Source organism: Lynx canadensis, chromosome C1 (genome assembly GCF_007474595.2).
Source record: "Lynx canadensis isolate LIC74 chromosome C1, mLynCan4.pri.v2, whole genome shotgun sequence".
In the NCBI taxonomy this organism is placed as follows: domain Eukaryota; kingdom Metazoa; phylum Chordata; class Mammalia; order Carnivora; family Felidae; genus Lynx; species Lynx canadensis.
In genome coordinates, this window is record NC_044310.1 from 205,721,802 (window position 1) to 205,843,697 (window position 121,896).

The following is a 121,896-nucleotide window of genomic DNA, read 5'->3' on the forward strand; positions in this document are numbered from 1 at the left end:
TTTTTCATAAGCATTTTTTTCAGGAACTGGCTCCTCTCACTAGCCAAGCCTGACCAGTGAGAAGGGTTTTAAAAGAAAAATAAACCTTTGCAAATTACAAGAGAAATACATGCCTGTGAAAAACTCCCAACAAATCCCAGGTGCATATAGTAAAAACCCAAAGTTCAGGTTCTTCCTATTCTATGCCGGGAGGCAGCTACATTAGCAAACGGGTGTTTTTTATCCTGGAACTTCGTCTCTCTCTCTTTTTTTTTTTTTTTTTTTTTGCATCCGCACACACAAGCACATGCACACACACACACACACACGTGCATTTTGTGTATTTTAGTAGCTTACCCATAGCAAAATGCTATACGTCCTGTTCCATATTATTCTGGGGCTTGCTTTGTTTACTAGACGCTGTGTGTTGGAGGTGATATCTGTGCAGTTTTCCACCCAGCTTTTAGCTTGTAGATGACTCATGAATATATGCATGAAGTGTAACTAAAACTGCTTCCCTTCGATTTGGAAGTTTATTTAGAGGCCTTAAAATTGCGATAACCAAGTGCTACAGTTCTACCCAGGGCTATGTAATAAACACCATCTCAGAAAGTGTTAGGTTTGCTGAATTTGTGCTTGGAATCCATTCTACAAATGCCCAGGAAACTGATTATTGGAAGTGGCTCAACAAGGAGTGATATTCATTGGAAATGTTCTTTAGGAATAAAAATGATCATCCCTAATACACCACTTGTAAAGAGTCAAGGACATATTTTTGTTTGTTTTCAATTGGAGCACTCAGCATACGAGCTCGACCCAGCCAGCACAAGCCTGATGGAATGGGAAGAAACTGTTCACTTTTCTTTATTGCATGTTTTGATGTTTTCTCAAAGCATAAGCCAGAGGGAAGGACTGACTTAAAATTGGTGGGCGTGAGAGATCTCTCCCTTCCTTCGGGTTCTCTAGGTAGATATCGCATGCTAGACTGCACAGTGTTCCTCATAAAGTGCTCAAAATCCATCAAAATTTATTGGAAGAAAAGTATTTTGTGTCATGTGATTTGATTCAACTGGATTCAAACCAAGAAATCCTGGCTGAAATCAAACTCTTTACCAATATTCATGCTTATGAGAGTAGGCACACTGAACCCCTCCTCAAATGTTTGCTGGGGGGGAGGGGGGGCGGGGGGGGGGAATCCAAGATCCCAGCCTTTCTTCTTATTGCCTGCCCTCTTTCTGCCCCGTTTGCAGAACATCACCTGTAACTGTTTTCTTTTAAAGCAAGGTTTTAAGCTGAAATCTCTCCCAGCCTGAGAGGGTTTGTTTTTTTTTCTCCCTAAGAGAATTTATGTTTGATGATTTATTGAAAGTGTCCCAACAGAAAAAAACTGGTTTTCATTAGTTAGAAGCAACGAGTAGCACCCTGAACAATCCAAGAGGAGTTTTATGCTTTTACATTTCAAAATTTCCGTGAGCTGGTTAGTCCGTGGAGCCTAGGGCTTTGATCAATTTACCAACAAATGATGTCGCCAGTCTGCTAAGGCTGTTTGTTACTCCTCAGGTACTTTACATAGTATACATGAAAAGATATAAATATGCATTAAAAAACAACCTGCCAGCAATGCAATTCATATATAGTAGTTTGCAAATTCTAAAAGGGTTGTGTGCCAAGAGATCGCTTGGGTCTCAGAATGTGTTACCCGTATAAAGTGACGAGATTTTCAGCAGAGCCCAGGAAGCAATTTGATTCATCATGAGGTGAAATACTATCAATAGATTCACTGAGTTCCAGAATCTCTTGGGAAGCCCCGACTGTGCAGGGCTCTCCAACACTCCATGGGGCTGGGGCAGGTGGGGGTTTAGGGAGGTGGGGTGGGAACTGGTGGTTTCCATGGCAGCAAGAACTGGGCGGGGGGGGGGGGGGGGGGGCTGGGCGGTGCCCTGAGGGTGACAGAAAGGTGGGAAACTGCCCAAGTCTGAGTTCTAGAGCCTCAGTTTTCATGTTCTGCCAATTCCTGGATATCTGAGTTAGGCCTCTTTGGGCCACAAGTAATAGAAATGGGGAACTTGAGACCAGGGGTTTGAGGGTAGCGCGGGAAGAGCCTCCCAAAGACTGACGCAGGCACCATAGAACCGACTTGGGGGTGGTCTGCTCCCCTCGCCTGCTCCCTGCACATCTGCTACATTTCTTCCTCACGCGGTGTAGGCTCTGGTTTCTAAATTTTCTTCTCTTTCGTTCAGCAGATGCGACTGGGGTCTGGCAATTGCCAAAGAGGAAGCATTTGGGGAGCTCAAATTAGGTCAAGTGTCCATACCAAGGCCAGCTCACTCTGGCTTGGTTGGGGGGGGGGGAAGGGAGGAGATGGGGGAGCAGGGGAGGGGACCTAGGGCTCCAACATGACCGCCAACCTCCTCTCCTGTTTCTCTTCCTTCCCGCAGGGGAGCCAGCCTATGGAGGGGAAGGGAATTCCCCCCAGAAGAGCCGCGTCTGATGGCAGATCCTGCAAAAAGTATCCAATACATTTTGTAATTTGGGGGAAAATCACGCAAAATGGAGGTAAAAACCACTTGCCTCTCAAGGTCGTAGAATTTACATGCAACAATTTTGAAAATGCGTTGTAAATTCTAAGAGCTCTAAAAACGGCGAGATTTTACTCTTAGTCTAGGTCAGTAGTCACTGAAGGAGGATTTATGGAGCGTTTAGTTCATGCCGGGGATACTTTCCAATACAGACACAAAGAGTAAAAGACAAACCCTGGGACTAGAACATAATGTAGTAATAGAAGAAATTTTGGAGTTGCACAGACCTGCACCGAATCCTCCTGCCACTTACAGTTGGGGGCTTTGGACACGTTTCCTCTTTCTGAGCCTCCGTTTTCTCATCTGTAAAGCGGGAGTGTTACTCCTTATCACAGCCTATGCGGCCCTACGGGATCCAGCCTCTGCTCACCCCTCCCCAGTCAGTCCCTGCCCTTGAGCCTCTCCCACCTTGCTGGCCTCTGGTGGTGCCTCCAACTGGCTGAACTTGGGCCTGCCTCAAGGCCTTTCCAGCCACCGTTTCCTCTGTCTGGAATGCTCTTTCTCCAGATCTGGGTAGGGCACGCTCCTTCCTTTCCTTCACTCTACACAAATATCCCTTCCTAAATATGTCTCCCCCCTCCCGGCACCGTGTTCCTTACCCTAAAACTATGTATTTACTTGATAGTTATTAGCTGTGTCCCCCCTAAAATATAAGTTCCATGATCCAAGGGTACTGGGGTGTTTTTGAACTTCTGTGACCCCGAGCCTAGAACAGGACCTGATGTTAGTAAATGGACATAATGTCACACAGGGAGAGCCCCATGTGACAACAGAGGAAGAAGAGACTGGAGTGACACTCCCACAAGCCAAGGACCATGGAGGAAAACCTCCTTTACTGAGAGGATTTTCTACTGCTCTGAGAACACCTCCCCCCCACCCCCGACCCTGCCCCAGTTCACCTTGGGTTGGATGGGTTTTCCAGACTGGGTTTGGTCTCTTTACCTATCTCCAAGGTAGTCCTGTGGCTTCCAAAGGTACTCTAGGACCAGAATCAGCTGCCTGACACCTTGAACCCTGGACCAGAGCTGCCTGAACATAACATTCAAATCAGGATTAGCATTGTTTGGAAACACCCCAAATGTTCTGTAGTAGATGACTGGTAAGATAAATTGTAGTGTCTCTTCCAATGATACGGAACAATCTCCAATTATATCATAAGTAAGAAAAGCAAGACAGAGAACATTATGTAAAGAATGTTACCATTTGTATATATAAAAAAACCCCCAAACAGTAGATTCACATTTGCTTGTCTATGCAATTAAGTAAAATTCCACTTGAAAAAGTCTTAAAAAATGAGTATTATTGGGGCGCCTGGGTGGCTCAGTCATGACTTGGGCTCAGGTCATGATCTCACGGGTCGTGAGTTCGAGCCCCACGTTGGGCTCACTGCTATCAGCACAGAGCCTGCTTCGGATCCTCTGTCCCTCTCTCTCTCTCTCTCTCTCTCTCTGCCCCTTTCCTGCTGTGCTCTCTCAAAAAATAAACACTTTTTTAAAATCAGAATTATCGAAATGGCACTGAAATGAATCTCCACATCCCTAGCTGCTGCCCCCTGCCTCCACGTACCATTCATCCAATAGCCAGCCTCCCAAGTCATTGTCTGGAAACACTGCTTTCCTCAGGTTCCTCATTTGCTTTTCAGTGGCTTCTCATTACCTCAAACATACACCACCAGCTTTATAATCTGCCATTCAGGGCCCCCTGCGTACAGACACAATTTATCTCTCCCGTGTAACTCCACCACACAATCCGGGGACTCTCCCCTCCAACCAACACCAAGGGCTCACTGACCCCGGACACGGCAGCCATTTCTATGTGACTGAGGGGTTATGACAAGAATGAGTGCTGAATTTTGTCACATGACTTTTCTGCATGTGTCGAAATGAGCCTATATTGGTTTCTCAGGGCTGCTGGGACAAAGTGCCCCAAACTGGGTGGCTTGAAGGAGTAGGCTTTGTTAATTCACGGTTGTGGAGGCTGGATGCCTGAGATCTGGGTGTCAGCAGGACCACGCCCCTTCTGAAACCCCTTTGGGGAGGCCTTCCTTGCCTCTCACTAGTTTCTGGTGGGTTGTCAGTGATCTTCCGTCTTCCTTCCAGCCGTGTAGCCCCAAGTTTCTGCTTTCATCAGCAATGGCGGTCTCCCTGTGTGTCTGTCTTCACGCAGCGGTCTTCTTAGAAGCACACGAGTCCGATGGATCGGGACCCACCTACTCCAGTAGGACCTCACCTTAACTAACTACACCTGCAGTGACTCTGTTTCCCAAATAAGGTCACATTCTGAGGTACGGGTGTTAGGACTTCAACATAGCTTTTGGGGGAGACACAATTCAACCCACATAAGAAATCCTATGACTTTTCTCCTTAGCGCTATTAATAGGATGGACAATACTGATAGATTTTCATTGTTGTTATTTAATTATACCTGTTAATGTTACAACTGGAACAAATTGCACTTAGCTGCAATACATCCTATTTTAAATGGACTGCTAGATTTTAGTTGTTGATATCTTAAGGTTTTGAACCCTATTCGCAAGTGAGAATATTCTGTTGTTTTCCTTTTAATGCTCTTTCAGTTTTGAGGTCGATATCATAATGGCTTTATAAAAGGAATATTGAAAAATTCTCTCTTCTGGAATAAGTAGTATTGAGATTATCCATTCTTGAAAGGTGGGGGTAGAATTTCCCTGTGAAGTTATCTAGGGTAAGTACTTTTTATGGGGGAGAATTTGAACCCCTTTATCTAGTTCTGTGATGATTGCTCTGTTAGACATTGTTTACCGGGATCAATTTTTAGTGAGTTGTTTCTTTCTGAAAAAATTGTCTGGGGGGCGCCTGGGTGGCTCAGTCGGTTGAGCGTCCGACTTCAGCTCAGGTCACGATCTCGCGGTCCGCAGGTTCGAGCCCCGCGTCGGGCTCTGGGCTGATGGCTCAGAGCCTGGAGCCTGCTTCCGATTCTGTGTCTCCCTCTCTCTCTGCCCCTCTCCCGTTCATGCTGTGTCTCTCTCTGTCTCAAAAATAAATAAATGTTAAAAAAAAATTAAAAAAAAAATTGTCTGTTTCAGGGGCGCCTGGGTGGCTCAGTCGGTTAAGTGTCCGACTTCGGCTCAGGTCATGATCTCACGGTTCGTGAGTTTGAGCCCTGCATTGGGTTCTGTGCTGACAGCTCAGAGCCTGGGGCCTGCTTTGGATTCTGTGTCTCCCTTTCTCTTTGCCCCTCCCGCACTCATGTTCTGTCTCTCTCTGTCAAAATAGATAAATAAAAACATCAAAAAATTGTCTATTTCGCCTACATTTTCAGATTTGTTTGCATTGGGCCATGTGAAGTACCTTCTAAGGACTTTCCAAATTTCCTCTGCTTTTAATGATTATTTTTCCTTAGCATTTCTAATTTTGAGCTTTCATGTTTTTTTCCTTTTATTCTTTCTTTGTTATGCTAATGGTGTTTCAATTTTGTTGATTTTTTTCCAAAGATTCAATTTTTGGATTTATCAGTTTCATTGTTTTTCTGTTTTCTAACTTAATAATTTTTGCTTTCAATTGTCTTTAAAAAATTTTTTTTTACCATTTGTTTATTTCTGAGAGAGAGACAGAGACAGAGCATAAGTGGGGGAGGGGCAGAGAGAGGGAGACACAGAATCCAAAGCAGGTTCCAGGCTCTGAGCTGTCAGCACAGAGCCCAACACGGGGCTCAAACCCACAAACTGTGAGATCATGACCCAAGCAGGTGTCAGATGCTTAAGTGACTGAGCCACATAGGTGCTCCTCAGTTGTCTTTTTTTTTTTTTTTATTGTTTTTGTTTGTTTACTTACTTACAGAGAGAGCGAGCAGGGCTGGGGCAGAGAATGGGAGAGAGAGAGAGAGAGTTCCTCCCCCCATTGTGAGGCTCGAACTCACAAACTATGAGATCATGACCTGAGCTGAAATCCAGAGTCAGATGCTTAACTCACTGAGCCACCCAGGCACCCCTCTGCTTTCAGTTGTTTTAAGGCATCTGTAACTTTGGCACATTTGTGAGGTAATTCTAATCCCAGATTTGAGAATTACAGCTGTGGTATATGTAGTTTTTCACTAGTAATCGGTCTTCGGATAGCCTATGTTTTTCACTACACCAGTTTCCTATTATTGCACATTTTTTTGTGTACGTGTATCTTATTTCTGCAACAGATGGACGCTGTTTGAGGCCAAGGCTATGTATCATATTTGTTAGGGATGATAAAGACTGATATGGCAGGTATGAAGTTAGAAAATTAACATAGATGTGAAGAACCTATAGTGGGAAGCTTCCAAAATGGAGGTCCTGGTAATCCCTACACCCTACCATTCACACTTTTGTCTTATCCCCTCTCTCCTTGAATGTGGGCTGGACCTAGTGACTTGCTTCTAATAAGTAGAATATGATAGAATATCGGTGTACGACCTCCAATATCTGATTATAAAAGATGGCTACTTTGTCTTCTCTGATTCTCTCAGAAGGAAGGAAGGGAGCTGGTGGGTGGGCTGTGAGCTGTCCCATGGAGAGACCCGTATGGCAAGGAAGAGAGGGTGGCCCCTGGCCAATAGCCCACAAAGAATGGAAATCTACCAGCCACCACTTCAGTGATTTTGGAAGCTGATCTACCTTCAGCTGAGCCTTGAGGTGACTGCAACCTTGTGAGAAACCCAGAGCCAGAGGACCCAGTTAAGATGTTCCTTGGATTCCTGACCCACAGAAACTTCATGATAATAAATGTTGTTTTAAGCCACTATTTGTGGGACAATTTGTTATGCAGCTGTGGATGACCAATATACAATCCCAACCCTGGCCACCTGTCTTGATCTAAGAAATACTGCCAAGTTGAAAACTGAATGGTCTAGTTGCCATTTGGAAGTGACCTGCTCTGTAGAGAGAGAACTCTAAAAGAATTTAAAATGCAATAATGCAATCATTACGAAAGTTTTTCATTTAAAAGGCATTTTAACACCATGTTCTTCTAATTTTTTTTTAATTTTTTTTAATGTTTATTATGTTTTAGAGAAAGAGAGAGACAGCAGGGAAGGGGCAGAGAGAGGGAGACACAGAATCTGAAACAGGCTCCAGGCTCTGAGCTGTCAGCACAGAGCCCGATGCGGGGCTCGAACTCACAGACCAAGAGATCACGACCTGAGCTGTAGTCGGACACTTAACCAACTGAGCCACCCGGGCACCCCACTCATTTTGATTCAATAAAGATATGACAGTTTTCCCTTCGAATTTACTTATTTTTAGTGCTTTCTTTTTTAAAAAAAAATTGTTATCTGCCCATGAGTATTTAGAATGTGTCAAATCAAAGACAGACTGCCTAGATAAAATCGAGCAGGTCATGGGTTAAATTATAACATAGATTTATATTGCAAAACATTTAAATCAACATTGGTTCGATTTCCATCCACCAAAAAAATCTGTCCTCTCTTCTTTCACAGAAATCTAGTCTAAGCGGGACATAAGCTGCCCTCTAAAGATGACATTTCCAAGCCTGTCTTGGGCCATGTACCGATGTTCTTACTGATGCAACATAGACTGTTTAGGACATTCACTGGATTTCAGACGTGCCCATAGCCCAGGTGCAATCATGCAGAGGAGGACAGTGACCTTCGGCTTGGTCCCACGGGGTAGTGAAGCAATAAGATGAAAAGAACCTGAGTTACTGTGTAGCATCATGAAGCAGAACTTCCCACACCCAGACCTGTCACCTGGGAACTGTTACATGAAAGGGAAATCAAACAGCTGTGCTCTTTAAGCCACTGGATTTTGGGGTCTTTTTGACAGCAGTTTAACCTTCGCTCTAATGAATACATCCATCGTCGTTCCTTTACAATATGTCACTTGGCAATTATTATATACACAACGAAGCAAAGTACAAATACCTTGACTTCTGCCCCGGGCCAGGGGTGGGGCGGGGAGAAACAGCAAAAATTTTTCCCCCAGGCATGACTAGTGCTAAACTGTCCAAAAAGCTACAGGTTATTTTTCCTGCATCCAATTTATTTATTTATACGCATGACTTCAGGCTACCCTGTAAGTTCTCCACTAGATGTTATGTTGGCACAGTCCTTCAGTTTACCACTTCGCTTCTCGAAGACGGTGATTTTTGTTAGACTGGTTGGGAAATTTATTGTCAGGACATCAGCCTGTGCTTAGAAAACAGGATCTGGGGAAGCATACGGATCCCTGCCAGAGGTCACCAGCTTTTCAGTGTCACTCGAGACGTTCGGGGCCCAATCCTCCTGAAGATTCCTGCCTAAATTGAATGTTTCTGGCACATGCAACGCTATGTCACCCGGTCGCCTTCTAAAGCTTTTTCACAATAGCCTTGTAAGACAGGAGGCGCGGGTTATTCTTCTATCACAGGAAAAGACTGAGGCGCACGGTGACATCACAAGTCACTGGAAGCCAGAGCCAGCACATGGCCCTCCAAGGAGGTAAAGTAGACTGTGTGAACGTACAATTCTTTGGCTTTATGTTACGGGGGTTGTGCTCGCCTGGCTTCTTTTTTCTACGTGAGAGGAAAGGAAAACTGAAGCATTAAATTGCAGAGATACATCACTCCAGTGTCTTCATGGGAAAACCTGTTCCTTTAAACACATAAAAACAACAGGTCACGGACGACTCCAACTTTAGCCTTTAAAACTAAACTATAGGCTTTGGGCCCAGTGGCTGTAAACGACAGCAACGTTGGGGAGAGGGGCCTTCTGCTTCCGGGACCGGACGTCTCCACCTGCTTGTGACAGCAGCCCTGTGCGCCTTCTGTAAGTTAAGTATCTCCCAAATTTCACTGCTTCCTCTGCCACCTTGATCTTGCTCTCCATCAGGCTGGGGAAGGAGAGCAGAAACCAAGGCATGAGGGAGACCAAATCATCCTTGGACGCTACGTCCCAAAGGCTTCCTGATCTAAAAGGACAACTGGAGGAATGGGAAAGCGGCAGGTGTTTGTTCATAGTCATTTGTGCAACTAAATACTCAGAAGCCTTTGCATGGCTACCAGGGGGCACGGGGCCTGAGGCTGTAAACGGAACGCAGGACTAGGATTGTACTTTTGTTGCAGACTGAGCTGCTGGGCCTAATTGACCTCACTCCATGTGAGGAAGTGCAGAGGCCCGGGCCGCGGGGGGCGGGGGGGGGGGGTGAAACTCTGAGCTTCTAGGAGATTCTAGCAAGAGGAAGACAAACCAAGGCCACCTGCAGGACATTTCCTTTGCTTCTCTCCTGCTGGGATCCTTAAAGCAGGCCTGGCTTCAGCTGCGGCGAGATGTCAAATCCTCCTCCCAGCCCTACACCTTGATCCCTCAGGGTCTAAAGGTCACGAAAGATCTCCTTCCGTCTCTCCAGCGCCCTTGCCTAAAGTAAGTAGAGGCAGAGCAGAAAAAAGTAGAAGGGAGAGGCAGCAGCATCTTTCTCGATGCAGAAAACCGAGAAAGAACAGCGTTTCCTCCACACCCCTCTGAAGGTGTTCGTGAACCGACTGCCAAATCGCAAGAGCAGGGGCAAGGACTCGGAGGATGATTCAGGGTGTGCTTTCAACTCCCTCCGTTCTTGAGCAAGGTCGAGGAGGTCGGGCTTCGGGGAGACGTCGCATCAGTTTGGGAAGAACTTGGGCACCTTCCTGAGGGGGCCCATTCTTGCGCGAAGCAGGCCAAGAAAGGCAGGAGTAGACGGCTGGGTGAGGGAGCTGGAAGGAAGTCCGACCTCACCTTGGGCTCAATAGTGAAAGTGGGGTCACTACGGGATCAGCCCGCGCATGGCAGGAAGGACCCGCTCAGGTCCGCACTGTGCTCGGCCGCTCCCATTAGGTGGCACGTCTGCACCGGCCCGAAGGGATTGGGGGTGCGGGGGCGCGAAGAGGGGTGCGGTTGAGACACCTGCGCGCCTCCGCCCAGTAGCTACCGGGCCGGACGCCGGGGACTGCCCGAGCCCGTCCGAGCCCGCCGGGAGGGAAAGGAGGGCGGGACGCGCCCCGCGCAAGGTGGAGGCAGCCACCTGGGCGCCCGCGCGCGGGGCGGCGCTAGGACCCGAGCGGCGCACCTGTTGGCCGGCGCCCCGGGCCCCGCCCGCCCTCCGCCCGGAGTGCCCGGCCCGGCTGGAGCAAGAGCGGCGGGGACGGTGCGAGCCCAGGGCATCGGCGTGGCGGCGGCGGCGGCGCGCGCGGCCCCGGGCTCACCATGGCCGAGCTGCTGCGGAGCCTGCAGGATTCCCAGCTCGTCGCTCGCTTCCAGCGCCGCTGCGGGCTCTTCCCGGCGCCGGAGGAAGGCCCCCCGGAGAACGGCGCGGACCCCGCGGAGGACGCGGCGCGGGCGCTGGGGCTCGGGCATCTGTCTGACGCCAACGGCAAGGGCGGCGGGGGGCCGGCCAACGGGCTGCGGAGAGTCTCGGCCCCGCAGGTAACCGCTGCCAGGTGTTCTCCGCGGTGGGGGAGGGGGCAGCCTGCGGACGTGCTGGGCCTGCAGACTCCGCGACGCGGGGACCCGCGAGCGCCATCCCGGGCGACGACCCGGCTCCCGGCGCCGGATATGGGGGAGGGGGGAGGGGGGGCTCCGGTCACCAGGATGCCACCTCTAACGCGGCCAGGTCGCAGCCAGGTCTGTTCCGACATCAGATGCACCAGGAGCTTTAGATGCAGTCTAAAGACTTTCTGCCTTCGTAAGTGTAATGTATGTTCGCGAATATCCTCCCAAATGTGTAAGAGTTACGTAATTGGAAAGAGGAGGGGAGATGTCCTTGACATTTTCACGAGAGGCTTCTCCGGAGAGAAATTCTGCGAACCCCCTAGCCCCCACCCCAGGGATTCATGAGTTTCCTCCCACCCCCCCTTCCCTGGTCCACACCCAAGGGGCTCCGTGTGCCCTTCACTGCCCTGCATTTCCAGCTCGAAGGACAGAAGTTCAGGTTTCAATACCGCTCCTGGAGAGGTCCACAACCCCCACCCCCCTACCAACAGGGGGTCCGAGACGCCACCCCTGCCTTGCCGAGTGGGTCTCTTATTAACTGGCACCAGGGACTTTTGACAGATGCTGTCAAGAAAAAAAGGCTCCCCGCGCTCCCCTCCAGGCTTTCGGAGAGTGTGGTTATACAACCCACTGCGGCTTCGGCTTCGGGGAGCCAGCGCAGTGCACCGAGATTCCGGGGCGGGAGGGACCACAGAAGCTGCAAATGCGGGGGCGGTGGGGCGGGGGGCTCTCTGCTGCGGTGACCTGCCCTGGGCACCCACAGAAGCTGCCCTTTCCCTGGGCGAGGTACAAGGTGTGCCAAGGAAAGAAGCAATGCAACTACTTTTGGGGGCGGGGAGCCGGTTTGGTGACCGGAAGGTGGCATTTATTTATGAGTAGATTTCTAGATCTAGTAACTGAAGAAAAACCTGGCTTCGATGTGGGATGGGATATTGTGAGCATCGAATTACAAAACTTATTGGAGAGGGTGGGGGTGTATTCCATTCTAGAAAAACCCTCTATAATTTTCTTTTTCTTTTTAATTGTTTCTTCTCGGTCCCACATGACATCTAGTAACTTTTAAATTTTTTTAAGCTTATTTATTTTGAGAGAGACAGAGACAGAGTGGGAGGGGGAGCAGAGGGAGAGAGAAAGAATCCCAGGTAGGCTCTGTGCTGCCAGTACAGAGCCCAATGCAGGGCTAGAACTCACGACACCGTGAGATCATGACCTGAGCTGAAACCAAGAGTCAGACATGTGACTGAGCCACCCAGGCGCCCCAACATCTAGTAACTTTTAGATAAATTTGAGACCCACCCTCCTTGCCTTTTGCCTTGTCTTAAAAACGGGACAGAGTCAGGAGAGAAGAACCGTCACGTACTGGAAATGTGGCACAGCTTTTTCTATGCACACACACACGCACGCACGCCATTTACACACACAGGTGGGTGCACAGACTGCTTTTTGTTGCTCTCTCCCCACACGCTTCCCCCGTTTCTCGAATTCAGGAAGCTGAAGAAGTGTGCATTTTCCCACTAGTGCTTTTCAAACTGTTTGAAACATTACCTTTGGTGAGGAAACTAAATTCTGGACAAGGACCCTGTTGTGCTTTAAAAGCACTCGGATAAGCAGGGCGCCTGGGTGGCTCTGTCGGTTGAGGGTCCAATTTCAGCTCAGGTCACGATCTCACAGTTCATGAGTTCGAGCCCCGCGTCGGGCTCTGTGCTGACAGCTCAGAGCCTAGAGCCTGCTTCAGATTCTTTCTCTCTCTCTCTCTCTCTCTCTGCCCCTCCCCTGCTCAAGCTCTGTTCTGTCTCTCAAAGAATGAATAAACGTTAAAAAAATTTTTTTTTAAGTGCAACAAGCAGATTTCTTACAGAGAATTGTCTTCTACCGGCTTAGAAAGCCGGGGCACTCAGCCACATAGTAGGGGTTGTCCCCCTTCCCGTCCAACACATGACTTCACTTACTATAGATCATGAAATACTAAGAGGAAGCTAAAAGTTCATGATAAGAGGTCATTGTGTTGAGGGGAAAAATACCTCACAAGAGCATTTGATACATTTGAGCATTTGAGAAGTTAATGAACATTTTTAAAGATGAGTCTGTTTCAGGTGACTTGGGAAGATTAGTATTTTGCAAATCCAGGGAGAGTTTCCAAAGGAAAATGATTGACACCTGCCCTGGGCAATTAATAGGACCTTAAGGGGGTGGTTGGGAAACTTCTCTCCAGCAGCTCTCCCCCCTCCCCCCACCCCCGGGACTTTTGGCCTCGACCCAGCCCGTGGTCTGCCTCAGCTGCCTGTCCTTTCTCCAAACAGTCCCACTCATCCCTCAGCTTCAAAGGTCAGTTCAAGAGACACCTTTGCTCACCTTCCAGTCTCACTCCCCCTCTTATAGGCTCTCTTTGTTTCCTGTGATTCTTCATTATAGCATGTATCACATTGTGCAAACATGCCTTTGTGTGGCTGATTATTGCCAGTCTCCAGCGCGTGATAAGCTCTCAGAATGCAGGAAACTTGCCTGGTGTGCTCATTATTTTCTTCACATGGGAGATCAGTGAATTTTGTGAATACGTGAGTGCAGACTGCAAAATTAAACCTGCCTTTTAAAAGCAAGATAAGCAGATTTCTTGCAAAGACCTCTCTTCTTGCTTCGGCGAACAGAATGGTAGGGGTTGTCCCCTTCCCATCCCAAACACGACTGCACTCACTATAGGTGATGAAAAAGGAAGAGAGAGCTAAAAATTCAAGATAAGATATGAAAGATTTTTTTAGTTGAAGACTAAATATTGAAAATCAGTTTTTTTCCCCAGCAAGCCTAGAAGGCAGGCAGCTCTTGGACGCTGATTTAGGTCCTTCAAACAGTAGAGAAGTGTTTTCATTCGGGTGACTTTAGAATGCAACAAATCGAATTTTTCTCACCTCCCACATTTGCTGAATTTATTTTAATTCTTAAAACAGGACAAATGTGGAAATGATTAAGGGCCTCCTTTACAAATTCTCCTGTAACACCATAGCACTGGTTAGTTAAAGATTAACTGCATCTTTTACAAACCGGGGCTGGGCCGGGTTTGCACAAAGCTGTCATTGACTAAGTCAGAGTGGACCTCAGAGATTTCCTGGTAGTCATGACTTTCACAGGCAGGTTCCGACTCCTAGAAGGTTAAATGCTTTAGGGAGGACTTCCCAGGTGTCCACACAGACCTTTTGACTCCCGAGTCTAAACTTCTCTCCACCATGCACCTTCCGGGGAAAAACTCCAGGGTTTCATTTTATCTGTCTCATTGAGCAGGTGTGAGGTGTTGGGGCTGGGTGGAAAGAGAACGCGTTGCTCTCAGTGTGCAAGGGTAACTGTAAGAGAACCTCCTTGGTAGTAGCCAAGATCAAGAGGCAGGGATCCTGGGACCAAGTAGAAGGGCAAACGCCTGGTTACAATTGTGGTGTTTTTTTGGTTTTGGGTTTTTGGTGTTTTTTTCTTCCTGTGATAAAGCCAGCGTGGATATAACGGTATTTTGATTTTTTTTTTTTTTTTTATCATCGCTGCTTACTCAACTCAGTTGCCTTCAGATAGACGGTGCAGTGCCGTTCCCCGTCACCCTGTTAGACCGGAGTGGTCTTTCCAAATTGTACCGTGCTCAATAAATACTTTTTGATAACTATTTGCGCAGACATCGTCTTACAGTTGGGTTGAGGCAGGGATCGAAGATACGTTGTTTACGGAAGTCTTTGTACTCCTATTTCCTTCTTGGAACCTTTGGGGCCCTCCAGGTGCATCAATCCACGAAAACCCACCCTTGATTTTACTGGCTTGCGAACATGCAAAGAACCATCTTGGGAATCAGGACACCTAGATCTGGCTCCGCCTCTGTGACTCAGGGAACTTCCCTGGGCCGCATCTGCAAATGGGCACAATGGAACAGAACCGTGGGTTTCCACCTGTGGCTGGCCATTAGCGCCAATTAGAGGAGCTTTAAAAACAAGCAAAAAAAGCCCATGTCCGGGGGCCAGGTCAGAGGTGGAGGCTGAAGAAACTGGCAAACAGAGATGGGAGGCTCCAACTTCTCTTCCCCTGGGGCCGACCACCCTTAATGTGCTCAGGACCCAGAGAGTGATGCTGGAGGCAGTGGTCGAAGTTGCTGCCACCTTTTGGCTGGGTTAAAACTCAACTGGCCAACAGGTCCAACTTCCCCTTTTGATGATCTTTGATGTTCCAGTTTGAAATGGTAAAAGCCCCTTTGAAAAGGAACCTTCGACCATTTTTTCCTAGTTACAGATATGGTTCAGATGAGAAACTTGGAAAAATACCAAGAAGTTAAATCCAAGCCCATTATACCACTGCCCAAAGATAATCATTCAGTAAATGTTCAACTTCATTTTTCGTAGCTCTGTGTTACTCCATAGCATGGTCAAAGTATAATTTAGTTAGCCTGTTGCTGGGCTTTTAGGCTGTGTCTGGTTTTTGCATTAAAAATAACATCTTTGTACAAGTACCTTTCCACATACCTTGATTGTCTTTTTTATTTAATTTTATGTTTTTATTTTTAGAGAGCAAAGGAGGGAGAAGGGCAATGGGAGAGGAGAGAGAGAGAGAGAGAGATAGGTCTTGATCCCAAGACCCTGGGAACATGACCTGAGCCAAAATTAAGAGTCAGATGCTCAACCAATTGAGATGCCCCAGTGCCCCTGTTTGATTGTCTTTTTAAATTGAGATGTCATTGGCACATAATGTTCTATTAGTTACAGGTGCGCAACAGAATGATTCAATATTTGTAAATATTGTGAAATGATCACAGTAGGTCTAGTTAATATCCACCATCACGCGTAATTGCAGTGTTTCTTCTTGTGATGAGAACTTTTAAGATCTACTCTCTTAGCAACTTTCAGATATACATTATTAACTATAGTCACCATGCCATTACATCCCCATGATTTATTTATTTTGCGACTTCAAGTTTGTATTTTGTGACGACCTTCGCCCATTTCACCCACCCCACCCCCACTGCCTCTGGCAACCACCAATCTGTTCTCTTTTCTATAAATTCAAGTTTTTTGTTTGTTTCATATTTCATATGTAAATGAGATCATATGGTGTTTGTTTTTCTCTGACTTATTTTACTAAGATAATGCCCTCAAATTCCATCCATATTCTCCAAAATGGCAAGATTTCCTTCTCTTTTTTTTTTTTAATTTTTTTTTTTCCAACGTTTGTTTATTTTTGGGACAGAGAGAGACAGAGCATGAACGGGGGAGGGGCAGAGAGAGAGGGAGACACAGAATAGGAAGCAGGCTCCAGGCTCCGAGCCATCAGCCCAGAGCCTGACGCGGGGCTCGAACTCACGGACCGCGAGATCGTGACCTGGCTGAAGTCGGACGTTTAATCGACTGCGCCACCCAGGCGCCCCAAGATTTCCTTCTCTTTTATGGCCAAATATTTTAGTGTGTGTGTGTGGGGGGGCACATTTTCTTTATCCATTCATCCATCAACGGACACTCAAGTTATTTCCAAATCTCAGCTGTTATAAATAACGCTGAAATCTTTTGGAGTCAGTGTTTTTTTTTTTTTTAATTTCTTTAATGTTCATTTATTTTTGAGAAAGAGAGACAGTGTGCAGCAGGGGATGAGCAGAGAGAGAGGGAGACACAGAATCCACAGCAGGCTCCCGGCTCTGAGCTGTCAGCACAGAGCCTGACGCGGGGCTCGAACTCACAGACCGTGAGATCATAACCTGAGCCAAAGTCGGATGCTTAACTGACTGAGTCCGGGTGCCCCTGGAGTTAGTGTTTTTTTTTTTTCCTCAGATAAATACTTAGAAATAGAACTGCTAGATCATGTTGTATTTGTGTTTTTAATTGTTTTTAAAGATTTTATTTTTAAGAGTCTCTACACCCAGTGAAGGGCTCGAACTCCTAACCCTGAGATCAAGAGTTGTATGCTCTACTGACTGAGCCAGCCAGGCGCCCCTATTTTTAATTTTTTGAGGAACACCCGTGTTGCTTCTGTAGTGGCTGTCCCAGTTTACATTCCTACCAGCAGTGCTCAAGGGTTCCCTTTGCTCCACATCCCTTCCAACACTTGTCATTTCTTGTCTTTTTGATAATGGCCTTTGTAACAGGTATGAGGTGGTATCTCCTAGTGATTTTGGTTTGCATTTCCCTGATGACGAGTAGCGCTGAGCAGCTTTTCATGTGTCCGTTGGCCATCTGGATGTCTTCTTTAGAAAAGTGTCTTTTCAGTACCCTTCGATAGCTCAGCTGCTACAGCAGAGGACTGTAGAGGAAGATGTTTCAGATCTTCTGCCCAGTATTTGAAAAACAATCGTTATTGAGTTGTATGAGGTCTCTGTATATTTTGGATATTAATTCCCCTTCTCAGATACGTGATTTGCAAGTGTTTTCTCCCATTTGATAGGTTGCCTTTTCATTTTGTTAATGGTTTCCTTTGCTATGCAGAAGTTTTTTTTTTTTTATTTTATTTTGTTTTTTTAGTTTATATATTTGAGGGCAGGGGAGGGAGAGCAGGGTAGGGGAAGAGAGAGAATCCCAAGCAGGCTCCACACTGGAGCATGGGGCCCAGTGCAGGGCTCGATCTCACAAACTGTGAGATCATGACCTGAGCTGAAACCAAGAGTTAGACGCTTAACCCACGAGCCACCCAGGTGCCCCTGTGCAGAAGCTTTTTAATTTGATGTAGTGCCACTTGTTTATTTTTGCTTTGGTTGCTTTTGTTTTTGGTGTCAAATCCAAAAACGAAAGAAACCAAAAAAACATCACTGCCAAGACTGAGTTCAGTCTTTGATTATTTCCTTAATTCAAATTTCTGCATGTGGAACTGCCGGGGGGAAATGCACATATAATGCCTTTCAACACCAGCTTGTCTCACAGAACAGGTGTTCTAAGATATGTAACGGTGAGTGTGGATTTTCTCACCCCCTCACCACCGTCAGGTATAAACACCCTCTTTAATCTTTGGAGAAAATAGGCCACCTTCTGCTTCTATCCCATCTTTTCTTCCTTTATTTCTTGAGCAGCTACTGTGTCTCTGGGGTGGTCCTTAGCCTTAAAGATACAAAGATAAATGAGATCTAGTTCCTGCCCTGGGAAAGCCACAAAGAAAACGGTGTGATGCAAAAAACAATACCAGAATAGAATATGTAGGCTAATAATAATTGGGTACGAGTTGATAATAATAATAATAATAATAATAGGCTGATAATAACATAATAGGATACATATGTGGCCAGGCAGACCCTAGCAGGAGTGGCTCACCATCCCTGGGGAGGCCCATGAAGTCTTGATAGGGACTAAAAGTGCAGTAGGAATCAAACAGCTGAAAAGATGAGAATTTCTTTTCTTCACCTGGAAATCTCAAATGATAAAACACTCAGACACGTTGTCATTCTTGGCGAAGAGCGACACGTTCAGCCTGGGTTGCCAGCAGGCAAGAGATTAAAGGATGATTGAAACCCCAGGGGCGCCTGGGTGGCTCGGTCGGTTAAGCGTCCGACTTCGGCTCAGGTCACGATCTCACGGTCCGTGAGTTCGAGCCCCATGTCGGGGCTCTGTGCTGACCGCTCAGAGCCTGGAGCCTGTTTCGGATTCTGTGTCTCCCTCTCTCTCTGCCCCTCCCCCGTTCATGCTTGTCTCTCTCTCTCTGTCTCAAAAATAAATAAACGTAAAAAAAAAAAAAAGAAACCCTTAAAAATGGTTAAAATGGCAAATTTTATGTTACGTATATTTGACCTTAAAAAAAAAAAAACAACAACCCACCACAAGTCCAACTTCACCTTCAAGGAGGAAAAACGTAACTTCCCTTAAGTGTGAGTTGCACAGGGTACAACGGGGGAAAAAGAAGGGGGGAAGGAGTAATTTTCCAGTGTGGAAACCTGACAGACACCACGTGGGCCAGTAATCAGTGTTAACATCAACAGCGGTCAAGTCCTGTTGACCGAATGTGGTTTTGATGCACGTAGGTAAATGATACACTCTTGATACATGTCGGAAGTGGCACTTCACATGTGTGTTCTTTTTTCCGTGTAATCATGGGAAAGACACCAGGCAAACCCTAGCTGAGGGGCATTCTGCAAAATCGCTGGCCTGCACTCTTCGAAATCGCCAAGGTCGTAGATAACAAGGAAAGCGCGACCAATGTCTTAGCCAGGAGAACACATGAAAACTAAATGTAATTGTGGTATCCTGGATGGAACCCTGGAATAGAGACAAAGGATGTTAGGTAAAAACTAAGGCAGTCAAGGGGCGCCTGGGTGGCGCAGTCGGTTAAGCGTCCGACTTCAGCCAGGTCACGATCTCGCGGTCCGTGAGTTCGAGCCCCGCGTCAGGCTCTGGGCTGATGGCTCAGAGCCTGGAGCCTGTTTCCGATTCTGTGTCTCCCTCTCTCTCTGCCCCTCCCCCGTTCATGCTCTGTCTCTCTCTGTCCCAAAAATAAATAAACGTTGAAAAAAAAATTAAAAAAAAAAAAAAAACTAAGGCAGTCTGGATAGAGTATGGAATTTAGTTAATAAAAAGGCATCTGGGGCTCCTGGGTGGCTTCGTTGGTTAAGCGTCCACTTCACCTCAGGTCATGATCTTGCGGTTTGTGGGTCCGAGCCCCACAGTGGGCTCTGTGCTGACAGCTCAGAGCCTGGAGCCTGCTTTGGATTCTGTGTTTCCGTCTCTCTCTGCCCCTCCCTCACTCGCACTCTCTCTCTCTCTCAAAAATAAATAAACATTAAAAAAAAATTTTTAATGCATCAGTGAAATCTTCTGCAAATTGAAAACTGCTCTAAAAACTAAAGTCTATTTAAATTTTTTCAAAAACAGGGAAGGCAATTGAAGGGAGTCCAAAGACGGGATCATTTACAAAAGGTGTAGGCAGTGTGGGAAAAAACCGACAGGGGAGGACGGCATCTCGGAGCAAATGACTTCAGCCTCAAAAAGCAAGGGGAGAAGACAAGGTCCTGGTAAGCTCAGACCCGGTGAGAGCTTAGCTGCCAGAGAGACTCCGGACAGGAGCCAAGACCGTTAGTAGAGAAACACAGCCACAGGCTGGCAGGAGGAGTGGGGGAGATCTGTTACCAACTCGCTCTCCATGTGCCCTCTCGTATGTTGCCAGTGTCTCCCTTGGACCAAATGCAGTCAGAAGCCGGGGAGATCGGGAGGCTGCCTGATGCAGTCGACATAGGTCAGCCTCGCTGGAGAGAGGCGGAGAGCGGACCCGGAAAGACAGAGGGAGAACGTCGAGCCCAGGTTGCATGAAGACATTGGTATGGTGTTCCGAGCTGGCGTCTGGGGCCAGAGCCAGAGTTTCGGGCTGAAGCCTGAGTGTGGCTTCCTGCAGAATGTGGTCTTCATCCTGTAGACGAGGGGGATGGGAAATCGATTTCATGCCATGTGCCCAATCAGAACTGGGGACTGGGACCTGGTGATAAGAAAGGCTCTTGGGGTGTCGCTGTGCCTAACAGGAAGGAGTGGGGGATTGAATGGTGATGTCTGTGGGGGTTATTGAGGGGGCCTGGTGCTGAAGCATTTAAAAAATGGGGAACAGCGGGGCACCTGGGTGGCTCAGTCAGTTAAGTGTCTGACTTCAGCTCAGCTCACGATCTCGCGGTTTGTGAGTTCGAGCCCCTGCCAGACAACTCAGAGCCTGGAGCCTGCTTCGGACTCTGTGTCTCTCTCTCTTTCTGCCCTTCTCCCGCTCACACTCCGTCTCTCTCACTCTTTCTCTCAAAAATACACATTAAAAAAATTTTTTTTAAGTAAAAAAAAATGGTAACGGGGGACATGGCACTAACATGAACTCAAGCCTTGGTATCTGTGTGGGGTACTCGAGTATCACCTTCACCCACAACCTCCTCGGGAAGAAAGAGACCACTAATGGTTTCTTAAGACCTAGGTTGCTGTTGGGAACCTTAAAAATAAAACCGTCAGTCATTTTGCAACAAAAATGGGTTTATTCAGGATTAGCAAAGAATTGCAATTCGGGACAAGCAAACCACAGCAAAACCAAGGCAAGTCCTGGGAACAGAGGAGAGGAACGCTCTTTTGTAGAGGGAAGGGGGAAGTTGGGAGGGCTGTTACAAACAAAACGTCCATTGGAATAAATGGGGAGTTTGTCGGATAATGGCTTTTCATTGGCTGAGTTGTGACAGCCTCTCACTGGCTGGGCTGTTGCTGGGCAAGGAGAAAACCTTCCTTCCTGTGGCTGGGGTAGACGTCTTTCTCTTCCTGTTGCATCTGCGATTGGCTGAGGAGTGGTGGGGTGTGAGGGCTCCCCCTGCTGGCCGCTGGGTTTCTTTCCAAAGGAGGTTTCCTTTTACTAATTTTCATACCACAGTTTTAATCCTGGAACCCCATCATTATGGCCACAAACTGATTGGATTGGGGAGCAGCCCTCCAATCAATGGCAGCTTTCTATAGGCTGGTCAGCATCTGATGACACGATCTGGTGCGAGAACCTCACCGAGTTGGGACACTGCACCCTGGAGAGTGACTGATGGGGCCAATCTCATTGCTCCCTGGGGGAGTCTGAATGCAAGACCCAGAGACAGGGACAGAAACGGTGGAGTGGTCCTGGACTTCAGAGAGAAAGAGGAGGCCATTGGCAGAAGGCTCGAGACAGAGAAAGCAGTGGAAAAGCAGAAGCCCAGGGTCGCAAGGAAGGCAGAAAGCCTACCGCCAGTGTGGAAGCAGAGGAGAAAACTCCACGTGGAGCAGGAAGCTGAGGCTTGAGTGTGACGGGCGCCACTTCTGAGGGCAAGTGCTGGAGGGACTGTTGACCTTCAGGATGGAAGGGCTGGGGGGGGGGCGGGGGCTCAGGGACAGAGACTGGCTGTGTGGCTGCCGGAAGCCTTTCCTTCCTTCCTGAGGAATCACGTAACAAACTCCTCTCGCTGGAGGGGGCCGGCGTGGGTCTTCCCTTGCGAGCAGAATGTGCTGGTCCCTACTGCTTTGCCAACTTGCCCATAACTGCGATTAGATCATTAGTTTTATCCTTTTTGTGTAGTTGGGCCTGGGGGGGGTGGCAAGGGGCAGATCCCTCTTTCTCCTGTGCACCCCCAGGGCCTCACATGGGCAGGGCACATGGCAGGTGCTTTCGTACTTCCTGTCGAACGAAGCACGCAGGGAAGGGTGTGCTACACTCAACCTCTTTCTCGGCAGAAACGAGGTAGCCTGCTCTCTCCTGTGACAACCGGGTTCGTTTTATCCCTGACTACCTGGCTGTGTCTTCTTTTAGCATAATGGGTTGTTTTGTTTTGTTTTGTTTTTTCAGTGCTAGGTCCTTCCTTTTTATCCAGGAAACCGATAAAGGGTTTTGATTAATGAACAACTTTTTAATTGGTCTACTTTCTTCGTTTGGACACCGCGAGGGGAGTTTAGGTATTGCATGACGTTGCTTATGGTAAAAATACTTGTCAGCTTAAAAAACTGTGATTACATTACTATGTTTTGGAAAGCTGTTGACAGCAGGCCCTGTCTAATTCTAACTTTCTTGACTTATAATGAAGACGTCAACATGTTTAAGTTTTTTAACAAAAGCACTTTCACTTCCGTTCCAGTTTTTTGTCAATTATTAAACCCTCTGCTGTCCTGATAAGAATTCCGTCTTGAGCAAAGGCACTTTTGCATTTTATTTGGCACAGAATTTTCTTGGGAGAAAATACTGTCACAGTTTCCTGGCAACACATGTAGAGTGCTGCTTTCTGTGTTAGGAATCTAGGAAAATGCTAAAATCGGGGGCCTCCGCTGGTCTTTATTATTCTCCTCGCCTGGTGGGATACATTCCACACAGGAAGAAAATGAGATACGGGGGGCGCCTGGGTGGCGCAGTCGGTTAAGCGTCCGACTTCAGCCAGGTCACGATCTCGCGGTCCGTGAGTTCGAGCCCCGCGTCAGGCTCTGGGCTGATGGCTCAGAGCCTGGAGCCTGTTTCCGATTCTGTGTCTCCCTCTCTCTCTGCCCCTCCCCCGTTCATGCTCTGTCTCTCTCTGTCCCAAAAATAAATAAAAACGTTGAAAAAAAAAAAAAAAAAAAGAAAATGAGATACGGAAAAATCCAGTGACGACTATGAGGCACATTTTCTTCTCACTCCTGCTTCGAACTCGGTATGGACTCCTCAGCAAAGTGTTTTAAGAATCGAAGAAAACAACTCCTCACGCGCAGGGCAGGGTGGATGGAAGGGGAAGGAAATAACCACCTGAGATCTTGAGAGGGGGCAGAAAAGGGAGTAACGGTTTCCTTGAACCATTTTGAGTATTGCCCCAAAGTCCCCAGACGCTCACTGGCATTTTTACACTCATTCGTTTAATACAACAAAACTACCCGTCAGATTCATTCTTGCTTTTGTTAATGCCACTTATTTTGGTGATCGTGTCGGCAGGAGAAATAAATGCACTCTCTGTAATCTTCAGGTATGTTTTGATTTTTTCCACGTGGCAAAAATCTTCGTTGCCATAGAATTGTATGGGAAACAGCCCCCAAAGCAAGGACTCCTGTGGCTGAGAGGAAGACCGGGTTATGGTGAATAGAAGTCCGCCTGGGGTAGAACGTTGGGAACAGAGGGTCCAGGACCTCATTGGTGGAGAACACATTTCTTGGCAGTTAAAAAAAAAAAAAAAAAATCACCCTCTCTTACAAGGTGACTTAAAAGGTGGCCGTGAAATAGACATCAGAGATTTTGTTAAAAACATGACAAGTGAAAAGAGGCTCTGTTAGAAGTTGGGTTGTTTTTTTTCCCCCCCTTCTTTCTGAATTTTGATCTTTTGATGATTTTCGGCTAGGAAGATATCAAGTATCTTGAAATTGATCTTTATAATTGTCAACTCTTAAAGCAATTCACGTTTATGTTAGCAATAGCGGAAGATACCAAAAAGTAAAAAGAAGAAAACAAAAATCCTGCACGAATTTTGCAACCTGGGGAAAAAAATGTTAATGTCTTAGAGTTTTGCTTCCTTTTATTTCTGTGCAAATATAGAATGTGTAAGTTATGGATATGCATACGCATACGATTTTGGAATTAGCTTTTTTTATTACCATCATGAACATTTCCCCACATTACTGAACATACTTCAATTATGCGATTTTTCAGACTTGTGTTATAATTCAATAGGTGATAGGAATTTAAATTTTTTTCCAGTGGTCAAAAAAACTCCTGACGTACATATCTGGATTGTTTCAGCGTTTGTCTTTGTACTTCACCTGGAGTCTAAATAGTGAATTATTTCCTGAGAACCACAGAAGAAGCTGAATTCAGTTGTCACACTTACTGCCAAATGGCCTTCTGGAAAATGTATCTCAATGATCGCTCCAAACAGCAATCCAAGACAGCTAGCCCATGGTCAGCATTTAGTATTACCTTCCTTTTGTTTTTGTTTTCCTTGTTCTTTATTATAAGCTTGGGATAGTAAGTACACGGATCGTAAATGTGTGACTTGATGTGTCTGACTATGTGTCTCCCTCCCTGTGACTACTGCCCAGAGGAGGGTAGAGAACAATTCCAGAAAGTCAGAAGGCTCCCTCAGGCTCCCACCGAGCAGTAACACCCTCTCCCAGGGAACCACTCTTTTGCCTCCATCAACCAGGACTTAGTTTCATCTGCTCTCGAACGTCACATAAATGGAATCATACAGGATGTGTACCAGTGGTGGTTACATTTTTTATGCCACAGAGCATCCGTTGCACAAACATATGACAATGGATCCTCGTTACAGACCGTTTATGGACATTTGGGTTTTTATGAAGCATCAAGTATTATTTTAAATATCTTTTACTCTTAACGTTTTAGTTTGATGTAATTTCAGATTTTTGAAAATTTGCAAAAATAGTACAGAAACATCCCTATGCGCCCTTGACCGCTGTTTTCCTAACGTCAGCATCATGCGTAACCACAGCGCAGTTATCAGGGTAACGGTATGCAAGCCGTGGAGCTGTTCAGTTTTCACGAATTGCTCTCCTAATGTAATTGGCTATCCAACGATCTAATGCAGAAGCATAAACTGCACTTAGCTGATATGTCTCTTTAGTCCAACCAGTCCAATCCGGAAGTTCTTCAGTCTTTCTTCCTGAGCCGCGATCAAGAGTCAGGCGCTCAACTGACTGAGCCGCCCAGGTGCTCTGAGAACAGCTAATTTTAAATTAAAAAAAAAAAAAAAAGAACATTTATTCATTTTTGAGAGACAGAGACAGAGGGCCAGCAGGGGAGGCACAGAGAGAGAGGGAGACACAGAATCCGAAGCAGGCTCCAGGCTCCGAGCTGTCAGCACAGAGCCCGACACGGGGCTCGAACCCACGACCCATGAGATCATGACCTGAGCCGAAGTCGGACGCCTCACTGCCTGAGCCACCCAGGTGCCCTGAGAACAGCTAATTTTAAATTAAAAACTGTAAAAGAGAATTCCCTACACGTTAAAAGTAAAGTAGCTTCCCCTTTCTTTCAACTGGACTGCCAATGACAATGGCCGAAGTTATGGCCAGGGAAGCTGAATGGAGGCACAAACCCAGAGTTGAATGGCGGCCTTTTCCGGTTTCAACGTCAACGATAGCAGTTCCCCCGAATGGCAAACCCACTGCATCTGTTTGGTAGACGGATGCCCTTCTCCCACTGGTGGTTTTCGTCACCAGAAAGCGTTTATGAAATATCTCATTGTAAAAGGTTTCTTCAACTATATTCTACAAAGGGAAAAACTTAATCATGACATCCAAAGGAGATCTTGAAAGTAATTAAAATTCCATATACTTGCGGACATGGAAATACTCACCAAAAAACAGCAATTTTAAAAATGAACAATATCCATAATATAATCCAAATTTCAAAAACTACACAAGCATGCATTGAATATATATTCTTCGGGGATCTGGAATGATGAGCCAAATGCTGCCAGTGGTTCTTTCTGAATATCTTTAAATATTTTTTTATTTGTGCTTCTATTTTTTTTTCACACTTTTATTTTCTGCATTTTTTTTTTATTTTTACAATAAAAGGGTAGTGGTTTTATGTTTAGAGACCATTAAGCCATTTTCATTTTACTGAAAAAAATTTCCCCTGAGGATGTCTTATACTTTTGAGGAATATTAGTTACTAAGATTACTAACATTTTTCCACACAAAACTTTTTTTTTAATTACCATGGACATCTTTGCAACCAAATATCAGCAGGGTTGCTTGTGTTCCTACCTTGAGGGGATAGTTATTAAACCATTGGAAGTACACCAAAACTCTCTTAAATGAAACAAAATGGCTGCCCCCTCCGTGCCTTTGCAGAAAGGCCCCGCGTGAAATTGCAGCACACCTTTTCCTGCTCGGCCCAAACTACCGCATGAAATGCCTAGAACTTAAAACACATAATGCTTTTCTACACCCATGAGAATTCCTTAAACGCACCGAGAAGAGTTTGGTCTCAAAAAGATCTCTCCTCTACTTGGCCAAAACTGTATTATTACAGAGTTCGGGAAAGTCTTAAGAAAAAAAGATGTTGGGTGTTATCACCCAACCTTTCGGTCGATTTTTGGCAAGTAGTGTTTGCTGTTTCTTTAAAGGTTGTTTTGAAAGATCTCTTCCCCAACCCCCCTCCCCCACGGTAGACCCCTTCCTTTATTTAGATATTTTCTTTTTTTTAAATAATATTTTTGAGTTTCGATTACAGTCTTACACATATGATGCTAGATTTTCCCCCCTAGGTATTTGATGTTTTTGATGCTATTGTAAAAATCATTTTTAATATAATTCTGTGCTCTTGGTTTTGGGGGTAGATTCCCATGATTCATCGCTTACATCCAAGGAAGATTTCTTTTTATTGTTGTAGATCCAAACAGTTGTGACTGGGTTTTAGTTCTTGGGTCACCTTCAGGCAGTATCTGTGCATGCTTTGTGTTGGAACTCAGTTCAGCCTAATGTGATGACAGTGTTTAAAGTAAAAGTACCCTGAAGTAGGATTCTGCGTAGGGGCATCACAGCCACCTTTGTCTATTGTTTGGTGTGGTTCTTATTTGAATAATATAAGAATTGGTCCATTTTTATTTTAAGATAAAGCATAATTACTAATTTCAAAGACAAAATGGATATTTTCTTTTATAAAATTTTTTTTTTTAACGTTTATTTATTTTTGAGACAGAGAGAGACAGAGCATGAACAGGGGAGGGGCAGAGAGAGGGAGACACAGAATCTGAAACAGGCTCCAGGCTCTGAGCCATCAGCCCAGAGCCCGACGCGGGGCTCGAACTCCTGGACTGCGAGATCGTGACCTGGCTGAAGTCGGACGCTTAACCGACTGCGCCACCCAGGCGCCCCGATATTTTCTTTTAAAAACATGATTATTTCTTACTTCCCTAAAGAAATGTAAAATAATGTTTGCATATGATTTATTTTCACGCAATGTCAATTGGAGTTGTATTAAATCTATGGGTTAATTTGGAGGTAATTAACATCTTTATGATACAGAGTCTTCTTATCCCCGAACATGTTAGGACTTGCCGTTTATTTAACTCTTTTTAAATATCTTCCAGGAGAGTGTTATAGTTTTCTCCATAAAATCTTGCACCGCTTTTGCTAGATTGATTTCTTGACACCTTATGTTTTTGCTATTATTAAAACAATATTTTGAAATTGGTTTTCTGCTGGACTGTTGGAATGTAATTGAATTTTGTGTATTGATTTGGCAATCTTGCCAAACTTTTATTAATTCTAACAAATTGGCTCTCATGTCTTTGTGTTTGCTATGAAAAACAGTCAAAAAGAAGATTTTTGTTTTCCTTTTCAATTCCCTTACCTTTCATTTATTTCTTTTTTTCTACCTCACTGCATAGATAGGGCCTCCAGTATTATATGGAGTAGAAGGAGGGATAGCCCGCTTTCTTTCCGTGTCCTCGATTGTAAAGCAATGGTTTTTACATTTCCCTCCCTTTTAAAGCTTGTTTTCCAAGAGATGTACTCATGAATTTTGGCTTAATTATATTGGCTATTTTTTCTGTATTTAGTGAAAGGATCACATGCGGGTTTTTTAAAAGCTCCTTTAATCTTATAGAAGGTGAGTTAAAAAAGATTTTCTTTGTTGAATCCACATTCCATTTATGGAATTTACTCAATCTGTGTCATGATACAATCAATAGCAATGTTGACTGCTTATAGCAGACATGACAAAAATATTACTTAGTAGAATTTTTGGAGTAATATACTTTATTATATTATTTTTTTAAATTTTTTTTTAACGTTTATTTATTTTTGAGACAGAGAGAGACAAAGCATGAACGGGGGAGGGCCAGAGAGAGGGAGACACAGAATCTGAAACAGGCTCCAGGCTCTGAGCTGTCAGCACAGAGCCCGACGCGGGGCTCGAACTCACGGACCGCGAGATCATGACCTGGGCCGAAGTCGGCTGCTTAGCTGACTGAGCCACCCAGGCGCCCCTATTATTATTATTTTTTTTTAATTTTAATTTTATTTTTATTGTTTTTATTTAAAAAAAATTTTTTTAAATGTTTATTTACTTTTTGACAGAGAGAGAGAGAGAGACAGAGCCTGAGCAGGGGAGGGGCAGAGAGAGAGGGACACACAGAATCCAAAGCAGGCTCCAGGCTCTGAGCTATCAGCACAGAGCCCGACGCGGGGCTCGAACTCACAGACTGTGAGATCATGACCTGAGCCGAAGTTGGATGCTCAACCAACTGAGCCACCCAGGCGTCCCTTATTTTTTTAATTTTAGGGAGAGAGAGCATGAGCAAGGGAGAGGGGCAGAAGGAGAGAGAGAGAGAGAGAGAGAGAGAGGCAGAGAGAATCTTAAGCAGGCTCCATCCTCAACACAGAGCCTGAAGCGGGGCTCGATCCCACGGCCCTGGGATCATGACCTGAGCTGAAATCAAGAGTCAGACGCTCAACCAACCGAGCCACCCAGGCGTCCCTGAAGTAGTGTATTTTAGAAGTATCTTCCTCCAGCCCCTTCTCCCACCCTTCTTGGCTTTCTTGGGCGATGTGTCCCATAAGCATTGGACAACATAACTGTGCGGGCCATCTTCATGGGTCTGTGAATATTGCGTATGTATCGTAAAATTTGCTTAATTACATAAATATCCTTGAACGTGAAGAACAAGTTTCTCTTGGCTGAATATCCAGAATGTCTTTTTAAAAAGTGGTTTCTTGGGGCGCCTGGGTGGCTTAGTCGGCTCAGTCGGTTGAGCGTCAGACTTCGGCTCAGGTCATGATCTCGCGGTCCGTGAGTTCGAGCCCCACGTCGGGCTGAGTGCTGACAGCTCGGAGCCTGGAGCCTGTTTTGGATTCTGTGTCTCCCTCTCTCTCTGCCCCTCCCCCGCTCATGCCCTGTCTCTCTCTCTGTCAAAGATAAAATACACATTAAAAATTTTTTTTCTTTTTTAGATAAAAAGTGTTTTTTTTTTTTTTTTTTTTTTTTTGCAATGTGTTCCTGAACTTCTATTTGAACTCTGAAGTGTGTAGCAGTTTATGGATCCACTATAATATAATAAGGTAACATTGGAAAGGGTTGGCTCGGGGCCCTTAGCTTCCTCCAGAGCAGGACTGTTTTATGGGGCTCAGTACTGCAAAGACTCCACCCACAGGCACAGCAAGGTCAGTCAGAGTGGGGCTTGAGTGAATAAACCTGAACTCAGAGTAACCAAATATTCAATCACAGTATTACACCAAGGAACGCCTCAGAAGGAATCGGCACATTTGCGCGCGGTGACCTTTAGAAAACATCCACACTTCAAAAGAAAATGACATTGTCAGTGCCTTCTCCCCCCAAAATAGTCACAATATTAAAATTGACAGTATATCAAGCGAATGGTGACTGCGTTGCGAAGTCGAAGGTATCGCGTCCTGAAGCCCAGGTATCCCCGGCTTTCCTCTGTGAATCTTTTCTTTAATTTCAGCTTATTACCGAAGGAAAGGATTTACGAGGGGCCAGCCTAGAGGGAGGGAAGGAGTGGTGCTTTTCTTCTTAAACTTCCGAACCACATCACCTTGGGCATATCACATGGGCTCTCCCGCCTTGCTTTTCTCATCTGTGAAATGGGGGAAATGATCGTCTAAACCTCCCAGGGTTCTGAGATGTGAGTAAGATCACTGGGGGTGCCAATGAGCGCCATATTGTGTCTGGCATGAAGTGAGCCCTCAAACGCCGTCTACCCCACCGTCTCTGCTGTCCGCCCACCACCCTTGCTTCAGCTCCTACTAGTCCTGATGCCCCTACTGCAGATTTTTTCCAACAGGTCTTTCCTGGAATAAATTTCACCTCTTTATGGTGGGGCATGAGCGGTGGGGCAGGAGGAGTGTTGGACCATCCGGGTCGTACAGATCTTCCTGTAGCATTTCAGAACGGCTTCCACCCTAAAACTGGGGCCAAGTACGTTTGAAATTGTATTGAAGTATATTCAGGTTTGTATTCCTTCCTTCTGATAGTTTGGAGTATCCAGTCACTTGCCATAAAAATGCTTGCCCAAGTCCTGCTTCCCCTCGTCTGAGCTTACTGAGCTATGGAACGTGTATTATAGAATGTTTTTTGCTCTGAGATAATATTACCAATGGTCAGCCAAATATACGAAGCACCTAACAGTACGCCGGCTCCTGAATTACACTCTGAGTGCTCAGCAATGAATCTGCCCTGCTTACCATGCTGTTGAAGGCCTGTCAGTCCATCAGGGAGACAGGTAAACAGATGAACGTAACATAGTGGGGAGAAAGGACAGATTCTGAGAGATCATCAAGGTTCAGTTGAACAAGACCCTCCTTCCTCGGATCCTCCCTCCTTCCCCGTAAGAAAACTCTAAGTGAACATTTTGGAAGAAGTTGCTTCTAAGATTTCTGATGGACCCATTCAGAGGAGGTGAAACTTACCAAATATCCAGTTCAGACAGCTGACGTTCTCCGATTTTAGAAGACAAGGAATGTGATGTCATGTGGAAAAATACTCGTGGAGATTCTGTTTTATTATTGTAGATGACGTGTAGATTTCATGCTTAAGACTAGAGTATTGTAAGTGAAGAGAATTCAAAAATGGGAAAAGACATTGTATGCATGAGGAAGATGATAATGCTTTGAGCATGTAGGTGCCAAGACCCCTGCCCTCCGACCCAGGAGAGCATTAACTATGCAGTGACTGGGAAAAAGGGCCCTTTATGTATACGCTTTTCCATTGTGTGCAGAGTTTTGAGAATAAGGCCACACCTCCAGGTCCCCACATGGGTATGGTAATGGTCGTCCCATGTGGGGTGAAGGTGGTAACTAACTGTCGCAGCCAGGAGGTAACCTTGCCTAGGGTGGTGGCTCCCTCTTAACCACAAAGCAGGGCCTTGGCAGTCCAAATGTTGGCCACATACGTGCTTTGTTCCCATGTGGTTTTACCTTTCTAGAGGTAGTGAGACCTTTCTAGAATTTGTGGCTTCTGTGGTTTGTTTTTTTTTTTTAACTTTTATTTTGAGATAGAGGTAGGCGGGAGAGAGAGAGAGAGTGAGAGAGCAAGCAAGTGCAAGTCGGGGAGGGGGCAGAGAGAGAGAGAGAATCCCAGGTAGGCTCCGTGCTGTCAGCACAGAGCCCGATGCAGGGCTCGAACCCACGAATCACGAGATCATGACCTGAGCCAAAACCAAGAGTCTGAGACGAAATCAAGAGTGAGACACTCAACCAACTGAGCCGCTCAGGTGCCCTGATCCTTATTCACTTTAAACAGGGCAACGGGATGAAGAATGCAGATGATGAGACGGTTAATTTGGGGACACAGTACAGTAGGGGTTGAAATGGTGAGAGACAGGAGGTGGGGGAATGGCCAGCGTCAGTGACTGAAGTGTTTTCCCTCGATTCTGGTATTGATGGGAGAAGGGAGACAGTGGGATGAATCAGAGGCACCAAAACCAAATGACAGAACTTTTTTTTTTTTTAATTACATGAGCAGTATGTATTTACTATAGGAGCTATAAATAACCAAAAGTTTGAAATGAAATGGTCAGTCTCAGCACCCAGGTCACCCATAGATACTCCCTGTCACTATTTTGGGGTATAACTTTCTAGACACTTTTCCTGTGCATGTATTATAGGCATCTTTAATAAAAATACTGTTTTCCAACCTGAGTTTCCAGTTGACCTACCTAGAGCTTTGTCCCACATCGACAAATATTTATTTACAGTATTTTAATGACTACATAATATCCCATTTTCTATCCATTGTTTTTTGCCAGTCAATTAAAATCATTTCCATTTTTCCTGATAGTGTAAACTCTACAATGGGTGCCTGTGTGCACGTCCTTATCGATTTGACTGAGACATTTTGAATGGATTCGCAGGACTTAGAGATAGATACCTTCTTGGCCTCTTGTATCCAAAGATAGCTCAGCATTCTGAGCCTGAAGAATTTGGAGTTATTGACAGAAATGAGAAAATATGGAAAGAGGAAGAATTACAATTATAAAGAAGGGCACAGTTGATCCGTTAAGGTTTTTTTGTTGTTGTTTTTGGTTTTGTTTTGTTTTTGTTTTTTTGCTATGGGTAACAGTAAGCCCTATTAAGAGTTGGCTTGAAATTTTGATTTTTCTCATGTAACAAGTCTCGGGTTGGGGAATGCTGACGTTTGTTCAGCCGCTTCACAATATCGTCGAGGACTCACGCTGCTGCTTTTTGCTTCTCCATCCTTAGTTTGTTGGCTTGTTGTCTCATGATGTGAAGATGGCTGCCGTTGCTCCTGGCATCATAGCCATGTTCACGTTAGGAAGGAGGTGGGAGTAATGACAGCTGTCTCTGTCCTTTTTACAAAGAAAACCGAAGCTTATCCGGAAGCTCCTCCCTACCTCCTTACTTCTCACTGCTGGAGTGGGTGGGGTGACACGGCCGCCCCCCAACTGCAAGTAAGTTAGAGAAAGGAGGCCGTACAATTGTCCAGATTGACTTGCCCCATTGCCCGAGGCTCGACCTGAGTTTGGGCTCTGCTAACAAGCCAGAGGGGGCCGTGGGGCGGCATCTAGTAAGCAGTTCACGATGTCTCTGATTGCTATGCTTTGAAAAGCTGAGTTCCCGGGACATTTCGGAGGTATTGCTGGGGGCAGCAGGGAACCCTGGGAGCCAGGCCCAGGCTGCACGGTGGAGGAGAGGAACGGAAGGGCCATCGCGTGCCCATAGAAGGAACCACGGTGGATAAGTCAGGCACACGGGACAAAGTTGAATGGCAGATTATTCAGTTTGACGGAGCAGACTGTGACAAGTGGGAAGAACAGTACCTTTATGTATTTATTTCCCCCGCCCCTTTATTACGCGGTATACCGGTGCTCTTACCTCCTCCTAACGAGAACCTCTCCTTCTCCAAATATTACCGAGGGCTTTCCCTGTGCCGGGCTGGGCGCTGGGGAGCCAGGGGTGAATCGGGCGCGCAGAAGCCCGTGCGCTGTTGGGTTTGCAGACCAGCGAACGTGGCAGGACAGCAACCGGAGAAGCAGCTGCTGTCGGGTGGCAATAGCACCACGAGGACACACGCGGCCGCCAAAGGGGCGCGGTGTGCCTCCGGCACCCGCAGCAAGCCGGCTGCTGTCACCGCCTTACTGCTGAGGACACTGAGGCAGGCAGGCCGGTGTCCACGGCGGTACTCGGCAGCGCCTGGCCTCCGATCCAGATCGGGTTCCAGGGCACGTACTTGGGAACCTGCTTTTTGCCGTGACTTCTCGGCCGCCGGCGGCCAAGCACGGTGGTCGAAACCGCTGTATTGCATGCCGTGAGCTGCCCGGACCCACCGGGACCAGGTTTGGGCGCAGGATGAAGACACTGCTCAGAGATCCCAATCTGTGAACCCCCCCCCCCAACACTTGGGTTTGAACAAGTACTGACAGGTGCATAAACCTGGGCAAGTTAGCCTCGGCGCGGCTGAATCGAGTCCCTGCCTAGGAAGAGCGTCCGAAGACAGTCCAGGTGATGGGAACACGGCAAGTGCTTAGTAAGCACTTAATAAGTGTGCATTGTTACCTTTGCTGGCTTTTAGAGGCTCCTGGCGTCCTTCGATGTTCTGCTCACAATGCAGAGCCAGTCTCGGGAAGACCTCATTTCTTTTTTTTTTCCTGTGCAGACGCCTCGCATTCACAAATGTATAAACTGCAGACAGCCTGGTGGCCCGGGGAGGGATCGTGTTCTCCTGATGGCACATTTCTAAAGCACATCATGCTCAAAATTTTATCTTCCCATTCGACATGCTTTTGCAGACGGCACAATATGGAACTGGTCAGACCCCTAATTATGACAGTGCTCCAGAGCCAGAATCCAATCATCCAGTTGACAAAGAACTTGGGACAGAGGACGGTGGCCAGCTGTTCCCCATCTCCAGTGAGTAGAGAGTAGGAGGCAATGGCTTTAAGCTGCGTGAAGGATTTGGGTTATTTATGGCGGAATTTCCTGACGGCGAAGGTTGCCGAACATCAGGGCTGGATGAGAGAGCAGGGTTGTAGAATTCCGGTCTGTGGAGATTGTGCAGCACGTCCTTGTGTGTGTGATTCCTGCAGGTGGGGTCTTCCAGCCACACCCTCTGTCTCGTGTCTCCCTTTCTACCCACGTGGTGCTCGTGACCAAGTGACCCTTCTCGGAAAGGCTAGGGAGGCAGAGGCTGGTCGGCAGAGAAGGGAAGAAACCATCTTGGTGAGGACACCAAGGAGCCATTACGGGTGAGGACACATGAGCACGAACTGGGTTAGTGATCCTTGCACCGACAAGCCCACCCAGGCCAGGTGAGAAGCAGAGATGGTCCAGTTGAGCGCTTGGCTGGACGCGGAGAACATAGGACAGCCCCGTAGGAGGATCACGGATTCTCCCCACAAGGCCCGTGGGCACTGTTGCTGGCCTTCAATCCTTAAAAGAAGGACAGAATCTAGGGAGTCTGAACATTCTGGCAACGAATGTTGCAAAAGCCAGTTATGTGTAGGCTAAAGTGAGTGGATCCCTCGGCCGTAATTCAGAGCGCGGGGTGCTCTTCTGTGGCCCCTTCGATGCCAGGCCCTGTTGGCAAAGAGGAGGAAAATGAGCACGTCTCCAACTTCAAACAGGGGCTCAAGGCAGCAGGATCCCGCCTCCAAGTGAGAACCTCCGTAGTCATGGCTTAGGACCCTACGAACTGCCGTCTTGTAGCTCAAAACTTATCAAATGTTGTCAGTCAAGAATCTCAGCCTCCCCTGAGACTAGGAGAACATTCACCAACTGCTCCAGAGCCCCACGTTATTTCCTAGCGAACCATGCCTGGTGGACAAGGACGACATCAGCAGTCACGTGGTCAGCGTCCAAGTCCCATTAAGCCCGCCCTTCCCCAGACTAATGGCTCTGACACTGTGGAAGCTCTCTTATCCGTCATAAAGGCATTTGTGGAAACTTCTCTGAGGCCATCCTTCTCCTCTCTTCCCATCTTCCACATAGTTATAGGCTGCCATTTTCTACAAACACAGTGTATTATTTTTTTATTTGTTTTTGAGAGATTGCGCGTGCAAATGAATGAGAGGCAGAGAGAAGGAGAGAGAGAGAGAGAGAGAGAGAGAGGGAGAGAGAATCCCATGCAGGCTCCACACTGGCAGCAAGGAGCCCCAAGCAGGGCTCGGGCTCACCCCGATGCGAGGCTCGAACTCCCAAACTGTGAGATCATGACCTGAGCCAAAGTCGGAGGCTGAACCCACTGAGCCACCCAGGCGCCCCACATACAATCGGTTTAAGACTAAAGGGACATCGCTGAGGATAGAACGATTGTTATCCACAGGCAGGCAGAGAGATTGCCTCTCCAAAGCAGAAAGAGCTCAGCTGTGGTCAGGATCCCAGATTCCACAAGGATTCTGGCGGAGATCATCTTGCTTACTGATGGGGCGGTTGCCTTAAAAGGTGTACTGGTGGGAGAGCGGCTGGCAGACCTCGTCACGGGACCCAGGAGGGACCCACCTCCGACACCATGTCTCCCCTGAAGTCCCAGCTGGACTCCTGGAGGGTGGGGAGCATGTGTGTGGAGCCTTGGTCATGTGAGAGTAGAAAGAGAGACATGAGAACACCCTGCTTTTCTGTCTCCTGCCTTCCTGTGTGTCCTAAAACTCAAACTCAAACCAGCCCTCTGGGTAAATAGGGTAACAGATTCCCTCTTTTTTTTTTTTTTTAACCATTGAAGGTTTATCCTGTCCTGAGTTATAAATATCAACCTCTTTGTGTATCTCCTTCATAGCATAAAAAACTGTATTCTGACCAAATGGATAACACTTTCTTGTTCTCATAATTAAATGGAATTCTCCCTCCCACCCCCGCCGTTTCTTCACTCCGAGTAAGAAACAGAAAATGAATAGAAACCATACTAAAGAGAAGAGAGGGAGGAAAAGCTGGAGTCAGAGACTTAAAAAAAACACAACTCCGCTCTAAACTTTCCAGAAGCAATTTTTCAGAGTACCAGTGAAATCAATCATCTGGGGGATGTTTTGAAGGGAGAAAAGTGCTCTATAAAATGACTAGTGTATTTTCTTCGTGTGATCTGAAAAAAAAAAAAAAGTATAATCCGTTTCTCGCCCCATTGATGGCAAATACTTTGACAGTCATATTAATATTTAGAAGGCACCTGTGATGTATGGCATTCTCCAGCTGCCTCTTTATCTAGTCTAATACGTGTATAAAAAATTATTTTGATGTGCCAAGAGCCCAAATCCTCTGCATTATCCGTGGCTGGCTTGGAAAGTGTGGAACAGATGTCTGAGGGACTGAAGTGCTCAGCCCTGAGCTGTTCTGGGAACCACAGCCACCCCGATACAAATGCCCCTTCTCTTATCTGAGGGGAAAGGATTCAGGGCTTGCCATGGTTTCCCGTTGACTGTAGTCTCTTAGCAGCTCTGAGCTTCAGGTTTCAGACCGATAACATGACAAAGGCACGAAAACTAAAAGAAGATAGATATCCAACGTCTTAAGTGAATGAAAGGAAGGAAGAGAAGGAAAAGAACAGTGATACGTTGATTTAAAACTCAGTCTTCGTGGGGGCACCTGGGTGGCTCGGTTGGTTGAGTGCGGGACTTTGGCTCAAGTCATGATCTCGCTGTTCGGAAGTTCGAGCCCCGTGTCGGGCTCTATGCTGACAGCTCAGAGGTTGGAGCCTGCTTCGGATTCTGTGTCCCCTTCTCTCTCTCTACTCCTCCCCCACTTGTGTTGTCTCTCTGTCTCAAAAATAAACTTAAAAAAAAATGTATCCCCATAATCAGTGAGTGTGGTAGCAGGGTACATGGGAACGTATTGCCTAGCGGTGGTTGTTGGGTGCCTGGTGGGGTGATGGGTCATGACCACAGTCAACAGCTTCCGTTCACTCAGCACTTTCTATATGCCAGGCGCTGTTCTAAATACTTCATGCGCATTGATGCATTTAATTTTCACAGCTCTGGAAGGTTGACGTTTTCGTCAGGGAGCCAGGGCCACACAGCTAGTGGATGGCAGAGTGAGGATCGAAACCCAAGTGTTCAGCCAGGGGGCCGAACTGCCTCTTTTGATTAGGCTGCCGGAGGCCATCTGGTAAATTTCCAAGACAGTGCAGGCATTTTTGTGAACATTTTGATTCTATCACGTCACTTTCTTCTGTAAAGGTCCCTTTGGGACCTCCAGGAATGAGACCTCTTCTACTTTGTGTCTTTTTTTTTTTTTTTTTTTTTTTTTTTTTTTTCCAATGTAAATCGGAGACTTTTCTCTTAAACCTGCCAATAGTCTGAAGGTAGAGGGAGGAGACGCGGGGGCGTTTTTGTCTTTCTAACAGAGATAAGGGAAGATGTATCCCCGCTGGCTCAGTGGATACTGTTCCTCTTGCCACGGTTCCATGTTTTATATCCTTCTCTGGGCGTCAGACTCTGGAGAAAGGCAGCCAAGGTGAACTTGGCTACGGCTCTCTGCCACGGTGGAAGCCTTGATCCCGGAGAACCTCGGAGAGAAAGGAAGGAGTTCAGGGCTAATATGACTCTACTTTGTGATAAACTTTGAAGTGGCCTGTGATGCAAGGTCCTCACCTTGATGCAAATTAGATTTCTCCTAACCATGAACCACAGAGGTTTCATAGCTAAGGGGGACCCAAAATACATGTGGATTTGTTCCTGGATAGTTGTGCTTCTTAGACTCGATTCCTAGGCTTTTTTGCTTGATTAGCTAGAAACTCGGCCGAGTCTGAGCCTCAGTTAGCTCTTCTGAAAATAAGGCAATTGGACCAAACAGTGGAGCTTTAAAAAAAATAAATAAATAAACCAGTTTGGGCCCCACTCCTGGTCTGATAGATCAGACTGACTCTAGTGAGGTCAGGCATCTGTGTTTTCCACAACTCCCTGGGTGACCATTAAGAACTTCTAGGGGCACTTGGGCAGCTCAGTCGGTTAAGCGTCCAAATCTTGGTTTCCGCTCAGGTCATGATCTCGTGGTTCATAAGTGTGAGTTCCAAATCAGACTCTGTGCTGACAGCGTGGAGCCTGCTTGGGATTCTCTCTCTCTCTCTCTCTCTCTCTCTCTCTCTCTCTCTCTGCCCCTTCCCCACTTACGCTCTCTCTTCTCTCTCTCCTTCTCAAAATAGATAAATAAACTTAAAAAAAAAAGAACTTCTAGATCGTTCTAAGACCCCTTCTGTCCAAACTGCATGCTGACAGCAGGCTCACCCTTTGTTGCTCTGTTCGTTCAACAAGTGTTTATCGGATGCTTGCTATGTGGGAGCAGAAGGGCAGCCACTGTGCTGGATGCTGCCTAGTGTAGACAAACAGGTAAAAGAGTGAGAAACTCCCAGGTGGGAGCCATGAAGAGAACCATGAAGAGAACAGAATAGGGTTGTGCAGTGGGAGCCACTGAGAGGGTGGCCAGAAAAGGCGTCTCCAAGGGGAGGCTTTGAGGGGCTGGCATCTCAGAATTGAGAAGGAGGAGCCAGCCAGTGAGGTGGGAACATGCTTAAGGAACAAGTATTAAAAGAAGGCCAGAGGGACCGTTGTTCAACATAGTATTGGAAGGTCCTCGCCTCAGCCATCAGACAGCAGAAAGGAATAAAAGACATGCACATCGGCCAGGAGAAGGGCAAACTTTCACCCTTTGCAGATGACATGATACTCTACCTGGAAAACCCAAAAGATTCCACCAAAAAACTGCTAGAACTGACCCGTGAGTTCAGCAAAGTCACAGGATGTAAAATCGATGCACAGAAATCAGTTGCATTCCCACACACCAAAAATGAAGCAGCAGAAAGAGAAATCAAGGAATCGATCCCATTTACAGTTGCACCAAAAACCATAAAATACCTAGGAATACACATAACCAAAGAGGTGAAAAATCTATACACTGAAAACTATAGAAAGCTTATCAAAGAAATTGAAGAAGACACAAAGAAAAAGGAAAAATATTCCATGCTCCTGGATGGGAAGAACAAACATTGTTAAAATGTCAATACGACCCAAAGCAATCTACATATTCAATGCAATCCCTATCAAAATAACACCAGCATTCTTCACAGAGCTAGAGCAAACAGTCTTACGATTTGTATGGAACCAGAAGAGACCCCGAATAGCCAAAGCAATCTTGAAAAAGAAAATTGAAGCTGGAGGCATCACAATCCCAGACTGTAAAATGTATTACAAAGCTGTAATCATCAAGACACTATGGTACTGGCACAAAAACAGACACTCAGGTCAATGGAACAGAATAGAAAACCCAGAAATGGACCCACAAATGTATGGCCAACTAATCTTTGACAAAGCAGGAAAGAATATCCAATAGAATAAAGACAGTCTCTTCAGCAAGTGGTGCTGGGAAAACTAGACAGCAACATGAAGAAAAACGAACCTTTCTTACACCAGACACAAACATAAACTCAAAATTGATGAAAAACCTCAATGTAAGACAGGAAGCCATCAAAATCCTCGAGGAGAAAGCAGGCAAAAACCTCTTTGACCTTGGCCACAGAAATCTCGTACTCAACACGTCTCCAGAGGTAAGGGAAACAAAAGCAAAAATGAACTATTGGAACCTCATCAAAATAAAAAGCGTCTGCATAGTGAAGGAAACATTCAGCAAAACTAAAAGGTAATCGATGGGATGGGAAAAGATATTTGCAAACGACATATCAGATAAAGTGTTAGTATCCAAAATCTATAAAGAACTTACCAAACTCAACATCCAAAAAACAAAGAATCCAGTGAAGAAATGGGCAAAAGACATGAATAGACAATTTTCCAAAGAAGACCTCCAGATGGTGAATAGATACATGAAAAAATGCTCAACCTCGCTCATCATCAGGGAAATACGAATCAAAAACACAGTGAGATACCACCTCACACCTGTCAGAATGGCTAACATTAACAACTCGGGCAACGACAGATGTTGGCGAGGATGTGGAGAAAGAGGATCTCTTCTGCACTGCTGGTGGGAAGGCAAATTGGTGCAGCCACTCTGGAGAACAGTATGGAGGTTCCTCAAAAAACTAAAAATAGAACTACCCCACAACCCAGCAATTGCACTACTAGGTATTTACCCTAAGGGTACAGGTGTGCTGTTTTGAAGGGGCACATGCACCCCAATGTTTATAGCAGCGCTATCGACAATAGCCAAAGTATGGAAAGAGCCCCAATGTCCATCGACAGATGAATGGATAAAGAAGATGTGGTACACATGTGATACACACACACACAATGGAGTATTACTCGGCAACCAAAAAGAATGAAATCTTGCCATTTGCAACTACGTGTATGGAACGGGAGGGCATTATGCTAAGGGAAATTAGTCAGTCAGAGAAAGACAAGTATCATACGACTTCACTCATACGAGGAATTTAAGATAGTAAACAGATGAACATAAGGGAAGGGAAGCAAGAAGAATATGAAAACAGGGAGGGGGACAAAACATAAGAGACTCTTCAATTTAGAGAACAAACAGAGGGTTGCTGGAGGGGCTGTGGGAGGGGACATGGGCTAAATGGGGAAGGGACATTAAGGAATCTGCCCCTGGAATCATTGTTGCACTATATGCTAACTAACTTGGGTGTAAATTAAACAATAAATAAATTTAAAACAAATAAAAGAAGGCCAGAGGGGTTGGAGCATAAAAAAGGAGGTGGGCCCCTAGAGAGAAAGGAAAGATGTGCAGTGGTCAGACCTCCAGCCTTGAACATGCATTTGGACTCCCAAGTGCAAGGGAGAGTCGTTCATTGGAGGGTGGAGCCACTGTTTGTTTTGTTTGTTTTTAGAAATGAATTGGTTCTCTCTGCTTTACATTTTTTTAAATGTTTATTTTTGAGAGAGAAAGAGTACAAGTGGGGGAGGGGCAGAGAGAGAGGGAGACACAGAATCTGAAGCAGGCTCCAGGCTCCGAGCTGTCAGCACTGAGCCCGATGGGGGGTCAAACTCACCAACCATGAGATCATGACCTCAGCTGAAGTTGCACGCTTAGCCTACTGAGCCACCCAGACCCTCCTCTGCTTTACATTTGAATAAGGTCATTTTGGCTGCTCTACGATACTTGACGAGGAGGATTTATGAAATTATCACTTGATATTTGACCCGTTGGGCCTTTTTAAACCGAGAATAACTCACACACCACCCAATTCAGCCTTTTAGAATGTCTAACTCCGTGGTTTTTAGTACATTAGCCAAGCTGTGAAGTATCTGTGCAGCTATGTAGATAATGTATCACCACGCTCTACTTTTAGAATTTAAGAATAAATTGCGTTAAGTTGCAAAAATGTGACCGTATAAGAAATCATAGTAGCAACAACAGAGTTAAAGCAGGCTTGACTGGAACTGTAGAAGAAAACATGAAAACTCTCTTCCCATTCAGCACATGCATTGGAACTTTCTGTGCTGTCCAAATTGGTAGCCATTAGTCACACGGGGCTGTTGAGCGCTGGAAATGTGACTAGTACAACTAACTGGATTTTTTAATCTAATTAAATGTAAATGTAAATGGCCACATATGGCTACCATATTGGATAGAGCAGCCGTATGGCAGCTTACAAATTCATTCTTATCTGAGATCATCTTTCCCATGTCCCCTAGCTCCCCGGTTTCCAAAATGATTGAAATTTCGAAACATGTGCTATACAAATTGTTGTATTTAAATTTAATCCTCACTACAAAGAAAGAGCTACAGAGTTCCCACAAGGAATCCAGATGATGGGGTGGGGAGCGGGGGGAGGCAGAAGGGATAGGGGAGCCTGTTCTGCAAATACATCTGAGTGGGAGGCAGTTTGCTTGGCATCAGGCATGGGTGACATCTGTACCCTCACGGGAGGGCAGAGGAAGGTTGTGAGCTTGGCCTTGGCTTCACAGCTCAGCAGGAAAAAAAGTAATTCCAGAACCAGAATAGTTTGGAGGGCGCAAAAGTGAGGTTACTTCTCCTGCTCAGATGTTGGGTTGTGTGTGCCAAGAACAAAATCGCCCCCTTCTAGAATTCTGTTACCAAACCATCAGTTACGAAGAATTGGACAGCCAGGAGAGACTCTGCAAACTCTCATGCTTAAACTCACTAAGTTTCTTCTTTCCCCCCAAAGTTCTAGTTAAGCTGTTTCTGTTATTCAAAAAAAAAAAAAACCAGTTTCCAGCGGCTTGCTTTTTTTCCCCAACGATGTCCTTCTCCATCTTTTAGAAGAAGAAAAGTAGCTCAGGAGTGCCTTTTCTCATTGCTTTTTAATTCCTGGGAGTTCCCCCCAAACACAACCCCCTTTTGTTTTAATCACCTTTTGTTTTGCAAATACGAGGCAAACATGAAAACAAACACATTTAAGATGATTCTTATCCTAAAGCCTCCTGTACTGTTTTGGAGCAAAAATAAATCCTTGGTATTTATTATGTATGAAGTAATGAAAAGATAAGATGGCCTTTAATGAATAATTAACGTTTACCTATAAAATCTGACATGCTGGGGAGATCAGAAATACTCACTGCTCGATAAACTTAGAAGAAGAAACAATGATCGACCTCTAAACCTGCAGGGTTTTAGGACAAGCGCACAACGGCACACAGAGATCCCATAGGTCAACATATTTTAAAGTCGTTCATTTAGCTGACGGAGCATTAAGTATGACACGTTGTGACCTCCTACTTTGACATCTGTATCTTCCCGTGACCTGGTAAGCCGGGTTCGTGTTTAGAATTCTCAGGCTTCCAGAGTTCCACACTGGAACGTTGCAAAGACAGGGAGCCAGCCTGTCACCCACTCAGCCAGGACTGCATGATGGACTGGCCGTGCGCCTGGGCTCTGTCTATGTCCCCCACCAGTGGCTAGCCCTCGGGTCTGGGGAGTGCACACTGGTGTTCCTGTCCAGACTAGGGAGGACAGACTTGGGGGGAGAGAAGGTGCAAGCCCTGTATGCAGGCTTAGGCATTTGAGCAAAGAATGCTGGGATCCCAAGAGCCTGGAGAACAATCTGGAAGACTGAACACCTTCCCTTGTTCTGTGAGAAAGGACGTGGTTCAAGGATGGTCAGTGTGGGGCGCGAATCACAGAGTCCAGGGCATAGGTCCTGGTAGCCTGGCTCTAAGGGCAGCACTGAATCCTGTAAGAGCCAGTGGACCATTTCAATGCCTCTGCGTTCAAAGAAACTCCCCTCCCTAACCGACCCCTTCAACCTCAGCCAACTGGGACCGCCTCTTAGCTGAGCTCCCCCCTTCAAGATCCGGTTCCCCACGTGGTCTCTGTTACAGAAATCGGAAGTTTTCAGTTTGGGATTTCCAAGCTTCTCCAGTGCTTTTATGTCTACTTTGAAGCTCTGTTGAGGTGTAATTCACATACCGTGCAGTTCGCCGCTTTCTTTGGTTTTTAGTGCACTCCCAGAGTTAGGCGGCCACCACCGCGATCAGTTTGCAAGCATTTCCATCGTCCTAAAAAGAAATCCGTCCCCATTAGCGGTCTCTCCCCGCGGTGCCGACCCTCGGCGACCCCCAGTCTACTCTCCGTTGCAACGCACTTGCCTGTGCTTCCTGGAATGATTTCGTACCTTTCCAGTTGTTTCCCCTTGCGTGCTGCGCAGGCCTGGGGAGAACTGTATGGTTTCAGTACGTTCACACGCGGTGTTTGTCTTCTCAGTAGATCTAGATTAGCGCTTCTCGAGCATCAGTATTCTCAACTTTTCGTATGCATGCAAATCACCTAGGAGAGCGGCTTAAAATTCCCAGTGATCCTGCAGGTCTGGGATGAGACCTGAAATTCTGAATTTCAAACAAGTGGACCCCATGCCGCCGGCGTGGGCGGCGAACAAGGACACACGTGACCCTGAAGTCATGATTTGCACCAGAGCAGCCTCCATCTCAGTGTGTCGAGGACTGTCTTAGCGGGGAGGGTCGCCGTCGCGGCCTGGAGAGCTGCAGGAAGGGAGCCTGGGCGCGTGTGCGCGAGCCAGTGGACAGGGCTTTGCATACATGGGCCTCCGTCCACCCTTCTGAAATTGGGGTGGGAGGACCCCCAACCCTTTTCTTTTTCTCTCCTCTGCCTGCCCATCTGCGCCCTCCCTGATTCACCCTTGTCCCTCTCAGCAGCAGAATGCCGCGGCCTGTCGAACTTGGTCTGGTTCCCTTGCTCATCGAGGCTGCAAACCCCACGTTTCTCTGACCATCTCTGACGCAACAGGGTCATCGGTTCTAGTCACACGGCACTTTCTGGAAATCGCGTTTTGTGAAAAGAAATGAGAACCACATTTTCCGCACGTTGGTATTTCCAGTGAATTCTGTGTCCTTAGGTCTAGGAACTGTGGTCCCCTGTGTGGCATCTGAATGAAGCATGTGGCAGCCGGTGACAGAGCTGAGCTGACACCTGGAGCCTACGGGTTTGTTCAGGGTGGGTCGTCGCGTGGCCCTGTGGCGTTCAGTCACCGTCCGCGGAAGAACTCGCCTTCTCTGGGTTTCATCAACTTGTTTTTGTTTCTGTGGTTTCTTGCTAAATAACTGTATCATCAGATCCCACATGACTCGGCCAAGGCCAAAAACAGAAAGGAAGCTTTCTTCGTCTTCCAGCGTGGCCGGTGGAGACTCTCGGAGTCGCCCAGCTTTTATCTCAGGGGCGAAATGGGAGCGGAGAGAGGCTCGCGTTGGTTTGAGGGACTGTGGGCGGCAGGGGCCGACTGGCTGTCACACCCTCCGTGAGCACAGTGTGGGAAGCGGTTGGGGGCACCTGTGGTAGCCTGTCTGTGCCCAGCCCTTGGGCGCTCTGCATCTGAAAGACGTGGGAGCTCACTGAGAAAGGACAGACTGCGAGCACGGTGGCCATTTAGAGCACATCTCTGACCAGGTCATTCCTGGCTCACACTCAGTGCCCCCCCCCATCACCCACAGTTTCCAGTACTCCTGTGTCTGCCTCCGGTCCCCTTCCGGCCCTGCCACCAGCAGATCTCCTTGTAAATACCTTACACTCTAGCTTACAGGATGTGGCCCAAGTCCGGGACACCGGCTTGCTGCCTCCGTGGCTCCGCACTCACTGTCCCTTTGGCTGAATGCCCCCCTGCCCTTTGCCTTCTGTCACGGTTCCCCAGCCTCCTTGCCTCCTCTATGATGTCTTTGTTTTTCAAATCCTCTGACTCCTTTCCCTCTTCGTGTTCCCCTATAAGTGGCTACTTCTGATGTTTTCTTATTATTTATACTATTAATAAAAACAATGCAAATACAACTACAATTTATTGAGCCACATACCCAGTGTCTGATGTGGCACAACGTGGTTTACATACGTGACTTCATTTCCTCTTCCACGCATCTTTGCAAGGGAGCTGGTGTTATACCCCCTGTGTGGGTGAAGATACACATATTCGCTTCACAAATGAGAAAGTTCAGGGCACCTGGGTGGCTCAGTCTCTTAAGCACCTGAGTCTTGATTTCAGCTCAGGTGGTGATCTCACAGTTCGTGGGTTCGGGTCCCACATCAGACTCTGTGCTGACAGCTCAGAGCCTGGAGCCTGCTTTGGATTCTCTGTCTCCCTCTCTCTCTGCCCCTACCCTGCTGTCGCTCTGTCTCTCTCTCTCTTTCTCAAAAATAAATAAACATTAAAAGAACAAAAAAAACAGAACAAAACAAAAAACGGCATTCACAAGGCACAAAGAAACCAGAGTGTGCCAGGGACAGGCTGGGTGGGGAGGACCATTGTTCTGACCCAGCATGGTTTCCTTCTTAGTGCCCTTTCATGTGTATACACACTATTTCAAAGCTTTTCCTACATCTATTTTTGTGATGAGTGGCTTTAAACTTGCTCAGAGAGAGCCTTGCGGAGGGAACTGCAGTTTGAGAACATGATGGAAATTGGTGGAACCTCCCCAGCTTTTTTCATGCGGACGAGGTTTAAGGGGATTGTAGAGGGAGTGAGGGTCTTGGGAAACAGCCCCTCCCTTCCGTCCGTCCATCCACCTGTCCTTCCCGGATCTCTCCCATCTGATGCCCTTCGATGCCCACTGCCGGCCGGTTAGTGACAGTGCCCCAGAGTGTGGGGGTGGATCGAGAAAGAAACACGGTTCCAAAGTACTATGTTTACCGTCTTGGATTCCCAGAGAGCTCAGAGAAGTAGAAGGCTGGATTCAAGAAACGGGCACAGGGAGCACAGAGAAGGTTTATTTGCTTTTCTCCCTCTCCGTCCGTGTCCACACACACCCACTAACGCTCGCCTTCGGCAAAGAAAACTCCAAGTTTTGGGTCCTGTATGGAAACCAATTTGACAATAAATTTCATATTACAACAACAACAACAAACTCCAAGTTAAAAATTCTGTGTCTCTTTTGCCCAGAGGAACAAGAACGAAGCAGGAAAGCCTCTGGATAAAAATCCCCTTGACTTCGGGCGCAAAGCTGTCCGACTTCCATTTCATTTTTGTAGCATTTAAATGTTTGTTTTTAAATCTGTGTACGCGAATGCTCACCAAGAAGAAAACCTTGTATGTGCCCAGAGAACTTTCTAACATTCCGGTGGTGCCTCTTAATGCTGTAGAAAATGCCTTCTGAAGGGAATTAGGAATTGGGTAAGTTCCCGCCACGCTTTTAAAACAGAACGGAATCGGCCCTTCCAAGTTCTGGATGCGGAGTGTGTGCGTTGGGGCGGGAGGGGTGGGTGAAATTCCAGGGTTAAAACTAACGAACTCCAAGCTTATGAGACTCCTTCTTGAACATATAGCTCTTCCAAATGTCATTTTGATAAGTTAATATAAACGAATCAGAAACATCTGCACCAAAAATCCCCCTGAATACGCAAGGGCTTAACAATTAGGGGGAAGAATGTTTCGTACAATGTGTTTCAGGTTTTAGCAGATCCAAAATGTTTTTGAAAAACAGTTAAGTTCTTAACACATTTTGAGAATTTAAAGGGCGGCTGGTTGTCCCATGCCTCCCCACCCCCCGTTAAAAATGGGAATGGTTATTCCTGTTCTTTGTGTTGACTCCTGCCCTGTTCTTATTGCCTGGGGAGGAAATTCTCCCAGCAGAGGCCCCATCTTTAGTCTCTGCAAAAGGCTGTCCTACCCTCTCTCTCTCATTCCTAGATTTGCTTCGTAAGCAAATAATTGTGTGTGTCAGGCACCGGGTTCTGAAAGCAATGATGAGACCGTGTTCTGTCGAGTTGGAGGACTCGTTTCTAGATTCAGGTGGGAGCACGGTTGCCGCCGTGGGTCACTGTCACAGTCTCACCATCTTTGACACCTACTGGTCCATCCTTTGTGCCGGTGCCCAATCTGAGAGCCAGCTCTTGGGGAAAAGAAACACAAGATATCAGATGTGCAGAGGATGAGCTGAAAGGTGATGGGTTGGCAGGAGAAGAAAACAAAAACAAAAAGCACCAAAAACAAAGCTCAAACCCCGCTAAACTCCCCGCTGCGAACAAGGGCCACCTTGTGTTCAGTCCTCTCGAGCTGCTCTTATTCTGGGACACAGACTGGGGGACCCTGACACATGCCAGCTGAGCAGATGATTACGGCTCACACACAGTCTCCTTTCGAGCTCTTTCAGAGAAGTTGTCCTTCCATTTTATTTCCATTTTATTGACTTTCGGTGTCACCATCCTGAAATTTTAATCACCGAACACCCACTAGCCATCGGTGAGGTCACCCAACTTGTCATTCTATCTGGATGTCAGGACGAGAGAAGAAACCCTTGCTCATTCTCGTTTCTTCTGTTTCCCCTTCAAGGGACACGGCCAGTCCTTCTCAGGCTTCCTGAGTAATTGTCATGTAATTGTCTTTATAGGTTGGAAAGTCTTGATTCCTTGAAAATAGTAATAATAAGGGCAATTAATTAAAAGGACTGGGAGCCTATTAGCAAAGAGATGTGACTCTAGGAAATCATGTGGCTACCTGACTGTGGGAGCAGCGTGACTCCACCCCAGTTTAAGTTCAGCACTGCTAATTAATGGTATTTTCTCGATTAGTTCTAGTCTTGTTGGAGTAGATCACATTAGGCTCTTATCTGAAACTGTTTCAGGGACTGTCGGTGCCTCCCTAAATCCCAAACCGTCATGTTCCAGTGCGCTTTGGGGTTTTTTACTAAGAGGTCTCTCTCTCTCTCTCTTTTTAAAAAATGTTGATTTATTTTTGAGAGAAAGAGAAACAGAGCATGAGCAGGGGAGGGGCAGACAGAGAGGGAGACACAGGATCCGAAGCAGGCTCCAGGCTCTGAGCTCTCAGGACAGAGCCTGACGCGGGGCTCAAACTCACGGACCGCGAGATCATGACCTGAGCCGAAGGCAGCCGCTCAACAGACTGAGCCACCCAGATGCCCTAAGAGGTCTCTAACCCTCAGACCCTAAAGGAACCGGCTCGCCTCCCAAGGCGGGGTCCAGCTCAAAGGGGTGTTCCGTGAAGGGCAACCCCCAACACACACATGCCCACTTTGTGTTACATTATCTGGCTTTGATTTTATCATATTGCTAACTGAAATAATCTTACTTATTGTTAACCTTCCATCACTGCAGTGCAAACAATGAACCAATGATCGACACAGACATGACCTCTGTTTAGAAAAGATTTGCCATTTTCAATTTCCCTTGATTTTATTTTTAAGTCCTCTCTCTACCCAGCATGGGGCTCAAACTTACAATTTTGAGATCAAAAGTTGAATGCTCCACCACCTGCCCTAGCCCGGTGCCCCTTCAATTTTCTTTTTAAAGGTTGGGCATTGCTTGGTTTGCACTTGGTGGATGAACATGATGGTGTCTTATAATAGCCTGGGGGGCCTGGGGGGCTCAGTCGGTTGAGCGTCCAACTTCAGCTCAGGTCATGATCTCAGCTCAGCTCGTGGCTTGTGAGTTCGAGCCCGGCGTTGGGCTCTGTGCCGACAGCTCAGAGCCTGGAACCTGCTTCGGATTCTGTGTCTCCCTCTCTCTCTGCCCCTCCCATGCTGGTGCTCTGTCTCTGTCCCTCAAAAATAAATAAACATTAGAAAAAATAAAATAAGTAGCTTGAGGGAGCGTTTATTTTATAAATATTCCTGCAGTGTGCAATGGCACATCCACCAAAGCCTAGTCTTTCAGAGAGAAGTAGCAGGACCAAAACCTTGCAAATTACAGATTCTATTGAAAGAAGAGTCACCGGGGCGCCTGGGTGGCGGTTGAGCGGCTGACTACAGCTCAGGTCACGATCTCACGGTCTGTGAGTTCGAGCCCCGCGTCGGGCTCTGTCCTGAGAGCTCAGAGCCTGGAGCCTGCTTCTGGTTCTGTGTCTCCCTCTCTCTCTGCCCCTTCCCTGCTTGCTCTCTGTCTCTCAAAAATAATAAACAATAAAAAATTAAAAAAAAAAAAAAAGAAGAGACACCAAGTTCTGTGAATTTGCCCTTCTCAATCTCTGGACTGTAGATTAGAAATTCTGGCTGAATAGATACAAGGTAGAGTTTTCATCCTGCATCTGTTGCCTTTTGGGACATTTGTCCCAACCACAGAAGGTACTTTTCTGGGGAGGCCTGGTCTCCATAAATGGCTAATGATCTGGACACCATAGGCTGATAGCCCTCTTCTCCCACAATCCCAAGCACAAAAAGGTATCGCCTGTCTCGAAAAAGGATCGTGGCCAAGCTTGTGCCCAATGTGGCAACCCTCAGAAATGGGTGAGGGTGAGCGTGCAGGTTGAACACGCGCACGCGAATGCAGACGTAACTCGAGGTGACAGAGAATTTCCCCAGTTGGGCTTAAAAAAAAAATCAGAACTTCCTCCCAAACCATCAGTCTTAACGGGATATGGCATACTCTCTTCTTAGTTTTTACCTTTCCTTAAGTTCTAAAGAAAGAAAGAGAGAGAGAGAGAAAGAGAGAGAGAGAAAGAGAGAAAGAGAGAGAGAGAAAGAGAGAGAGAGAGAGAGAAGGAAAGAAGAAAGAAAAAAGAAAGAAAGAAAGAAAAGAAAGAAAAGAAAGAAAAGAAAGCTGGGGCCCAGGTGGCTCAGTCGGTTGGGGGTCGGACTCTTGATCTCAGCTCGGGTCAAGATCTCATGGTTTGTGAGTTCAAGCCCCGTGTCAGGCTCTGCGCTGACAGTGCGGAGCTGCTTGGGATTCTCTCTCCTCTCTCTCTCTCTGTTCCTATCCCTCTTTCTCTCTCTCAAAATCAATAAAAATAAAAACCTTAAAAAAATAAAGCAAACTGCTGCCCCCCTATTAACAGAGAACATAAGGACAGACGCCCCTGCCTACGGAGGTCAGAGAACCTTGTTTTCCAGCCGGGATTCCGCAGGGTGCTAACAGTGGCACAAACATTCCCTTTAGGGAAATAAGGTTTGTCATCCAGGAATTTACGCAAACCCTTCTCGATAAAGGCAAGGAGCCCAAGATGGCTGCCTTCTTTCCGCATTATCAGGTGGTTATTTGATCCTGCTGCTACTTCGGTGGGGTGTCTCTTACACCTGTCTTCCCTTTAGTCCTTCCTGCCATCGAGGTGCCTGTCTGGGCTCAGATCCTGTGTTCAGACCCTACTGGAGGGTCGTCCATGGACTTTGCTAACTGTCCCCTTCTGCTTTGCCACCAGCATTTTGACCTGTTGCTTTGATCACGCTATCCTATGCTCCTAAACTCCCATTGAGACTTCCTCCAACAGGGAGGATTAACTCTGAGAGCTTGACTTTTTTTTTGTAATGTTTATTTATTCTTGACAGCGAGAGCTCGAGCAGGGGAGGGACAGAGGGGGGAGGGGGGACTGAGGATCCTCAGAGGGCTCTGCGCTGACAGTTTAGAGCCCGACACGGGGCTCGATCTGTGACCTGAGCCGAAGTCGGACGCTCAACCGACTGAGCCATCCAGGCGCCCCTTGACTTTTGGCTTTAAAAGCTCTTCAGGAGGCTGACCTTTCTACTCAAAGCCTGGTCCGAGGCTTGGCAACTTGGCAACATACAGATCACCTGGGAGATCGGTGGCCCGCACAGCATCCCCCCCCCCCAGGTGATCCTTCAAAAGCTGCACTTTAACAAGGTGCCCCAGGTGACCTGCATGCGTTTCTGAGAAATCTTGGTGGCTACATCCTCGTCCGTGGCTGGCAGCTCTTTTGTTTTCCCGCCCGGCTCTGCAAGGACTGCTTTGCACGCTCCGTCAGCGCTACTGATTTATTTAATCTTGCCGGCGTCGCTGAGTGGTAAATACTGTTATTATTCCCATTTGCAGAAGGGGAAACTGAGGCCCTGGGAGATCGCGTCATTGGTGTGAGACTATTCAGGTAGCGTGTGGGGGAGCAGCTGGGATTCGCTGGGAGACCTTTGCCTCCGGAGCCCGTGTTGGTGACCCCCGGACATTGGGCCTTTCCCTCTCCCTGGCCTGTTGTCACAGGCCATCTGCTCTGCATTCAGTGGCTTCTGCCTCCTCAGTCTGTAAAACTTCTCTAAAGCAAGGCCATGGTGAAGGGAGTGCTGAAGGGAGTGAAGGGAGTGTATTATAAAAGAGCTTTGGGTCTTAAACTTTTTTTTTTTACATTTATTTAATGTTTTTATTTTTGAAGGGGAGAGAGAGACAGAGCATGAGTGAGGGAGGAACAGAGAGAGAGGGAGACACCGAATCCGAAGCAGGCTCCAGGCTCTGAGCTGTCAGCACAGAGCCTGACGTGGGGCTCAAACTCACAAACCGCAAGATCACGAGCTGAGCTGAAGTCGGACGCTTAATCGACTGAGCCACCCAGGTGCCCCTAGGTGTATTTATTTTTTGACCGAGAGAGTGCAAGCATGAGCTGGGGAGGGGGAGAGAGAGAGGGAGACACAGAATCCGAAGCAGGCTCCAGGCTCTGAGCTGTCGGCACCCCAACGCGGGGCTCAAACTCACGAGCCGTGAGATCATGACCTGGGCTGAAGTCAGATGCTTAACAGACTGAGCCACGCAGGCGCCCCTGGGTCTTAAACTTATTTTTTTTTTAACGTTTATTCATTTTTGAGAGAGAGAGAGAGAGGGAGAGAGAGAGAGAGAGAGAGAGAATGAGTGGGGGAGGGGCAGAGGGGCAGAGAGAGAGAGGGAGACAGAATCTGAAACAGGCTCCAGGCTCTGAGCTGTCAGCACAGACAGGGGCTCCAACTCACAAACTGAGAGATCATGACCTTAGCCAAAGCCGGACGCTCAACCGACTGAGCCACCCAGGCGCCCCTTAAACTTATTTTTAAGGAAGGCTGTGACATCCCCCACGTAGATTTGATCCCCCTTAGCCCTAGACGGTGAGTTTCCTATTGCTTCCATTTAAAGTGCACAGCCGAACACCATCGCCCCAGAGGCGAATTCCTGTGGGCTCTGTCTCAAACTTGACCTTTGGAAAACACATTTACAGCTCAGGTCTGAAAAAAACCAACAGAGATAAGGAAAACGACCTTGCAAGGACGTTGGTGCAGAGTTTATCAAATCCTTTCGAGACCTCGAGGTTGGAATACCTATCTAGCCCCGGTACTCGAGGCACAAGGTTAATTACAGAAAGCTACGCGAGGTCTGACAGAAATTAAGGTCCGTGGTTTTCAAACTGACTCTGACCTATTTCAAGGAGGCATTCCAGAAAAAGGCTTGGGGCTTCAGGGTGGGCTGGCCTGAAAATAGGGGTTCCCTAGACTTCCCCTCACTTTCAACCAGTTAGTACAGACTTTCTTATTTTATATAATAGGCGCTGGGATAACTTTCCCCACCTATTTTGTGTGTGTGTGTGTGTGTGTATATTAAAAAGCAGCTGAAATAATCAGACTCCATCCTTTTCAGCGGAGGCCCCTGAGGTGCAGAAAGGTGCACTGACTTCCCCAAGGTCACTTATTGTTTGGCTAAAAGCTATTCCTTGTATCCCTCCTCCTTTGAAAGCTCCAAAGCCGGGCCCTCTGCCAAGTCTGTTCAGTGTTCGCTCTTCCGCCCTCTGGGTCAGCCCTGATTCTATTCAGTGGTGCTGACCTGGCTGTATTTCCTTGGCGTTCAGGGCTCCTCCGTGCGTGTTTGGAAAACAAAACACCGTTCAGGTGTTCCCGGGGCGGCGCTGAGTCCGGAAGTCGTGTATCTGCTTGAACTTTCAGGAGAATAAGGCCACAAATAAAACACACAGAGGAGACTCTCCATGACATTTTTGCAGTTAGTAATAACGGGTGTGTGGTCATTTCCATCTCACCGTTCCTGTTCGCTAGAAACTTCTTCATCTGGCTTTGCGACAGATAGGCACCCTGAGAAGTATTTTATTTCTAAAAGTGGTTCTCCACCCGCCTAAGTGTTCAATGCCTTTATGATCTTTTGCCTGAAAAACTTAGCTGCTAATCCCCGCTGCCTCGGTTCACGCCCCAGAGACACTGCCCACAGCCTGGCCTGTCAGCGCCCATGTGTGGCTGGTTCTACAGAAATATAGAAGCAGGGTTCTGGGACCTGGTTGCCTATCTCCCAGCTTTTACTCCTCTCTCTGCCCCTGGCTCTATACCATTTCTATTTCTAACCCCCGTTTCTTCTCCCTCTAATTGTTCCCAATGGGACCAACACTGGCATTCTTGTTATTTCCAAAGAGATACCGAAGTCATCTGCTCTGAGATCTCCTGCAAGGGAAACGTAGATTCTTGTTCTGAAAAGACAAGCACCCGATTGTTTTATTTAGGTACCTATAATTACCGAGAATTTGGACGAAGATATTGGCTCTCATGCTACTTAATTACATATTCAGAGATGTTATCTAAAAAATCCTTTGGGCGTCCTATATATACGCGGATATTTTTAGTTTCACTTTTGCTTCTTCTGTCCCTGAGAAGAGTTAGAGAATATCTAGCTCTCCTCCAAAAAAAGAGAATCCCCAAGAGCTTGTAAAAAGCAAGTCTGAAGGTATTAATTAGTAATCTGCAGCACTAAAAAGTGGTTTGCTATCCTCCCTGACAGTCTTTCAATTATTTACTAGGATTAAGATCTTGAACTTGGTCTCAGGTAAACCTCTAGGGTAGGGAAATGGTTGTCGCCGCGTGTTTCTAATGTCCTATAACATTTGAGTACTGTGCAGTGACACGAGGGAGGAGTTTGACCCTTTTCAGAGTTTGGGAAATTTCTCCCTGTAAAGCCTCCAGCAGGACTCCTTGCTGGGTATACTGGTAGCTGGTGGGTTAAAATAACTAATCTTTATGGACAAAGGGGCTTTTCACAGGCTTTGCCTCAAGGGCGGGCCTGCAGGATGGATGTTTATAAAACAGAAGCTGCAGAGATTAATCCTCGCATCCGAGAGAAGTTTTGTCATTTGTCACTATTTTATTGGTCCTTGTCCTGCAAATCCAGCCATAATATCTCGGCAGAGAGGTGAGACTATGCTCTTCCTCATTTAATTCGTTTTGAGCATTGTCGTCTTTCCTACTTAGGACGGATCTATTTCCACTCTGACTTGAATTTACATTTAGAAGTAAAGCCTGTCCCTCGAGAGAGATGAATTTTGAGCTTACAACCTGTGCTTGCCCCTGACCGGTGACTTTCTCCGGGGCCACTGCAGGGTAATTTTTGGCTTGAGGCTGAATGCTTGAACTTCCCATGACTGGAGCTGAGAGCAGGTGTCAACTTCCCCCTGGGTCCTGTGCTTCCAGGGGACGTAGAGGTGCTGGGATTAAATCAGGAACCTTTTAGGAGAGGAGTGTGTACTTGGCAGGCAGCCAACATTGTCAAGTCCAGTTAATATTCTCACAATTTCCAAGGTCATCTTTTTATTATTATTATTATTATTCCTAAAGTATAAAAGTAATCTTGGCTTTTTGCAAGGCCTCAAACACAGTTTGGTCCTTGACAAATTCACTCCCCCGGACAGTACTCTTTGGCGCCCCCCACAGGAGCTCCTTGAAGCCAGGTACCATGCCTGGCTCTTCTAAATATTCTTGGCACTCAGCACAGGTTCTGGGTGTGTCGTGGGCACATTTCTTTGCAGAATAAACGTGTGCCGCTTATTCTCCGAATTCTCCCGGGACTTGAGGACCCTGGACTTTGTGTAAAACAAAGCAAAGCCAAAGAAAGGGGCCACCTTCTCCCCCTTTCTCAGTGTTGGCATTTTGCTTTGATTTTATTTATATAAAGGCTATGCCAACTATAAATAGCATTAAAACTGATTTTTGGGGGGGGTTTATTTAACAGGGTGACAACGTTTTTGTTAACTTGTTACTGATATTAATTTAAGGACATTCGTCATATTTTAAAATAGGTTGTCTGCCTATTCCTATTGTCTTGCCTATTTTAACCTACCCTTAAGTCCTTTTTTTTTTTTTTCCACCTGCCTATTGCAGGGATAAGAGGAAGGGAAAGGGTGACAGAAAATAGAATTGCATTTTAGCAGCCCCTGCGTGCACTTGATGTGTTTCTTAAACCCTCCCCGTACTGCGTTGACTGTCCTAGTTCCATTTTAAAGATAACCTGGGGCACCTGGTTAAGCGTCCGACTTTGGCTCAGGTCACGATGTCCCGGTGGTGAGTTCGAGCCCCACCTTGGGCTCAGTGCTGACAGCTCAGAGCCTGGAGCCTGCTTCCAATTCTGCCTTTAACCTCTTCTCTCAGCCCCTCCCTTGCTTGTGCGCTCGCTCTCTCGCTCACTCTCCCTCTCTGAAATAATAAATGAATAAACTTTTAAAAATAAGAAAAATTAAAGGTAAACTAAAAAGACACACTGGCAAGTGGTTTTTCCAAAGTCTCTGTATTAGTTATCCACGGCTGCTGCCACAAGTTACCCCAAGCTTAGTGGCTGAAAATAAAGTTATTCTCTTACAGCTGTGGAGGTCGGAAGTCCAAAATGCTTCTTATTTGGACGAAATCAAGGCGTCACGGGGGCTACATTGCTTCTGGAAGCTCAAGGGGAGAATCTGCTCCCTTATTTCTCCAGCTTCCAGAAGGTGCCCTGCTCTGACTCGTGGTCCCTCGCCCCATCTTCAGATGACACTCCCCTTGACTTCCTGCCTCCCCCCTCCTATTTCGTAAGGATCCTTGTGACCACACTGAGCCCAACCAGATAATCTCTCCATCTCAACATCATTACTTATACCTGCAAGGTCCTTTTTTGCCGTGTAAAGCAGCAAATTCACAGATCCCTTGGGGTGTGGAAATCGTTGGGGACGTTATTCCAGCCCCCACAGTCCTAGCCCCAGAGCATATCCTAATATACCGAACTCCGTACAGAGTTCACCTTCTGTACGTGCACAGGAAACAACGTTTTCGGCTCTTTCGTTCGCCCTCTCCTGATAGCCTGTCTTGGATGTTACTTAATTTTATGAAGAACTAACATCTGTGTTTGTGTGGACAAATCGGGGCTGATAGATGTTCAACAATGAACCCTGATAGCAGTGATACTGTAATTGCTGAGCGATTACCTACAATTGCCGAGCAAAATACATACAATTCATAGTGGAAGCACCTTGGCAGTTGAATTCCTGGGGAGTTTTAGAGGTTTTTATTTATTTATTTTTTATTTTTTTTTAACGTTTATTTATTTTTGAGAGAGAGAGAGACCGAGCATGAACGGGGGAGGGGCAGAGAGAGAGGGAGACACAGAATCGGAAGCAGGCTCCAGGCTCTGAGCCGTCAGCCCAGAGCCCGACGCGGGGCTCGAACCCACGCACCAGGAGACCGTGACGTGAGCCGAAGTCGGACGCTCAACCGACTGAGCCACCCAGACATCCCTAGAGGTTTTTAAAACTGGCCTTGCGGTGACCTGTTGGATGAACTCAGAGCCTTCTCACTTTTGTCTTCTAGGCTTCTGTACAGAAGTACATTGTGAAGAATTATTTCTACTATTACCTATTCAGATTCTCAGCCGCTTTGGGTCAAGAAGTGTTCTACATCACCTTTCTTCCGTTCACTCACTGGAATATTGATCCTTATTTATCCAGAAGACTGGTCATCATATGGGTTGTAAGTATCCTTATTACCTTCTAACCACTGCTACTCCCACAACCGTGACCTGCTTTGGCATTCAAGGACATTGTGTATATGTTCTTAAAAAAAAAAAATTGCTTAGAGTTGAATTTTCAGGTGGTTTACTTTGGAAAAGTAACAGGACAAATTAAAAAGCTATGAGCACAACTTGTTTTGTTTGCAAACAGCAAGCAAACCCATGGTTCATGTACGTTGTCATACACCCCCGTTTGGGCGAATAAAACGGGAAGAGAGAGATGATGTGATGTGCAGAGAAGAAAGGACATTTCTGGGAGCCCTTGTAGGGGCAGGAAATGCAACCTCCCAAGAGGCCAATTTTAGTACAATTTGGCCCAAAACTGGAAACTAGAAGCTGTTAACTAATAATTGCAAGGGGTCTCAGGAGACCATCTAGTGCCCAGAACTAGGGGCCTGACATGTGGGCGGACTCTGTGAGTCACTACTTGAACATGGTGATGCTTAGCGACTAGTTCGTGAAGGGGAAGGAGTCTTAATGATCGATCGTTTGGAAGGTCAGGTGGTTTCACTGGAGGGAGGATCAGGGCAAGGTCACCAGCACGGCAGCTGTTTCCCCCAACTCAAGGTTCTGCACTGAAAACAGAGGTTCAGAAGCAGTTGGCTCTGTGAACGGAGTCTGGGTTCTTGTGCGGCTCTGCTCCGAGAAGCTGTGTGATCTTAAGCAAGTGACTGCACCACGCTGGGCTTTATTTTTCTCCTCTGTAGACCAAGTGAGAATGGCCTCGGTCAGAAGCCATAATCTCACATATCCTTTAAGGCAGGGAAAGGGAAGTGAAACAGTGATACCCCGAATGGGGAGAGTGGGGAGGGTGGTGTGGGTGGTGTGGGTGTCAGGGAGGGTCACCGTGCGGCCACGAGGGACACGGGGCAGCGGCCGCCCGTAGGGCCACCTGTGGCTGCCATGAGGCAAAAGGGGCTGGAGTTGCCAGATTTGTTTTTCATGGGAAGCCTCCCATTTTCTTAAATGTAGGCTTACATCTTTAAAACAATGTATGTCCGCTGAACAAAGAATCCTTGATGTCCACGCGTACGGGGCTTGGTTTGAAGCCTCTAGCCTAAGGAACCACTGAGGTCTCCAGGGCTATGGTTACGATTATTTGGCCCCAAATTCCTCCTGACTTTTTTTCTTCCCTCCCTTACACTCGAAAACACCAGCCACTGGTTCCTTTCCCCATCCCTGTCTCCCAACCAGCTGAGTCTGAAATCTAGCTCCTCTATGAGAATCTGATCTGAGAATCTGCAAAAGCATATATGCATCTTGCGAAAGGGGAACGTTAGCGGAACTGTGCATCTCTCTTTCTGCCTCTCCCTTCCCTACCTGCAGAGCAGTGCGACCCTGGGGCAACTGGGAGGCGGGGAGAGCCGATGGGAGCAGGGAGCATTCCCGAAATGCAAGAAAGGTGCATGGTGCATTTATTTTCTGGATATGATTATCAGTGTTCCAACATTCATAGTGGTTGAGTGAAGCAAATGATGCAAAATCACTTCTAATAATTTTTCAAGTGTACTGGACTGATTGTACTCCGGGCCAGCTGCGTCCCCCACTGAGGGTAGACCACTTTTCCTGAGGGGCCGGGAGGATCTTGACACCTGATGGTAGTTAGGGGACTCTCTGATTGTCGTCTTGGTTATTTTTCACAGTGGAGACCTCATTGCCAAGTGCTCAAAGGATTTCCTGTGTGAGATAGAATTACCAGCCTTTTGTTGGACAGAGAGCTGATAAAATCTTTGCTCCTTTGAGGAGCAGGTTGTCCTGGGCTTTGGCGACCTGTCACTTGCTTTTAGAAATGGGTGCATGGTCACATGCAAGGCACCCGTGCTCGGGGTTCCATATCTGGGTGGTCAGCTGGGTCCTCAAGGCAGCGTGCGAGGTCCTAGCTCCTGGTGCAGACAGTGGAGCCCATCCCAGGAGAGAGAGATGGAGACAGAGAGATGGAAGGGGAAGGGCAGAAACTGGGGGCAGGGGAGGAGGGAAAGGGGGTGGAGAGGGAGGAGAGGAGGGGGAGAGAGGCCCAGAGAGAGACCCAGGGAGGAGAAGAGGTCCAGAGAGAGACCAAGAGACAGAGAGGCCCAGAGACAGAGAGAGAGACCGAGAAAGACACAGAGAGAGAAACAGACAGAAGCCCTGAGAGAAACGCAGATTGAGAGAGATTGCAAGGTGGTAGGGGGAGCTCTGTGCTGGCTGCAGAGATAATAATGAGATGGTTTTGGCTCCAATGGGGAAGGCCGGAAGGGAAGGGGAATCCCCACAGTGGGGGTGGGGGGTTGGGAGGGAGGGAAGGGTGGAGCACAGTGAGGTGCTCCTGGATAATGAGCTTCCACCGAGGGGGCCTCTCCCGCATAGGGATATCCTAAATCAGGGGCCAGGTCTCAGGGAGCCTGGAGGAAGTGAAGTTAATTACCTAGGGGCGGAGCTTGGAGCCTCCTAGCTTTAAACATCTGATCTCGCCCCAAATCCTTTGGAAGGCAGCTGCGTTCAGGAGGGCCAAACCTGTTGTCAGATTTTTCCACTCGGTCGACAGTTGTCATTGGATGAAGTCTCAACAGGTTTTATTGCATTTAAAAATCATTTGTTATAGTGGGAGTGACTCATACTGTCAGAGGTAGCCTAGCAGGATGTGTGGTTAGATGACGTGCTTCCTCGTCACAATTATAACTGTGCCCCCTCCCCCCACACACACATTGTACATCTTTTATTGCTTTTATTGGCATCCGTGTTTATTATCTTATTTGATTTCACAACAATGGGTTAGTATCAGTTGCATCATTTTATAGGCTGGGATAATAATACTTCCGATAACAATTAGCCCGAGCCTATGCTGAACCCTCAGCGTATGTGGCCACTCACTGGGATATTGCTTTACATATTTTTATCTCATTCAATCCTGCCGGCGATCCTGAGACGTGGTTACTGCCAGCCCATTTTACAGATCTGGAACTGATGTCTAGAGAGGTTAAATTGCTCACCCAGGATCGCGTGGGGTTAAGTGGGTTTGATCCAGGCTCCCAGGGCCTCCTCCTGTGCTGGAGGCAGACACTGCTGTCGCTTCTTAGAACACGCTCTTTTTTTTTTTTTTTTTTTAAGAAATGTTAAAGCTGAGGCCTTAAGCATGAAAACGCCTTGCCCAAAGTTACCTTCGATTGCACATTTGCTAGGATTGTGCTTCAAGTGTGCCCATATGGCATTTACTAACTATATTCTATTTAAGTGTCTTTGATATAACTTTGTTGACAAGCGAAAGATCTTTTATCCCAGAAAATGTAGACAAGCCTTTGCAGTTAGCCGAAAAAATGTCAATCCCGTCATCCTTTCCCTCTTCTAGTCACTTATCAGGGTTTTTGACCTGGCGTTGGATTTCACTGAACAGAGAAGCCTGTGAATGGATTATCTAAGATGTGCTAGATCATGCTTTACAAAGAGTCACCATCCAGAGTGATCATCCTGTCTCTTGACTTCCCTTTTGGTGTGGGGCAGGCCCATCAAAAAATAAAAACTTTACAATAGTGTTACAGGGGCGCCTGGGCAGCTCAGTCTGTTAGGTGTCTGACTTCGGCTCAGGTCATGATCTCACAGTTCATGAGTTCGAGCCCCGCGTCGGGCTCTGTGCTGACAGCTCGGAGCCTGGAGCCTGCTTCGGAGTCTGTGTCTCCCTCTCTCTGCGCGCCCCCCCCCCCCCCCCCATGCTCTGTCTCTCTGTCTCTCAAAAATAAGTAAACGTTAAAAAAAAATAGTATTGCTGCATCTTAAAAAGGTTGGAAGCCGTGATACGGCATGGTGGTCGGCTTTGTAACAGGAGGCAAAATTTCACTTCTTTGCAAAAGCAAGTTTTTCTCCATTTAGTGAATAGCATTGCAAATATTGTTACCACAGTTGATCCTTGGAAAGCTTTTTTTTTTTCTCGTTCTTAGGATATTTTACTTACTTATATATCTCTTTTCACAGCTATTTCATGGCAATTCAGAATGAGCTGCAAGAAAAAAATGGGAAAAGCAAAATTAGGGGGAAATACAGATAGAATAGGAGATTAAGGCCTCGTCTGAAGTTCAATGTAGCCTGTTGCTTCAAAGTTGAGCCACAGATTGGCCTTTGAACTTTGTCGTGACCAAACCAAAATGAAATGAAATTACATCCACTAGGAAATAATCAGCTTATTCCTAAGGGAGCAAATCTTTTCCTGACACATAGAATCATTAAGCTTAGGGATGCCTGTGGCTAAATTATTTTCCTAGAAATATTGTTTTGTATCAGTACCCCCTAACACCTGTGTGAGTACCCATTTTGACTCTTCCTCATAAACTTTGTGTGTTCTCACTTTTTCACCAATGAAAAATGGCCTCTCATTTAGTTTTCATATATTTTTAGTGAAGATGAAAGCATTTTTCAAATTTCCGTCGGCCATTTGTATGAACTCTTCTGTGACTTCTTAGGGTGCCTCTTGAGTATTTTTTAAGTGGGCTTTGATTTTTTTGATTTTTTTTTTCCACCAGTTATAAAATGATACTGAACCATTGATTTTCCATGAATCAGAGGCGGTGTGTCTTTATAAGATTTTTAGAAGTTTGGGACTTTGAGAAATGATGTTGAACTCTATGGTATCGTTAACAGTGACTTAAGAAAGTCCTTTAAAATTGAATTTCCGTGCTTTTGTGCTGGGTGTGCAGTTGGGGCACAGACTTTAGCACTCCCTCTTGTCTTACCCTTCGTGACCACCCTGTGGCCCCTTTCAGGTATTTGAACTTGAGATTCCGATTTTCAGGCACCTAATCTTTCTGGCCTATGGTTTCTCTGGCCATAAACAGCTTACTCTTTGGGCAACCAGTCCCTAGAAAACCTGGCTATGCTGCCTGAATCCAATAAAGTGAAAATTTGTCTTGAGTTCTTCCTTGTGTTTTTTTTCTCACCGGTAAACATTTGCCTTTTCTGCCTAACGTCAAAAGATCGCATCTGAAAGATTCTTACCTAACCGTGATTTTTTTTTTTTAATTTATTTATTTAGGTAGAGAGAGCACATGCGCAAGTGGGGAGAGGGGCAGAGAGAGAATCCCAAGCAGGCTCCCTGCTGTCAGAGCAGAGCCCAACGTGGGGCTCGATCCCAGGAACTGTGAGATCATGACCTGAGCTGAAATCAAGGGTCGGATGCTTAACCAGCTGAGCTGCCCCAGCATCCCAAAGTGTGATTATTTTAAAGTTTTTGTTATCGTATCCAAACCGTTCTTACAGCTTTTCTGGTTGTTGCTTCTGAGTGTTGTCAGGCACAGTTAATCCCTCTTCTAATAATTCATGGCTTTTGTTTTTTGGGCTGGGGATAGACGGTTAATTGGGGCACAGAGCCATGGGCCAGGTTGGAACATCAAGGCTTGGGTGTCATCCAAGCAGTGATACCTGCTCAAGGCACCTCATGATTCTGGCCTGTAGCATCCCAGCTCTAACAAGAAAGGACTCAGCTAGAAGATCCCTAGAGGCTTGAAATGTGGTCACGAGTCTTCTTTGTATGTTCCCTGTGTGACACTTAGAAGAGGTTCGTCTGTGGCATGGAGTCAGAAAGAAAGGAACCAAAGTTGGGCCAGATTACATTAAAACACACACACACACACACACAAAAGGCACGCCCTCTCTTTTGCAGACTGAATGCTAATGTGCCTTTACTAATTTCGCCTTGTGTGGTGAATCCCCTCAATATTAGATAGTACAACTGAAATCCATATCCAATCCACTGCTAAATAATTGATAGATTGCCTGCCATTTGTGTTCAACGTGATTGAAGAAACACTTTAAAGGAAAATGCTTAATTGCCTGGTGACTATAATTGCCAGGCCCTTCTGTTCCTACTCTCCCAAGTCCGATGAACTCACGTTGGGGAGTTCAAGTTTAAAATGATGGATTACCCCTGGCTTACATTCTGATTGTTGAAATCTAACTAGCTGATATCTACAGTACACAGCAGACCCCAAATTTACACTTAAACTGTGCCTGTGACCTAGACAGTGTCCAATGGCTGTAGAATCTAGAGTATTATTTTATAAAACTGACCCGTAAATTGGCTAAGAGGCAAACTTCGTGATGAGCTACCTGTCAGAATGGGGTGCTGTCTCTGGATGTGGGCAGGCGGCTGTCTGGCTATCCCACAGGGGAGTCCGAAGGAGAAGGGAAAAGCCTTCCCAGTCCCTGTAATTTACCCCCCTAGTCTGGGGTCAATTTTAGTGCCACAAGATGACTTTAAATGTGATTAGCTCCTAATCCTCTGTTTAAACTACTACCACGATTCACTTCAAAAGACTGCCCTGCTCGTTAAATTGGTTCTTGCCCGAGATTAATGAGTCTTGAAAAGTATCCAACACTAGCCAGATTGTAACCCGCGCTCACTTGCACTGAATGAAGTGGAATTAGGCGGCGGAGTTTGTGCCCCCGATTCTCTGAAGTAGAATCTTGTAATTGAGTCTTAGTTAAATATTAAGTAAATGTCTCTAGGGGGTTGTTATGCAAACTGTACTGGTTTCGTTTTGAAAGACAAGAAGGATATATTTTGGTTTTAGTCTGGGCTCAAAAAAAAAAAAAAAAAGCCTTAAACTGGACTCCTAGGGTCGAAAGGATAGACTTCAGCCTCTCCCATGTGTCACCACCATTACCTGAAAGATGGTCCTCCCCTTCTCTTGTATGATGATGACTGGAAAATGTGCCCACGACCCTCTCTGTCCGGCCACCCCACCCCCAGTACTGTCCCTGCTCCCAGCCCTCCCTAAAGGCTGCAGTGCTGGGTTTGGGTTTGGTTTGTTTTTGTTTGTGTCTTTGTTTAAGTTTATTGAGAGAGAGAGAGAGAGAGAGAGAGAGAAAGAAAATGAGCAGGGGAGGGGAAGGGAGAGAGAGAGAATCCCAAACAGGCTTCCGCCCTGGAGCCTGACTCAGGGCTCAAACCCCCAACCCTTGAGATCACGAACTGAGCCGAAACCAATTCAGATGCTTGACTGACTGAGCCACCCAGGCGCCCCAGGTTTGCTTTGGTTTTGCTTGAGCAGAATTCTATCCTCCCAAAGAGCAGCCGCCACTCCCAAGTATCGCTTCTAAATGCATCACTTAACTCCTCATGGTTGTGCAATTGGTTTACGGCTTTGCGAGCTACGAAGTTGTTTGAAAGCCCAGGGGCCTGCAGGGGGGACACCTTTATGGAGCTTCTAAAATGATGCAAAATGTTAAAGATTTCATAGAGTTTGGGGTGCAGTCAGTCCTTGTCTTCTGCCTTTGGGTTTATGGTAGCCTTTTAAGTCTCATGGTAAAAAAAAAAAACAGGTAACATTTGCGAAGTCCTATCCAGACCAGGAAACAAGCAGCAGCCAGGCAAGGAGGAGGGTAAGGCATTCAGTTTCTCTGAATCCACTGTGGGGGATGGCGGCTGTGGTGGCCCACTGTCCCCCACTGTCCGCAGCCATCGGACAGACAGGGGGAGGGCGGTTGGGGGGTTGGGAGGGGCTGGGGCGCTCAGTCCCTGTGGGTCTTTACAAACCACCCTTCTGGACTGGACTTTGTCCCAGATTCCCTCCCATTCACTTGTAAAACAAAAGACAATGAGGTAATCAATAGACCATGGGGGTGGGGGAGAGAGGGGGTCTTTTAGATAAAATTTTCAAATAATATCTTCACAAGTCTAGTATTTTTTTCCTACCAATCAATTCCATTTGCAAAGCTGCATGCTTGAATGGGTCTGCTTTACTAAGCCTCCCTTCCATGCCAAATGCTTTACATTCGAGAACCCCATTTCACAGGGGGCAAAAGTGAGGCCCAAGCGTTAAGGGACTTATCACAGGGGACGGCAACCAGCGAGTAGCATAGGGAGTGATCACACCTGATTCTGTCGCCCAGCGCCCATGGGTCCTTCTCATCTAGCTTAAAATGGCTGCACTTTACCCCCCTCCCACCCCCCCGCCATCTAATTCCTCAGAAATGTGCGTGGCCTGTGAAGTTGGAAAGTTTCATTCCAACTCATTGGAATGAGTTGTCTCATTCCAATTCTCATTCTTGTTGTGCAAGAGCCCTCTATGCACAACAGCTACCTCATGGATTTCTCAAACATTTGTCCCTCACTTCTCTGTGCTGTGGTCCCTGTGAGTAACCCTCACTCGTCAAGCTGTGTGCCCCAGACTTGTTACACGTGCCCGGGGGGCAGGAGCCTGGGACGGTGGAGAAGGGCTTTGGTACCTTTGTCTCAGGGCTGGATGCCTGAAGATGGCTGCCTGCTAACCCTGCCATGCCTAGGCCCGTGCTCCACTCCACCTCCTTCTATTTGGCAAAGCAGCCTAGTAGAAAAGGACAAGCGAGGAAAAGAGTAGGCCTTTGTGTCATTAGGAGGTGGGGATTTGACCTGAAGGGGACTGTCCTTGCCTGAGGAGATGGAACCTCCCCGGGAAGGCATTTTTCTAGTCTCTGGGCCTTTGCTTCCCAGGCTTCTGGTCACTGGGAGCCTACCTCCGCCCTGCATCCCGGCCCACCCGGCCCTGCCACAGGAGGACGAAGAACCTGACTTCCTCAGTAGGTCTCTTGTAGCTTTTGAGGATCTGGAAGTGTCCCCTGAGCTGCGAATGGAGAAGGAAAGGCCTTGAGCAGTTAAGTGCTCTGCCAGTTCACAGCTCGAGAGGTCCTTTATTTAGGCCTCTGGAATTTTCTGGAAGCTTGAGAACTAGACAAACCCAGTCTTATTAACCAAATGGCTGTCATCTGTCCTCCTCCCTGTCCTTTTACCAGTGCAGCACAGGGGTGGGGGAGGGGTGGCTTCCCCAGAGAGGCCTTTTGTGGCCTCTTCTCCCCAGGGCAGACATCAGGGGAGGCCTCTTTAGTCAGAGGCCCCGCTGCCACCAACACTAGCAAGCCTTTTGCTCTGGTGGCCTCACTGGGCACGCACGGTAGCCGGGAGGCACTAGGCCTGCTTGGAGTTGGGCCTCGGTCATCTAAGGGTTAATCTGGGAAACTGAGGCTTGCTGGCTCGACTGACTCCCGGGGTACCAGCCCCCGTGTCCAGTCCACCTGCTGGTGTCCGAGCCCCAGCTCCAGCACTGCCCTTGCCGGGCTGGGTCCAGCTCACGTGCTCTTACTTCCTCTGTGAGGCCAGTGAATACACCACTTTCAAGGAGCCACAGTGTGACTGCTTAAGAGCAAACAACATCCTAGAATTCAAAAGTGCAAGGCCACGCGGGCACAGCCTGAGGATTCTTCAGGTGAGCGTGGCCTCTGTGCCAGCTTTCAAGACCATGATAACTGTAAGTGCAGCCATAGCCATCATTTATGGAGTCCTGACTCCTAGACAGGAAGCAGTGGACTTTACAAACATCACTGAGTGAAGTATAGGCGCTATTATTATTCTCATCTCAAGGGCAAGGAAGCAGCTTGAGAAGGTCAGCCAAGCTGACGTAGGCAATAGGAAACACAGGATTTCAACCTAGGACTGTCTGATCCCAGAATCCTGGCCATGAACCACCGTTCATGAATTACGTTCAATGCACTCCTGCTTTTTTGCATCTTAAATGTGCTCGATTAATTTTATTTTTCACTTGATAAGTAGTGAACCACATTAATACAAAAACCAAGAAAATAAGAAAAAGTTCCCTAAATTCTACCTCATTTATTGATTTGAGGGTAGTTCGCCTTTTCCATCTATTTCCTGGCCTGTCTACACAACATTGGATCACCATGTATGGTTTTTATGCTGCCTTGTGATAAATGGTGTGGTAGGAGATTAAACAGGACTCCCAAGTTCATGCGTGAATGCGTAAGAAAAAGAGGGAAGTAGGGTCAAGATGACTCATGAAACTTTTAGCCTAAAAGGAATAACTGAATCAAAGAATCGAAGAACCAAAGTGTTTGGGGCGCGTCGGTCACTCAGTTGGTTAAGCATCCAACTTTGGCTCAGGTCATGATATTGCAGTTTGTGGGTTCGAGACCCACATCGGGCTCTGTGCTCACAGCTCAGAGCCCGGAGCCTGCTTCTGATTCTGTGTCTCCCTCTCTCTCTGCCCTTCCCTTGCTCAGGCTCTGTCTCTCTCTCTCTCTCTCTCTCTCTCTCTCTCTCTCTCTCTCTCAAAAATAAACATTTAAAAAAAAGGGGGGAAGGGAACCTAAAGAGTTAGGAGACTTGAATTTTAATTCAAGTCTACTTTGTTCCCTCTCTATTTAACACAGTGTATGTTTCAGTGGTAGGAGTGGAAGCCTTCCTAGGGGGCATGGCAAGGCCAGTATGGACTCAGAGATGTGCAACCAATCATAGTCCGAGCTTACTAATAACTACCCAAATGACATTTCTTTTGGGTTCTCAGTTTGACCATCTATGAAATATGGAGTTGAACCAATTGACCATAGGGCCCGTCTTATTTTAAGAGTTTTACAACTATACAAATATTGATGGTGATGTCTTTGAGGATATGCAGTCTTTAATCATATGTTCTGACTTCAACAATGCATCTGGCCCTATAAAATTTCCCTGGAATGACCCAACCCCCCGCCCCCCCCCCCCGCCCCATACCTTGACTGGGTTGGCTCATGTCACTTTTTCTTGGTGTCCACCCTAAAGAGCAACAGTGGTTCCCTGTGAAAAGTGTCCTTAAGGAGATAATTGGACCCTCCCCAAGTCTGAGTTGCTAGGAATCATTTGGCCTTGCAAATTCAAGCCAGGGGGGCAGATGGAAGCACTGAGGATTCAGCACTCCTCCTAGTTCGGGCCCAAGTGCAATGGCAAACATCAAGCCCACGAGTCTTCCTCTGAGCTTCCGTGTGTGTGTGTGTGTGTGTGTGTGTGTGTGTGTGTGTACACATATAAATTCATTGTACTGCATATGCTCAGATTTAACTAGAAAAAGATGTTCGTTTTTTGTTTCTTTCAAAATTAAATTTCTTCTGGCATTCACAGGCACTGAAATCAGAAGGGAAAAATGTTTTGTTCAACTTGAAAATGTTTTTCAAATACATAGCAGTTTGACTTTAGAGGCTGGGAAATGACATCCTGGAGGTTTTTCCAAAAACTAACTTGGAAATTAACAAGTTATGAGAAGCAGTAAACTCGCTTCTTTTTAAACGAACACTGCTACACAAATAAAAGCTAAATGAGGGAAATAAGGGAGCTCATTTCTTTTATGAGGCCATAACAGAAGGTTCAGTCAAAGGAGAAAATGAAACTCTGGGTTTAATACGAACACTACAATTGATTACACACCGGTATCTGGGTTGCCGGTGGGAAGTGAGCCCAGCCCAGCCTGACCACGCCCCCATCAGGGCTTCTTAAATGACGGCTTCCTGAAATAAATCAAGGTTGAGCAATTTTCAGTGTTTGTCTACATAATTGGGGAAAACATTTAGCTAGAAAGAATGGACACAAGGGGACAGACGGAAAGTCTCCATTTTTCTCTAGCCAACAAGGATCACAGTGTGGATGTTTAATTAGAATTCATTAAAAAAAAAAAAAAAAAAAAAAGATGGGCTCATTCACTTGGGTAAGCATTCCAAAGAAGCTAAATGTTCTTTGAGGCTCTTGCCTAGTGGGGGCTGGATTCAAAAATAAAAACCTAAATTTGTACTGTAGAAAGCAACGTAGAAGACTGGATTTTATGCTTAAAAAAAAAAAAATACTAATCTACAAAGAATGTTTGACTATTTTCCCTGGGGACAATTAAAAGGGTATGTTTAACACTGAACGGACTAAATAAAACTGTCAAAAGTCTGAGTTTCGGAAAACCAGGTGCTTGTCTTTATTTAAAACCATCTCAGTAACCTCAAAGGGTGTTTAAGGTGTGCTAATCTGTTATCTAGCTCTCCTATGGATATTTTGTATAATTTTATACCTTCATAAAGAATAGTTTGAGGAAAATCTATAAAAGAGTGTAAAACCACCTAGAGCCTTTTTAGGGTGTCACCTTTAAGGTTAAAATATGAAGAGCCATTCACGAGACGGATCCTGGTTCAGAAAATATCCTTGGAAAACGGCACAGAAATCTTGGTGATTGAGATTATCCTGGAAAAGCCAAGGTGAACGGATACCCAAATCAAAACCCAATGGCAAATACTCTTTGGGCGACACTTTGGACATTTCCCAGCCTTGGCGACGCAAGACGCTGAGGTCATGTGCATTTAAACACCAGACGTTGATACGAAGTGGAAGACGAGAATGGTAATGTTTTGAAGGCCTCTCTGAAAGCATCTGAATCTTGTGTTCTTGTAGACATATCAGGCCGAAGTCTCTACCTGTAGTTTTTGGTTTGGGGATCTTGTAACCTTAAACACAATGCGTTAGTTATTGCTACCAACACCTCGTTCATAAACTACTCCGAGGTGCGCCCCTGCAGAGCCTGGGGGGAAGAAAGTAAAAGATGATGAAAATGTGCACGCCTCTGAAGAACCATGAGATAGACGGTTCTCCAGTGTAATTGGTCTCATGCCAGCATTTCACAGCTGCCATGAAAACAGCTGGACATAAGCAGACACGGAAACATTTCTGTGTCTAAAACATGATGGCAGATGGGGGTGGGTGTGGACCCTGCTTAAGGTTCTCTTTCCCTCTGCTCCTCCTCTGCTCGCGCGCGCTCTCTAAAAGAAATAGATAAAAATTAAAAATAAACATAAAAAATAAAATATGTCAGAAGCATGTTAGTAGGTTCCACACATAAGTTCCATGAGTCCTTCATGGTTTCTAAAAATAATATGAAAAATAAAGAAGCCTGCAACTCCAAGGTGGCATAGCACATCCAGGTAGAATTCCTTTTCCCCCACCCCAGAAAATGTATTCCTATCTTAATCTAACATCATTTTGGTAAGATATTTAATACCTGTATTTGCTATGACAAACTAAGGATGTGACGTTACTAATCCTTCTCAATCCGGCTGCTTGCTTAGGCCGTCATACTGTGTCCAGCCTAAAATAAAGGGCCTCTAGGGAGGAGAGGGAGAGTCTTTGGAATGTGCCTGGTGGGTTAGGCTGTAGGTGGTCGACGTAGAATATTTGTGGATGGGCAAATGCAGCCCTTTAGGAAAGTTCCAAGAAGAACAGTCATATAATGAGTCACTATAACGTATACTGGATAAACGTAAGCAGGCTTTAGATTTACAGACATTTAAATGTTTGGTAAAGACTGGGCCATTTTTTTTTTCTTTTAAAGGAAAGTTTGCACCTGTTTTCACAGTGACCCAAATTCTGATTTCGCCTATTCTTCGGCTTGCCCTTAACCTAAGATGGTGGTTTGAGGGCCTTGAAGCATTTTGGCAATGTCAGAGCTGATCTCGTGGTACTTTCACCAAAGCACTTTCTCCTACAAATCAAAACCTGGTTAGATAAAGTGCCCAAGTTCTTATTCCCTTTCTTTGACTTCTAAGCCAAGAGTATGGCCAGACTCAACCTTCCAATTCCCATTTTTGTCTTGTGGAGTCTTTGAACTCTGTCTCCCCTGGCCAATCTGCACAATACCTGGCTTGACCAAGCTTGAAACTTTTCTCCATCCCAGGCCCTTGAGCTTTGACCCATATTTACCCCAAACAACCCCCCCCCCCAAAGGGCCCTCCTGAGAATAAACTGAGCTCAGGGTCAACATCTCTGATCCACTGTCCTCTCCACCTCCCCATACCCAGGGAACATTTTCATTCCTCCCTATTACAGAAAAGCCCTTCTCTGGCTAGTCTTAGAACACTTGCAGAACTCTGGATCAGAGGGGTTACCCTATTGCTAGAGGCCTTTCCCCTCTTGCAAATAATTCTTTCAAATAAAGCCTATCCTTTCCTATATCCAGATTTGGGATTTGTTTGATAGAGACAATAGAGAATTCCACCCTAGAATACCTTTATGTGACTACCCTATCATTCCCTTTCAAATATCATTTTGTGGCAAATTTTAGTTTGTGTTTACTCCCCCTTATGCAACATACAATCTTCTGTATCGCAGAAGACCTTCCAAGGAAGGCGTTTGAATTTTTCTTTTAACCAAGACAACAAATAAATAACAAGAACAACAACAACAAAAAATGAGGAGGGGGAGTCATTTTGTTTAAGGGTTAGTATTTAGCCTACACTTGGGACTAGATGAGGAAACCAGGTAGAGATCTAAAGACTGCTGCTGGAACACGAAGTGGGTCCCTGACTTTATTTTTATAGCGTCAAATCACAAGCATTAGATATAACTGATGAGGTTATAATAGAGACAGTTGACTCTTGAACAACATGGGTTTGAACCATGCACGTTCACTTATTTGTGGATTTTTTTTTTTTTTTGATAAATACAGCACAACACTGTAAATGTATTTTCTCTTAGGATTTTCGTAGTGTTATCTTTTCTCTAGCTCAACTTAAAGGTAAAGATACATTATATAATACACATAACGTACCAAATATGTGTTACTTGACTGTTTATGTTATCGGTAAGGGTTGTAGTCAACAGTGGGCTCTTAGTAGTTAAGTTTAGGGGCAGTTCAAAGTTACCCATGAGGGACACCTTGCTGGCTCCATCAGTAAAGCATGTGACTCTTGATCTCAGGGTCGCGAGTTTGAGCCCCACGTGAGTTAAGAGTTTACTTAAAAAAAATTTTTTTTTTTTAAGTTGCACATTTTCCACTGGGCCCCAACCTCCACGCTGCTCAAGGATCAACTCTCTATATAAATGTAGCTACAAAAGCATCTTCCACAACCAAATATTATGCTATTTGTGTATACTCTCCCCTTTTATATATTTTAGAGCTGGCTTTCCCAGCATTCACGAGAACCGTTGAGAACCTTCTGTTTAGTACCTCCTTCTCAGGGGGATGGGGGTGGCGCAGATAGCCTATTACCTTGTCTTATTACTGTTTCTAATTGAATAAATAGTTCACAAAGAACATGGATTTTAAAAAGTGCTGTATCACTTTAAAATAATATATGGAAAAACTATTCATTCTATTAGGACATGTAGGCCATTGATTAACGACATCAACTGTGTGTTTTACTTTATATACTGGTTAATTCAGGGACCTTGATCTTACCAGATGCATGATCAGCTCGGTAGTAATCAGTCATACAATTTCTTTTTAATTTTTTTTCATGCTTATCCATTTTTTTGAGAGAGAGAGAGAGAGAGTGCGAGTGGCAGAGGGGCAGAGAGAGAGGGAGACACAGAATCTGAAGCAGGCTCCAGGCTCTGAGCTGTTGGCACAGAGCCTGACGCCGGGCTCGAACTTACTAGTTGTGAGATCGTGACCTGAGCTGAAGTTGGACGCTTAACTGACTGAGCCACCCAGGTGCCCCAGTCATACAATCTTTTGTTCACTCCAGTAATTGATCCTAGAAGTTACATAGTATTGAAGAAGACATTACCTAGTATGTTACATAAGATTCTCACTTACCTCCTAGAGTACTGATACAAGCTATAAACCCTAAATTATTTACCTATGTAAGTGACTTATTGACTCTTATTTTTTCACGAGGTTGCTAGATCCGAAAAGCAGGACTTTTTTTTTTTTTTTTTTTTTTTTTAATATTTATTTACCTTTGTGAGAGAGGGAAAGAGAGAGGGCGAGAGACAGGAGGCCAGGCAGGCTCTGTACTCTCAGCATGCCAGCGCGGCGGGGCTCGAACTCACGAACGTGAGATCATGACCTGAGCCGAAACCAAGAGTTGGACACTTAACCGACTGAGCCACTTAGGTGCCCCTAAAAAGCAGGACTTCTAAATCAAAACATCTAAATGATCTCCCTTAACATAGGGAGCTGTGAAACAGAAAAGCTACAAAAATAAACACAAGCATCTTTTTTTTTAAATATTTTTTTTTCAACGTTTATTTTTATTTTTGGGACAGAGAGAGACAGAGCATGAACGGGGGAGGGGCAGAGAGAGAGGGAGACACAGAATCGGAAACAGGCTCCAGGCTCCGAGCCATCAGCCCAGAGCCTGACGCGGGGCTCGAACTCACGGACCGTGAGATCGTGACCTGGCTGAAGTCGGACGCTTAACTGACTGCGCCACCCAGGCGCCCCAAACACAAGCATCTTAAAACAGTTCATGTCCACTAGGTTTTCACTTCTCAGATTGATACGTTTTCTATTTCTTTCAGTGTGTGTTTTTGAGAGAAAGAGACAGCGTGTGAGTGGGGGAGGGGCAGAGAGAGACACACACAGAGGATCCAAGCGGGCTCGGAGCTGTCGGCACAGAGCTGGATGCGGGGCTCCAACCCACGAACCGTGAGATCATAACTTGAGCCGAAGTTGGACACTTAACCCCCCTGAGCCACCCAGGTGTCCCTGAGACTTTGATACATTTTCTAAAGCAGTGGGCACAGCCATTCTCCTGGGAGCCACAGATTATCCATTTATTCATCCAGTAGAGATTTTTATTCTATACCCTGCACTTGTAACTTCCTGTTTCCCACATCTCTGGCAGCATTCCCTCAGTTCCAGCCTTCGTCATCTTTATCTGGCACTATCACATTAACCTTCTAATTAATCTCCTTACAGCTATTCTTAGGACCCCCAAATGCGTCCTGCCCACAGTGTTTGGGTGACCTATCTCATGCAGTAGGATAGCACACTACTCTTTAAAGCATGCTAACATCCAAGCACCGTAAAACTACCCGTAAGGTCTTTTACAACTGGATTTCTGCCTCAGTCTCGACCCTTAGCCCTTCCTCCTGTCCATTCTCTGGAATCACAGAACTCCTGACGACCCACACTCCCACCCCTGGCTATGCATTTGAGGCGTATCGTGCTCCGCTTTCTTCTTTTTTCCTCTTATTGCCACTGCCTGTCATGATGCCACCTCCCCTGCCTCCTCTGAGACTCAACACTGGCATTATCTAAAAACAAAAACGACAGCCTAGACCTTGTATCTTCATTCCCTACCAGATGGTTCCTTATTGGCCCTTGAAGGTACCGCCTCAGAGCCACTCAAATCTTTGGGTAAAATGAATAAAGGCTGTTTCTACAAAGATGATTTAAAGGCTGGCCCCCCTACAGGGGACAGTCCTGTAAAGAAGTAATTAACTGTTCAGGGTGCTCCAGATACGCTAGAAAAATCCACAAAGTACTAAGATAGCACCCTAGAGATCTTTTTAAAATGGAATTTCCCCCCATCTGCAATGGCTCCTCAGTGTCCCTGATGGAAAGTCAGGGTGCAAATTTGGTCGAGAGTCCATCAAGGTTTTTTTGGTGTGAAAGTAACAATTCCGTTTGTTTCTGAACTGATAAATATTTGAACCTGAAACCAGATTTTTATTTGCTTTCTAACGAGAGTGTCAGATCTCCTTTCTTACCTTGTCATTGCTGAGCAACAGCTTAAAATTTAGTCATTCATTTAACCAACATCTGATGATACTTATATGCTAAGTGCTGGGGAATAAGCAATGAACAAGACTGACCCCAGCCTGCTTTCCTGGGATTCAGGAGTAGGCAAAACAGACAGTATTAAGTAAAAACGATGCAGTAATTGAAGACTGTTGGTATCGTTTGGGCCACGGTGAAAGCAGAGACCTACTTGAAAGAAGGTGGTCAAGAAAGAGTGCTTTGGGCTGTTTCATTTAAGTTAAGCCTTGAAGACTGAGGAGGCGGAGGGAGAAGCTGGCAGAGATTTTTAGGCTGACACGGGTGGCGAGGGCAAAGATTGCAAACTACACCAGGCACTGTTCCAGACTCTGGGTTGCAAACAGGGTAGGGCATCTGTTCCAGGTGAGGATAGGGCCAATAAAACAGAAATACATAGTCTAAATGCAGGCAGCATTAGAAATTCTACGGAGAAAAAGGAAAGGTGTGTGGAGAGGTAACTGTGTTAGGGAAGGAGGTCAGGGAAGGCCTTTCTCAGAAGGTGGCATTTGGGCACAGGGCGGACTTGATGGTCGCTTGCAACTCACGTGTAGATGGGTTCATGGCAAATCTAGAATGTTGCAACCTTAGCGGTCTTTCTGATTGATTTCTGTATTCCTTTGGAAACCGGTGTTCCCAAGCAGCCTGAATGGCCCATCAGGCAAGGCCCTCAGATTTTTAAGAGCGTGAAGCCACCTTCGAATTGGCCTTTTCCATCTTCGAAACAAAACTTGTGCTGCGATTCAAATCCGTAAGACATTTTGTTGAACGGTAGTTTTGTACAAAGATAGGCTTTGCTCACCACCGTACAGGCCTCCGCCTTCTTGCATGTGGCAGTAAGAGAAAAGGGTTCCGGGATGTGCCTGTTGGCCCAGAAAGCAGACACCGGCAAGGCTCAAGTCAAGCCTCTCTCATTACAAAGGGTCACGGGGAGGTTATAGCCCCGGTCACAGGCCCATTTGGGGGCTGCTGACTGCGTGATCAACAGCCCCTCCTAATGGAGTTAATCACTCACTGGCCAACTGGACAATCAGTGGCGCCCTGCTCTCCTCTCTCCATGTCGCCTGTATTCCTCCAGACTCCTTCCTTTGCCTCCTGCAGAGAGCAGGCGTCAGGCAGGGGACCCTCTGGGATTCCTGGCCCTTCCTACTCAAAGACCGGCCCTTCAGGAGAGTCCTCTAACTCCAGGGGAGGAGAGCCCATTCTTCTCCGCCTGGGAGAAACCTTGCAGTGAAACACTCCTGCCAGAGATGTAGAGGAAAACAGCAGAGATGGGGCACCAGACGAAAAGCAGACCGTGTTTTCAGAAGAAAGACGTCACTGTAGCCAAAATGAAGAGGAAACTTGCTTTTCAGAGATGATGGGCTAGAGAATATTTACATGTCTACACCCCCTTGTCAAATGCAGTATCATCTTAGTTTTTAGAATATGTTCGTTTTGGGAAGTGGTGAGTTGCAGGTTTTTTGGGTTTTTTTTGGTTGAGCTCTAAAAGTTGGTGTCATTATATTTAAGCCAAGCAAGCCCTTCCATAGAGCTTACTAGAACCAGAAGTCTCTTGGCAGAGAGGCTGAAGGATCAGGAATTCTGGTGCCCCAGGTTAGAACTTAGAATGTTAAGGTCTCACGCTGGGCTGGCTCAGAGTATGTCTGAACCCTTTGGTTGGCAGAAAGGTATCACCAGCAGGTGGAACTGAACCAGTCTGGCTGACTGGTTTCACGCCTTTGGTATGAGAGCCTCTACCTGAACGTCAGAGCTTGGGTACTCTCTCCTGCACAGAAGAGACTGTCCAACGTTTAGACATTTCCCGGGAGAGAGGTTAAATCTTAGACCAGGGCCCATTACATTTACAAATGGATGTGTAGTTGCTGTTCCCAGGGCTGGTGATGGTGGGGGAGGGGAGCAGTAGAAAAATGACCGTGTGGGTCCTAATTTTCATGAGAATGCCTCTTTTCAGTTTGGAGGGAAGAGAAGTATAACCAGAAAGGTGTGGGGAGGTGAGGAGTATATAAGGGTATTGAAAAACACCTAGCCGATTGAGGGTATTATGGAGATTGGATGCTTGGGTCTGTAGACCCCAAACTGACTTGGCACACGGAGCTGGCTATCATGTTGATAGTTGTTCAAAAATGAGTATGAAATCGCCCTTGGCCAGTGTTGATAGCATGGCCAGGGATGTCAAACTGAAAATTGGAAATAGATGTTTGGCTACTCCCCCGATACATTGAGTAGATAGATACGTAGCCAGGGCACCCTCACCAAAAACTGACGTCATCTGCATTGTCGTAAGTGAATTTTCTTCCTTACATCCTATGATTATGGCTTCCATAATTTTGTTAGCTTGCATATTGAATTTTTATTCTTATGCATTTCCTTAGCCCTCCATTTCCTTCCCAGCCTTTTAACTGGTAATTTTGTTTGCTCAGGGACCGTAGCACAAGAAAGCACCTTGTGATGAAACAGTGCTTCTCCCATGAATGCGCAGTCATTTGAGCATGAGGCAATGTGGCCTGCACTACAGAGAACAGCCAGGCCTGAAGGTCTGGGACTACCGTCCACCGTTCCTATCACCAGTTAGCTCAGTGTTAAATTTCTTGCCAAGTAAGAGAAAGGGGAAGATTTGGACATATGCGATGGGAACCAAATCCAGGCAAGCAGAAGGCCCCTAACCCTTGTATTCCCTCCAACAAGGACCATTAGCACAAATCCTCCCTTAAGACCGCTTTCCTGGGGCGCCTGGGTGGCGCAGTCGGTTAAGCGGCCAACTTCAGCCAGGTCACGATCTCGCGGTCCGTGAGTTCGAGCCCCGAGTCAGGCTCTGGGCTGATGGCTCGGAGCCTGGAGCCTGTTTCCGATTCTGTGTCTCCCTCTCTCTCTGCCCCTCCCCCGTTCATGCTCTGTCTCTCTCTGTCCCAAAAATAAAAATAAACGTTGAAAAGAGAAAAAAAAAAATTAAAAAAAAAAAAAAAAGACCGCTTTCCTGATTAAAGATGGTTGTAATCCCTTGGAGTTACAGTGGCATTACATGTGCCTGCACCAGAAGCCATATTTCTTTCTGTGCGGTGCGGTCAACTGGTCCTGTGAAAGGCAAGCCACTGAGATGCGGTTGACTGTACTCAGAATTTGGATGGATGAGGTTGTGTGGCTTGACTCCTTGGAGTCTTTAATCCTTCCAGAAAGAAAATCTTTTGTGTTTCCCTTGAGCAACCACCATTCTGATCTTTTCTGAGTTGTGTAAGAATGTGGACTGACAGACTCCTTGGGTGACCCACTCTCCTGAACGTGCAAGAGCCATCTCTTTACAGGAAGCCAACATAAAATGACCCAATTCCGATCAACTGTGGGAGGAGAGCCTGTGGTGTCCTGAAAGACCCTTAGCCTAAAATCAGGCTCAGGGTCTGTCAGGTCAGCGTGATGGCCTCCCCGACCTCACCGCTTCCAGAGACTTCCTCCTCCACAGATACGTAGAAGGACAGGCAAGGGCAGTGTGATCACATTCTCTTAGAGTAGTTCAAGGCTACACTCTCCGGAGCTAGAGAGATTTCCAGATCTACTGAGCCTGAATCCCATTTTAATCCCAATCAAATCCCATTTTAATTGCTTTTTCCAATTGAATATTTTTCCTTCAGGAAATTGATACACATCACAGAAACACAAGTACATTCGTCTACGTGGCTGTTTTTGTTCTAGTAATTGTTTGGGGTTTGGTGGAGCTGAAAGGGGACACGTAAGAACATTTGTTTTGATGACCAACGGTTTTTAAGACAGATGCTTTATGGTGAAACACAAGTTACCTAGGTGGCCAATGACCAGGGTTTTAAGAAGGGTCTGGGCAGATATTCATTGTGTCACTCTCCTAAGTTTTCCCATTTGCTGGGCCCACTCCTAGAACATGAGTGATCGAATTGTGGGAACGTTTGTAAAACACGGATGAAACACAGAAATTGGCCTAGGTGAAGTGAATTGAGTTTTGAAAAAAATCACCAGGAATTAGGGTAGGTACACAAAAACATCTTGGGAAAATTGAAAGATCAAAACCTGGTCACTAAATATAACCTACTGGTGTCCCCTTCTTATATTTATGGAAAAAAATAAGAGAGTGATTTGCCAGTGTCCTTTGAAGGTAGAAACTACTGTTCTCCTGAATTACGGCCACAGCATATCCCTTATTTGCTTTATCATAGGCACCATATATAGGCTGCTGTTAGCAATGTTGATTTTTAACATCTAAATGGCTCCCAAGCTGACGTAGATCTAAGCAAGCGAGGATTTAGGTAAAGCCAGCAGCAGCTTATTATTAATGCACTATGCTGAAAAGCTCTAGCTTCCGTTGCTAAAGACGAGAGCCCTGGGGAAAATGACAGCTCATTTTGGAAGCTAATATTAGAAATGGTACCACTCCCGAGGCCAGGCTAGTGAGCTGCTCATTCAGCTCAGGGATGACCTTGCACGCAGCCTTGGCAGGACTAGAGATTCAGGAAAAAGGGCCATGAACATTACACCACAGCTTGCCATTCTCATCCGTGACCACCATGGAACCATCATGATCTGTGAACAGTGATGGCATGGACCATGGTCTTAGGTTCCTCCACATTGCCAAGGTCATCATGGAGAACCTCAGCCAGGAGGGCCAACCCCTCAGTCTGTAGATGGCATTGCTGACAATCTTAAAGGAGTTGTCATTGCCACAGCTCTCTCCCTTTCTGAGCATTGTGACATCAGCACAAGGGGTCAAGATGATAATCCTTTGTCTTTACCTTTCAAGTGAGCACCGGCCTTGTCTAAGATGGTGAAGATATCAGTGGGCTCTGTGAGGTATTGAGCACATCACCCCATCTGCTGTTGGTGTGATCTTGCTTCCGGAAAGTGGGGATGGAATTTCCATTGGCTATCAGCTTTCCATTCTCAGCCTTGATGGTTCCCTGAACACACTAAGGGTAGAATCACTTCTTAACATGTAGTCTGTGTTATCCAGGTCAAGGAAGGAATCCCAGTGTCCACTTTGGAAGCAGGCTGGTGACTAGACCCCTAATACAGGCGTATCCCCTTAGCTTTTACCAACTTTTACCAACATGACGAGGATGTGGCTGGTGCCCCATAAAAAGGTGAGCTCACTTCTATTGAGGGGGAACCGAGAGAGCGGCATGAGTTGTGAACATGAAAAAGTAATACATTTGAGGCCACGTCCAGGTAGCAAGGTTGAACAACAGCGGTTATGATTGTTCCAACCTGTTTGGTTCCTGAGTTCCAGATGGCAGGTGACATGAGGTTTAATGGCAAGAAATTCACCCAAACATTTACCTAAATGTCTTCAGCTTCCGATTTCAGAACACAAGAATTTGGATGGTGAGGGATATGTGCATGCTTACTGCCTGTTTGCATCATACCGCATGTATGCATTCATTTAGGACCCAGGCTTTTTGCTGCAGCCAGGGGATAAAACAAGCATATAGCCCAGATTAGAGGTAATCGTATGAAAATGAGTGGAGATCGATAGCCGCTTAATTGTATAACTGATTTCCAGAGTGCTTAGTAGGTGGGGTGAGTTTCTATTTTTTAAATATGTACAACTTGGTTTTAATTAGGTTGTAAAATCTAGCCACGAATCAGGTCATGATTTCACAAATGTTTCACTAGAAGGGAGAAAGCCCACTTGAAGACCAGTATTAAAGAGATAATCGCATGGGTCATCCATGGGTATGGAAGAATCCAGACAGAGGTTTGTGACTGACCGTAGTTTGCAAAGTGTTAACGAGAGCTGGGCAGACTGATCTGGGAGCATGAAGGGGACCCCAAGCCCAGCTGGGTACGAGGGCCACAGAAAGGGTCCCTGCAGAGGTCCAGACATGTTCTGGTTAAAGCCATGCTAATCTTGAAAGTACTAAAAAGCCAGTCATGTAGGCTGTTGTTGCCCCATAAAGACCAAGGATGATGCTTGGCTGATTGGTGAAGCTCATTGGCAAAGAATCAGCTCTTGGGCTCTTGGCTCAGATTGCTTGGGGGTGATTTTCCTGAATGTGTTGGGTTTCTAACCCGTGAAAAAGTCCCGTTGCAGATTTTACTGTTTTCTATGCAGGCAAAAACAGAAGAGTCTTAGGTTAATAGTCAGCCAAGACTAGAGATGGACTTTCCTTCCAGCTTAAATTCTAAGACTTTTTTTTTTTTTTTTTTTTTTTCTGTAGCCTAGCCTGGCTGGCTGTGTTACACAGCTTTTTAGCACATACTTGGAGATGGGAACAGTCTGTGGCTTGAATCAGATAAGAAAGTTGAACTTAGTGAATGACTAACATCTACTGTCTTTTTGCTTTGGGGGGGGGGGTCTATAAAAATAATGGTTTTGATCTTTTGGTATTATTTTACCATTTATTTTCCTGTGGTCAGCAGGACTAACAATGAAAACACTTAAAAATATGAGAGAGAAGGGTCATGAAAAGGAACGTTCTTTGCAATGGTTACACTCTTCTCTGAAGTAAATTGTTGTTGTCGTTGTTTAGAGAGGGAACAGGAACAGGGAGAGGGGCAGGGTGGGGACGGAGAGAGAGAGAATCTCAAGCAGACTCCATACTCAGCACGGAGCCCTGATGCGAGGCTTGATCTCATGACTCTAGGATCATGACCTGAGCCAAAATCAAGCGTTGGATGCTCAACCAACTCAGCCACCCAGGCACCCCTTGTTGTTTGTTTTTGTGTGAAAAACTCAAAACAGTACACACAGTGGCCACCCCAGACCTCAGTTCTACCCCCTAGTGATTCTGTCATCCACGATTTCCCATGTGCCTACATGCATTTGTATGTAAATACATTTTTTAAAAATACAAATGGGGTCGATATATACTCTTGCAGCCTGTGGCTTTTTTTTTAATTTAACAGTATATTTCATAAGGCTTTTTGAACTGTTGCATAATTTATTTTAACTGGTGGTCTGTCATGGCTATTGAGAGTTGTTTCCAGATTTTCATGGTTGGTTGATTGGTTGAAGGAGGGTAGGCTTATGCATGATTTTAACTTTTGTACATGCTCTGTAATTATTAGTATTGAAGACACCCATTCCCGCAGTGGGTACCATTTTGGATGTGACATCTGTCCAGTGGCGAGTAAAGGACACTGGTCTCAGCCTTCTGCTGCACAGTTCATTGGTGAAATGGTACAGATAAGCATTTGGAAATTTTCTCAGCAGCTGTGACATCTTAATCCCTCAGTCTGAAGGGCAGTCAAATGACCTCTATTGAGTGCTACATGGATGTAATGGGTTAGGATCATGGACTTTGGGTTCCTTAAGGAAAGAGACTGAACATATTATTCGTCAGATGCTAGCTGTTGGAGCATGGTGGAAAGACCATAGGATTTGCAATCAGAAAACAAAATTCAAGTCCAGTTCCGCTGCACTGATGGTGTTATCTTTAGCGAGATACTCACCTTCTCTAAACCTCAGTTTCCTCATCCGTAAAATCAGAATGATACGAACATTAAATAATGTCTATGAAAATATACTCCAAAGAATTCCCTACACGAATATTAGGTTATCATTTTACCCAACTCCTTTCTAATAACGAAAAGGAGGCTTAGTTGGTTTGGAGTGACTTTCCCAAAGATGTTCATACATCTGTGACTGAATTACTAATCTCTGTACCCTTAGTGTTTGCCTTCAGAAAGGTCAGAAACAGCTCTGAGCTTGCAAAAATGGAGCATTAGAACGGCAAATGTTGTAACTTATTTTATTTTTCTCACCTGTCGTTTGTGCTTTAGCTATTATATCTGCATTTCTACGGGACTTTGAATATGCAAAGACCAGTTTTCTGACAGTCTTCTGTGATTTATGGTGTTTGCTCTGTAATTTCTTTGTTTTGGTGCTTCAGGCATGGAATGAAATCTTATTAGTTTGAAATTACAGTTGCTTCTCTGAGTGACTCACCACCACCCCACCCACACAAACACACACAAGTACACGACACACACTGGAATGGGCTCAGAATTTTAAAAAGTAAAGAAAATAAAGTAATGCCATAAGCATGAGAAAACATTCACCAACTGAAAACAACTTTTCACACTGGCTGTTAGGCAGTGGCCTCTAGAATGTTCTGAAGTAACCATAACAAAGGACTGCTTTTAATTCACTCCCTGATGCCACAGAGCCCTGTCTTCCAGGGAGAAGAGAGGACCGTGTACCAAGTAAACAAGAACACAGCCCCATCTCTTTGTAAAAGTGTTGATCTGAACAGTCTCCACAGCTAAAAATTGCTCTAGCATGAGTCCCCTGGTCCTGGTTTGGAGTAGGTGGATTTTCAGCAGCTTTCTCTGTGCCATGGGCGGTCCCCCACTCAGTGCCCTGCAGAACCGGATTGGGGCAGAGCTGGGCGGAGCTCCTGAAGCAAAGACTATTTGTAGCCCCCATAGCTGCTTATCTGGAATCAATACTGGAAGGTGTTGTCAATAACACTTTGCAACAAAGGACTTCAGGGACACAAGGAAGAGGTGTTTGGGGACGTATTTCGATGTCCAGTGTCTCTCTCTCTCTCTCTTTAAACTGTGATGACAGTCACATATCATAATAGTCGCCTTTTTGAAGAGTGTGATTCAATGGTTTTTCATGTATTCATGAAGTTGTGCTCCGTTACCACCATCTAAATTCAGCCCGTAAGATGGGGCGCCTGGGTGGCGCAGTCGGTTAAGCGTCCGACTTCAGCCAGGTCACGATCTCGCGGTCCGGGAGTTCGAGCCCCGCGTCGGGCTCTGGGCTGATGGCTCGGAGCCTGGAGCCTGCTTCCGATTCTGTGTCTCCCTCTCTCTCTGCCCCTCCCCCGTTCATGCTCTGTCTCTCTCTGTCCCAAAAATAAATAAACGTTGAAAAAAAAAATTAAAAAAAAAATAATAAATTCAGCCCGTAAGAAACCTCCTATCCCCATTCCCGTCCCCTCCAGCCCCAGACAACCACTGATCTACTCTCTGTCTCTATGGATTTGCCTGTTCTGCACATTTCATATAAATGGAATCATACAATATTTGTCCTTATCTGGCTACGCAGCATACTGTTTTCGGGGTTCATCCATGTATACAGTCTGTATCTGTATCTCATTATTTTTTTATGGACAAATAATATTCTATCGTACTGATCTACATTTTGTTTATCCATTCAGCAGTGGATGGATGTTTGGGTTGTTTAAACTTCTTGGCTATTGTGAAGGATGACCCTAAGACCATTCACGTGCAAGTTTCTGCGAGGACCTATGTTTTCAGTTCTCGTGGGTACATGATAGGAGTAGAACGGTTGGGTATCTGGTCTGTCTTTATCCAAATCATCACATCAGTAACCTGAGGAGAAGGGGAACGCGCTTCCTTTGGTTGGACTAAGAAACAAGATGGGTATGTACTGGTGGAGCAGCTATGGTCTTTGGATTACATCTTAGTGTTCGAATCTCCAGCAGTTAAGGAATGATATAACTAATTCCTGACTTTTTAAAAAATAAACCCATGGGTAGGCTATAAATCCCAATGACTCAACATGTTTCCATTTTGAGACCTGAGGGACATACTTTTGTTAGTGTCATTCCCCCATGGTAGAGGATAGCTGGAAGACAGACGTTAACATTTATCAAAATATGTGTGTGGATGGGGGGTTGGGGGGTTGGGGGTGTAATTTGAAAACAGACTCTTGTTGCTCCCTGTGTCATACAGAGGACTTAGCTTTTATTACAACAATAGTGGAGCCTTTACGCCATGAGAATGGGGATGCTTTGGGTTGGAGGGGGGAGGACAAATGGGGGGGGGGGGCACCAGGCGATCTCAGTGTCTAAAAAAGAACGAGTAGCTGCTGTACTAGTAATAATGTTCTTTCAAGGATCCTCTATTTTCAAAACTATCCAGGTTTCGTTTATACTAACGTGAAGAGTAAAGTATTGTTAATCTGAGATGTGTTAAGGCACAGTGAAGGTGTCCGTTGGGATTGTAATAGCTAGACAGGGCTACCGCACTAAGAGAACACGCACTGTTTTCTGTGACTGCGCCTGATGGGCCCAGATGTTAAGAACAGACCCCAACTTAGAAGTCCTTCCATGCCGGTAAGACATATTTTGTGTTGACAGAATTGATTTACTAGAAAAGCCTTTTGTCTTCTTGGGATCGACAGTAGACTATCCAGAGAACTGGATTTTTTTCCCCCACCTGTATATTTCCTTTATCTTGTAATCAGGACAGAAGTAAGCAAATAGGCTAATTCCTCATCACAAAATGCTACAGGGCCCCAGCACCGTGCAAGGGACCCAGACAGTTTGCTAAAGCGTTAATGATCTATAATTGCTTCCTGCCTTGCCTCCTCTCATGGATTTTTCCTTTACACATAGGCCTTTGGGGCCTCAGTCCAAAGGAATGTGATGGATGATGGAACTTAATTTGGTCCCTTTAGGTAGGAGGGCCCTTGAACAATACAGAGTGAAGCCCTCCATTTAGGGCAAGCCACGTCAAGTTAATCATTATACTCTTTAACTGCAAACTAAATGGAGAAATGGTTCTCTTCTGCCATAGTACTCTTTTTAACAGACTTTATTTTTTAGAGCGGTTTTAGGCTCGTAGCAAAACCGAAGGAAAAGTATGGAGACTTCCCATATACTCCCTTGCCATCAACCAAGCACAGCCTCCCCATTATGAACATCCCACACTAGAGCAGTACATTCATGAAAACTGATGACCCTAACTGACACATGATAATCACCCAAAGTCCATAGTTTACAGTTCACTCTTGGTGTCGTACATTCAATGGGTTTGGACAAATGTGTAATGACACGTATCCACCATTATGGTATCATACGCAGTAGTTTTCCAGTGTTCCACCTATCCTTCCTCCCCTCCAATGTCTGGCAACCTTTGATTTTTTACTTCTTCACAGTTTTACCTTTTCCAGAATATTCTATAGATGGAAGCATCTAGCATGTTACCTTTCCAGATTTTTTTTTCACTTAGTAGTAGGGATTTAAGGTTCTTCCACGTCTTCTCATGGCTTGAAAGCTCCCTTCTCTTAGCGCTGAGCAACACGCCTTTGTCTGGATGTACCACAGTTCATTTACCCGTTCACCTGCTGAAGGACATCTTGGTCACATCTGAGTTTGGGCACTTAGGAATAAAGCTGCTACAAACACTTGTGTACGGGTTCAATGCACCCAACTCATTTGGGTTAAATACCAAGGAGCACGAGTGCTGAATCTTAGGGTCAGAGAATGTTCCGTTTTGTCAGAAACCACCAAACTGACTCCCAAAGTGGCTGCGCCATCTGGCGTTGTCATCAGTGATGAATGAGAGTTCCTGTTGCCCCACATCCTCACCAGCATTTAGTGGTGTCAGCGTTTTAGATTTGGGCCATTCTGGCCAACAGGCACATGAAAAGATGCTCAACGTCGCTCCTCATCAGGGAAATACAAATCAAAACCGCACTCAGATATCACCTCACGCCAGTCAGAGTGGCTAAAATGAACAAACCAGGAGACTATAGATGCTGGAGAGGATGTGGAGGAACGGGAACCCTCTTGCACTGTTGGTGGGAATGCAAACTGGTGCAGCCGCTCTGGAAAACAGTGTGGAGGTTCCTCAACAAGTTAAAAATAGATCTACCCTATGACCCAGCAATAGCACTGCTAGGAATTGACCCAAGGGATACAGGAGTGCTGATGCAGAGGGGCACTTGTACCGCAATGTTCATAGCAACACTGTCAACAATAGCCAAATTGTGGAAAGAGCCTAAATGTCCATCAACTGATGAATGGATAAAGAAATTGTGGTTTATATACACAATAGAGTACTACGTGGCAATGAGAAAGAACGAAATATGGCCCTTTGTAGCAACGTGGATGGACCTGGAGAGTGTTATGCTAAGTGAAATAAGTCCTACAGAGAAAGACAGATACCATATGCGTTCACTCTTATGTGGATCCTGAGAAACTTAACAGGAACCCATGGGGGAGGGGAAGGAAAAAAAAAAAGAGGTCAGAGAGGGAGAGAGCCAAAGCATAAGAGATTCTTAAAAACTGAGAACAAACTGAGGGTTGATGGTGGGGAGGAGGGTGGGTAACGGGCATTGAGGAGGGCACCTGTTGGAATGAGCACAGGGTGTTGTATGAAAACCAGTTTGACAATAAATTTCATATTTAAAAAAATAGATTTGGGCCATTCTGATAGATATGTAATGATATCTCATTGTTTTATTTCATAATTCCCTAATGACATGTGATGCTCATATCTACAGTAATGTTTTTAATATTTTAGACTTTTTGATTCTATAAGATCCAGCGCGCCTTTTTTTGTTGTTGTTGTTAGCATGATGATGTTGTTGTATTGAACCAGTAAAATGCAAAGAAGCTAAGCATACTTTTTGCTAATGTTTCCATTCATATGCTCCATGAGGACAAAGATCTTATCTGCGTTGTTCTCCGTGGTCATCCTGAAACCAGCGCAATGCGTGGTCGTTCACTTGCACTCACTATTTGCTGAATAGAGTGGATTAGATGGGCATCGTCAAAAAGACACATCTACATCCTAATACGCGGGACCTGTGAACACTATCTTTCTTAGAAAAAGAAGGATGGCAGATGAATCAGTTAAGGATCTTGAGATGAGGAGATCCTCCTGGATGTCTGAGTGGGCCTTCAATCCAGTGGCCAGTACCCTCATAAGAAAAAAGCAGAGGGAGAGTTGAGAGGGGCAGAAGGGCAGGAGACAGAGGGAAGGGGAAGAGGCAAAAAAGGGCTCTACCCTAGAACCCTGTAGTCCCGTGACACCTCGATTGTAGACATCTGGCCTCCAAGCCCTAGGCAATCACTAATCTATTGTCCGACTTTATGGATCTGCCTGTTATGGACAGTTCATATAAATGGAACCGGGCAATATGTGGTCTTTTGTGCCTGGCTTCCTAAACTTAGCATGGTAGCACCTCCTTTTATATTCTAAATGTTTTATAGTGCCCGCTTTGCTTTCCTTCAAAGCATATTATTCATAGATGATATGACCTACTTACATAATTTCTAAAACTCCGCCTTGTAATAAGGTGACTTTTAAAATAAGCAAATGCTGGGGCACCTGGGTGGCTCAGTTGGTTAACTGTCCGACTTCAGCTCAGGTCATGATCCCACGGTTCATATGTTCGAGCTCCGCATGGGGCTCCACGCTGACCCTGCGGACCCTGCTTGGGATTCTCTCTCTCTCCTCTCTCTGCTCCTCTCCCACTTGTGCTTTTTCTCTCTCTCAAAATAAATAAGCTTTAAAAATAAAAAATAGGGGCGCCTGGGTGGCTCAGTCGGTTAAGCGTCCGACTTCGGCTCAGGTCATGATCTCGCGGTCCGTGAGTTCGAGCCCCGCGTCGGGCTCTGTGCTGACAGCTCAGAGTCTGGAGCCTGCTTCGGATTCTGTGTCTTCCTCTCTCTCTGACCCTCCCCCATTCATGCTCTGTCTCTCTCTGTCTCAAAAATAAATAAACATTTAAAAAAATTTATAAAAATAAAAAATAAATAAAATAAGTAAATGCGAGGGCATGTCCACATAGGGTAATAGTAGGATCCTTGCACCTATAAACAGTGTCACTGTGAGTGTGTCAACTATGGTGGTGTGGACACAGGCATGCGGTGTGCGAGCCTCTCACGCGTCAAGCAGCCTTTCCATTGGTGACCCAACTGCCCCACATGGTTAGCAATTCTAGATAAAGTTTCAAATCAACCGAAATTTCAGTCTTCCCTCAGTTTCCTTGGTAGTTCTGTTCTCAGAAACTTCAGTGTGTGTTCAAACCTCGCAAGAAAATATTTGGTGGTTCCTCCTAGCAGAGAATTAGGCTCTCCCTTCAGAGGATTACAGATAGGTGTTCACCTACAAGGATGTCTGGCAGAGCCCTCAAGAATCCTATTGGAGGGGCGCCTGGGTGGCGCAGTCGGTTAAGCGGCCGACTTCAGCCAGGTCACGATCTCGCGGTCCGGGAGTTCGAGCCCCGCGTCAGGCTCTGGGCTGATGGCTCAGAGCCTGGAGCCTGTTTCCGATTCTGTGACTCCCTCTCTCTCTGCCCCTCCCCCGTTCATGCTCTGTCTCTCTCTGTCCCAAAAATAAATAAACGTTGAAAAAAAAAATTAAAAAAAAAAAAAAAAGAATCCTATTGGACACAAAGAATGATTTCCTAGAGTGACCGTCTTGTGTGTTCAATGGCGTATCGTATCCCTGGCCTTCCGCCCTCTTAATGCTGCTGGTGCCCGTAATCACTGAGCTAATCAGGAATGTCTGCCGTGAGATAGCTTGTCCCTTGTGAGGACCTGTAGTTCAGCTCTTCTGAACTGAAACACTTCCGTGTGCACAATCACCTGTGGATAGTCCATCCATTTCTGGGGTTTTTTTCCCTCTCTTATTTAAATAATTTCTACTTGCCATTCTTACATTTATAAACCTGTTTGAAATTCTTTTGTCTTAAAAAGTTTTTTTAATACTACTTTTTATTTTAAATTTAATGTTTATTTTTGAGAGAGAGAGAGAGAGAGAGAGAGAGACACACACACACACCGAGTGAGAGTGGGGGAGGAGGAGGAGAGAGAGGGAGGGAGACACAGAATCCAAAGGAGGCTCCAGGCTCGGAGCTGTCAGCACAGAGCCCGACGCGGGGCTCGAACTCACAAACCGTGAGATCGTGACAGGAGCCAAAGTCGGACGTTTAACCGACTGAGCCACCCAGGCGCCCCAAAGCATTTAAAAACTCTGTCTGCTGCCCCACCTTTGCTGACCTTGATCCCACCTTTATCTCTCACCTGGATTTTGCAATATTCTCTTACCTGGCCTCCTTCCCTTTAGTCTCGATGTCTTTGCCCCCACTCTGCCCAGGACACCAGAGGACAGATCAGATCTGGCTATGCCTCTTCCCCGAACGTACTAGTAAGCTGAACATCCAGATGGCCTTCCGTACAGTGTCTCATGGCCAGACCCACCGGCACATCTCCTCATACTTGAGAAGAACTTGTGAAATGTTAACATGTTGAAACCTCGTACTCAATGGGATGGTATTAGGAGGTAGGGCCTTTGGGAAGTGCTTTGGTCATGAGGGTGGACCTCCATGAATAGGCTGAGTGCCCATGTAAAAGGCACCCCAGAGGGCTCCCTCACTCCTTCCGTCATGTGAGGACCCAGCGACAAGATGGCTGTCTGTGAGCCAGGAAGCAGGTCCCCATCAGATACCAGATCTGCTGGCATCTTGATCTTGGACTGTCCATCCTCTAGAATATAAGAAACAAGTTTCCCCTGTTTATAAGCCACCAGCCTATGTTTAGTTGCTATGGCAACCCAAGCTAAGGCAACCACTTGTTGAGATGTGATTGACCTACAATAAACACGTCTTTAACAGCTTTATTGAGGTATAATTCACACACTGTACAATCCACCCATTGAAAATGTCCAATTCTACAATTAGTGTGTTCGCAAACTTTCTACGTACTTAAAATGTACAGGTTGGAGAATTTTGGCCTAGGTGCCTATCCCATTTGTAATTTCTTTACCGCCTTCCTGGCAACCGTTGGTCTGCTTTCTGTGCTATAAAGTTAACATTTCAAGAATTTTATAAAAACAAGATCATACAGTATGTACTTCTTTTTTCTTTGTTTTTGTTCTGGCTTCTTCATTCTGTCTCTACATATATACGTATCCATAGGATTCGTTGGATAATTTTTTTCAAAGCGTGTTGGCATTACGACGAGACCTTCTGCTTGTGTCACGGGGACCTCATACAGGGCTCGGCTCATTGTAGCTTCCCTGTAATGAATGCGAGGGCAGAGACAGGACTCCCCGGCCCACAAGAGGTATTCCTTCCCTAGGACTTGAAAAATAGAGCTCTATTTTCTGTTTAAGGAGAGCTGTCATTACAGTAATTGGTATTTGAAATTATGGGTCAGAAACAATATGCGGCGGTAATATTTTTTAAATGAAATGAACAACTGTCCTAATTCTTAAAACATCCTTCAAACGTAGCAGGCAAAATAGAAGTGGAGTCAGAGGGACTTGTGAACTCCAAGGAAATTTAAAAATTTGTCTGCAGGCCCCCTGGCTGTCTTCACTTAATGATTTCAAGGGTTCCTGTCTGCGGATTTTTAAGTACTCTTAAGCAAACTAGAATTACCATGCCTGCAATATTTCGTTTTTGTTGGTGAGTGGGAAGGGCCAGTGTGAGAAATGGATCTCAAGCGGCTTCTGAGACATTCCTGGTCGTCGGTGATGGCTGCAAGTTTTCCGTCCCCACACATAATTGTCAGTCTGATGCGGTTTTTACAGGTTCACAGGAGGGAGGCGGAAACATAAAAGAGCGAGCCGGTTTCCAGGACAGTAGGTCCTGGTAATAAGGGGACGGTAAAGAGGTTGAATTTCAAAGTCCGATTAGAAATCACAGCTATGGAATTCAGTGATTGTCACTGAGGCTTTAAAGCCTGTGGATTTGGCCTGCTGTGCACACAGTGGTTCTTGGTTTTTTAACCCAGAGCAAAATGGCAGTGGGGCACGAAACATAAGCAGTGCCTTCTGGGGGACGTGAGTACGCTGGAATAATGCTCAGAATTAAGCGAGCTAAAAGAAAGCACCAGAATGTGGCCAGGCCCTAAAGCATTCATGGCCGGTCTCGTCCCAAAGCAAGGTGACTCCACCCATCACGAGCTGAACAGAGGCCTAGTAAAATCAATACGGTCGTGGTAAGATGAGGAGGTTTATGATTAAAGCCCGGGACAAAGGGACCCGTGCGAGAATACAGTGTCACGTGGGGCTTCTCCAATTCTCATGTGCACGCGAGCCACCTGAGAGTCTTGTGAAAGCCGGGCTCTCGTTCTGTAGGTCCGGGCTGGGGCCTGAGATGCTGCGTTTGAGACCGGGGCCCAGGGTGGGGCACACACGGCCCGTCTTCAGGCCACACTTCGCATGGCAAATGCAGGCTTGAGTAGAGGGGCTGCTCTCCCGGCTTTGTGCCTGATCCTGAAAGTGTCCTCGAGAGCTCTCTGCCAAAGGAAGTCTGTGGTTGATAGTCCTTCCTGTTCGTCCCTGAAGGGTAACGGAAGTCGAATTCTGGTTTCTATCTTGTGCTTTACGAGAAAGAAGGGAGCGGAGCCGTTTCTTCATTAATGTCATCGTGAGCAATCACTTGAGAAAACTCTAGGTTGAGTTGTCTGTATCTGAGGGTTGGAAACGCTCCTGCCATGTATCTTACTGATGCTGCTGATTACTGAAAGAAATTAAATTATATCCAGTGTGTTGCCTACGTGCATTTAGAGTAACAGTGTAAGATTCAAAAATAGAGTAACATTCGAAAAAATTTTTATTTATTTTTGAGAGAGAGAGAGAGTGAGTGAGCACAAGCGGGGGAGGGGCAGAGAGCGAGGGAGACACAGAATCAGAAGCAAGTTCCAGGCTCTGAGCTGTCAGCACAGAGCCTGACATGGGGGCTCGAACTCACAGACCGTGAGATCATGACCTGAGCTGAAGTTGGACGCTTAACCGACTGAGCCACCCAGGTGCCCCCCCCCCCAAAAATTCTTAAGCAGAAGCTCTGTAACAATCACTTTTCTTTTCTTTTTTATGTTTATTTTTGAGGAGAGAGAAAGAGAGGACAGAGCACACATGGAGGAGGGGCAGAGAGAGAGGGAGACACAGAATCTGAACCAGGCTCTGAGCTGTCAGCACAGAGCCCGATATGGGTCTCAAGCCCACGAACGCAAGATCGTGACCCGAGCTGAAGTTGGATGCTCAACCAACTGAGCCACCCAGGTGCCCCGAACGGTCACGTTTCTGGTTAAAACTTGAGAACAAAGACTGTCTGATTTGAGAACTGTCCCGGTTTTGAGGTATTATCATGGTGACATAAGGCACAGATTTTGAAGCAAAACTCCTTGGATTCGAATCTTGTTCTCTACCTGCGTTCTGTAGGTGTCATTGGATTAAGTGAATTAACATTTGTAAAGCTCTTAGAACAGTACCTGGCACACATAGGAACTATGGAAATGCTTTTTGAGTATATCATTCAAATTAAGGTGTGTGTTAATGTCCTATCTTAGGGGCGCGGTGGTCTTCTGGAGTTCAGACGGCCTGTTTCTCTTTTTATGGACTAAGACGCATCCTACAAGACTTTCCCAGGAGGTAGCTGGGTCAGAGAGGAAGGGGATTTCCGCCAACAGACTGGGATCCCCCAAATAAATTCACACAACCGAGGGATTTCACTTACTCGGTTAGACTCACCCCCGTCCTTTGGTTTTGCAGTTGGTGATGTATATTGGCCAGATGGCCAAGGACATCCTGAAGTGGCCCCGCCCCTTCTCCCCTCCCGTCGTGAAACTGGAGAAGAGAGTGATTGCTGAGTATGGAATGCCATCTACCCACGCCATGGCGGCCACCACCATTTCCTTCACCCTCCTCATCTCTACGATGGACAGATACCAGGTGAGGCCGCCACCCATGCCGTGAGGTGGCAAAGAGAGGTTTTGCTTCAGAGTTGTCTTTTCTGAGGGGCTTTGAGGTTTATGAAATCGAGACTCGGGGGGACTGAAATGTATTGAGCCATCAGTGACAGTTTCTTCGTAGAGAAAGGGACATAAGGGTTAGCATCCAAGTCAGGCTGTGCCTCAGAGTGAAAGGCACACCCCCCGGTAATAACACCCCCTCCCCCACCAACGAGCGTGACATGGACTGCCCCAGGATCCAGGGTGTGGCATCTGCCCTCCAGAGCACCGTCACCCGGAGCTCCCGACCAGACAGTACGTGATCGGTTTTCTCATCTTCTGTTTGCGGCAGACGTGAGGAGCTTATGATCCTCGTACATGGTCCTCCAGGGCTGAGATGACTCCACCCGATAAATCCTCTTGCTAGACTCCCCGGGGCCCAGGGCAGGAAAGAGTCTGTGCCCCCCCCCCCCCCCTGTTGGCTCCCAAGGATGCCTCTGCCCCTGGTTGGGGCTCAACCACTAGAAATAATGGCTCCGTGTTTTCTAGATTCCTCTCTAAATGACAAGAGATTAATAACTGTTGAAAACGGAAGAATGTCACTTCATTAATATCTGCTTAGATGCCGATTACAGTCAGACCTTCCGAAAGTTACGTCAGTACCGCGGTCAAGTTTTGCTTTGCCTACCTGAGGAGTTTGGCTCCACGTTTGCGTTGAATTCAATAATTTTTCCCTTTTACTCTCTGGAAAATTTAGATTTCGTTAAACCTAGCAGTCATGTATGTAAACGACAGTGTCGTTTCGCCTTGTCCCTGCACCCTCGAAGCCCGTTCTGTGTTCTACGTTGTGCGGAACCAGGGGGGGGGTCAGCCTGATGTAGTTGGACAAGGACAGGATTAGCGCTGGATCCTGGCTCTCTGCCTCTAGAGTCTTCTACCTGGTCACCTGGAGTCAGACCTCAGTTTCCCGGATGGGAAAGGGACAGGTCCCAGGAATATATCCATCCAGGTATAATCCTCTGCTGTAACTTAGACGTCACGCCAGCGTCAAAAGTGTGTCAGTTCTCCAGTACTGCCTGTCTGAATTAACTTAACGCAGACTTCTGAGCTGCATCATACGCAGGGCACCTGCCCCAGCAGGACACGGTGGACCCAGGGCTGGTCCTCATCATCCAGAGAGGCCTGTGAGCGTGCTGACATTGCACAGGAAAAAAGCCTCAACTAGCAGCGGACTGCAAGAAAACAGCAACAAGAACCATTTATATACTCGTTTCAAGGCCGCTTGGTCCTTCTTTAAAAATGCTTTTCAGCTCCCATGATGTAGCAGTTTTCAGCCTGAGTTGTTGCAGACTTCTTTCCTACTCAATTTTTTTTTTTAGTTAAAAAATTCCTTTAATGTTTGTTTATTTTTGAGAGAGAGAGGGACAGAGCACAGGTGGGAGAGGGGCAGAGAGAGAGGGAGACACAGAATGTGAAGCAGGTTCCAGGCTCCGAGCTGTCAGCACAGAGCCCGATGTGGGGCTCGAACTCACGAACCGTGAGATCATGACCTGAGCCACCCAGGTGCCCCTTCCTAGTCAATTTTTAATGATAAATATGTGTAGCTATTTGGGTTCTTTGCTGTAACATTTCTAAATCTGGTTTCTTTATATGTGTTCAGGCTAATGCCCAAACTCTAACTTCTGAATGCATTAACTCATTACTTTTTAACACTTTTTCTTAAAATCTGAGACCCGGTTAATGATAAATGTTAAGAAAAGACGTACGACCATGTGTGATTGTATTCACGTCTTAAATCAGAAAGAATGTGTTGGGGGGACACCTGGGTGGCCCAGCTGGTTAAGCATCTGACTTCGGCTTAGGTCATGATCTTATGGTTCATGAGTTCGAGCCCTCCATCAGGCTTTGCGCTGATAGCATAAAGCCTGCTTCGGATTCTCTGTCTCCCTCTCTCTCTGCCTCTCCCCTGATAGCACTCTCTCTCTCTCAAAAATAAACAAACATTTAAAAAAGAACAAAAAAGAATGTGTTGGACTTGGAGATGGAAATTGTGGCTTCCGGTTCTGACTCTTACCCTTTACCGGCTGTGTGACCTTGGGCACAGTCTGCCTGTCTGAGCCCAGCTCCTATTGTGGGGATCAAATGGGATGATTAATGGGAAGGCATCTTTGTGCCAAAGTTCAATAGCGATGTAAGGGTCATCAAGTTTAAGGCTGTCTTCATTTGTGGAATGGACCTAATGTTAGAGCCCACTTCACAGAGTTGTGTGACGATTGACGGAGCAGGTGACTGTACAGAGCCTCACGTAATATCGACAGCTCTCTGTCGTCTTTACCCTTCTCACCGTGAAACCCCACAGGTGTCAGTGCTTGAAGCACATGGATTTTATCTCTACGTCTCTGTTTATGAGCAGAATATCTGCATATTCCTTATATGACTCCGCATGAGCCAGATTCTTCCGCTCATGTTACCCGCCAGCGAATGTTGCGATTTAGCGAAGTCTGGATTTTTGCCTTAACATCCCTATGTAAAGGTGCCCATTCTTCGCTTGGGCCCATTGCCCCTGGGCTTCCTTAGGGAGCCAGCTGTTGCCAAACTTGACCACACAGCACTCCGTGGGGACGGAGCTGGTTGGAATTCCAGGTGGTAGTACGGCCCATCCACCTTGCCCCTCGCTCAGCACTGTAGACTCCATACATGTTTCTCTATGGAGAAGAATAGGTCGAAATAAAAAAACGATTTACTGCACTAAAACTGGCTTAAGGCCGAGTTCTAACGAAGTCTCGTTGGTATGTTTATAGTTTATATGTTGTGAAACTTCCTCCTAGCGCTATGGTCCTGGGCGCCCTCCCCTTTCCTTTGCTCCATTTTCCCACTTTTCAAATGGTTTTAGACCATCAGACTGCTGGTCTAGGGAAATGGAGATTGACTCCAGTGGCTATTAAGTCAGGATGCTTTCCTCCCACAGCGTCAAACTACGTGAGCATGGTCTAATCGCCTTGTTTTCTCTTCTCGCCCCCGGCAGTATCCCTTTGTTCTGGGGTTGCTGATGGCTGTGGTGTTTTCCACCTTGGTGTGTCTCAGCAGAGTCTACACTGGGATGCACACGGTCCTGGTAAGTCCCTGTGGGCAGGTCTTGGGGTGACTGTCCAAATAACACCGCGGCCAGCGTGTCGGTGTGTTTTTTACACTGCATACTTCTACAGCTATTTGCATACGTGCTTGTACTTCCCATCAGGCCAGTGAGGTAAGTAATTATGATGTTGTGACTCTTGCATAATAATAATAATGAATCACTAAGATAATATCCAGGGAGGGGCGCCTGGATGGCTCAGTCGATTAAGCATCGACTTTGGGTCAGGTCACGATCTCTCGGTTTGTGAGTTCGAGCCCCGTGTCAAACTCTGTGCTGGCAGCTCGGAGCCTGGAGGCTGCTTCGGATTCTGTGTCTCCCTCTCTCTCTGCACCTCCCCGACTCTTCATTCTGTCTCTCTCTCTCAAAAGTAAAAACATTAAAAAAAATTTTAATAGAAAAATTAAAAAAGAAAGATAATATCGAGGAGGCTGAGCTGGGCTAGGCTCTCCTGACTCGAAAGATTGGCTAGAATGACAAGAGAGACTCAGCTCATTTCTTTTCATGCTGGTTTACCCGTGATGCAGGAGCAACGCCCAGGGTCAAGGATGGGAGCGTGTGGATACGGCTTCCCACTTAGGTCCTTACAGAGACGGGCCTGGATTGTAAGGATCTCAGCTGCCCTCTCCAGGGAAAGGGTCCCGTCGGGTCAAAAGAGCCCAGAAGTATAGGCCTTGCTTCCTTTCCAGACTGCTCTGGGCTGGCGGTTGTGGTGACACAGAGAGACGCGTCTGCATTTAAAGGTTCGCCTACCCTTTTACCGAATTGCGTATGTTTCTAGGGCTGCGGCGGTTCGCGCGGTTACAATGACCTCAGAGCTCTGTTTCCGGGTGTGCCAGCCAGCTGCCTTGGAGTTCCAGAGCACGAGGCTGACCATGGCTAACCACAGGGCACTATTTATCATCGTAATTGGCACAAGAAAGATTTCTCTAGAACGGAATGGGCCCTTGCTAATTGTGTTACTCTCCGTGTGACGCTCAAAAATTGTGTTAGCAGAAAATGGCTCTGAGGGAAAGGCCACCCTCCTGCCTGTCCTCCTGGTGTCTGGTGTTGGCCATCGCAAGAAGGGTGGCGGGGAGCGGGGGTGGGGGGTAGGGGGGCAGAAGCAGCAGAGGTGAACAGATGGATTGAGAGAGCTTGTGAGAATGAGCAGAGGCAGAGGCTGGGAGGACGTAAACCCAGAGAAAGGGGGCTTATGGCTGCACGGGATGTGGTGAGAGACCCTCTTAAAGCACAGGCTAACTCAGAAAAGCAAGGAAGAGCCGAAAGCCACTGGAGTCAGGGCTGGGCCTCGGGGGAGGCAGGCCAGGTGCCACATGGAGGGAGCGCCAGACAAGTCCCCGACCAAGATAAATGATTTTAATGGAACACTTAGAAAAAAAGCAAAATTAATGCAAAAAATGTCCATGATAAACAAAATGTCCACATTTTTCTTTTAAAGTTTATTTATTTATTTTGAGAGAGAGGGAGACGCAGAATCGGAAGCAGGCTCCGGGCTCCACGAGCCATCAGCACAGAGCCCGATGCAGGGCTCGAACCCACGAACCGTGAGATCATGATCTGAGCCGAAGTCGGATGCTTAACCGACTGAGCCACCCAGGCGCCCCCAGGATATCCATATTTTAAATAAAGGCCAGCTCTGACCCTGAATTTGCACGACCCGGCAGCTTCCGCCCCATCCTCATTCTGGCCCGACCAGACCTTGAAGACGCTAGAGGAGCAGTTAGGGGACCAGGCGCTTCATCTCCCTCCCGAGACTCGTCCTTGCGGTCCCCGTCCCGTCACACACACAGCGTATCTGGCCTCTGAGCCGACAGGGGACGGGAGAGGGGAGCATTCTCAATTCGCCACACCGCTGCTTCGCATTAGGAGGAGGGTCCCTCCAAGTACGGCCGTGGACTTCAATGTGGAACCAGCCAGCGCTCTCGCGGGTGTTTGGCATTCCTTTCATCTGGGGCTACTTTTTAATTTCCGCAGGCTTTCATAAAAAGGGATCGCGAGAATTCAGGTTGAAATGCAAACCAGCATCAGCACGAGAATGTGGAGCCGCAGACATGAGTAAAGGGCACAGAAAACCCACCTCAAGAAAGACACAGCTTGGTGCCTGTCTTTGCTTTTTAAAGTGGGTTATGGGGATGGGGCAGCAGCTATTTGCAGGGAGGACTGTTTAAGCCTCTCATTCAGCTGCAAGGAACGGGCCCAGCTGCTCTCTTTGGGGCATCCGTCCCAGAAGAAACTGGAGCAAAGCTGTAGAAACTTCTTCCCCACCCTCACCCCCACCCCGTGGCGCCATTGCCACCCCCCCCCCCGCCCCGGGGTTTCTCCCACACGTGGAATTTTATTTCATAAAGATCTTAGAGCCGGACGCAGGCCCAGGCCAGGGTGTGACGGTACGTAATTCCTCGTAGCAGGAGGGAACAGTTCCTTTTAATAGCAGGATCGAGTTAAATTACGGATTGGCAAGTCTTTGTCACTCAGCAGCAGCTGAATAGTTTACTGCAGGTGCCGGGCTGGGAGCCAGATCTGCGAGATACACACGGAAACAAACCCTACCTCACCCTCCCGAGTCTCTGCGTGTTGATGGTGACAGATGTGCGAGCTGCTGACGCCTTGGTGTGACAAGTACTGTACTTCGCGTGGAGCAGCTGGGCCGGGCCTCCCTCCTGGACCCCTTGCAGCCACCGGGGACTGCCTCGCACTAATGGTTCTCAGTGACTGCATAGTCACATCCCGGGGAAAGCTTTTTTTAAAATCTCCCCCGGGGGGTATTTGGACACCCACATGCATAGCAGCGGCGTTATCCACAATACCTAAAGAATGGAGACAACACACACACACACACACACACACACACACACACACACAGATCCTAAGCATTGGTATTTTTTCAAAGCTCCTCAGTTGATTTTAATGCGCAGCCAGGGTTGAGAGCCATTGATTAGACTAACTGTCCTGCAGAACTGGCTGTGAGCACGGAAGGAGCTGGAAGGTGGAAGGCAGGTGGAGAGAGAGCCTGTGCAAGCACCCGCCACGTCCACGTCGTGAACTGCTCTCATCGCCCACGACCGGGACGTGCCCGGCTCGTAAGTCAGGCAGGTAGCTGATGGCTTGATGCAAATGGCTGTCTGCGCACGAAGAGGAAGCAATTCAAGCAGCGCGGAAATGTACTTATCTCGCCCCTGAAGAGACCACTGAGTGTCAGGGGGTGAGTGGTTTGCTCTCTGATGTCAAGGCTTCGGGGACAGGCTCCGGCTGACTCCTGGGCAGGCCTGAGTGAACCTACGCGTGGTGTCACCATCCTGCCAAACCAGCTCTGGTCCCACCTCAGAGATGGGTGTCTCATCTGCCAAGATGTCTCAGTGAGAAAGTTGGGCACCGCCCTGGCTCCTGCCTTCCCACGCTCCTCGGGTGGTCACCGAGCTGAATTAATTCTGACTCACACCACTGCTAGAATCTTATTTCCGTATCTGATTATGCAGTCCCGTGCACGGGGAAGTGTCTCCATCTCCTGCTGGATGGGGATAATGCCACAGGTGGCCGCAGCTGTAAGCTGCAGCCATCTGTGAGCTCTGGGGGAATCGACCTCGGAGAGAAGTCAGTACTGTTCGTGGCAAAACACGGGGGTAGAACACGGTGGCCTGGATGACATCCTTGAGCTGCTGATGTACCACCGCTGGGGCCGCACCACCTCTCGGCTTGGTCAAGGTAAAAAGTTCATCATTGCTCCAGCTGATTTTTATTGAAGTCTTACATTTCCCATAGGGAAAGGTGTCCTAACCAACGATTTACAGAAACGTGTGTGTGTGTGTGTGTGTGTGTGATCTCACGTTCTCTTGGTTTGAAGAGTAAACCAATTGTAGCCAGCTGCGGAGGGAAATAAAGGAAGAGAGGGCAGAATGCGTTGGAAGGACTGGGACAGCTCATGGAACTCAGCTCATGGAACTCAGGGTTGAGCAGCTAAGCCTCCAGAAGGATAGAACCAGGGCGTCTGAGAGCGCCTTCCTCTCCCACTAGGGTGCCACTGTTCAAAGAGCCCCACAACCTCTCTCTCACGTCAGAAATCTTAATTTCCAGAGATGAAACCTTGATTGCCCTGGGTACTACCCTTGGGCCAGTGAGCCTCAGTGAGGGGAATGGGACCCAGAGTAGAAACAAGACCCCAGAAGCCACCCCTGTGGGCTAACAAAGGCAGTGCCCTGAAAACAGGGGCCAGAAAGTTCTCACTCCTGAGAATGCCCAAACCCAAGTGGTTACCATGTGCGCGAGTCAGGACTCCTTGAGGGCAAAGAATAGACACTAACTCAAACTCACTTAAGCTTAAAGGAAAAGTCGTTGTTGTTTCCTTTTATTTATTTATTTTGGGAGAGAGAGAGAGCAAGGGAGAGAGAGGGAAAGAGTGTGAGCAGGGAAGGGGAAGAGAGAGAGAAGGAGAGAATCCCAAGCAGGCTCCATTGCCCGTGCAGAGCCTGATGCAGGGCTCGATCTCACGACGGTGAGATCATGGCCTGAACCAAAACCAAGAGACAGACAATTAACCACCTGAGCCACCCAGGCATCCTTGAAAATGTTTTGGCTTTTATAACCACACGGTAGGAAGGGTAGAGGTACAGGTAGCCCTTGGGAGGATGGGACCCGAGGTCTAGATCTTTGTCGGAAGTCTCCCTATGCTTCCCTTAGCTTCTCTGCACATCTCTTCACATGGTGGGGTCATATTCTTGGGCTGTCTTCTCTCTGAGGCTAGACCCAAGGAGCTCTGGGCTTAAATTCTTCGTTTTATTCCTGAAAGGATTGCAGTGGGGAGAATTTCCGGAAAGCGTCTTAATGGCCTGGCCCGGACAATGAGCCCATTGCTGCGTTAAATGTTGTTGGAGGGTGCCAGGCGATGGTGGTTGGTCCAGCTTGTGTGAGCAGGGGCTGTGATAGACGGTGATGGTCAGGGTTAGGATTAGGGTTGGCCTGTAGGAGGGGCACTTCTCCAAAATGAAATGGATCTGTCCTCAGAAGAGGTACCCAGGGGTACCCTTTCTACACTGACACCATTGCATCTTCCTGAGCTTTCGAGGACTCAAAACCGGGCATTACGCTTGTTTATGTGGGGAAAGGAGGATGAGAGCGAATCAAGAAGGTCGATCATACTCCGCTTTCGATGCCTGAAATGAATCAACTTGTACAGAATTGATTTTAAGTCTTTTGACTGATAAGGCGATCATCCCCAATACGTTAACGGTAAAATTAGCCACAAGTTTTGTTGTTGTTGTGATTCGTGAATGGTTGTTCCGTTATTTTGAACTTGAATGAGCTGAAATGCTCTTCTATTTTATTGTCCCTGAATTGTTTGATGTGTGGATAATTATATAGATATTGGGTTTTATTTGCTTACTCATTTGTTTCGTTCCTCTAAGTATTGCTTTAGTTTTGGTTGCAGTTGGAGAAGGTTGAAAAGGCTTCTCAAATATTAAATTATCTGCAGCGCATACAAAACTGTATCCTGGCTTTGGACTAGAGCATTTTTGGTGGTTTTTTTTTTTCTTCAAGTTCTTTGAAACTACTTTAAAAAAAAAATGTACTTCAAACTGCCTTTCTTAATATGGAAAAGAAAGCTAATTATAATATAAATTATACCCAACCAAGCCTTACTTTCTGTTGTAGGATAAGTTCGTTACTGAGATAAAAAGGGAATTTGGTTGTGTTTTGGAGCACTACGTTATTATGCATATTGTTGTTTTCTTTACCTTGAAGAGACTTGCTTTTACCCTTTTATGAAAATAGAGAATTGTTTCTGGTTTCAAAAGTAATAAGCACTCATGGTAAAGCATTCATCCTCTCTTGTTTTTAAAGTTGTTGTGGGTTTTGCAAAGACTAAATCGTTATTAGTTAACCACTATAGAAGTCCACACAGCCATTTGTTAGGGTGATATAATGGGAAACTGAAGACACTGTTATGTTTTTGTATTAATCAAACTAAAATTAGGGCATTTCCAGTAAGAAATGCTTGTGGTAGGTATTCCTAGCCATCAACACAGGCAAATTAATTTTTTATTTCCTTTCTCCACCCTGTCCAAAAAGCCACAGTTGGGGCCCGGTTTTCCATCCGTTGTGCAAGTGTGAGCTGAGGGGGCCCACAGGAGTGCTCTGGGTCCAGGAGGGGAGCCGGACTGAGCCTCGAATGCAGCCCGCAGAAGCTAGGCGAAGGCAGAAGTTGGTCAAAGCACTGGCATCACCCAGAGGCCAGCGGTCCCTGCAGGGCAGGACCCCCAAATTTAAAGGACTGAAGCAGACACAGACTGGTACTGGGCCAGTTCGCCTCCGACCAGAAGCCGCTTGTATCCTTCCTGCGGCGGTAGAAATTGGTTGGCCTACGAAACTGTTCTAGTCTGGTGTGTGGTCAGACCTGAGGGAATGTGACCATTAAGTGGCAATTAGCCTGCCTGGGGAGGAAGGCCAGGGAACTATTTGAGGCTAATGGCCGAGCAGCCGAGCCCAAGTGGACGAGGCCAGCAGCTACAGAGATGGTCCCTCTCGGTGGTGTCAGATGGGCAAGGTGGCCAGAGGGAAGCAGGTAGCCTACCTCAGTGAGAACGTCCCCAGAGTGCCCTTCTCTCTCCGACTGTGGGAGAGGGAACTCGGGCAAATGCTCGAAGTCTAGAATTGTATTGACAGTGCATTCACTTTTGCTTACGTGAATAAGAACAGCCACGTCCAGGGACAGAGCACAGCTTCGAGATCCAGCACTACTGGGTTGCATCTGTGTTTTAGGTGAGTTCCAGTTACTAGTAACATAAGAATAAGAGATTGGATTGAACCTTCCATGGAAGCCCAGTGTCCGGAGGTTTCTTTCTTTCATTAGGTTCTTGCTTTTTGGAGTATACAGCGTGTTACGATTTCACTGAAGGGTGATGTTTTTCTATAAGCTTATAATTGTACGCCTCTCTTAACAGAAAATGCACTGGCTTCAAAATCTGTCCGATCAACTTTTGGAAAAGGAATCAGACCATCCCATGTATTTACATATTTTTAAAAGAGATTCTTTGGCCCCTTTATATATATATATATATATATATATATATATATATATATATATATATATATATATATTCGTCCGTTCATGTTTACTGACGTAGAGTATTAGAATGTATGCCCATATCACACTCTATCCCTCCTATCAAGGATGGATATTTTGGATTGTTTCCAGTTGGAGGTTATTGTAAATGATGCTACTCTGAACTCCCTTTTACGTGGCTTTTAGAGCAAATACGTACATTTTAACATTGGGTACGAATGCACAAGTAAAATTGCTAGGTCATAAGGAGTGTTCAGCTTTACGATATACTGTTGTGTCTCCTGAAGAATTATACCAATTTCCACCCCCTACTGGTGGTATATGAGATTTCCAGTTCTCTGCATCTCTGCCCACCCGCCTGATGTCAACCATTTTCATTGTAGTTATGCCCGTGGGTATCTAACAGTAGTCCATTGTGCTTTCATTTTGATTTCTCTGATGAATAATCACATTCAGCCCCTTTTCATATGTTTATTGGCCATTTATATATCCTCTTTAGTGGAGTGCCTGTTTTTCTTTTGACCTTTGTTGTCGTTGTTGTTGTTTTTACTGGGTTGCTTGTCTCTATTGGTGACTAACTGGTCAGATATCTGTACAGTATGGCAAATTTCTTTTCCCATCTGATGGTTTGCCTTTTTACTCTATTGGTATCTTTAGGGAAAGAGAGGTTCTTAGTGTTAACCTAGTCCAATTATCACACTTATGTTTGTAATTTTCTGTGTCCTGCCTAAGATATTTTTGCCTACCGTAAGGTCATGAAGATACTCTCTTATGTTTGAGAAGATTTAGTATTTGGCTTTTCTAATTTAGATCTACAGTCTGCTTGGAATTGATTTGGATTCATCTTTGTTCTGTAGGGATCCCAAATATGCTCAGCACTGTTTATAGGGATTATCCTTTTTCCATTCACTGAAGCATCAACTTGGTCATAAATCAAGTCACTGTGATACCCTCTATGTATATACTCTCCACTCTCTTGCCTATTTGTCTTGATGCTAATCCCACCCCCTTATTTACTTTAGCTTTGTAATAAGTCTTGAAGTCAGGTGGTAAAAGTCCTCCAGTGTTCAAGTATTTTAACTCTCCTATTTTTGATCCTCTATTAGCTTGTTAGAAAGTCTTTCCGGGGTGCCTGGGTGGCTCAGTCGGTTAAAGGTCCGACTTCAGCTCAGGTCATGATTTCCCCATGTCGGGCTCTGTGCTGACAGCTCAGAGCCTGGAACCTGCTTCAGATTCTGTGTCTCTCTCTGTCTCTGCCCCTCCCCTGCTCGTTCTTTCTCTCTCTCTCTCTCTCTCTCTCTCTCAAAAATAAATAAATATTTTTTAAAGTTTAAAAAAAAAGAGTCATGGGACGCCTGGGTGGCTCAGTCGGTTAAACTTCCGACTTCAGCTTAGGTGGTGATTTCGTGGTTAGTGAGTTCGAGCCCTACTTGGGGCTCTGTGCTGACAGCTCGGAGCCTGGAGCCCTCTTCAGATTCTGTGTCTTCCTCTCTCTCTGCCCCATCCCCTGCTCATGTTCTTTCTTTTTCTCAAAATAAACATTAAAGAAAACTGTTAATAAAAAAAAGCCTTTACAGATCATTTAGTGTTTACCCAAGAGATTATAACATGCAGCCTTGATTTGTGAGTCAAATGCAAATTAGTACCTTTACCATTCCCTGGGAATAGTGAGTCATTAAATGAAATTCAATTCTACATATATTTAAAGCCCACAAGAACTTATTTTTATTGTTTTATAATTAACATACATTTAGGCTTATCCACATGTTTATCCTTTCCGTTCTTCATTCCTTCCTGCAGTTCTATTCTTCCATCTGGCATCTCAATTCTTTCTGCCTAAATTAGTCTATTCAGTGTTTCTTTTAGCATGGTTATGCTGGCAATGAATTCTCTTGGTTTTGGGTTTTGTTTTGTTTTTATTGGCGGCGGGAGGTGGAGGGTGGGGAGAATGGCTTTATTTCACTTTTGGTTTTGGAGGATATTTTTGCTAGGTATAGAATTCTTTGTGTCCTTTCCTTCAGTATCCCTGACCTGGATTTTTGCCATTTCTACCTGCCCACAGTGTGTACTAAGTCAGTGTAACCAGCTTGATCAGATAACAGTGAGTTTCCAGATTTCATATTTGTCAAGCCAGGATGACTATTTTTTAAGATATGGATAATCCATTGGTATAGGCTTTTGGAAGGCATTTTGCAGAATATATGGCTGTCTAAAGTGCACATTCTTAGTATTCTGGGCTTCTATCCCAATTTTAGTTTACTCTAAAGCGTATAATTGCACACGTGTAAAAGTGAAAATAGTGATAATAATAGAAAACATTTATAAAGCTCTTATGATCTTTCTAAGTGCTAAGCACCATTCTAAGTGCTTTGCATATATTAACTATCTCATAGCAACCCTACGAGGTGGGGGGGGTGCTATTGTTTTCCCAGGCTTACAGAGGAAGCATACAGAGGTCAAATAACCTGACCAAGGCCCTGTAGTTGATAAGAGATTGGACTGAGATTGAAAACCAGGCAGTCCAACTTCAAAATCGTGCTTTTAATTACCACTCTGTCCTAACCCTCCAGGATGTTTATTAATGCATTTAATAGCACACAACAAGAACATGCTAAATGTTCATCAATCAGATCTGGTTAAGTATAGTATTTCCATAGAGTGGAATGTTCTATAGCCATTAAAGTAATGCAGTTCTGTAATCATGAAAAGATCTGGATGGCATATTGTCGATGAAAAATGCAGGTTACAGAACAGCTTATAGTCTATGGTGCCATTAGTTATGAAATTGTGCGTGTCAGGGGGTGGTTATGGATAGAGTCCTCTGCAATGCATTTTTAATAATGAACCTGACTTGTTTTTGAGAAAAACAATAAAGCTATTTCTGTTTAATGGACAGAGACTGTATCTTACTCTTCCTCTATCCTCATATATTGCTTGGTATGTAATAGTCAGTTGAAAATAAAAGCACATGATGGCTGCTGAATCATGATGGATGAATTAATAAATATTTGAGCTCTATTATTATTTACATGAGGATTGAGGATTTCCTAGAAGGAAGATTTTAGACTTTATTGTCATGAATGTTAACTCTTCTTTGGGAATTTGCATGTCTTAGTGTTTCTTTCTTGCACTGTCTGCCCCCCCCCTTTTTTTTTTAAAGAAACAACACTTAATTTTGGCAATAAAACCAATACATGAGTTTCAAAGGGCTTACTTCCTGCGTCCTTTTATTGTTTGGGGCTCAATTAAATTGGCAAACCATTGACTAGAAAAATTCCCCTTAGTTGCTATAATCCTACCTCCCAAATCTGACTGAAAAAGGGAACTGAGTTCTCAACAGAATTCATATCCATCCATCCCTTCTCTGTGGTGCTGTTTCAGAAGATGAAACTCACCTCGAAGAGTTTAGAGCTGTGCTGGCTCAGGTTGCCCTTAGAGAAGAATAGTGTTTATTTCACTGGCCGCAAAGGGCAAAGGGACTGTTTATCCATTGAAGCCGTCAAACTGCCTGAGAACTAGTCTTATTAACAAAGTATGTCCTTCTGGGACATGAACGTGAACAGGGCCACAGCAGACAGATGCACAGGAGTAAAGGGGCTGCCTTGAATCCTATGCCCTGAAAGTCAACATAAGGTCCAGAATTTAATTTTAATCTCAAAGTGCTTTTGAGGTCTGTATTTATGTATGTCCGTGGGAATGTTCCTTAAAACATGCTCAATTCAGAAAGGAAGTGAATACTTCATGTATCATATTTCTTTTTTTTTTTTTAACGTTTATTCATTTTTGAGAGAGTGCAAGCTGGAGAAGGGCAAAGAGAGAGGGAGACACAGAATCCGAAGCAGGCTCCAGGCTCCGAGCTGTTAGCACAGAGCCCGATGCGCGACTTGAACCCGTGAACTGTGGGATCATGACCTGAGTTGAAGTCAAATGTTTAACCGACAGAGCCACCTGGGTGCCCCTCATGTATCATATTCATAAATGCACACAAGGCTTCCTGTAAGTGCTGCAATTTATTTGATTCTTTTTTTAAAAGACCCGAAGCCTCCACAAAATTGTTTCATACGCATTGATTGATGGCACAATTTGGTTTCCACGCCATACCTCTGAGCTCTCGCCACGCTTGTGCAAAGGATCACCCGTGTACCGCAATCTTATGCCTCATTGTATCTTGGATCTCACTTCTCCATTTAATAAAGCTACATAGTTTCGCCTTCTCACTTGGCATACACTTAGTGGAAAGGAAGTGATAATCCTGTAATTGAGATTGTCCAGCCTCATCAAGGACACCACATGACTGTATTTGACATCACTAGGACGGTCTGCAAAGCAAGACCGATATTTTTCAAGTCTCTCGTAATCTCCAGTTCCTACTGGGATGCAAGGGCCACAGACCATGCCCTCCAGAAGTTCTGTTTTGCACAGGGAGCCAGGACTCAAGGGTTCAGGCCAACATTTCCTAAGGTCAGTGACAAAGGACTGGCACAGATTTCCTTTTCCTCTAAATGTGAGCACTAGGTCAACAAAGAATCTTCAGATCTTTCTCTTGTATCTGGTTCTACACACAAGAGTTTCTACATCAGACTGTCACCTTAGGACTTTCAAAAGCTGTAGTCTCACCTTTGTGTGGTACTCCTATGATTCCGAAATCGTACTCTTCTGCATATTTCAAAAAAGCACTCCAGAAGCTCTGACCTGCTACATTCACCATGAAAAGCCCATGCTGGCCTCAGGGATTTTTAGCAGGGTGAGATGGTATTGGGCATTCATATTGTAGTCCCCGGACCAGCAGCCTCAGCATCACCTGGGAGCTTGTTAGAAACGCAGACTCTCGGGGTGCCTGGGTGGCTCAGTCAGTTAGGCATCTGACTCTTGATTTTGACTCAGGTCATCATCTCATGGTTCATGAGTTCAAGCCCTGCATCAGGCTCGCTGCTGTCAGCACAGAGCCCGCTCTGGATCCTCTGTCCCCCTCTCTCTGCCCCTCCTCTTTCTCTGCCCCTCCCCCTGCTTGTTCGTTCTCTCTGTCTCTCTCAAATAAACTAGAGAGAGAGAGAGAGAGAGAGAGAGAAAGAAAGAAAAGGAAAGAGGAAAGGAAGGAAAGAAAGAAAGAGAGAGAGAGAGAGAGAGAAAGAGAAAGAAAAAGAAAGCGATAGAAAGAAAAAAAGAAAGAAAGAAAGAAAGAAAGAAAGAAAGAAAGAAAGAAAGAAAAGGAAAGGAAGGAAGGAAAGAAAGAAAGAAATGCAGACTCTCCAGCCCCACCTGGACCCACTGAATCAGAACCTGACTTTTAGGAAGCTTCCCAGCAGGTTCTAATGCAAGATACGATTTGAAAAGCACCGAAACACCCTACACACAATATCCCAGCAAATATGGGGACAACGCCAATTAAATTTCGACCTGCATGGGCCTGTTCAATTCTATTGCATTGAACATGACTTTCTTCTGTTCTCTTCTTGTTCAGAGGCCCCTCTGCCCACCCAGATTGGAGAAAAATCGCTTAAATGTTTGACAGTGCCTTTTGTGTCTTGAAGCAGATGGTCCTTCCCTATAGTTTCATTCTTTCAAGCTGCCTAGCAGTTGTCAAAGATGATGTTATAACCTGTCTCGAAGCTTGTTTGATCTAATGTCATAATCCTGTTGACCCGCCTAGCCTTGTGATTCATCATAGTTAGAGCTGTTCATATTAATGCGAATTATGGGTGGGGAAATTCTGTTTCACGAAGGTCTACTGTTTGGACTTGTTCGATTCTGTGAAGCCAAGACAAGCAAATGATTATTTCCTAACTCATGCTGTATATGGACTAAAGTTTAGACACTTATACCTAAATATATTTCTAGTTAATATTGATATTGTAAAAAGCATGCAGTAGTATCTTATAGCGTCATCACATTAAGAAACATTAACACCTTGGGGCGCCTGGGTGGCTCGGTTGGTTAAGCGTCCGACTTCGGCTCAGGTCATGATCTCACGGTCCGTGAGTTCAAGCCCCGCGTCAGGCTCTGTGCTGACCGCTCAGAGCCTGGAGCCTGTTTCAGATTCTGTGTCTCCCTCTCTCTCTGCCCCTCCCCTGTTCATGCTCTGTCTCTCTCTGTCTCAAAAATAAATAAACGTTAAAAAAAAATTTAAAAAAAAGAAACATTAACACCTGCCCTGTTCGCTTGTTTAGCGAAGCAGTGAATATACAACGTAAAATAAGAAAACCATTGTTGTTTGTTGTTATATGGAATGTACATATTCAATCATCCAAGATAATTAGTCACAGGAATAACCATTGAAATAATTACTTGCTAGACGATAATTTTTAAATGGGAAAATCATAACTCTTGCCCACATATAAACTGAGTCAAAGATTTTATTCAACTGATTAATTAATGATGGAGCCAGCAAGGTATAAGGAACTAAGTACTTACAATTTAATAAGCATTACTTGGAGACTGCTGGGTTATGTACAAAACTGGTTACTATCCTACAGAGTAACAAACTGTAAACTTTGGGGTTATCATTTCCGCTGGACGGAAATCTTTTGCATCTCTGCCAAATGAAAATCTGTCAACTCGCCTGTTGCTCCGTGAAGTCTGAGACCTCTAATCAGTAGTGAACGGAGCACTGTTCTTCTATAATCCTTAGATGGCCTTTTCCCCCATATGACATTGAGGTGAGTTTATTTTTGGCAGCCTGGGTGGCTCAGTCATTAAGCATCTGACTTCGGCTCAGGTCATGATCTCACAGTTCTTGAGTTCAAGTCCCGCTTTGGGTGAACACGAGCCCTGCTTCAGGTTAAAAAAAAACAAAAAAAAAAAAAACATGAGCCCCGGGTAAGCCCCACTTCTCTCTCTCTCTGCCCCCTGTGGGATTCTCCCTTTCTCTCTGCCCCTTGCTCTCTTGTGCGCTCTCTCTCTCTCTCTCTCTCTCTCTCTCAAAAAAGGTTATTTTTTTTTGGCCTCATGTCCAAGTTTTATGTAATTTTTCTTAACACACTTACAGAAAACCATTTTCTGTTAAAAATGTCAACATAATTTCTAATGGAGGTTTAGATGTGCTCACTTGGAAAGTGAGCATTTATTTTTAAATTGCAGAAGGCGAAAGCTGGCATACTTTCTTCTCCCTCATCAGTTACTCCTGAGCTTAGTGAGTATTCAAAAAGTCTTCCTTGGGGCCCCCCCGGGTGGCTCAGTGGGTAGAGCATCTGACTCTTGATTTCGGCTCAGGTCTCCATCTCACGATCCGTGAGTTCAAGCCCTGTCCTTGGGCTCTGTGCTGACAGGAGCCTGCTTGGGATTCCCTCTCTCTCTGCCCTCACCCCACTTACGTGCCCTCTCTCTCTTTCTCAAATAAATAAACTTTTAAAACGAACGGAGAGAAACTTAAAACGTCTTTTTCCAGGCTTTCTCTTTATGGCCATAGATTTCCATGCCTCATGATCCTTAGTCCTAGATTTGTGCTTGGGTATCAGGTGGTGCAGACAACAGCCATGACACGGCAGGGAGGGGCATCAGTGACGGAGTCCCCCCCCCCCCCCGCCCATTCAAAGAGCCGTGAATTTCAGGAGATTCTACTGCTTCTGCTCACACCGTGTGGCAAGGTAAATCTGCTTTTGCTTGGTCCCTGTGAACAGTGGTGGGTTTCAATAGGAAATTGATATTTTTTCAACTTACGCATTCACTCTTTCTCCCCTATACGTATGCTAATCACATAACATGCAGGTTTCTCGCTGTAATCATATTCATATTCATGAACAGTGTTGCCTCCCTCTTTCCATTTGGCTTTTACTGAATCTCATCGACATTATTCTCAGAAATTGAATTAACTGTGGGCTAGCGGGGCAACGAGCGAGTATTCCGAGGGCGTTAACTAGGAAACCTTGATCTGTCACTGAAAGTTATTTGCTAGAAGATTTGTAGGAGCTTGGGATTTTTTTTTTTTTTTTTCTAGTTTGTTTTTCATGTCAGGGTCTGCTCGCATTGAGAGCATTCACTGCACGTACAAAGAAATAGGTCTTGGCTTTTACTCTGCGCCTGGCTTCAGCTTGCTCTGTGAAGGCGGCCAAGGGCAGAGAGGGCCCTTCACATTCTCTGCGGGGGACCTGGCGGAGGGGAAGATGCCAGAATCCTAGACCCCTCGGCATAAATGGTTCCAAGATCTGAATGCATTCTTTCCTAACAATTGAATGAATGGGTTTGTTCTCCCCACTTCTTTCTAGTTAGCTAACCTTGTGTTGTGTTGGTCTGCTCAATAGCATTCTTCAGAGAAGATGTTTGGAGATAGAATGTGAATTTGGCCCAGTGAGCTGCATATGGGAATGACACGTAGGGTCCGAATTCACAAACGCTGGCAGTTCTCAGGGTTGGGGCCCGTGGCTGAAATATCTAGAGATGTTCACCAGGAGGCGTGTTTCCGTTTGGCTAAGAATAAAAACACGATTTTTATGTGTTTTCTATAAGCACTCACTGAAGTTCGCCCCGATGCTTGGGCTAGCGTGGTTAGCATTCTTTCCTGAACATTCCAGATTGCCTGTCTTTATCATCGTTTTCTGTAATGAGACACAATAAAGCTCAAGCTTTTATCTAAATACTAAGTTTTGTAAGTGAAAATGAGAATAGGGACAAAAATCATCTTTCTGCATTGTAACTTTGGAAAATGGTAGTCCCCTGTAATTTTTTTTTCCCAAGTAATTTGAAAGGTTTTGCTTAAACCCAGGACGGTAAATTGAATTAAAGATTTATTATATTTTCAAACAATGTGCTCGGATTCAAACAATCCTGGCCATGGAGCTTATGTGCCTTTATTTTAAATGTTACTTACGTCGTGGGGGAACGATACGTTGAGCGTCCTATAGATGCGTGGGGGGTTCCATTTTTTGGGCGTGATGTGAAAATTTATAAGCATCAGTTAAGTATTTTTTTCTTTTCAGCTGTGTTGACACGTTCTGATTTTAACATCCTGATTTCTTCACCTGGATTACTTTTTCACTATATTAAAATGATAGGTGTTGACGAGAAAATTTACAAAATACCACAAAGCGTGGAGAAGATAATCATCATCTGTGATACGCAAATAGGAAAAAAAAAAACTACTTTTAACATTTTAGTTGATTCCTTCTGACATTTTATCCATCCATGCAAGTGTATATTTATATAAATCTAGGGCATCCTTTATGGAAAGTTTGCATCCTGCTTGATATTATCTCACTTATGGGTGCTTTGAAACCATAAAAAATAAGGCTCCTAAATGTATCTTCTCAAATGCAAAATGTTCATGCTACGTTATTAAATAAGAAAGCAGTACATGTTTTTACCTTAATATAGTATGCTTGATTTGCATCTTTCCCGATTCTTTATTGTTACAATGTATGCCCCAGTCCTTGTGCTACTTTTGCTTATTTGTATTTTCAGATTGTTCTATAGTGGGGCAGGTGTTACTTACTTGACTTGATTGGTTGTGAATTGAATCGATCCAATGAGAATCATTCCTATACGTGGATCTTTGTGAACGGCTTTATTATTTTCTTTGGATTTTTTTTAGAATAACTTCCTAGGAGTGGAATAATTGGGGCAAGGCAGTGAGTTGTGTATTTGTTGTGCAGTTTCTAGTCTAATTATATATGTTCTATGGAAAGACGTTTTGTGGGGATTTTTTTTTTTTTTTTGCAAAGTAAGGAATGTCTATTCTGCCATTTTTGCCCTCGTGTCCTTCCCTCCCATGCTTTGTCACCAGCTCTTTTCCTGATCTCCCGTGCCAGTCACATCTCCCTGTAAGTCACCTGTGCCCTTCCCTCTCTTCTCTCTACCCTGCCTGTCAGATCCACCTGCTCAGGACAGCTTTGTCCCAGAGCTGGCTCCTGGCTCCCCACCTCTGCCCTTGTGCCCTCGGCACTGACCCCTGCCCACAGCCCGTCTTCGCCTTTCCAGAGACCTGGGAACTGTTTTCTCTCTAGCCCCACGTGCTGTGCCAAACAGCAGAGGTTCCAAAGAAATCACCTGCTCGTTTAGAGTTTTCCAGAATCAAAACAGCAGATCCAATTCTGAAATGGAGATTTTTGTCAGTTTCTATAGTTTCTGCGAACTGAGTAGCTCGAAAAAATTAACACAAAAAGTTGTTCCTGAATTTTCAAGCGTTACAGTCCTTATTTTTAGAAGCTGTTTAGGATAATTTTATTACTAGAGATTTAGAGCCCCGAATTAGAAAGCTCATAAGCGATGGTTCAAGTATTTTCCTTATAAAAATAACAAACCGTCGTTATTACAACATCACCTTTTATGGCAGAAAATCCAACTGTGTTGGCTAGCAGGGAGAAACCTCTACGCCAGCAGCCACGTTGGCTGAGATTACCGTTGCCTCAAACGCTAGGGCTGTGAACCAAGAGAGTCCACTCTTCCTGAAGCATTGGAGACGAACAGAATTCATTTGTGAAGAATATTCCAACCAGATGTCTGGGAATTTGGTAACTGCAGTTACAGAAAAAGACAGAAGGCAGGCAGGCGGGCACGTTTTCTTTTATGTGTTGCAACAGTGGGTATTAACGATTTTGGACATTCAGGAGAAGAGAAGGGCCCGCATGTGCTACAGGCCAGGCTCTATGCTAGAAGCCTGGAGACCTAAGAGAACCTTGCTGATCAGCGTCTCTCAATCAACTCAGGGGAAGAGTGTGCAGACATATGGCCGCAGCAGAGGCAATATGAAGGAAGGGCTTTGGGAGTGATTTGAAGCAAGGGCCTTCACATTCAATTCAGGGAGGGTTATTTCCAACGGTGGTGATACACGAAGATATTTGGGAAAGGAAGTGGCTTTTGAGCCGAGCCTTAGATGAACTGACATGGTCTGCAGAGATGTGGTTCAAGTGTGCTATAGGTAAAGGGAATGCAAAAAGCTAGAGGGAATAGATTGCACTGGGCGTGTTTGGCGAAAGCGAGCAGCCCCCTCTGACCGTAATGGAGAGTTCAAATGGGAAAGCAGTGAGGGAACCCCCGAGAATGGTAGACCGATCAAACCCATGGCACGTGGACTCTGACGCTCAGTCTGGAGGCTAGTATTTCTCCAAGTTTTTACCTCAGCATTGTGTTGGGTGTTAAATGCAGGCTCCTGGGCCACACTTGCATCCCCTGCATTTGATAAAATCTGCATTAAAAAGGTTTTTTTAATGTTTGTTTATTTCTGGGGGCGGGGGGGGGGGGGGGGGGGGGGGGGAGGAGCAGAGGGAGAGGGAGACAGAGGCTCCCAAGCAGGCTCCATACTTTCAGTGCAGTGCCCAATCCGGGGCTCGAACTCACGAACCATGAGATCGTGCCCGGAGCTGAAGTCTGGCCCTCGACCAACTGAGCCACCCGGGTGCTCCTGACGTCTGTATTGTAATAGTCTTCCTCAGGGATTCCAAAGTGTTCATGTTCCACAAGAACATTGGAGAACATTTGCTATTGAAACAGCCATCAGGGGGCGCCTGGGTGGCTCAGTCGGTTAAGCGGCTGACTTCGGCTCAGGTCACGATCTCGCGGTCCGTGAGTTCGAGCCCCGCGTCGGGCTCTGGGCTGACGGCTCAGAGCCTGGAGCCTGTTTCAGATTCTGTGTCTCCCTCTCTCTCTGCCCCTCCCCTGTTCATGCTCTGTCTCTCTCTGTCTCAAAAATAAATAAACGTTTAAAAAAAATTAAAAAAAAAAAAAAGCCATCAGGAAGGCGGTCAGGAGAGTGGGAGGCAGGAGGTGACGTGAAGGTTTGACCTCGGGGTGGTGACAGCCGGAGCAGGGATTTGTGCCAGGGGGAGGACTCCGCGGAACACGGCAATGGGAGCTTATGGGCAGCGAGGGGAGGGAGCGCTCAGTGTGGCCAGCAGGACCCTGAGCTTCTGGGGCCAGGGAGACTGGGGCGAATCTCCCCGAACACCCACAAGATCACTCCAAACCTCCGACGCCCTGCACACCTGTGTTTGTCCCCACCCCGAACAGAAATACCCCCACAAAATATTTCTGGGGTTTCAGAGGGAGTCTCCCCGGGGCTCTCCAACCAGTCTGAGCCCCCCTAGCGCCTCCTTGGGGTCAGACAGTATGGTGTCCCTTGCTCCCGCCTAGGTCAGCAGGTTGGTCCTGCCTCCTTGCCTTCCAGGCTCAGCAGCTCGCGGGTACCGGCGGTCACTGCCCCGTAGCTCGTCTAGGAGATGCTGTGGCTGCTGAGTCCTGCCCCACCAGGCCCCTCCCCTGCTGGTCCGCCTGTCACCAGCGTCTCTTCAGCTGCCCCTCCAGGCTCCACAGGCCTACACCCAAGATGGATCCAAGGGCCATAGTGAATGAGGCGGGCCCTCTGCCTTCGTCCTGCCAGGTGGTCTCACCAAGGGCACTGTGGCCAACAGGTACGAGGAGGAGGAATGGGTTCTTCCCATTGGAGCGCCCTCCACCAGAGGGACCTCAAAACAGCCTTCTTCAGCTCTGCGTTTTATACACTGAGGCAAAATGACTCTCTTCACTCTCTCCGACTCCTTCAGAACGTGGATGGGACTTTGGTGGGGCTGGCCGGGACATCATTTGAGTGGTAGAATCTTCTCTCCCCACTGAGAGTAAAGGCTTGTTTGGGGTGTTTGAGTTCATTGGACCTGGGTCTCCTCCTTCCCTCAGAACTGTGTGTTCCTTTAAGACTCACAGATGAGATGCTCTCAGTCCTAAGGTGACATCTTAGCAGGCCATTTCCCCCCCCACCACCGCCCCGCCACCGTTTTCCACGTACGCCCAAATCCCCCTGGAGGACACAGCTGGGCTCACCTGGGATCCCCACTCCATCTGGGAATTGAAAGGCAGATCCTGTTTGGAAGAGGAGACGCTGAATTATTTCACTTGATTTTTTTTAAGGAGGCAGCACATTTACATGATAATAAAATTCAGAAGGCACACGAGGGTGTCCTGTCTCCTTGCCCACCGTGTCCCCCGCCATTTAAGTGGACCTGTTTGCGTATTTCGGGAAGAACTTAGCTGTATATTCTCCCATCTTTTTAAAAATGAAAATGGCAGCATGTTAGGCACACTGGCCTGCCCTGTGCTTTTGAAAATTCCGCGTCAGAGGGGTTCCTGGGTGGCGCAGTCGGTTAAGCGTCCGACTTCGGCCAGGTCACGATCTTGCGGTCTGTGAGTTCGAGCCCCGCGTCGGGCTCTGGGCTGATGGCTCGGAGCCTGGATCCTGTTTCCGATTCTGTGTCTCCCTCTCTCTCTGCCCCTCCCCCGTTCATGCTCTGTCTCTCTGTGTCCCAAAAATAAATAAAAAACGTTGGAAAAAAAAAATTAAAAAAAAAAATTCCGTGTCAGAGGGGCTCCTGGGTGGCTCAGCCAGTCAAGCGTCTGCCTCTAGATTTCGGCTCAGGTCGTGATCTCAAGGTTCGTGAGTTCGAGCCCCACATCGGGCTCTGTGCTGACGGTGTGGAGCCTGATTGGGATTCTTTTTCTCTCCCCTTCTCTCCACCCCGCCCCGGCTCAAGCTCACGCTCTCTCTCTCTAAATAAACAAACAAACAAACAAACTTAAAAAAAAAAAGTTCCATGTCAGAACCTCCTCACCCATTTAGTAGAGACAGAGTATTCCATTGTGTGGCTCGACCGTGGTTCAATCTAACCGGTCCCTATAGGTGGAACTTGGCATTTTTCCAGCCTCCTGTTACCGCCAACACTACCACACTGGACAACTTGAAAATACACACCTCTTTGCAGCTAGAGGCAGGTGGATCCCTATGGCCAAGTCCCAGAATGAGACTGCGGGCCAGAGAGGTGAAATTCAAACTTTCTTCCCCCACAAGGGTTGTGCCATTTTGCACTCCTACAGTCGCACGGACAGGAGTCCCCTTTCCTTTCTACTGCTTCCTCAGCAGAATGTTTTCGAACTTCTGGGTTTTGTTACAGCTGGTAGGTGAGGGGAGCATTCCCAGCACGGGTTGGGTGGGGGTGGGGGGAGGAGGGAGGGACAAGCCGGGAACCTGTAGGAGTCCAGACGCTGCTTTCCACACAGCCACAGACGCCCCACTGTGTTATTTAGTGAAAGCAACGGGGAAAAAAAAAAAAAAACCCACCACCTTTTAATTTTTGGCTTGAAATGTGATTTGCAGTAACAGTAAAGTTGCCTTTGTTTTGGGTATGTGGCTCTGCGGATTTTAACACCTGTACAGATTGGGGTTGGCCATGCACGCGAAACGGAACGGTTTCTTTATCCCCCAAAACACCCTCCCCCCACCCCTCAACCCTGGCAGCCGCTGATCTGTTCTCTGTCACTAGGGTTGTATCTTTTAGAGAATGTCACATAAATAGAACCATGCGGCATGTGACCCTTGGAGAACAGCTTTTCCCAATCCGAATTCCCTGGAGATTTGCTTCCAAGCTGTTGCACACATCAGGAGTGTGTTGCTTTTTATCGCGCGGAAGCATCCTGGCCAATGAGTGTAGCACGCGTTCACCCAGTGAATGGCTTTGAGGTTGTTTGCAGTTTGGGGGGGGGGGGGTTATAAAGAGAACCGCTGTAAACATTCAGGTAGTGACTTTTAGGTGAACATAAGTTTTAATTTCTTCTCCGCCCAGTTTAATTTCCACGTACTCATAGGTTCAGGTATGTTTTTGTGTGTTTAAGAGGTGCTATTTCTTTTTCTGTAAACTCATTTCCTTTGCTCCTGTCTCTTTTTGCTTGTTGGTCGTTTCTATTTTAGCCCAGTTGGTGTGCGGGGCTGTCCATCTGGGTGAAAATGTCCAGCATTGGGCCAAGAGAAGCAGGACTCACGTTGGAGAGAGACCCCTGAAACCCCAGATCTGAGATCCCCACGGAGAGGCTGGAGTGGGGAAGCCAGTGTGTTATACTCCCCGAGGGAGGAGACACATCAGGCTGGAAGACGGAGTCTGGAAATGCCCGTGTCTCGGATGCGGAAGGAGGAGGATGTGGAGAAAAGAGACTTCTTGGGGGTTGCAGAAGAGCCAGCGTGATGCAGGGTAACATTCAGAAAAGCTGAACATTAACGAGCCGCTGAATAAACACAGGGTACCGCCTTCAGAAGAAGAAAGAACGTCTCTTCCCAAGAACTCGAAGTCAAAATTAATCCTAGACAGCGGCAGGCCACACGCCCCGTACGTAGACAGGGTTGACTCTAGGTGATGGAAACAAGGATCTTTAGTTCTTCTGCTTTTCAGCAGCTTTCAGATTTCCGGTAATGCCTCTGTAGTACTTTCAGGTGCCTTCCAGATTTTCCGATGCCTCGGGGAAAAATTTTGAGTTTTCAACTGTAAACTTCCAAAAAAAAAAAAAAAATCCTTGTGAAACGTTGTCGCAAAACCTCGGCAAGTTCTTCACTCTCTGAGTTGATGTGTGCCTCTGTTAATTCCAGTAAGACTTCGCCTTCTGGTGAATTTCACAATGAGAACGCGAAGGGAAGGAGACAATGGGTGACATTGAGGGGTTAAAGTATTTAACATTTTTTTTTTATGTTTTTATTTCACTTTTGAGAGAAAGAGAGAGAGAGGCATGAGCAGAGTCGAACTCACAGGAGGTAAGATCGTGACCTGAGCTGAAGTTGGACACATAATCGACTGAGCCACCCAGGCGCCCCTTAAAGTATTTTAAATAAGCATTTAAGGAGGGAAGGAAAGGAGGGACTGAGAGAGGGGGAAAAAATAATAATAAGGAAGGGGAAAGAGAGGAACAGAAGAAAGAAAGAAGACCACAGTCTAATATGTCCCAAAAGGAAGGATTGGTTAAGAGCAGCATGGAACGTCCACTGGCTGAGGTTGTCTGCACGCTGTTGGAAATTCCGTCTCAGAAGACGGAGCACGTGCAAAGTCTCTTCTCAAACCACCCCCCGTAAATGTACCTTAGAGGTGACAAAGGGCAGCTTCCTGTGTGCAGGGGCCTCCCCAGCACCTAGCTTCCTCCTCCAGCCGCAGCCCCAGCCCCAGGCTGTCAGGAAAGGAGGACGCCCCCCCCCCCCCCGCGAGGTTTAAGGCAATACTTGTGATAGAATATTAAATGCAAATAATAGAAGATCTAGGAAAAAAGTGGTCCGGGCTGTTCGTTAAGAAAACACGTAGCATCTTTTCCAAAGGACAGAAAAACTGGGAAATACGTAACGTGAATAGCGCCGTGGTTTTTCCTGTGGTCAAATTTGTACAACTTGCCATTTTTTACAGCAGTGTAAGGGAAAGCAATGTGCAAATTGTCCTTTCGGCGTCAAAGGGACCCGATTGGACTCGAGGGACACCTGTCCACAGGGAAGCACTCGCTGGCTTACACCCTTCTTTTCTCTCCTCCCCACAGGATGTGCTGGGTGGCATCCTGGTCACCGCGGTCCTTATTGTCCTCACCTACCCCGCCTGGACCCTTATCGATCGCCTGGACTCGGCCAGCCCCCTCTTCCCCGTCTGTGTCATCGTGGTGCCGTTCTTCCTGTGTTACAACTACCCCGTGTCCGACTGCTACAGCCCAACCCGAGCGGACACCACAACCATCCTGGCCGCGGGGGCGGGCGTGACCTTAGGGTTCTGGATCAACCACTTCTTCCAGCTCGTGTCCGCGCCCGCCGAGTCCCTCCCTGTCATTCAGAACATCCCGCCGCTCACCACCGACATGGTAGTTTTGGGTCTGACCAAATTCGTCGTGGGAATCGTGCTGATCCTTCTGGTCCGCCAGCTCGTACAGAATCTCTCGCTGCAAGTGCTATACTCGTGGTTCAGGGTGGTCACCAGGAACAAGGAGGCCAGGCGGAGACTAGAGATCGAAGTGCCTTACAAGTTCGTCACCTACACATCTGTGGGCATCTGCGCCACAACCTTTGTGCCAATGCTGCACAGGTTTTTGGGATTGCTCTGAACCTCAAATGGTTGGGAAGTAGCCCACTGGGCAGGAGAGCCAAAACAGGAGAGTAGTTGGGTGGGCAAGTTTCGAGCATACGTTTTTCTTAAAAAAAAAAAAAAAAATCCCGAGTCCCATGTTTCTTTTGCTGATGTCTGAGATAAATATCGCTGCTGCAGGTGAAGCCAGGCTAAACCCATGGTCTGTTCTTTAAGGGTCCCCCCACCACAGGGACCCTGGACCTAGTCGTGGGCTGGCAGGAATCGTGGCCTGGCTTGGGAGATCCGAAAGAGACAGGCGTGATCGGAGAGGCTGGAGGTCAGGCGTCTCTCTTCAGTTATGACCTTGCCCATCACTGAGTCTCGGGTCCAAACTTGGTCGGCCCAGAGAAGGGGTGTCACCGTGTAGGACCGCATTCCTGGGACAGGGTGACTTTGCTGTTGTGATCACGGTAGACTGTGCCCGCTTGGGTGGCAAGGGCGCTGCGGACCTCCCCGTGGAGCGATAAAGAGGCGGGGGCAACGCTGGGAGATGGCGGGTGAGAGCCTGTGTTCCTCCTGAGTCCCGCTCTCTGTGGGTGCACGTATTCAAACAGCATCGCTCCTCCTCATCCGTGCGTTTTGCAGAATTCCAGGTAGCATTTCTACACTCTTCGGATCCAGGAAACCTGGATCCCACCTCACTTCATCTGGGCTTCTCAGAGTGTCCCGCTCTCTCCTGCTTCCCAGGGACTTGGGACCAGCACTCTGCCCATCTGTAGGTGGGTTTTTTTTGGCTTCCTTACCAACTGGGGAGGCCCTGTCAGCTGCCTGTGAAAGTGGATCACTAGAACAGATGAACTTAATCCCTCCTGGGGCCTGACAAGGGGGGACTGGGCCTCCGGGGACATCACTCCTCCATTTCTCATCTACTTGGCGTAAACGTATTTTCTCACCTACTAAGTAGAATCGGGGCTCCCTCTCCATCTTCCCACCTCTTGTCTCTCGGCAGTTTTTAAGGGTAATTAAGGCAGGAACAGGGTCGGCCTCTCTTGGGAAAACAACATGACCGAACGCAACACACCCTTTAAGCCTGTGCGTGTCCTCATTAGACTTAGGCGGGGATCTTATGCAAACACCGGCAGCTTCTCTCTGCAGGCTTCTTTTCGGTTCTTAAGAATTAGGAATAAGCAGGGGTGCCTGGTGGCTCAGTCGGTTAAGCATCCGACTTTGGCTCAGGTCACGATCTCGCAGTTGGTGAGTTCGAGCCCCGTGTTGGGCTCTGTGCTCACAGCTCGGAGCCTGGAGCCTGCTTCGGATTCTGTGTCTCCCTCCCTCCCTGCCCCTTCCCCAGCTCACACCCTGTCTCACTCTGTCTCAAAAAGGAAATAAACATTAAAAATTTTTTTTTAAAGAATAAGGAACAAGCATCCACAATTTCCTGAAAAGTTAGCATAGATGCATAGCTAAGGAAGTATCTTTCTCACTATGGTACCCAAACCACTGAAATCAATGACTTGTGATCCCAACATGCCATCTCCATACACGTTCTTTGGGGGACAGTTAGCCTGCCTTGAACGTTAGGCTCTTAACCTCTGCCCCCAGTGCGAAAACCTCAAGCCCCATTTGTCCCGATTGCCAACATCTCCCCTGGCCTTTCCGTTGGGATGACCTTTGCTGTCTGGCTTAGCGCTCCTGTCTATTAAGAAGGACTTTTTTTTAGGAAAACGTTTGGCTTCTCCTTGAAATTCTCCTGACATTTTCCATAGTTAGAAGGCGGGGTTCGAAATGACCTGCCGTTTGTTCTTACAGCAAACTCTGACCAGTATTCGTGGTACCATGATGGGGGGGAAATGGAAAAGGAAAGGGGGGCCCCAGCTTACGGGCCAGCCCCACCAGTGCAGTGGAGGAGGCAAGTCCCTGCAGCCCTGGATAATACTTATGCCAAATGATTTTAGTTGATTGTTCTGGAGCCAGTCAGCAAAAGGATCAGGTCTTTCCACTTGTATCTTT

General features: G+C 46.3%; 1 protein-coding gene across 1 annotated transcript; it reads left to right on the forward strand.

The window, feature by feature from the left end:
• Positions 1–10,724: 10,724 nt before the first annotated feature.
• On the forward strand, positions 10,725–120,927 carry SGPP2 (sphingosine-1-phosphate phosphatase 2). Its single transcript, XM_030324154.1, has 5 exons — positions 10,725–10,955; positions 57,031–57,189; positions 92,743–92,922; positions 95,947–96,036; positions 119,372–120,927. The coding sequence occupies exons 1-5, from the start codon at positions 10,737–10,739 to the stop codon at positions 119,921–119,923; spliced, it is 1,200 nt and encodes a 399-aa protein (XP_030180014.1). The 5' UTR covers positions 10,725–10,736; the 3' UTR covers positions 119,924–120,927.
• Positions 120,928–121,896: the final 969 nt, after the last annotated feature.

Excerpts from the sequence above, each read along its gene's own strand:
- SGPP2 (XM_030324154.1), top strand. The coding sequence starts at position 10,737 with ATGGCCGAGCTGCTGCGGAGCCTGCAGGATTCCCAGCTCGTCGCTCGC. Across the intron at positions 10,956-57,030 it reads GGAGAGTCTCGGCCCCGCAG|GCTTCTGTACAGAAGTACAT; the intron begins GTAACCGCTGCC and ends TTTGTCTTCTAG. Across the intron at positions 57,190-92,742 it reads GACTGGTCATCATATGGGTT|TTGGTGATGTATATTGGCCA; the intron begins GTAAGTATCCTT and ends TTGGTTTTGCAG.